Source organism: Carassius gibelio, chromosome A14, assembly GCF_023724105.1.
Source record: "Carassius gibelio isolate Cgi1373 ecotype wild population from Czech Republic chromosome A14, carGib1.2-hapl.c, whole genome shotgun sequence".
Classification (NCBI taxonomy): domain Eukaryota; kingdom Metazoa; phylum Chordata; class Actinopteri; order Cypriniformes; family Cyprinidae; genus Carassius; species Carassius gibelio.
In genome coordinates this window covers 4,249,567-4,389,872 of record NC_068384.1, presented here as the reverse complement: position 1 = coordinate 4,389,872, position 140,306 = coordinate 4,249,567, and the positions used below count along the sequence as shown (strand labels likewise).

At 37.0% G+C, this 140,306-nt stretch overlaps 7 protein-coding genes across 11 annotated transcripts in view; 6 read left to right on the top strand and 1 right to left on the bottom strand.

Moving 5' to 3' along the window:
• LOC128027304 (peptidyl-prolyl cis-trans isomerase NIMA-interacting 4) overlaps positions 1-5,161 on the top strand; it is a 5,360-nt gene extending 199 nt beyond the window's left edge. Inside the window, exons 2-4 of the mRNA XM_052614768.1 lie at positions 371-441; positions 998-1,117; positions 4,875-5,161. Of these exons, the coding sequence (XP_052470728.1) occupies positions 371-441; positions 998-1,117; positions 4,875-5,033 (350 nt within the window). The 3' untranslated portion in view covers positions 5,034-5,161. The remainder of the gene's footprint in view (positions 1-370; positions 442-997; positions 1,118-4,874) is intronic.
• Positions 5,162-5,519: 358 nt separating this feature from the next.
• Positions 5,520-17,860, top strand: LOC128027302 (long-chain-fatty-acid--CoA ligase 4). Of its 2 annotated transcripts, none has more exons than XM_052614765.1 (15): positions 5,520-5,666; positions 8,400-8,894; positions 9,905-10,082; positions 10,266-10,375; positions 10,999-11,137; positions 11,318-11,468; positions 12,111-12,234; positions 12,354-12,425; positions 12,502-12,641; positions 12,735-12,904; positions 13,025-13,099; positions 14,160-14,351; positions 14,450-14,564; positions 14,685-14,842; positions 16,114-17,860. In XM_052614765.1, exons 2-15 carry the CDS (start codon positions 8,556-8,558, stop codon positions 16,269-16,271), a joined length of 2,121 nt encoding a protein of 706 aa, XP_052470725.1. In that variant the 5' UTR covers positions 5,520-5,666; positions 8,400-8,555; the 3' UTR covers positions 16,272-17,860. The 2 variants fall into 2 exon arrangements, with proteins under 2 accessions (XP_052470725.1, XP_052470726.1); XM_052614766.1 differs by lacking the exon at positions 5,520-5,666 and adding an exon at positions 6,477-6,747.
• A 6,133-nt stretch (positions 17,861-23,993) lies between these two features.
• On the top strand, positions 23,994-27,498 carry LOC128027028 (26S proteasome non-ATPase regulatory subunit 10). Its single transcript, XM_052614351.1, has 5 exons — positions 23,994-24,184; positions 24,320-24,418; positions 24,682-24,828; positions 26,695-26,861; positions 26,968-27,498. Exons 1-5 carry the CDS (start codon positions 24,071-24,073, stop codon positions 27,119-27,121), a joined length of 681 nt encoding a protein of 226 aa, XP_052470311.1. The 5' UTR covers positions 23,994-24,070; the 3' UTR covers positions 27,122-27,498.
• A 2,990-nt stretch (positions 27,499-30,488) lies between these two features.
• On the top strand, positions 30,489-39,027 carry LOC128027301 (E3 ubiquitin-protein ligase XIAP). Of its 2 annotated transcripts, XM_052614763.1 has the most exons (7): positions 30,489-30,655; positions 33,732-34,502; positions 35,238-35,337; positions 36,446-36,524; positions 37,337-37,373; positions 37,506-37,691; positions 38,099-39,027. In XM_052614763.1, exons 2-7 carry the CDS (start codon positions 33,737-33,739, stop codon positions 38,287-38,289), a joined length of 1,359 nt encoding a protein of 452 aa, XP_052470723.1. In that variant the 5' UTR covers positions 30,489-30,655; positions 33,732-33,736; the 3' UTR covers positions 38,290-39,027. The 2 variants fall into 2 exon arrangements, with proteins under 2 accessions (XP_052470723.1, XP_052470724.1); XM_052614764.1 differs by lacking the exon at positions 37,506-37,691.
• Positions 39,028-39,563: 536 nt separating this feature from the next.
• On the top strand, positions 39,564-71,909 carry LOC128027300 (cohesin subunit SA-2). 2 transcript variants are annotated; one of them, XM_052614762.1, is made up of 34 exons: positions 39,564-39,764; positions 55,018-55,150; positions 55,254-55,332; positions 56,257-56,400; positions 56,593-56,689; positions 57,872-57,948; positions 58,065-58,269; positions 58,347-58,498; positions 59,480-59,553; positions 59,672-59,795; positions 59,910-60,008; positions 60,181-60,260; positions 60,732-60,839; positions 61,046-61,157; positions 61,570-61,687; positions 61,802-61,905; positions 62,012-62,104; positions 62,200-62,289; positions 62,400-62,603; positions 63,174-63,244; positions 63,905-63,992; positions 64,468-64,548; positions 64,641-64,733; positions 64,812-64,986; positions 65,356-65,495; positions 65,587-65,688; positions 65,777-65,925; positions 66,013-66,141; positions 66,258-66,463; positions 67,042-67,273; positions 67,732-67,845; positions 67,932-68,058; positions 69,516-69,593; positions 69,865-71,909. In XM_052614762.1, the coding sequence occupies exons 2-34, from the start codon at positions 55,107-55,109 to the stop codon at positions 69,886-69,888; spliced, it is 3,813 nt and encodes a 1,270-aa protein (XP_052470722.1). In that variant the 5' UTR covers positions 39,564-39,764; positions 55,018-55,106; the 3' UTR covers positions 69,889-71,909. The 2 variants fall into 2 exon arrangements, with proteins under 2 accessions (XP_052470722.1, XP_052470721.1); XM_052614761.1 differs by having other exon boundaries at positions 69,516-71,909.
• A 264-nt stretch (positions 71,910-72,173) lies between these two features.
• On the top strand, positions 72,174-80,971 carry LOC128027308 (hyaluronan mediated motility receptor). Of its 2 annotated transcripts, XM_052614777.1 has the most exons (20): positions 72,174-72,375; positions 72,722-72,820; positions 72,911-72,987; positions 73,663-73,740; positions 73,858-74,046; positions 74,128-74,214; positions 74,298-74,409; positions 75,188-75,253; positions 75,340-75,413; positions 75,548-75,618; positions 75,702-76,069; positions 76,168-76,316; positions 76,984-77,198; positions 77,283-77,399; positions 77,899-78,057; positions 78,849-79,235; positions 79,377-79,449; positions 80,300-80,476; positions 80,556-80,706; positions 80,789-80,971. In XM_052614777.1, exons 1-20 carry the CDS (start codon positions 72,330-72,332, stop codon positions 80,800-80,802), a joined length of 2,709 nt encoding a protein of 902 aa, XP_052470737.1. In that variant the 5' UTR covers positions 72,174-72,329; the 3' UTR covers positions 80,803-80,971. The 2 variants fall into 2 exon arrangements, with proteins under 2 accessions (XP_052470737.1, XP_052470738.1); XM_052614778.1 differs by lacking the exon at positions 80,789-80,971 and having other exon boundaries at positions 72,179-72,375; positions 80,556-80,714.
• A 959-nt stretch (positions 80,972-81,930) lies between these two features.
• Positions 81,931-83,121, bottom strand: LOC128027077 (insulin-like). Its single transcript, XM_052614391.1, has 2 exons — positions 82,179-83,121; positions 81,931-82,076 (listed from the first exon to the last, which is right to left on the bottom strand). Exons 1-2 carry the CDS (start codon positions 82,393-82,395, stop codon positions 81,931-81,933), a joined length of 363 nt encoding a protein of 120 aa, XP_052470351.1. The 5' UTR covers positions 82,396-83,121.
• Positions 83,122-140,306: the final 57,185 nt, after the last annotated feature.

Sequence of the window (140,306 nt, the reverse complement as noted above, 5' to 3'; positions counted from 1 at the left end):
CTAACAAATGACACCATATCGAAGTTTTATAGCATATCATTTGACAGCTGCATTAATATTTATGCTGACATGCTAGCTAGCTTGTTGGCTAACATATTGTAAACAGTTACATTATGCTGTATTTCTGTTGATTTGGTCTTGTTTTAGTATAAGACAATATAGAGCTAATTAAATATTTAATGATATTATATCTTTACTAAATGTTTTAAAGTATGAAATGAGGGAGTAATGTGGCCAAATGTGTCTTTCGTTTAATATGGTTATTTCAAAAAGCTTAATAGTACAAGTGCACATACAAATGGTTAGGTATTATCTTAGTTGCACAGCTGTACTTTTAAGATAATAATATACATTTGTTTTACTTGGACAGGGGCAGCTGCTTCGGGCAGTGGAGACAGTGATAAGAAGGAGAAGACTCAGAAAGGAGGAACAGCTGTAAAGGTAAACATCTGCATACTGTATATGCTGTATATTTTTTATATACTGTACTGTATATAAAAAAAAACAAATATAACAACAGCAACACTTTATAAAATGACTAAAACTAAAAACATATATATATATATATATATATATATATATATATATGAGTAGTTACCAAATGACAGTAAAATGGCATGCAGTTAATTTCAGATGTTTCCAGAAAGACCAATTTTAGTATGTAACATTTTTTGAATGACAGCTGTTTCATTGAATCTAAGTTCCTATTAATATACATTAAAATGATAATATGAATATTAAATTCTTGCATGCATATGTAAATGTACTTCAGAAATGTTAAATTATAAATATTACATAATATTACAAAAAATACACAATATATACATAATATGTATGCATACATATAGGTATTAATGTATGACATTATATGAACTTTTTCACATTTTCCATCTGTTGTGTGTGTTTTTGTTTTTATATGTATAGTGCCATTCAAACAAATGACAGTTCTATTGATTATTTATCTTTTTATAAAAATTTGTTTTCTATTTTCTGATAGGTTCGGCATATTCTGTGTGAAAAGCATGGCAAGTGTATGGAAGCAATGGAGAAACTCAAGTCTGGTATGCGCTTCAGTGAGGTGGCAGCACAATACAGTGAGGACAAAGCCAGACAAGGAGTAAGACATTTTCCATTTATATAAACAGTTGATTTGTAGCAGTAGCCAGCTATGAGGTCACCGATGTCCAGACCTCTGTAAATTTTTCATGTTCGAAAATAAAATTTGTTCTCTGATTGACTAATTTGCTGCTAAACTCCTCATATGAATGTTTGCATGTATAATTCAGAATGTTTAGTGTCCATGTTATGTAACTAACACTAACACTGTAACACTTTAGAAAGTTAATAAAGTAGAATGTTGCGGTTTAGGGTCAGCGGTAACCTAATTATCTAATTTCCAAAATATTTGAAATAATTCTGGTTTATTTAGTTTATTTATAGGTTTCTATTTATTTTAATAGCAACATCTGGCAACATTGCATCGCCGGCATTAGTCTGCCAGTAATCAAAAAAGGCAGCGGCTATTTACACTAAGTGCAAATAGCAGTATTTTTTTTTTGTGATATGCTATTTACACTAAGTGCAAATATATATAGATTCTATTTATACTTATGTTAAAATAGCAGCATTTTCTGCTATTTATACTACTTACTGCAAATATTGGCAATTGTTTGCACCTTTGTATTGTAGTACATTATAAAACAGAATGCAATAATAACTCACTGCATCTAATTTAATGGATGCCACCTTATTGGGACAGTAAAGCCCTCCCCACGCCTACCCTTAACTTTTTATTATTTACTTAATCTTAATTGAAAAGAAATGTTTTTCTGATGTGATTTGAAATTTGAAAAGGGAGAAAAATTTTCGCCAAAGGGCGGATTCGAACCAGAGTCGATCACGTCAAAAAAAGTATGACATACGCTTTTTCAGGTGTTGTCTTTTATAATCTTGACTATCCAAAAATAATATATTTCTGATATATATATATATATATATAGGTTATGATTTTAAAAATGAGCATCCCTCCAAAACATCTACATTTCTGTCTCTTTTCAAGTGTTCGAGTTAGGGATGTCAAATTTCGATTATTTCCATGATCGATCGTCGTTTAAATTAACGATCAATTAATCGATTAATCGTTAACCATAATACTGCAAAATGCGTCTATTGCAGGCACGCAGTCAGCGGTATGACAGGATGTGCAAAAGCCACACACACACACAAAACGCTTTCTCACTTGAATTAAAGAGGTTTTAGTCTGAATAAAATGCTAGTAGCAGGATTATAAAATGAATAGATGCGATTATGATCATTTGATAAAATGAAGAGAGCGCGCCATACTTTTGAGGTCATTTTACTTTGTTGACAGTTTCCAATCCCGCACGGAGAACGCTGAACGCGCCTCTTTAAATGGTTTTGTGGTGCTCGTTGTTGTATTTTAAAGCACAATTGCAATGTTTTCAACTGACATTATTGTATAAAATTATCCGAAATGTGGAGCGCGTGTGACTGCGCTGCACATTAAGTGAACTACATCGGCGCTGCTGCACCAAAACACAGTTGCTTACATTAATTTAATCCTGCTGGATTCTGTCCTAGAAAATGTCAGATTTTTAAAAATCCGGCATACAGCGCATTAGATCGTGACAGTGCATGCGTGCAGACGAGGATGAGCGAGCGCGGCTTTGGCTAGATTTATTTGGAGGTTATTGCTCATGTCTCATTCGGCACAAATCGAAATGTTTCCATATTCGCAATGTATTTGAATGTTAAACTATTATTTATAATGTAAACTAGGCTTGTACTTAACACGCATTCACATATAGACGGAAAAGATGATCCTCTTCATATGAGCAAAAACGCTCCCACACTTCTGTTTTAAATCCGTTAATCTTAATTAGCCTATTTAAGTCGGATATATTTCGCATAGCCGATTTAAAAAAAAAAAAAAAAAAACATGAAAACAAATTGTTATTTTTATTCTGGCCCTATTACTTAGTAGGCTATACATTTTCCTTAAAGCATCCCATTTTGTCCCAGGGCTTAGAACCTGTGCCCTAGTCAGGTCCATGCAGAAACTTGTGAACGATGCTCGGCGTCACCGTTTAGTGACAGCAGTGAATGCTCCAGGAATGTGTCGGTCACAGCGCCTATTAATCGCTGTTTTGAATCCAGCAATTATTTATTTAGAAATGATAAGATCTGATTATGACAAGTGTGGTATAAAAGCTTTGTTTATTAGAGGAATAATAGGTTAACTGGAAAATGTTACATCGCGACCATGCTTTTGGACCCCATAGTCTTCATTTACGCGGCTTTGTTCTGGTTTGCCGGTTGGTCACGAATTTCCACAAATTCAGTAGGCTATATTTAGGCATTGTTTCTTTTCCTAAATCTTCATAGTCTAACCCTCTAATTTCCCAGGTTTATTTTATTATCTTTCGCTTTTAATAACTGTTTTCGCATCTCTTACTGTGGTAAACATGGGAAGGGAAATTAAAGATTTCATGAATTAAGAATTCGTTCGATTTATTAATTTGTTCCCTTATTTCACTTAAATCATGGGTTATTATAGGGAACAAAAAATTAATGAAACATGGACAATTGCCACATTAATAATTCGTAGGAATGAATTAACAAGTTGTAGGAATGAATAGACTATCTGTCCTGTCACTGTGTCCCGCAGCCCTGCAAAGCGCACGATATAAAACAGTTATCTGATGAAATGATTAGTAACTACATTTCTATTGCATTTAATGTTGAAGAACTTTTATGTTGTTTCTATTTTAATGTACTTTAAAGTTTAAATCACATTAAAAGCTTAATTTGTACATTGTGAATGAATGATGATGCTTTTATATATCGTCACCGTCACTCACAGCCGCTCGCACGTGTTGAGTGCGCATGAGCCGCACGCAGCCCAACATTGAATCGGTTAACCGACCATCGATAGCCTTAATCGATTGCATCTCTTATCGACAATTAATCGATCATCGATTAATCGTTGACATCCCTAGTTCGAGTATATAATAAGTTCTATTTATAGGGGTTATTATAGCACAATTCTGTAATAAGGGGTTATTATAGAAACCCCCTGGAACTCACTAATTTTCAAAGCCTGGCTACGGCCATGCTTGCATACACTTGCATTATGTGGAAAGTGGGAACTACTTGTTTTTTTTACCGGCAGATGGCATTTAATGGACTATCCATGTTTGAAAATTGTTCAAAATCTAATTTGCATAGAATGCTAAACACATTATTCTTATTATTATTAAAACACTAGTGTACAGCCTTTCTGTATCATTCTTCATCAATCTGTTTAAAATAAGTTATATAAAAGAATATGTTGCATAAAACAGCTTTCCCGAATCCCATTAATCAAAGAGCTCAGGCTGAAATTGTGTTTCATTTATTAAAACGAGCTGTTTCCACGGTGATGGACTGAAAATCCTCGAACCGAGATGGCATTTTGAACATCATGTGATCATGCCCAAAATATATGCAAATATATTTGATATATCTAAGAGGCAGGTTTTGAGCCATAGTTTTTATTATCTAATGTTATTAGATAAAGTCCCCCTTTATTAATGTTTTCTGATATTTCTAACTTTATCATAATTATAAAAAGTGTTTATCAGTACTGTATTAACATTTGAACTGTGAATCAAGGTAGAAAACTAATTCATCTGGAAAAAGCTGGTGCTTAGTACCTTTAGAAATTCATATACCTTTATTTTTAAAATTTTAATCAAAGTATGTTTTAGTACGACTCAGTGATTTGTTATTTGAATTATTTTTTTAAAGAGTATCTTGTTGTAAGACAACCTTAACGACGGTTTGTATGGTTTAAATCTTTGATTTGAATACAGGGTGACCTTGGCTGGATGACAAGAGGGTCAATGGTGGGACCGTTTCAGGACGCAGCATTTGCTCTAGCCATCAGCACTATGGACAAACCTGTATACACCGATCCTCCCGTGAAAACCAAGTTTGGTTACCATATCATCATGGTGGAAGGCAAAAAGTAAATGGACTGAACAGCTTTTGCATTTGATTAATCTACAACACAGGATTTCACAGTCATGGAAAATTGGATTTTGTTTTTATATATGACCATGTAAATAGCAGCCAATAAAAACTGATCTCAATAAGCAAAGTGTTTTGATTATTATTATTTTTCTTTGTTTTACACAAATCTTGTTGTAACATCATATTTCCAATAAGTCTCACTGATGCTGTACTGCATAAGTGTATATGTAACTACAGAACAAGAAAATTATATTAATATCACACCCTGAATTATATCTCCCTGAAATACTTGCTCCTACTTCACAGTCCAGACTCTAAATTTGAAATTTACAATTAGCTTTTTACCGTTATTTGCTTATTATTTATTTGTTTATTAAACTAAAGAACAAAAGACGTGTGTCTTAAGTCTATTATTACTAATATTATCACTAGAACTTTTATTGTCGTGACCTGAAGTGCACTAGCAGTAACCGGAAGTCGCTTTCGCTTCATTGTCCAGAATACTATTGGCTGAAAAAAATGGAGTCAGATGACGCAATGTTTCCGGGTGTGACAGCACGCGCTGGAGGTAACTGTCGGTCATTGCGCTCGGCGGCGAGAGACACGAGCGAGCATCCGATCCGGGAGTCAAGGTAAGACACTAAAAGCCGGCATCGTTTTATATGCCAGCTACTGCTACATTACTGTAATCTCACACCGCAGTGTTGCCTCGCGAGGGGATTGTTTTTTTTTTTCTTGTTTGCTGCGACAACTTTATAGATGGCTGAAAAAGATAAAGGGAACGCCAGTTAGCTAACAGCAGTCTGTTTCATCACACGTCATTACTGGGTCTGAATGAAGCTTTACGGGTGTAAATATTGTTTTAATATATGATTATTTAAGGTAATGGAAAATCAGGTCTTGCCTGTCGATGATGATGATGATGATGACGCGTTAGACGTTTCGCATCCGATACGAAGAGCCCCATCATCATCTTCATCACATTCAAATAATCAGACTAGGCGGAATAAAACAGCTTCAACAGATTCCATTAATCAAAGAGATCTGGGTGAAATCGAGCGTGATTGGTTTAATAAAATGAGCCGTTTCCACGGTGATGCAGTGAACACGTGTAGCTACGTCTCCAGTCCTAGAACCGAGAAGGCGTTTTGAACATCACGCGATCATATTTTATACAATGTAGTTTTTATTAAATATCGAAAATTATTAGATAAAGTCAAACTTTATTAATATTTTCCGGTATGTTTAACTTTTATCTGACCTTGAAATTGTTTAAAAATATATGTTACAGAAAGTTATATTTTCTAAAGTGGAACTGACCTGACCACATCATCAGTGGGTTATGTTAATATTTGTATAAGAACTGTAATCACAGCCACTCAATAGTAGTATTGATGTGTACTTTAAAAGTGTACATTAAGGTCAACCTGACACAAGGTGTCCTTCTAGTAAACAGAGGTTGGTTTGTAAAAGATGATAGCAAATGCCTCAAAGATAATAGGATCTGATCCAGGATCCAATCAGTCTGTTCCAGTCCGCAGTGTGTCCACCTGCTGAAGATCTGACCGTGAGTGGGGTGAGCCGGAGGGATAGATATCATTGGCTGTCTTCTCACTGACCACTCTCACCAGACTTTAGGGTTCACATTATATAAACTTTGTATATTGCAGATTAAAAAAAATTCCACCAGTCAGCATCTGCATTTGTTGATTCGTAAGTTAATTTGTTATTAATGCAATTATCTTTGGACGAGCAAGGGTAGAGCTATAATTAATTTGATATTCCTAGAGTAAAGGTATGTTAATGAAAGTACATGATACTTCATTGTAGATACTTGTTTTTTCCTGTTTTTACATGTTGATTAACTAACTATCATATGAGCGTTAGTTAATTAACAGTTAAATGCAAATTTAATAAAAAATTAAATGTAACTTATTAATTTATAGCATTTAAAATTTTAGTTGATTTAAGTTTTTATTTAAAAAAAAAACAATTTATTGATTATTTACCGTAACATAAAAATTATTATAGGCTTATTGCCTGAGTTTTAATAATGGTTGATCCATAATCTAAATTATATATTTGTAACTGCTTTGTCCAGTAAACTTGGTGCTCTTTCTTTCACTTTTTAATCATTTAATAACAGTGTTAAATTGCAAAATGTCAAACCTTATAATCGTGATTTCTACATTCACTTCTAGCATTTAAAAGCTGTTGTTTCTAGTGTTTTTATTCAGACAAAAAAGTTCTGAAATTAAATATTGATCAGTTGTCATTTATCAGGACTGGGGTCTAAAAAAGCAGTAGTCAGCCAGTAAGTTGTCTGTCTTATATTAGTATTACAGACCTTTGTTTTGCCTAATCCATGATCTGCATATCAGGATGTGGAGTGTGTCAACATCACATGCCATTTCGCCAGAGCTGGTCATGACTTGAACTCTGTACTAAACTATTGTCAGCATTAACAAACAAGAGAGAGATTACTAACTGCAATAGTAAGAAGGCATTGGTAATCTGCAGTTGATATCTGAGTCAGTGGACTATGCCTTACTTTAACCATCTGTCTTTAGCTACATACTCTTACAACTGACCCCTGCAGTTGTTCACACTCATCATCACCGTCATTAAGGACTCGTGTTTAGAGGGATCCAGTTTCATAGACAATGCACAGCTTGGCAGCACAGTAACAGGCAATGCAAACATATGTAAATTGTGTACTGGTTGTAACAGTAGCGTTAAGGTGATTCTGTTGTATCTATTTATGAGCAAATCATTTCTACTTCCTTAATCTAACACCAGTCAGGTGATCGAGATGACCTCGTCTTCATGACTCTTGAAATGACGTTATCTTAAGCCAGAGGCCATTTACGTGACTAATAATGATGGAGATAAAGTGTTTCTGCTAAACTCAATGAAACCGATTTCTGTTCATTATTTTGAGTGTTTCCTTGAAATCTAACCCATAGCCTTGGCATTGCAGCAACAGGAACACTAAATAAAACAAGTGTATCGTGTTTATTCTGTAACATGTAATAGGTGTGTGGTAATATCATGTGATCGTTTTGTTCATCAGTCCACCCTGTCTTTAGGGTAGGGCAGCCCTCACAGGATGTGTGTGACTTCATACTAGTCATTAAATGAGAACCAGAGAGACACTGTTCACTGGCCTGGAATGTGTCTTTTCTGTAGCTCATGTGACCATCCTTTAATAAGCCTCGTTTGTCTCATTAAAGCAGCTGAATGAATGCAGACTGTTCCGCTTGAAACCTCAAACTTGTTTTTCTCATAGAAATGTCTCATAGGTTTGTGTTTTAGATGAGTGCACTTGAATAACATGCATTTCCTTTGATTGTGACGTTCATCAGGTTGCACATATTGGAATCTTTCCTTATCTTTCTGAACTTCGATCCCGGGATCATCAGTTGGGCAGAGGGCAACACTAAACTTGCTCTGTTTCAGGCTAGGCCTGATCCCTTCATCTTTCAGTCCCCTTCAGCTTCTCAGCAGACGTGGTTCTGAACATGGACCCGAGTACACTTCTCTTGTTCCCAGTACATGCAGTAGTATGGCTCTACTCACTCTTGAGCTTTCTCCCATGGTACTTCCTGACTGGAGCCCAGGAAAAGAAATCCTTGGCAAAGAGGCTCAAATCCAGGTCAACCACGGGTCAGGCTGAAGGACCGTATCGATCCGTGGATCGCTTCGACTCCCTGGTCACGGAGGACTTTCCTGGGAAAGACACCCTTGATAAGCTGTTTGACTATGCGGTGGAACGCTTCGGTAAAGCAGACTGCCTGGGAACCAGAGAAGTTCTGAGCGAAGAAAATGAGACTCAGCCGAGTGGGAAGGTCTTCAAAAAGGTACGTCCTCCTCTGATATATTCTGTACAGCTGTGATTCTCAGCGCAAGCCAAAGTGTCTAAATCAAATTTTCTATTTAATCCAATTCATTTAGTGAGGTTGTTCACATGACCTTTTTAATTTGGCTTATATCATGCGCTGGTCCAAACAAGTGACTCTCCAAAAAATGGCCTGTGTGCATAAATTATGATAATAGTTACATCTTAAACCTATTTTATTTGTATATGTGCTCAACTCTTTTAAGGTGTGGGGTCGTAAGATTTTTTTTTTTTTCTTAAAAGAAGTCTCTTATGCTAATCAAGGCAGCATTTATTTAATAAAAAATACAGTAAAACTGATGTGACGCTTCAGAAATCATTCTAATATGCTGATTTGCTGCTCAAGAATGGATTTTCTTTTTTTTTTAAAATGGAAATCTTTTGTAATGTCAAATAATGTAAAAGTCTTTATTGTGATGTTTGATCAATTTAATGCAGTAGTCATTTCTTTCTAAATGAACCTTACGGACCCCAAACTTTTAAAAGCTAGTCTAAATATTCCTTTGAAGAAGATTTTATTTTGAACATTATTTATTTATTTATTTATTTATAGATGTTAGTTTGTAAATATTTGAATATCGTAATTATTTATTATATGAAATTAAAATAACATTTTCATATTAAAAACTAATTTACATTTTACAATAAGCTTGTATTTATGGTTCAAAAGAAAGGTCAATCAAATATAGAAATTGGGTTCAATTGACTAACACATCGAGAGGACACAGTGATGTCACGTCAGAGGATGTCTGCCATATCTGTTTTCCACATATATATATATTTGAGGACTGGAAATATAGAGATTAATTGAAAATGTCAGTATTCATTTTGCTGTTTACACTGTCATCCAACATTTGGGTCACATTCAAATGTATGTTGCCAAAATTACCATTAGTTGAGAAGAGAAGAAAAACTGCAGGATGAAGAAGTATTTTTTTAATATAAAGGTGTTTAATGGTTTTGTCTTGGCAGTTGATTCTTGGTGATTATAAATGGATATCCTATGAGGAGATGGACGTTCAGATCAGTCAGTTTGGGAGCGGACTGGCAGCACTAGGCCAACAGCCAAAAAGCACCATCGCTATTTTCTGTGAGACAAGGGCAGAGTGGATGATCACGGCTCAGACCTGCTTTAGACACAATTTCCCATGTAAGGATTATTTTTACTCTTATTGACCACACTTTTTTTTTTCCCCTAAAGAAATTTATTTTTCAAATGAGTCATATGTTTTATCCCTTAATGCTTTAGATGCACTGTGCCATCACAAGATTGAATGGATGTTTTCATCTTTATCTTCTTTTTTTTTTAATCTGTTTCATGTGGTTTTTGTAGTGGTCACCTTTTATGCAACTCTGGGAGAAGAGGCAGTGGCTTTCGGATTGAATGAGTGTGGAGTTACACACCTGGTCACCAGTGTCGAACTGCTGGAAACTAAACTGAAGGTAAGCCAAAGACAGCAATGCAATGGTGATGTGTTTCCTGCACTACTAATACTACAGATTCACAGCAAAAGAATATATATTACTATAAATTAGTTTTGACTGGCTACCATGAATCATTGCCAAATTAGCATGTTCCATTGTTATTTGCTTGCTGCTCTCAAAAATCAGTGTAGTCCAAATCACAAACAATCAAATGACCAATGCTTTTAAACGGTTACAAAACAGGGCTCAAGAACTCATGAGTTATTATTTTGACTCACAAAATGAACAATTACCAAATTAACCTCTGACTCACTCAAACCTTATATTCAGTCATGTTTGACTCGGTTAATAACTTCAGTTAGAAAGGTTATTAAGAAAAGTTTAACAGGAACTTGACATAAAATCTGATGAAAGCTGGTGTTGATATTTAATTGGTTTTAAGGTGTGGTATAAAGTAACCAAAATGAATGCTAGCAACATATTAACTTTGGCATAATGATAGCAAACATCTGTCTGATATGAGGTTTTGATGTCCATCCAGTTTTTCATTTTTTAAACCCAAAACTTGCCCAGCCGCTTGAAATATTTCGATTTTTTTAATTAAATGTTCTATTTCCATAACAATTTGTTTTTCCATACAGGATGTTCTTTCTCAAATCCCCAATCTGAGGCACATCATCTATGTGGACAGGAAGAGCATCAGCACAGCGGGGTATCCACAGGGCGTCCACATCCACAGCATGCACTCTGTGCAAGAGCTGGGAGCCAAGCCAGAAAACTGTAAGAAAGGGCAACAACTTTACAATTGACATTTTATTTATATGCTAATTAACCTTTTCAGTGAAAGGCTGTAGTTTACCCACAGTTCACCCATACAACATTGATTTGAATGGAGATTTGCACTGTAATAGATGAATCTCCATCACTAGAGGAGAAAACAATGTGCGCTTTGTGTTGCAGTGAGAAGACCCGTAGTGAAGCCCGTCCCATCAGATCTCGCTGTTATCATGTACACCAGCGGCTCCACCGGTAGACCTAAAGGGGTGATGATTGTTCACAGTAACCTGATCGGGGGCATGGCAGGCCAGTGCGAGAGGATACCTGGATTGGGGTGTGTATACATTTCAATAGAGAGCCGCAGTGGCCACCCCCTTTTTTCACCCACATTTTTCCCCATTTATTTATTTAGTTTTTACCATAGTGATTTTGAAATAGTCTTTGTTATAGAGTTATAAGCCGCAAACAAAACTAACAAAATATGCGGCAAATCACTTTGATTTGAAGCAAAACAGTATTTGAAAACCATCCAAAAAGATAAAGATTAAAGCTGTGTATTTAACAGCTTTAATAAGGGAAAGAACTACAATCCCATAAAGCATTTCCAATCCTATTATATATACTGTGTGTGTGTGTCTGGATCACTTTGTTTATTTTTGATTTTCTGATTGGTGGAGCTTCTCTGTAGAATCATGGGTAATGTAGTTTTTCACCAGGAAATTCACATTTCAACTCTGTTATTAAAAATGAACTTAAAAATAATGTGCAAAAGCATATACTATTGATTCACAATCTTTTAGCTCACAGAAGGTCTGTGTTTGATGGTTTTAAAGTTATTGTTAAAAATCAGTTCCCCAGTGGAATAAATGAATGGGATTTTTACTTCTGGAACCTGATTGTTGCACTCCATTAAAACAACAGTGCCTGACTGAAATGCATATTAGTTTTGCTTTAATATGCATGTATGCTTCCACAGCTCAAAGGACACATATATTGCCTATCTGCCTCTTGCTCATGTGCTGGAAATGACAGCTGAGATCTCCTGTGTGACGTACGGCTGCAGGATCGGCTATTCCTCACCACAAACACTGTCTGATCAGGTACAGCAATTCAATTTGTTCCTGGATCAGATAAATGTAGTCATAGATTTGCACAGAGATTTGTGAAGTTTTTAACTACGGTAAATGAATTGATTAATTGTTTTGTTTTTGCTTTGCAGTCCACCAAAATTAAGAAAGGAAGTAAAGGTGACTGCACCGTGCTCAAACCTTCTCTAATGGCGGCCGTACCCGTAAGTAAAGACTCCTTGAAACATTTTCATCTTGCCTAATTCACATCAGTCATGTTAACATCTCACACTCTGTCAGGAAATAATGGACCGGATCAATAAGAACGTCATGAGTAAAGTGCAGGAGATGAACTGCGTGCAGAGAACCCTGTTCAAACTGGCCTACGACTACAAACTCGAGCAGATCAAGAGGGGTTATGATGCACCTCTGTGCAACATGTAAGATGAGATTAAAACAGGCCTTCGGTTAATCACATTTGCTCTTGTTAATGAGTCTGGAGTTTAATCGTCTTTGTTCCCTCATGTGTTCAGTTTGTTTAAGAAAGTCAGATCTCTGCTGGGTGGAAACGTGCGGATGATGCTGTCCGGAGGAGCCCCTCTGTCTCCTGCCACTCAGCGCTTCATGAACATCTGCTTCTGCTGTCCTGTTGGTCAGGGATACGGTCTTACTGAGACCTGCGGAGCGGGAACTATAACCGAGGGTGAGGAATCCTGCTACGTCTGAGCATCTTTTCCAGCCCATCTTGCACTATTTTAATATTTCTTGTAGAGTCAGAGGCTCAAACTGTGAAGTAATGATGACGTCTTCCTGTTTTGTGCAGTTGCTGACTATAGCACAGGACGAGTAGGAGCTCCTCTGATCTGCTGTGAGATCAAACTCAAAGACTGGGCAGAAGGTTGGTCAATAGTACCAGTTTGTTTCTTCATATTCGAAATCTTAAAGAAGTAATCCACTAAACATGGTATTCTGCCATTATAAACTCACTTTCATGTTATTACAAACCATAATGCTGTTATTTTGTTTTGTGGATCACAAATTAGACATTTCTGAAGAACTGTTATGCATAAAACAACAGTACATTTTGACCACAATGCCTGTCGTGCTCCAAAAAGTACAAAAATGAACACCGAAGACGTAAGAGATTTACCAAGTTTGCTAAACTTGTGCAAAAGCTTGCTTTTAGGAACAGTCTTTCTTCATCTTTACCAATACTTCAGCATTCCTGTAGCTTAAACAATAGTGCATGTGCAAACAACACAAAGGTCATGGGTTCAATTCCCAGAGAATACGTGAACTGATAATGTGTCTTAAATGCAGCATCTCACAAATGCGTAAATGTAATCTGAACACGTATAGTAAAAAAAAAAAGACGTTGACATCGGTGACACCAAAAGCATTGTGTTTGGTGAATGTGAGCTTCGGGGAAGCAGTGTTGGTATTTTAACTAAAACTATAAAAAATAAATTAGTTCATTTAAGTGAAAATGAAAACATTTTAGATTAAAGATTACATTGTAGAAATGTTGCCTTTGACAACTTACTGAAATAAAATGTTTAAGCTGAAGTTATAAGATTACTACAACTGAAACTGAACAACAGCTAAATAGAATATTAAATAATAATAATCAAAATGAAAATATAAAAATAAAAGCTAGTTGAAAATATTAATTAACACTATAATAATATAAATAATACTAAAATAACACTGCTGGTAAGATTATCATTGAATAATGGCTTAAATCACAATCTGTTTCTCACACAAAGCTATGAAGGATTGTTGCAATTCTTTTATTACATCTGCTTTTGTCTTCTGTGAAGAAAAAAAAAAACTGTCCACATACAGATTTGAAATGGTGTGAGGTTGAGTAAGAAGTGTCGTTTTCGGAGGAACTATTCCTTTGAATTGAAAAAAAAACTCAAGCAGTTAAAGCTGTTGTGATTCTCCTTTTCCTTCAGGAGGCTATACGAAGCATGACAAGCCCCATCCGCGTGGTGAGATCCTCATCGGAGGTCCTAACGTGACCATGGGCTACTACAGGAGTGAAGGCTGTATCAACGAGGACTTCTTTGTGGATGAGAACGGCCAGCAGTGGTTCTGCACTGGTGATATCGGAGAAATGCACCCTGACGGCTGTCTTCAGATTGTTGGTATGTTTAGATTCAGCATCATAATGAAGTCTTGTTACTTGTTTTAGTTAAAATCATACTTTTTGGAGATAACTGTCTGTTTTATTATATCTATGTAGATCGCAAGAAGGACCTTGTGAAACTCCAAGCTGGAGACTACGTCTCTTTAGGAAAAGTTGAGTCCGCTCTGAAGAACTGCTCTCTCGTTGACAACATCTGTGCTTACGCAAACAGGTTCGTGTGCTCGGCTTTGTCCGATGCATATGGGATGTTACTGACCCTAACAAAGGGTCCTCTCTGTAGAACAGCAGACGCACTGTATACAGACCTCTTTTCTCTCTCTCTGCCCACCAGTGACCAGAACTACGTTATCAGCTTCATTGTTCCTAATCAGAAGAAGCTGACCGCTCTTGCCAGGCAGAAGGGCATTGAAGGCACGTGGGAAGAGATCTGCAACCACCCGGTTATGGAAAGGGAAGTTCTGAGAGAAATTAAAGAAGTTGCAATTTCAAGTGAGTATAACTTACAGTATTTATAGCAGCAAGGTATGTTGGTGAAAAAGTGAGGACACTAAATGTGGACACGGTATCAAGAAATTAAATGATCTAATTAAGGCCTGCTTAACAAAACAGTTGAATTTTTGGCAAGAAAAACGTGCTCAATTTTTACTCTCATTCAGAGGCTATTTTTTAATTTGTATATTATTTAAAAAAATAATTCAGAGACCATGATACAAATAAAAAACATGCATTTTTTATTATTATTTGTAGTTTGGTCAATCAGAACATGTGCACACTTGACATTGACTTCACTCAACTTCAGGTTTTGAATTTGGTTTCAGCAGTGTGTATATATATATATATATATATATATATATATATATATATATATATATATATATATATATATATATATGAAATACTTTTTAGTAAAAAACATGAAATTATCAAAAGTAACAGAAAAGATATATATACTGTTATAAAATTATTATTTTATAATATTTATTAATATTATTTATATTTATGCAATTCCATTTTTCATTTTACTCATGCATCAGTTATTTTAGTTCATTTTTATATTTAGAAATGTTGCCTTGGCAAATAGCTGAAATAAAAAATTCAAAATTCAAAAAAATCTTTTTTTTTGCATCAAAAAAATACTATGCAGCACAGCTATTTTCAACCTTGTTAAAAATAAATTCTTCCCGAGCAGCAAATCAGTATATTAGAAAGATTTGTGAAGGATCAGGACACTGTAGACTGGAGTAATTATACTGGAAATTTAGCTGTGCATAACAGAAATAAGTTACATTTGATATTATATATATCGTATTTGGTCGCATTTATTTAGAACCAAGAACCAAGAGAAAACATTACCATCTACAGCCGCGAGAGGGCGCTCTATGCTCCTCAGTGGTAGACTAGAGGAGCATTGAGCAGCATCTCTGGCAGCTTAGAGCATCCTCTAGCGGCTGTAGATGGTAATGTTTTCTCTTGGTTAATTTCTCTTGGTTCATGTCAAATTAATTTTGATAAGTCGCACCTGACTATAAGTCGCAGGACCAGCCAGACTATGAAAAAAGTATGGTAAATAGAAGACAGGTCTTTTTACATTGTAATATTTCAAATTATTACAGCGTTACTGAATTTTTCATCAAATACATCCACCCTTGCTGAACATAAGAGACTTTAAAAATGTTTGAATATTAATGTACATAATATAGAGTTGTATAAAATCTTGTGGACTCAGAACATGTCCTCTTATTGCCTTTCCATCATTCTAGTCAAACTCCAGCGCTTTGAAATACCAGTTATGGTCCATCTGAGTCCGGAGCCTTGGACCCCTGAAACGGGTCTGGTGACGGACGCATTCAAACTCAAGAGGAAGGAGCTCAAGAACCACTATCTCAACGACATCGAAAGAATGTATGGCCACAAGTAGGACCAAATAAATCTTCATCAGCTCCTCACCGTGAAACATTACTTTTTATCAATAAATGTTAAATACAACTGTTCACCATGACTGCCCATTGCGTAGTGATGCGTACACATTTTCAAAGACGAACAATGTTGATAAGCTATTGATCTGTGTGTTTTTATTCCTGGGCTTTGTGAAGCTCTGTAGTCTCTCTGCTGTGAAATAGTTTACAAGTAAGTCGTAGCTGATTAGCTTGAGAACTGTTGGGTAAAGGACAATATTTATCTTATCCAGCATTAAGTATCCACTAATATATCATTTTAGCATTCAAAAGGAGTCTCTCCTTTAAAAAAAAAAAAAAAAAAAGTTCATCCATACAACAGCGATACACTGCCATCACATTGTGCTATCTGTTTTTAAATGTTTTTAACGTTTCTTTGTTAAATTGTTCACTTAATTGGTTTAATAGAATTTTAAATAACACAAACTGCTAGCTGAGGTGAAGTCATTGCACTGCGGAGCTCCGCCTCCTTGTAGAGGCAAGTCATATATACAGTGATGTTTCTGTGCCTTCTGATTGGTTACTATGTATATGTTGATACCCTATTGGCTGAAAATTAGAATTAGATTCCTGTGCTTCATTCATGTTAGTGACTTTATAATGGTTACAAACCATGTTCTTGAATTTATTTTTTGTTTTGTTTATTGGGGTGCAGTGCTTAAGGAATAAGTGTCTTTTATAATGATTACAAACAATGTTTTTTAATTTACTTGAGATTATTTTATATTTTTTGGTTGTAGAAAGGTGTCACTGAATCACAATGTTTTGAGTACTAATTGACACATATAGATATGTTCATGGATTGACTCAAGACAAGTTGAGATGACTAGCAAGTTGTTTATTGCTCATTTGTGCGGTTCATTACACTTAACTGAAATGAAGGGAACATTTTAGGAAGTTTTTAACCTCTTAAGCAAGAGGTAAAATTTATAGTACATCTGTATTGTATTTTCACGTCTGATTTTTCTCAAACCACTCATTTTACTGTTGTGTCTGATTGTCTCTTGTCTGTCACAAATTCCACTTCTGCAGGCTTTTAGTATATTTGGTAATATGTCATTTAACAGTTTTCAATACTTAATGTAAAAAGCTGAAGAAAAAAAAACAGAATATGAATTTCATGGTTGAGGTACCTTGTTATTATTGTATTCTGTATTTTAATTTATTTGGTCAAAACTGTACATTTTATTTTAGCCATTTTATTTTTTTTAAGTGTGATCTGTACAGGCACTGTAATTTATCTCTTGAGTTACCAAATGTCTTTTTGTAGAGTGTGTATTTTATTTATAATTATTTTGTCATTTGCACTAGTCTTTTTGTCTGGGATTTTTAGCCATTGTTAAACAACTCGCCATTAAGCAAACAAAATCAGCAGTTATTTTCCCCATGACCCTCAGGTTTCCGATCACCACAAGCAAGGCTACACAGCAGTCAATGTTTGTATTGAGAAATTGTGAATTTGCTTGTAGAATGTTCTATGATGCTTATTTATTTTTGTGGTTCACTGTGTGTAATATTTGCTGAGAACAAGTAAAATTGTTTTCTACTCAAATTGTGTGGTATTCCTTATTAGAAACGGTTCAGTTGTGAATGTTCATATTTACAGATGCACTTAAATTGGAATACAAAAAATGATACTAAAAAAGCTATACAAAAGATTTGTTGCTACAATTCAGTTGGCCCAGTCTTGAAAATGAAAACAGTCACTTGCAATCTTTCACACCGGCTGGTCACTGTTAGAAGAGGCTTGGGCAGTTAACAAGAAATTCTGGTTGAAGAATCTCTATTTCTATCAAAATTCACTGTAAAATCGTAACACGATTAATAATAATAAAAAAAGAAATATTCAACTCAAATAAACACTTGTATGATGCAGTATTAGAATTAGAATTGAATTTGGGGTCCTGAAATACCCTGAACACTGCACAGCGGTTAAGATGACCATTGCTACTAAAAAAAAAATTGAAACTCGTCCTATTTTGTTTTAATTTTCCCTTACTAAATTATACAGTCACTGATGCTATGGATTGTGGGATTACTAACAGGCTATTTACAAAATAAATCTGTCTCTAAACCTCTTTTCTCTTTATTAAAAGTTGATCTAGACAAGTAATCAAATGCTTTGCAAATCCGCTCGAAAGACCTGATCTCAAATGATTTGCGAAATGCGCTTCGGAGTCCAGATCTGAATCAAATGTTTTGCGAACTGGCTCTGAAGCCCCGATCAAATGATTCGTGAACCGCGATTCGGAGTCCCGATCTGAATCAAATGTTTTGCAAACTCCGAAGCCCCGATCGATTCGCGAAACGCGCTTCGGAGTCCCGATCTGAATCAAATGTTTTGCAAACTCGCTCCGAAGCCCCGATAAAATGATTCACGAAACGCGATTCGGAGTCCCGATCTAATCAAATGTTTTGCAAACTCCGAAGCCCCGATCAAATGATTCGCGAAACGCGATTCGGAGTCCCGATCTGAATCAAATGTTTTGCAAACTCGCTCCGAAGCCCCGATAAAATGATTCACGAAACGCGATTCGGAGTCCCGATCTGAATCAAATGTTTTGCAAACTCCGAAGCCCCGATCGATTCGCGAAACGCGCTTCGGAGTCCCGATCTGAATCAAATGTTTTGCAAACTCGCTCCGAAGCCCCGATAAAATGATTCACGAAACGCGATTCGGAGTCCCGATCTAATCAAATGTTTTGCAAACTCCGAAGCCCCCATCAAATGATTCGCGAAATGCGATTCGGAGTCCCGATCTGAATCAAATATTTTGCAAACTCCGAAGCCCCGATCAAATGATTGGCGAAACGCACTTCGGAGTCCCGATCTGAATCAAATGTTTTGCAAACTCCGAAGCCCCGATCAAATATTCGCGAAACGCGCTTCGGAGTCCCGATCTGAATCAAATGTTTTTCAAACTCCGAAGCCCCGATCAAATGATTGGCGAAACGCACTTCGGAGTCCCGATCTGAATCAAATGTTTTGCAAACTCCGAAGCCCCGATCAAATGATTGGCGAAACGCGCTTCGGAGTCCCGATCTGAAACAAATGTTTTGCAAACTCCGAAGCCCCGATCAAATGATTCACGAAGCGCGATTCGGAGTCCCGATCTGAATCAAATGTTTTGCAAACTCCGAAGCCCCGATCAAATATTCGCGAAACGCGCTTCGGAGTCCCGATCTGAATCAAATGTTTTGTGCTTTCTAGGTTTGCTTGGAAAAGTTGCGGAGACGTTAAATCACGCGTCAAAACGGGATGTTTGTGGTGCAGAGCAGTAAATGTTGAGATGGTGACTTATATTAAAAACAATAACTTATATTGAAAGCTTATCGGCAACTAGACCTAATCAAATATATGTTTTATTTTATCTGTTATGCTAACAGTCGAGCAGGTTAGTGAAGCAGTGTTTTAAACCTATTTCTCTTTATTAAAACTTGATTTAGTAGCCTACAGAGATCATCATGACGTATTCCCAGTGTTGAACGCAAAGCATTTTGGGAATCCGCGGCACAAACATTAGGCGCCAGACTTATTTGCATGGAGGGAGAACGCAGTGTTCAAGATCCAGTCTACTTGCTGTGCTATAAACTGCAATAGTCGTTCTCACGATAGAAGTGGCATAAAGCTTAAGAACGGAATATCTTTTTATTGTTTTCCAGCGTGGAAAAGTAATAGTACAAGCCATGTTTCAGAGGTGACAAAAAGGCGACGAATGGCATGGATAGCAGCGGAAAGGAGGCCAAGATTACCTTCGATAACACTCCACCACACATGATTTTGTGTTCAAAGCATTTTCACAAAGGTAAGTTACAATTACTCTCTGTAAATTTTAACTAGCATGACATGGCAAGATAATGATCTTAAGTTACCAGTGTATTAAAGCGTAACGTTAATCAGTTTTAAATGTACAATCTAGGCTACATTGCAATTTATTTGGTGACTGTGTTTGCAGGCAAACCTGCCTATGAAATGTTGGAGTGTGATCCTGCTTTGATTACAGGAATAAAATAGTTTAAAATATATTAAAATAGAAAAGTCATTTTAAATTGTCATAATATTTCACAATATTACTGTTTTTATTATTTTTATCAAAGAAATGCAGTCTTGGTGAGCAGAAGATGCTTCTTTCAAAAACATTTAAAAAATCTCGCTGACCCCAAACTTTTGAACGGTAATGTATGTTGTGTGTATCCCATATATAGCTAATCTGGATTCCTTAGGAATAGAGGTTGTGATATGACACAATTTCTTTATATTGTTATTGTCAGACACTACACCTGCACCTGAGACGGAAGGTCCTGTGAATCCACCCCCATTGCCAGGCACTGTCCACACCGGTCCTGAGACTGAGCTGAAGACTTTGCTGGATAAAATTGTGGTTGCGTGCTGTGCTTTGACCAATATGTGTCCAAGTGTTGTTGTTAAGGCGTCATGTTAGAATTATACACCATGCTCACATAAATGTTTTTTTGTTTTCCTAAAGATTTTGTAATGTTTCTTCTTACATCTAATGTTTTTTAGCCATGTCTGTAAATAAAATACACAAAGACTGAATGAAATTCTGCCTCCTTTATTTGTAATAAGGAAGAATTGTGCAAAATCAGTGTTCTTTGGTTGCAAACACAATTGCATAACTTAAATAGTAGTAACAACCAACTTAATTTCAGTTCCTTTACATATTTAACATGTAAATACATTTACATTTATAAAGAGTCCATATAAATGATGAGAAACTGAACATGTATGAGGTAGGTTGTGGGTGATAAGTCACAGACACATGACTTTTCTGGCTGGTGTGCTGCTGATTCCCACGCAGTCTAAATGAACGGTAGTGTATGTTGTATAGGACAGTTCTGATTATCGCAAGCAAACGTCATCAAGCTCTTCAGACTGTCTGCAAAAGCACCACAACACAGCCTTTTCACATGCCCTTCTTTTGGGCTGGAGTGTGTTACCTTGACCAGTCGCCAGGGTTTTAACAAACATTATACATATAATCTTTCACATACTTCTCAGTGTGCTTTTTTTGCTGAATTTAATGCTTAGATTTTAGGGGGGAAATTTAAGTCAGAAATTTTTAATAAAAATCTAACTCTTTACTTTTACTTATGATCTGCAGTATCGTTTCAGATTCTGAACACATCAGAAATCACCAACCCCTCCTGACATATCTTTCCAGTTTGGGGTAGGTATGTTGCAACAATATAACATAAATAACAATAAAATATAATTAACTGAAGCATGACTTATTGGGGTAACTGTTTTTTCTTGTAATATAACACTATAGAACTACATTCACTATAGAACAGGAACATCATTTGTTGGTAAATTTTTCATGCCTATTTTCTTCCTAGCAAAAAATTAATGTATATGCCAAAGTAGAATTCAACAACTTTAGCTGTGATCTCTGTGATCAGCTCATCATCTCTCCATACCCTCTCCACATGGAAGTCCCCTCTTGTACTTGTCACAAGATCACACCAGGTTAACTAAGCCAGTAACCATCAGCTGACCGTGGAATGCCAATGTGTGTTTCTTTCTCAGTTTTGCATGGTCCCCAATAAACTCAATGTGGGATGCCTCTCCCATTTCTTTCACATCAGGGCACTTAACCTCTACCAGGCCACAGAGAGGTTATTCATTTGGGTCCACCACTTTGCCATCTGCACCAAGGTGTGGATCATTAGGGTGGAGGATGAGACCAGATAGAAGAACGTTAACGTCAAAGGTCTCCTCATAGCGGTGAAGAACCTCTGGCTCAAGTTTTAATCCTCTACACATCGCTCTCTAGAGACCCCGACAGATGTTTACTGTTTAATGCAAGATATAAATGCATTTAACCTGCAATTACAAATGCATAATGTTTTGATGTTTTAATCCAAAAATGTTGAATACTGATATTTGCATTGATAAAAGAAAGTGCTTTAAGAGGTGAAATTTAAAAACACCAATATCTAGACAATCATGAATTGTAACATCACTTCCTTTAATGTTTTTACTATACAGTTGATATGAAATTTGTATAAATGTTACATTTTTGAAAAAAAAGTATTACATGTTTATATGAAATGCTTATACAAAATAAATATGTAGTTAACTTTAAAGTATATCTACATTTCTTGCTTTCATACATGGTCGTATATTAATTTGCCGTACTTAAGTGGTAGATTTCTGCCATTTACTGGAAAACATTTAAAATTACAATTTTAAACAAAAGAACTATATGAGCATTCTGAGTGATTTTATTACACTAATATACAATCAGACATCCCAATTTCTGTTTTGGTAAAGTCATTAAGTGTCATGTCATTTAGATGAATTAGAATTTAATTTAGGGTCCTGAAATACCCTGAACACTGCACAGAGGTTAAGATGACCATTGCTACATAAATAAAATAAAAATTGAAACTCATACTATTTCGTTTTAATTTTCCCTTAATAAATTATACAGTTAGTGATGCTATGGACTGTGGGATAACTAACAGGCTATTAACAAAAATTTGTCTCTAAACCTCTTTTCCTTTATTAAAACTCTATCTAGTAGCCGACATGATAGAATCAAATGCTTTGCAAATCCGCTCGAAAGACCTGATCTCAAATGATTCGCGAAACGCAATTCGGAGTCCCGATCTGAATCAAATGTTTTGCGAACTGCCGAACTGCTCCGAACTCCCGAACTGAGTCAAATGATTCGCGAACCCGCTACGAACCCCGAACTCATTCAAATGATTCGCGATCCGATTTCGAACTCCCGAACTGACTCAAATGATTCGCGAACCCGCTCCGAACTCTCGAACTGATTCAATTGTTCTGCGAAGCCCCTCCGAACTCCCAAATTGACTCAAATGATTTGCAAACAGCAAACTGACTCAAATGACCTGTTATGTTATGGTATTATTCATATTATACATATAATTTTATGCTATTATAAATCTATTATATCGTATGTTATTGTACCATTGTACTCGCTTTTCATATTATTCACTTTACTTTAAGTTGTACTACATATACTTTTGAATATAAAATATCACTTTACTATATTTCTACTGTGCACTGTATCAGTGCATATTTTCATTTTCACTGGATCCATAGCCTCATCAGTTACATGTTATTATTTGTTGTGGAGTTCATCTGGCTATAGTGCAATCAAAATGAAAAGCAGACTACAAGTGTCACTTTTTGATTTGTATTTACTTGTTTTATTAAATTTTCTAAACGATAGCAAATTAGTGTTTAAAGATGTATTATTTAGATTGTATCCCAGTATTTCAAAGGGAATGAGCTGTGTTCTAACCTGAGACACAAGAAAGAGAGAAACAAAAAGAAAGAAAAATGTTGGGATTGAACACAGAGAAAGCAATAAAACAACTACATATCATGTAATGTACATTCAAATTACATTACATGAATATGTTACAGTTATACTAAATTAACAGATTTGTAAACCGAAAAAAATCAACGAAATCAACAAGTGAGACAATTGTGAGCTTTCAATTAATAATTTTCCAAACCTAACTAAATAACTGGAGCAAAGTTTTTTAACTGCACGTGGATCACAAACCTCTGAAATCGGTTGATGAATGTGAACGTTATCGTGTTTTTATTCAGTAAAAACCGCTTGTCCCCGTTTACTTTCATTTGTTTTAAGGCAGTCTTGCCCTCACTAACATGGCGGACGCGTTGACGTATCGCGGCAACGGCTCAAAGCGGCCAATGAGGCGTCTAGGTATTTCTATGCTTGTGCTCCCCAAAGTCTGAGATGGAGGGAAGAGTCTCAAATGTAGAAATCTGTAATTTAGCTTATACTGGAAAGTTTGAAGAACTTAAAAAATGCGTGTTTTCTGACAGCTCACTAGCGACCAAAACAGACCAGGTAATGTTCAGTGGGAAGTGTCGTTGCGCGCGCACAGCGGTTAGCATGATGCTATACTGAAGTATCTCCATTGATGCGGAGATAGCGGTCTGTCACGAGTTTAACATGCTCTGAACGAATGCTTCCTTCTTACAGGACAGCAGGACTGCTCTGCACTGGGCTTGTTCAGCTGGACATGTGGCTGTCGTGAAGTTTCTGCTGGATCTTGGAGTAGATGTGGATCTCAAAGATGATGTGAGTCAGCAGTGTGTCCTGCTACAGTACAGAACCTCACACTGCATCACTTAACGCTCTTGTATTTAAAAAAAAAAAATAAAAAAAAAAAAATAAAAAAAACTTTCCTCTCAGCGTTATTGCTGATCTCCAATTGATTTAGATGTGGAATTATAACATGACTTTTTTTTTTTTTAACATGTCCAGATAGTAGCACTATTGACACTTTGTCATTCACTACAGATCCTCTTGGTGGAGTTCTTTACACTTGTATATCATTTCAGGCATGTTGGACTCCACTTCATATAGCAGCATCTGCTGGGAGAGAAGAAATTGTCAGATCTTTAATATCCAAAGGAGCTCAGCTGAACGCTGTGAACCAGAATGGTTGCACCCCACTGCACTACGCAGCATCCAAAAACCTATATGAGGTAGCTTCAACAAATTATTATTATTTTGGACTAACCTTTGTTTGGGGTAAAATAAGTTTCATTTAAGGGGTGTTGGGAAGGTTACTTTGGAAACATAATAGGTTACAGATTACAAGTTAGCCTATTTAAGATGTTATAAGTAGTATAACTAATTCAATTACTTTGTTAATGTAACTGATTACATTTGATTATGTTTTGATTACTTTTCAATTGTTAATTATTTTCAAATATTTAAACCAGGCAGGGTTAACCTTACTGACAGTTTTTCAAAACCTTTCATCACTTGAAATAAGATTATAATAATTTAATTTTAAATCTACAAAAACTACAAAATCAGAATTCAGCACATCTTTTAAATTGGTTGAGGTTAAATGCAGATTTAAAATCATGAGAAATAGTTTAATAGCCTAAATAAAAGATAAAGTATATACATATACCCAAATAGGAATAAAACAGTTATCGAATAAGCATGTGCAGGTATGGTAAACAACTCAAAATAAGATGTGGCTCAGTATTTGATCGCTGTAGATTTATTATATAGTGATTTGCATTAAACTTTCGGAAGCCCTCACACCACAAATAGAAGAAAATCATATATGGAAATGTAATCGTGTGGCAGCTGGTTGATACCCAGCCACTTAGTATGAATCTTTATCCAATCTTTATACTGGCTTCCATCCAAAACAAATATGGTGCTGCGTGACAAGGTGTACAGTAAAAACGCAGAACTATGTTTTTATAACCTGTCGACCCCCCACAAAACAAGCATTTAAAGACACAAAAGTGGACTGCAATGTACACTGAGAAATACACACTGGCAGGAAACATATTACATATTAATTTATTATTTTATGTCAAAGGATTATTTCACCACCTTATGTGAACCTGAGAGGAGGAGATATACTGAGAAACTAATTTTAATTGGTCTAAATCAGTGCTCCTTTTCCTTTCCTTTTGTTGGAGAAATTATCCAACTGAATGGGGAAATGTGAAATACCCTGACATCTATAACTATCTGATCGAATCACCAGGTGACCACGTCATTTAATAAGGGTGACTATATTTTAAGTTTCCAAAAAGAGGACAGTGTGGGCGAGAGGCGGGGTTGTGGTGTGGTTGGTCGGTGGTTAAAGTAGTGCCTAAAGTAGCATGCAAAGTAGCACAATGGCCATGTCCCAAATATCACAACTCAACATACATCATTTCCATACCTAAAATACATAGTTCATAGTAACTGTTAATCATAAACACAGCTAAAGAGTTTCCTACCAGTGGCCCTCCTTCACAAAACTTAACAGCACAGTTTTATCAAATGTAGAATGCAAAATGAAATTATGAAACATTTTCAGAGGAAAGGCCAGAGGAGAACTGCCCCCCCACCGACTGAGCCTGGTTTCTCCCAAGGGTTTTTCTCCGTTTCTGCCACCAGTGGAGTTTTGGTTCCTTGTCGCAGTCCCCTTTGGCTTTCTTAGTTAGCGCCGCTGGACTGATTGCACAGGGACTATTGAAAGAGAGCTGAACTGGAAGGACATCACTGAATCATTGATTAACTAACTTGAAATACTTTATTTTGCTAGCACTTTTTCCCAAGTTCAGTTAAGGGCCCAGTGCTCTCAACCATTTAGATTAAATGTGTTAATATAACAGACACTTCATTCAGAAACTCTGAAGAAATGAGGAACACAGCTGATTGATGGTGATGATCTAACACTTCCATTATCATGAATTCCACTTCGGATTGCCCCTAAGTTTCAACGAAAGTGAATATATTTCAGGAAGCTTTTGTTAATTTAATAATATATTAAATCTTCATCATAATTATATTCAAGTATTTAAAAAAAAAAAAAATTGTTATTGTCGTAACAGATAGCCCAGATTTTGCTGGAAAATGGAGCAGATCCTAATGCAACAGATAAACTGAAATCCACACCTCTACACAGAGCATCTGCCAAGGGCAACTACAGACTTATTCAGCTTCTTTTAAAAGAGAGTGCTTCTACCAACATTCAGGACTCCGAAGGAAACACACCACTGTAAGTAGAACTGCTGTGTAACAGTGTTACTGTTCTTGTCGGCTCATAATTATGTAGAAATGCTTCCTCAGAGCAGTCGTGCATGAGCTTTTCATTGGTTTTACAGTCATCTTGCATGTGACGAGGAGCGAACAGAGGCTGCAAAACTCCTTGTGGAACATGGTGCCAGCATCTACATTGAGAACAAGGAAACGATGACGCCTCTACAAGTGGCTAAAGGTGGCTTGGGATCGGTGTTGAAACGGATCGTAGAGGGTTGAAACAAGTGTTTAATTGAGTTGCTCTTCAAGTATGATGAATACTTGTTTGTGACTGTATTTGAAAGAAAGAAGCTTTAAAAATCATTGCTGAGGAGAAAAATTATGTTGCGGTCACCGTTCACTTTTTGACAGTTTAAAATCTCATGACTTGATAAGTTGGACATTTTCAGTGCATTTTATTGTAGACTCATAGATGACATTCTGATTTTTATTTGTCTACTTCAGCCATTAATGCTTTATTTCTGTCAAACCTAAAGCAGATTTTGATATTTGTTAGCCACTTAAAATGTAATTTCTAGTTTTGTATCCCTGTGTGAAAATCATGATACCGTAGTACCATATGTACCATAATTGAATAAAATTTACTGTTGCAGTCATATAGTATGAGTGTTGTCTTAAAAGGTAAATGTAGACTCAAATGAATAAAGAAATGAGCCCATCATGTACGCTTACATCCAAAAGTTTGGAATCATAAAGATTTTCTAAAGTTACTCATTTTAATCTGCAAGGATGCATTAAATGAATCAATTGATATTGAAAGGTAACAGTAAATACATTTATAATGTATAGATGCTGGGTTTTTTTTTTTTTTTTTTTTTTTTACTTTTTATTTATCAAGGAATCTGAAAAATATTTATCATGGTTTCCAAAAAAATACAATTACTGAGCAGCAGTAGCAAATCAGTATATTGGAAAGATTTCTGAAGCATTATGTGCAGAAGACTGGAGTAATGGCTGGTAACAATACAGCCTTCTTATCACATTAATAAATTAAAATGTATTAAAATACAAAACGATGTAAATTATTAATTAAACATTATTAATTTGTCCATTTTAGTATGTTGCTGTTTTCACTGTGTTTTTGATCAAATCAATGCAGCCTTGATGAGCATATAAAGGCCTTAAAGTTTTAAAAACTGACCATAACTTTTGAACTGTAGTGTATATTATACAATTATAAGATGCACTTGTATTCTTTTATTCTTTCTCATTCAGCGAGTAGTTATATGTTTTTAATGCTCAATATAGGCTACTAGAGCTTCTGGCCATTCGATACTGTATATGTATTTAGGCAGACTTCTTACAACTGCTGTTAAATATTCTAGCTCTAGGTTACTAACGAGGGAAATGCTGACCACACATTTAAAAAAAAAATCATATGAATGTGTAGTGCCGCTAGCTTGTCAGCAAAAGTTTCACAGTTTAAATAGGGTAGTGGTAAAGATAACTTCCTCAGACACTAAACTACAGTTTGCCACGATTCCCCATGACGGTATCTTATAACACTGAACATGGAAATACCTCATCTCATGCCATTCTTACATTTTGGGAAGTGGTCCGCCTCCGCCAGGTGGTATGCCTCTCTATGTTCAAATCCTGTATCAACCAGTCTCAGGGTGTAGTTATGAGGAACCAGTGTTCTCCACCATTTATTTATTATTATAACAGACACTTCATTAAGAATCTCACAAATGAGGAACACAGGTGATAGATTGTGAGGATCCAACATTTCCATTCTCATGGATTCCACTTGTGACCATCGCTAAGTTTAGATGAAAATGTTTTTTTTCTAGTAGTATTTCTAGAATCTTGCTTGCAGTCACATTTGTTACATATAGCTGATTATATTCAGAACAGGTTCAGTCAGTTTTTAAAAAAATCACATAAAATGTATGCGCCACATATGGATACACGTGTGACCCTTCACATGTGTAACCCAGATATGCAAAACCATTAGTTTACCTGGTTTCAGGTTGCACGAATGCTCAGACTATAATATTGATCAAATAATCAAGATACATGTATAATACAGTTTTTAAATGTGGAAATGTAGCTGGGTGCAAGTTTCTAGTTACATTACATTATACATTTAGCAGACACTTTTGTCCAAAGGGACTTTTTTGCACACAGAGCCTCAAGAACAGTAGTAGTAATACGAAAATGAAACGGGATGTGAACCACAAAAGTAAAATGTGAATGGCTATGACAAAAATATGGGCTTCTGTTATCAGCTTACATGTATTAATTCCGCAAATAGTGCCATAGGCTATATAGAGCACACACTGTACATTGCTACATATTTTCCATTTCAAAATTGCATGTTTTTCTCTAGTCAATTTTTTTCAGAACATTTTTTTTTAGTGAAAATATTTAAAGTAGTAACAATTAATGGTTAAGTTCACAATATTGAATTTACAATTTCATACTAAAGTAATGTTGTCACAGTACCAATATTTCAGTAGTTGGTACCAATAACAGTAAAACTGCACAGTTCTTGGTACCATAGCAAAAACTATTGAAACTATTTAACTATTTTAGCTATTTGAAATATATATATATATATATATATATATATATATATATATATATATATATATATTAATGCTAATAATAATAAAGTAAATAACACAATAAACAGCATGTAGCTGTCAAATATTTTTCAGTTAGATAAATATTGCTTAATAAGATTAGTAATAAAATGAAAATAAAGTAAGTAATTATATGAAATATTACAGTCCATGGTCTATTTTGAGATCAGATTTTTTTTTTTGGTGCCATCCTTTACTGTTGTAATCAATGTGACAGACTGTAGAGCTGTTGAAAAACTGAATCAATCTGATACTCAGTACCTCCAGTCCTACAGAATGGCTGGTATCATTGCATTTTTTTACAATTTCAGTACTTACTAACACTACTACAAAGAAGTCTGATTGAAGAAGAGTTCAGTTTGAATGTTTGTTTTAGTTTATCTTAATCTGAATTTATAAGACACAAGCCCACATTTTTGTTTCTTCAATTATAAAACAAACTATTTTCATGAATGGAATGAGACTTTATCTGCCAAGCACATGGCAATTATAAAAACATTCATAATTCTACTCTACTGAAAATATAGGATTATGTTTGATATGAATCATGAAATTCAAGAAAATACTCTGCTTGTAGGAGAAAATTTATTTTTCTACATTTTATATTTTATAAAACAAAACGGGGTCAACAATATTCTGGAAACAACATTTTGGATTGTCTGTTTTCTTTTATCCACACTTTTCTATGTCTGGAAAATAAGTTCATACTGCGTAGGAACCGTCTTAACATATATGATATTTAGGGTATAATGAAAAATGTTCTGGTTGGCTTTCTTGTAACGATAGAAAAATATATGTAAGCTGGTACACAAAGCGAAATAAAAAAATGAATTTTTTTTTTTTTTTATTCCAACCCACTTTCCAAATGCCATGAAACTACAAATCTTACTAATGCAAAGGTTAACTCATGAGACATTTGAATTGGGAATTGTACTGTGGAGAGTCCCATTTAATTAATATTCATGAGATAAACAGCAGCCAATCATCAATCAATTCCTACATCGGGTCCGCCTCCATTGTAAACTGACGTATTTACATTGTTTTCCACCCCCTGCTTCGCCTGGAACGCATTAATTTACTTCGACCAAGGGAAGAACTGAGTGAAGATTTACATATTTCAAGTACTGGAGTTGATTCGAGTTAATAACGCGTTTCTTGACCTAAGGTAAGCAGACGATAAGGTTTATGGCATCGCGGAATGCTAGCTCATGCTAACGCTAGTGCGCTGTAGTTAATCTTAGCCTGATTGTCGAGTTAAGGTCAAAGCCCGACCGTGCTCTTCGACGCGGCCTCCTTTTAAATGTTTTCCCTGCCTTGATCGCAAATGAAGGAAAGTGAAAGCTTTTCAGTCCATTCTGTACCACAAGGACTGTCAAACCGAAAACATTTGAACCTGACGCATTACCGTTTTGAGCAATGAGGTCCATAAGCAGATCTCTGTTGTTAGTAAACCTTTTGTAGCATACTTGTTTTCAAGTTTAAGACCATTGTTGTGCTTTGGAACCAGCTGGAACTTGGAATTAGATGGATATGCGCGTGTGTGTGGATGTAGATGCATATAACTTTACATGCATGCAATGCATTTGTTTTCCTTGATTATATTTTATACAGAGTATTAACAGGGCAGGTGAAAGTTCTTTATAATTACAAAACGGTATTTGTATTTATTAGTTAAGTAAAACATTCAATTTAAGCATTCTATAATTTGAAGTTAGTCGTAATTCAGGATGGAAAGTTATTTCAGTGCTTTTCAAGTGTAATTTTCTTTCATTTCAAATGCTAAGATCTAAAATGAAAGTAGCAGAAAAAAAGTCCTCCAAGTTTCTAGGAATTTTCTGATACTTATGTTTTGGGCAGGACATCTTTTGACTCTTGCAGTGGCATGGTGTGATGTGTAGAAAGGTGTGATAATGTTACTGATTGTCGTGATCATGTCAAGATGTGTGGACATAAGGTGCAGTCATTCCACTCGATTACAAAAAGATGTTGCATAAGATATTTGAATTGTAATGTACATGATGTACAACCACATGATGCAAGATCATGATTAAGGTATGTCCATGTAAGTGTAGTCGGGATAGATTAAACAGTTCTTAAATGTTCTTGAGCAATTAGAATCGGGGTGGATGTTATATCACCTTTCACATGCTTGAGACGTGACTGACAACGCCTCTTTATCTTAAAGTGACAGGAACTCAGAAAAACTCTCACGGCTAAAATTTTTTGGATTCTTTTAAATCATTCATGGCTTTGCAATCCTTGTTCAAAGACTGTAGATATCCATTGAGTGTGTGTCATTGGTGGATGTGAGTCATGCATAAACAATGTAAACCCATTACACACAGGGGGTTTCATGGAAGCTATGGAATGTTCTGATCAGCCCTTCAGGTTCACTATGTTCTGGTGACTCAATTTGATTTTGGACCGTTGTTGTGGAAATGACATATGACCTCCTTCGTAACAGCATTTCTGAACAAGATAAAGGTTTTTAAAACTTTGCAATAATTACACAAAAGCAAGAATCACTATTATTGATCATTCTTGCCTGATTGTATTGATCTGAGCAACCACATATCAGCAACCCAGCAACCAGACTTGACTATTTAAAAACATTGCTTTAGAAAATGTAAAAATATACTAATTGAATTATTTTTGGTATTTTGTTGTTAGCATTGTTTTCTTCAGAACTTATTGAGTAAAAATAATAATAATATATGTATATTTTATTCTTGTGAAAAAAAGCATTTTTTTTAGCATCCTTCAGTCTTTAGCATCACATGATCCTTCAGAAATCATTCTAATATGCTGCTTAAAAAAAACATTTCTTATCAATATACAATTGTGCTGCTTAATATTTTAATGGAAACCACGATACACTACCATTCAAAAGTTTGAGGTAAGATTTAAAGCTGCAGTAGGTAACTTATATTAAATATATTTTTTTACATATTTGTTAAACCTGTCATTATGTCTTGACAGTAGAATATGAGACAGATAATCTGTGAAAAAATCAAGCTCCTCTGGCTCCTCCCAGTGGTCCTATTGCCATTTGCAGAAATACATCGCTCCCGGCAGAAAAACAACCAATCAGAGCTGCGGTCCGTAACTTTGTTTGTGTTCAAAATGTAGAAAAATGTATATAATAAGCGAGTACACCATGAATCCATTTTCCAAACCGTGTTTTTAGCTTGTCCTGAATCACTAGGGTGCACCTATAATAAGTGTTTATATTCAGAATACTTTAGATTGCTTCGGGGGTACCCCGCGGCGGAGTAACCCAGTACCTTTGTGATTCTTCATAGACATAAACAGAGAGAAGTAGTTCCGGCTACAATGTTCTTCCGCAAGACGCAAGCAGTTCTGTTTAATAACTGCTAGAGCGTCAAAAGTTACCTACCGCAGCTTTAATATTAATAATAATAATAATTTTATTTGGAGAGGATGAATTCATGACAGTAGAAGAAGACATTTATAATGTTACGCAAGATTGCAAATAAATTGTTTTCATTGAACTTGAAGGTATCATGGTTTTCACAAAAATGTTCAGCAGAAATTATTACATTGATGAGAATAATTATTTATATTGGAGCACCAATGACTGATGAAAATTGAGCAGCAAATCAGTAGGCTATGTGAAAATGATTTGTGAAGATTTTACAATCTTCAGTCAAGCTGAAGGTCTGGAATCTATGGCAGTTTTCTTTGGCCAAGGCCCGCCCATGAGTCCGTTTGACTGACATGTCCAACAACCAATCATAATTTGTTTCGTTCATCGTCACGTTTCGAGGTGTGGAAATGTCACCAAAACAGACAGTTGGGAAAAACTCTCAGACGTGTTTTAAAGATTCTATGCCTCGAACTTTTAATATTTCACATACTTGTGAAACTCCAGTGTTTACTTGATCCTGATAAGTGCTCTTCATCACAGTTGTAAACACTACGGCATTCTTCTTTCATGAAGGGGTTTGGTGCCATGGCATCTTTGTTTCCAGCAGAACGTTAAAGAATGCTACACATGCGTCTCCCGGAAATCCTGTAGAATTAAATGATGACTTTGACATTCCTGAAGTGTTTGCACTTTTGCATGCCATGTGCGTCAGATGTTCAGCCAACGGTCCGTGGGTGTGAAGTCAGAGGCTGAAACCACAAACTTATAGTCTTGTTGAGCATAAGAGACTTATAAGAGACTTTCTTAATTTGTATTTAATTGACAGAATGTTCTTTTTTTTTTTTGGTTACAGCAATAATGGCCCAGTCAAGTCAAGATGGAGAAATTGTTGCTGATGATGGATGGTCATCCATGAATAATCGTGTGAATTCCTTCCAGCGCTTCCCCCATTCTGATGAATTTTCAGCCGAGCGGCTGGCCAGGGCAGGCTTTTATTTTACAGGTCAGGCGGACAGGGTGTGCTGTTTCAGCTGCCATGCGACAGTGGAGGACTGGAACCAAGGGGACACCCCACTGAACAGACATCAGCAAGCATCTCCCAACTGCAGGTTCCTCAGCTGTGCTCATGGCTTGAGAGTCTCCAACTTCATTCAAAGCCCTGATTACGATGAAGAGGCCGAAGCCAGGGAGTTCCAGCTCCGCACGGGAGAGGTGCTGGATCAGACCATTTATCCCAGTAAGCCATACATGAAGAGTGAGGAAGCTCGGCTGAATACTTTCGGTAACTGGCCTGCAAGCGCTCCAGTCCAGCCTGAAGACCTGGCAGCAGCAGGAATGTATTACTTGGGCACAGAAGACATTGTGGAGTGCTTCTGTTGTGGGCAGAAGCTGGCAGGATGGGAGCCAGGTGACGATGCCTGGGGTGAACATGCAAAGCACTACCCAAACTGCTTCTTTATCTTGGGCCACGATGTGGGCAATGTTCCGCTGCAAACACCTAGACCCAGGGTGAATGGGCAAAGAGCCTCTATGGAGACTTTTGAGGGGCGTCTTGAAAGCTTCAGAGACAGACAACATCCCATAGACCCTGAGAGACTGGCAAGAGCCGGTTTCTACAGCACGGGTAACTACTGCAATCATTCTCCAAGCTTATTCAGTTATTTATACGAATAGCTTTTAGAGAAATGTGTTTGAGATGTGTATATATGGAGAATAGAGCACAATGATGTATGTATGTATGTAGATTTATACATCATATGCAAGCTGAATAAATAAGCTTTCCATTGATGTATTGTTTATTATGATAGGACAATCTGGAAACTGAGGGTGCAAAAAAAATCTAAATATTGAGAAAATCGCTTTTTTTTTCTTTTTTTTTAGTTGTCCAAATGAAGTTCTTAGCAATGCACGTTACTAATCAAAAATTAAAGTTTTGATATATTTACGTTAGTAAATTTAATAAATATCTTCATGGAACATGATCTTTACTTAATATCCTAATGATTTTTGGCATAAAAGAAAGATCAAGAATTATGACCCATACCATGTTTTTATGGCTATTGCTAAAAATATACCCCATGGACTTAAGACATGGTTTTGTGGTCCAGGGTTACACATAGGCTAAACTGGAAGTTAGTATCACCCTAGTTCCCATAACAAAAACCCAATAGGATTATTGCAGAAAAAAAACTGTCACCAACAAAAGTTCCTGATTCTTAAAAGTTTTGTTCATCATCATGGTCTTCACAAATAAACCCAACTTTCTAGGTTTCTGGGTTTTGGCCTGTAAAAATGTGTCATCCTTGCAGGACTCTGCTGGAAGCCAGTGAACAAACTGTTGTGGTGTTTGATCTTATAGGAGAACAGGACCAGGTGCTCTGCTTTCGATGTGGAGGAGGACTGAAGACCTGGAGGCCTGAAGAAGACCCTTGGGAGGAGCATGCCAGGCACTATCCAGGGTGAATACTTTCTCTTATATTGATGAGACACTGTGGTGCATTTGCATGTTCACCAGAAAATTTGACTTGACATCCAGGCTGTTCTTCTGCATATAATGAATGTATATGGTAACTGCTGCTGTCAAGCTCTAAAAGCAACAAAAGAAGTAGGAAAGCACCACTATTACAATTCTGGCTGATGCCAAAAATAGTTTTATTAAGGCTAAATAAGTAGAATATAATAATTCTGTAGTATTTTATATTTTAAAAATTATAATAATAATTTGAGAAAAAAAAACTGTAAAAAAATGAAATCGGTCATTTAGATGTGAATTTGGGAGTCACAATATTGTAATCTACCATTATTATTTTCATATAATTTATATAGTATTAATAGTTATTGTTAGTGTTTTAAATTATATTTTTATATTTTCTGTTTTCACTTTAATATAAATTATTTAGTGTGTTTTTGTGAATTATTATATTTTTTTAAGTTTGTGTGTGTATATGTATATATACGTGTATGTATTTATCTATATAATTTTATTTTTAAATTCATTTTTGTTTTAATTGGATTAGTACTTCAAATTAAGTTTATATATATATATATATATATATATTTTATTTTAAGTTTCATGTTTGTCAAGTAACATTTGTTTTTATTTTTAGTTAATGGTATTATCCATTTTCATACTGTACATTTATAGGGTTATTGGTTTCAAGATTCACTATATACCATTTTAAGTGTCGATAAGTTATTTGTTTAAATTAACTTAAAGTGTACTGTACATCATACGATGGCTAAATGCATAAATATATCCAATATTAACTGAAACAGCCAAATTATAGTCTCTTATATTATCTGATATATTGTGTATACCTGAAGAAAATGAGTCATTATGACTCCATATGGACCAAAGTTAATGTCATTCTGTGAAAATCATACTTTACAAATCTTGTGTTTTATGTTTGATTGAACTGTTTTTAATAATTTCTAAAACTTGATTCTAAACACACACTTTAAATAGTATTTATCAGTATATTTTAGATGTATATCATATGAGGCAAGCATAAACCATGATGGAAAAAAATGGGGTCTAATTGTGAAATTATTCTAATTGACCCCCAGCTGCAGTTTCCTTCAGGAAGAAAAAGGAGAAGAATTTGTCAACAGTGTGCAGCTGAGATATCCAAAAGGAGACCATTCAGTGAGTCATTAACTGTACTTTACACAATCATGTGTACTCCGGGGATTGTGCTGAATGTAGGGCTGACGCTAATGATTATTTTGACAATAAATCGAGTAATCTGATCATTTTTTTTATGGTATAAAAAAAGACTTTAAAATTACTTAAAATACCTATGTAATAGCATTGAAGCAATAATAATGGGTTCAAATAAAATATCAAAAGTGAGTAATCATGGTTTTATTGAACAAAACAGTAAAAATACATAATGTAATAATAATCACAACTTATGTACATTATGTTTTATATCAAATACCGGCAGAGGGTGCCAATGACTTGTGTTTATTTTAAATAGTTTTTACACTTTACAGTGCAAACTAATCCTTGTTTAATATTGACTAAAATATTAGCATTTACTGTGAATGGAGCTGCTTTGAGATGCCCGTAACCTACATGCATATAAATTAAATTAAAATTAACTTTATGCATTTAGCAGACGCTTTTATTTGATAGCCAGTGCATTCAGGCTATCAATTTTTAACTATAAATAAAGCTCATATTAAATCCACAGCGCAAATATTGAACTGAAACGCAGCCTTTGTGAATTCACAATAGCATTATGCTCTATGATTTTTAAATGGTTTCAATTTTTTGTGCAGCGTTAGAAAATGTTCTTATAATGCTTTTATAATGCGTCTGTGGAATGTGCCACTTCCAATATTTTGTCATTTAATCGAAAATCGATTTCAGAATGAAAACAGTCAATGAACTTTTATTCTGAGATATATAGTGTGCTTTGAGTAGTCTAACATGCTTGTAATTTTCCCTCACAGAGATCAAGTCAGAATGGCTTTACAAGTGATGAGCATAGTAAGTATTTCTGAGTTTAATTTACTTTCAAATCCAATGAATCAATAAGCATAGTTTTTATAACTGCTGTCTGCAGTATCACTGGAAACATCCTGTCTTCAGATATTTATTTGATTTCTACTTTGTGTTCAGTTGCTCAGAAAGTCCTGCAGTCAGAGATTGCACATAAAGCTGTAGAAATGGGTTTTGACCGAACCATAGTGGATCGCACCATTCTGCAGAAATTACGTCAGAACGCCAATGGTTATACTTCAGTAGAAGCACTTATTGAAGACATCAGTGCACAGGAAAGTGTCTGTACCATGCCTGAGAAATCTGGCAAGTGTTAGTTTTCTTTTTTCTTTGAAAGTCTGCTTTGTATGCAAGGAACTTTTAAATGAAGTGAATTCCAACTTAGTTTTCCAAAAAATAAGGGCATGCTTTGCTTTAGGTTTTTGCTTAAAAAAAAACTAAAGAAAAAGAAAATGATTTTTTTTTTAAACATCTAAATGCTTCAAGTGTATTGTAGCATAAAATGAAGTTTAATCATATATTTAAAATATAACATACCACACATTGTGCAGATTGACAGCTTTTGAACATCTCGAAATATTAATAATAAAATAAATATAATAAAATAAAAAAGCAGCGAACCACTTGTTGTTGTTCATATTTATTACGGTGAGTTATTTCATTCTGTTATTGCCGTTTTAACGATGCGTTTGTTTCTTTCATCTTTTCTACAGAGGACCCCATGACGAAACTTGAGAAACTCCAGAGGGAGAAGCTGTGTAAAGTCTGCATGGACAGTGACATTGACATTGTCTTCATTCCCTGTGGACACCTGGTCACCTGTCAGAAGTGTTCAGAATCCCTGAACAAGTGTCCCATCTGTTGTGCCGCCATCACGCAGAAGATAAAGACATACAATGCCTGAAAGACAGCACTCCAAAAGAAACACTGATGTTTATTCAAAGTGGCAGAATGTAATCATTCCTATAGGACATAGATGTGTAAAATTTAAGCTGTGTTTATATACATGTAGATGTGCTAACTTTTATAAAATTACATTGCATTTTATTTTTTGTGAAGAACTCAAAATAATGAGCTGTACATTCTCGTGTGTTTGCTTTGAATGAAGCCAGGGATACACTACATAATTTAACTTGGAATATATTGCAGGGAAAAGCATCTTTATTATATATACTTCTTCATACCTCTTAAATACACCGCCTCAGATTGATGTAGATTACCCTAGTGCCTTTATGTAGACTACTTTTTATGAACCTTGCCATTGTTGTTAATAATTTGGCAATCATGTTTTACAGTGTACCTTATATTTGATCTTTTATTTATTTCTTATAAAACATTAATTGCTTGACACTTTTAATCATGTTCAAAGTTGATTAAACTACACCAGCCAACCTCATTTGTCTTCTAGTGTTCATGCGGCTCAAGTGGTACAGCATTGCATTAGCAGCGCAAGGTTGTGGGTTTGATTCCCAGGGAACACATGTTGGGTAAAAAATGTTAGCCTGAATGCACTGTAAATCGCTTTGGATAAAAGTGTCTGCTAAATGCATAAATTTAATTCTGATGCCTTTCTGTTGTCATAATTCCTTTAAAATTGACTTAATCATCCATCGTAATGACAATAAAAGTGGAATTCATGGTGGATCTTTTCTCTTCTTTTTGATCTGTCAGTTTTATAATTCATGAACTGGAAAGTGAGGCGAAAAGCCGTTATGTTTAGAATAATATTTAGAATGATTTCCACCTGTTTACCAATTAGTGTAGTTCACTTTATATATGTAATTATATGTATTTAGTAATTGCTTTTCCAAACACTTAGCAGATTTTATATATTTTTAATAATTAAAAATGTATGTAAGTGTATCAGTGTTAAAATAGTTTGTGCATTTAAATACTTTTGCATTATTTTTTATCATTATTATTATTTACAATCAACAGCTCAAAGTGTTCTGATAAGAAAACAACTTAAATGTATTTAACAAATGTACAGATATATATAATAACCTTATAAAATGCCCCAGAAATCCTTATCTAATGGAAAATATTACCTATTAATAATAAAATGGTTCATTTCTGACTGTCTACTGCACTATGCATTTTCCACGTAAGGGCCTCGACCTCTAAACGTCAGTCTCGAGCTCACTGCAATCCCTCCACTGTCCACCAGGTGGCGGCTCTATACCGGCGGTTTCTCTGAGTGATCGGAACAACAAACCGAACGGAGCAAGCGGGGTAAGAGCGTGTCCAAAACCGCCTCTGACCGCCACTTTCAAACTACATCCATGAAATAGCAGCGAATGCGCACTTTTAAGCCACTGGAGTCCATCTAGCTCTTCGAGAAGTCCTTATAAACAATCCGGAACCGACCCTGACGATCCGGTAAGTGGTAAAATGGCGGAGAGATTTATAGAAATTAGTGGCTTTAGGGTTATTTGGATGATGTGTTAGCCGCGCTAGCCTGGTAAGCGAGGGACAGGATACGAGACGAGCCGCCGTGCTTCCGTTGCCGTGTTTAAATAATAAAAAACACCTCTCCGTGCTCATTGGGAATTTTAACAAGCATGTTATGGTTTCACGAGCGAATGTAGTTTGTGTGTTTTGTGGCGTTTCATTGGTAAACAGTTAGCTAAGCGGGCTAACCTTACCCTGCACAGTCAGGAACACAAATCGAGAGGCAAGATGGAGGACGAGAACGCGATGTTTTCCCCCCTTTTCCGATACGGAAAGCCTGATGTCGCACCTATTTTGCTAATTTCATTATATTGTCAATTTTAAACACGCTCGCTGTTAATTTTACTCTTTATATGTAAACATGTGGTCGGTGCGTGTGCGTAATAACTGGAAACGAACGGAGCCAAAATGGAGAATCCCGAAAACAGCTGTGTTGGATCGACTTCAAGATGGAGATTTTTTTTCTCGCCCATTCTGATCGTGTTTTGGTCGTTCTGTCAAATTGTAGCGCGATTTTGCGACTGTAATCTGCATTTGCGCTAGCAGGCTCGTCGTTTAACGGTGATAATTGTGCGTTGGAAGTAAAACACCGCGAGTAATGAAATACTATCGTGGGAAGACGTGCAACGAGGAGGAGTTCGCGAGCGTCTGATCTCAGCACTCAGCTTCACATACTAACGTAGCTCCATAAATCTGACTTCTCTGGACCAGTGGGTCGTGACCCGAAAATGGGTCTCGCTTCTGTTTTGACAGGTTGCTAAAACAATTCTTAATGAAACTGTGTAACGTTAATGGAGCTTATGTAGGACAGAAAATGAAATGTGCCGATCAACTTTTAAACGGTGGAAGATACACTTCCCATGTCTTTTGTTGTTGACGTCAGATGATGTGCGTCCAATCAAACTTTACGGTATTTTGGCGCAAATTCATGTTACTTGGTAAACTGTTTATTACCGATACACCATTTGTTGTATGTTGTTATTAAGTTTGGGAAAGGATAAATAGGATATGACACTAACATGCTATTCGCAGGATCTGTGCAGTTATTTGCCGTATACAAAAATATGATTTTGTTTACTTGCCTTAGTGTACAAAGTGAAACCCAGTTCTGTCATTATATGATAAGAGGAAGCGGATGTTATAGACTGATTTTTTTATATATATGGAGGCCACGTCCGGTTTACAATTACTATGTGTTTGACAGATTATATACACAACTGATCCGTTCACACGTTGGTAGCGAACATGAACTGGAAAGCACGAGATAAATAATGATGCGGTGTTAGATTTGAGCTAAGCTGTCATTCTCGTGTGTGTGTCTCACAATGGCTGTGGATAGAAGCGCCATTTGCCGCCACTTTTTCTTCGAACGCATTGTCGATGATGATGCCATGGCTTTTGAATAACGTTACCCGCCAACTATATAACACTGCGCTTTAGCGAGTCTGTGCACCGCATTTAAATGCTGCTTATTGTTACTTGCAGGGTATTACATAACTGTTTATATCACGTTCTCCGCACATGCTTTACCGTGCATTTTGTGCAGTGATGAACATCATATTCGTCATCTTTTTTTTCGAGAATGATAATGTACTCTGTGATTATGCTATTTAAATCATTTCACACACATTGGTGTGCTGAAAGCCGCACCTCTTTATGCAATTAATTCGAAGTGTTGCGGGTAATATAGAGCACTTGTTTTCTTTGGAATATTTTTAACAGTGCATTAATTCAGAATATTAGTATAATATTCATTTAACAAACTAAATGATCCGTTTGAAACAACAGGCAGTGTCTTAATGCGTCATTTTTACAGCGGTGGTCCGGTTCCTTCCTTGCTTTTCTCTCTCTGTTCATGTTTACGTCCACAAATGTCACTGGCGGGCTCTGATTGGATGAGGGGGGAAGGAGGACGGACGTGTTACTTCCTTATATGGGCACAGAGGAAGACCCGAAGCGCAGGCTCTCGGGGATGTTTCCTGGAAACTGTGGAATCTGGATAGCCAATCAGCAAGGACGCCGCGCTATATTAATGACTCAGTGAACCGCGCCCACTTGTTTTCATTCTGAACTGCGGGCACATCTTCAGCGCACGGCCCAGAACAGCCTGCATCACATTCATGGCACTCTTTATCACATTCTGCGTGTCATCAGTGCGGCTCCGGTCTTTACGTAAAGGAATTTCCGCCTTGCATGATTGTCAATCGACAGACGCCAGTTTTGTGAAGAAAATGCAACTTAGTTGGACTTTGCAATAAGCATCTATAATTAAACTGTTTATTTATACTGATGCACTACCATGTATGTCATGAGATTACTGAATAGCATCTTGCTGCTCATGAATAATCGGACTTATTTTAAATCTTATTTTTAATGCTTTATTCTCGCTTTATATATATATATATATATATATATATATATATATATATATATATATATATATATATATATATATATATATGGTGATTAACCTGCTGGTTTTGTGTAATGCTAATTCAATCATTGCACTCAATCACGAAGGATATGACTTAAGATGGTCAGTCTAGTTATTTTTTTATTGAGGATTGTATTGCAAAGTAAATGCATGAAAAATGTGAGAATTATTGTTAAATACAGAAAAACGTTTCCACAAACCTTTAATTTAATAATCCAAAATGGGTGTAATTAACATTTTAAGATTTGGCAGAAATGCTCTTTTGCGTGATGTGCTTTGTCTTTTCTTGCAGTTCTGTAATAAAATAAGGCGGTCAGACTCTGAAGTATTTTGCATACACACACATTAAGCTTGCACGCTCTCCTTTTAAGTCTCAAAATATACATTGGAATGTCATGAAACCATTTTCCTTGGTTTCACAATACTCTGTTAGAAATATCAGTGTTAAATGTTATATAAATAATAAAGTAATAAATAATAATAAGTAATCACAACAATCCCGTGCTGTGGGCACAACCATTGAGACAGGGGTGCAGATGATGTATAGTTACTCTACTATATGAAACTTATGCTTTTCGAATGTGGAAGTGTGATAAAAGCCTATTCTCCGTACTCGCGCTGTTGTGTTGATTTAGTGGTATTTTTAAGAGTTATTTTTCAATGTGTGTTATTTCCACAATGCTGTGAGGTGAGGAAGTGAGTGCCTCTATAATAAAAGCTAAACCTGCTAAATCGTTGATGAAAATGTTTGTGACGGCACAAATGTTATCTGCTCTTTAGTGTTCTGTTGCACTGCCTTGATCTCGTAAGAGGGGAAGTAGTATTTTTCCTTTATAGTTTTAAATTCAGTGAGGGGTAAACTTTATTCATTCAGTCATTTAGGTACTCTGAGCATGGAGTAATAAGAGGAAAAACTTGTACTTCTATTTTTATATTCGGATTCCTGCTACCACATGTTAATGGAATTGCAGTATTTTTTTGTATTTTATTGTAAACATACACATTTAACAAACATAAAACAAGCAAAAATGCTTATATAACTAGAAAATTTAAATGCAAAAAACAAACACCTACTATTACTGTTGGTTTTCACTGACACAGTTTACCCCAGTGCTTCTGAAACACTTTACTTACAACACAATGCCATTTTGGTTGTGAGGGGGGATCTTAATTTTATAATTTATAATAGTATATGCTAGGGATGGGCATGATTAATCGACGATCGATAATTGATCGTTAAGATTTTCCTCGATCATGTTAATTAGTTATCGATTAATCTAAAGCATTTTTTTTTAATCTAATGCAGGTTGCGTTGCGTAGTGTGAGTCTTGAAGCAATTAAATGAATTTCACTGTGTGGCAGCAATTAAATATTTTACCACCAGGGTGCAATATTTGACACCCTACTCGGTTATTTGTGATCTTCCGTTTTGATTTCAAAGAATAATCATGAAGATGTAACGTGTGGCGTGGGACCATTTTGATTTAAAAAGCGAACTAGTTAACTGCAAACATTGTGATGGGGTGTTTAAGTACAACTCGGCCACGACTCAAATGATGTACCTGTGCATCCCAGCAACGTCAGTTCCCTTAGAGTGGGTGTTTTCGGCGGCTGGACTGACGGTCACCATGGTTGCGGTCGCGTCTGACACCAGATCATGTCAACATGCGGTATTTCTCAGCAAAAATTCGTAGACTTGTGCAGAAGTTGTATGCTAGTTATTAAAGTTAGTTATTTTTCATGAGGCTTTAAGGAGCATAATTTGTTACGTTAGCGTAATTGTTAGGAAGGCTAATATCTGGCCTTTTCTTCTGGCTTGGATAGTTTTGAGTTACATTTTAACAAAATCTGTCAGATCTAAGTATTATAATGGTTTTTTTTAATGTTATTGTTTAACATGATTCTTTTATCATTATTATTATTTTGGAACAAATGAGGTCTCTGTTTAAGAACGCCTGCTAGCAGCTGCAGGTTCCGCTGCTTTAGAGCACTGCATATGCACGCGCATATATGTTCGGTTTGCCTGAACGTAGTTTAACTGTCTGCCACAAGTTGATCTTGTAATAAAGGTCTCACCGAGGAAAAACACGCTGTATTTTTGTATTCATTGCATTTTTTTATTATAAAAAATAAATAATTATATTATAAAAATATTAATGATTAATCGATAGTCGATCGTTAATTCTCCCGACGATCGACTAAGAAAATTTAATCGAATGCCCATCCCTAGTATATGCAGCAAATAGTGTATCTGTATTAGCTATTTTATTCCTTGTTCCTGACTCCTGACACAGTTTACCCCACATTAGTAAAATAATGTCCAGCCCTCTACATTGCGAGTTAATCACTCGCATATGCGACTAAATCTTCACTCTAATACTAGACAGTGGCTAAAAAATTCTCTGATTTTACTCGCCAGTGTGTGAGTTGGAGGCTAAGTATAAGTTTAGCCCAGATATATGTTCACTCGCCGAACACTCTCTGACTGAGAGTTTCTCTCTCTGTCATGCGATCTATGATACTTCTGTTTAGGGCTGTAGCTATTGAATATTTTAGTAATCGAGTATTCTACCAAAAATTCCATCGAGTAATCGGATAAAATGTGTTTTTGCTTAATTAAAGTGCAATATTAATTATGCAAGAGAAAATAAGACTCCTGGGTCTCTTAAAATGAACAACTAACTTTCCCTTTTTTAGAAATGTATTTATTTATTTTTTAAATGCATAGAATGTAATGCATACATCAAAAATAAACAATTCAATTCAAGTTTATTTGTATAGCTCTTTTTACAATACAACTCATTACAAAGCAACTTTACAGAAAATTATGTTTCTATAATATTTAGTAGTAGCTTATAAGTGGTGACTCAGTTTGTGCACGTATGACAGGATTTTTAGAAAAATTAATGCAAGATGTAGTCTGCCAGACGATGAACATTATTAATATTATTAATAATTAATAATTATTATATGATGCAGTCACACTTGTGGCAATATTTGTTAGTTCTGTTTGTTGATTCAGGGTTAGCATCATCTGGGGCATCATTAGCATAACGTTTAATTAGTATCCATTGCTTCTCTGTCTGTACTTGTACTGTGAACAAGGACAAAGTTGACAGATGAATTAAGTGCATTTAGGTGCCATTCAGTTGGGGTTTTAAATAAAGCATTTACTGAGATGCACCTTAAACATTAAACACATAAAACATTAATTCAATTTATCTTTTAATTATTGAAAATTAAGCAAACTTAACTTTTTGGTAAACAAAGGGGATTTACTATTTAAAAAAAAGCATGACAGAAATGTTGTGTGATTTAAACCTTAAAAAAAAATAATGTTTTTTTTTTTTTGTAGTAGGCTATGTACATTCTGCTGACTAATAGTAATACACATCTGGCAAATACACTAAACCGGACTTTTATTTTGACGGTTTGACGTACCTTTACAGTTCTGTGTATGTGATGTGAAGCTAGTTTTACTCAAATAAAACGGTAAAATGCTCATGAAGTGACTGTCAGAGCAGTCCTGGAGATGTTGTTCATGTGTTCACGTCTTTATTTATTGAGACAGAAGACGCTGAAATCACCGCGAGTTAGGGCTGCACGATATTGGGGAAAAATTACATTGCGATATTTTATTTTTCTGCGATATATATTGCGATATGAAATCTAATCTAATTTTTTCTTACAAACAAAAATGGCATGAGCACACTTACATTTCTCATTTTAAATGATTTAAACATCAGAGTATTATTTAAATTAGAGTAAATTATTTGTTTGTAACTTTAGGATATAGTTTGAATTGTTAACATAAACTAACATGAACTTACTATAGTCTTAATGTTGAAATTAACAATGTTGTAGAAGTTCAGTTTAGTAATAGTCAATGTTAAATAATGTAGTTAAATAGTTTAATAAATAGAACATTATTGTAAAGCGTTACAGATTTTTTTTAATACACCAATTCAAGACATCTCATGAGTTCAGTGTTTGACAGGTCAGTTGTTTAAGCCATTCATTAAATTGAATTGGTTCAAAGGAATCATTAGTTCGCGAATCAGACGTGTACAGCATCCGTTGTGTAATTGTCTCTGCAGTTTAGGATATCGCACAAGATTTGACAACACAGAAAACATGTCATCACAGAATTATAATTTTTTTCGACACCATCGTGTCAATTGATTTTGATTAATATGCACGAGGGAGAGAGCAAGACAGCGCTTGTGTTGTTTGAAGATGGTGAAGTTGAGCGTGCGCGCGCAGCTGGGGCTCTCTTTCTATCTCTCTCTCTCTCACGCTCTCTCGCTCTTGCGCACGCTCTCTCTCGTGCTCCACTGCTCTCTCTCTCTCTCTCTCTGCTCGTTCTTATATGCCCTCTGTTGAACTGACAGGACTTAAACTGTTCAATTAATCCGCAAATCATATTCGTCAAGGGCCGGGGAGCAGCTGCCCGTACAGTTAATGAATAACGGATCAACTACGACAGCCTACATCGCACATCCCGCGATGTGGCAATCGCGAATTCGTACATCGCGATATCGATGCTTAAACGACACATTGTGCAGCCCTACCGCGAGTGTCACGTGTGCTGTGTGCGTGATAAAGGAAGACGCGCTTCTGCTCCATTAACAGAGACTCGCAGAACATGCAGGATTCATATTTAAATAGACTTTTCCGGCTTAATATTTACAGATATTAGTCCTAGAGCTGTAATTGGGCCTTAAAAGTTAGGCCCGACAGGTTTCGGCCCGAGCCCGACAAGTACATTTTGATTGACAGCTTTTTTAAAGCCCGAACCCGTTTACAGCCCGACATTATTCAAATGTGCGCACGAACACAGCTCTTTTGCCTTTCGTCAACAATGAGTAATTTATTCATGTTTTAACATAATTTACTTATAACTAACGTAGACTAGACCACTTGGAAGTTGGAATAAAGAAATAAAATAAGTCCTCTGTGACATTGTAACATCTCAGCATAGATTTAGACTTAGGCTCATTTAACCTATAAATAGATCAACGCACCAATAAAAATGAGTCATTTAAAAAAAAAAAAAATTAAGATAAATTTTAAATTAAGATGGGTATTTGGCAAAAACAAAACTAAGATAAAGGCTCTGCCAGATTTGCTTTATTTAATAAAAGAATAATGCCAAAATTAGCGTAAATACTCTGTCAACATTATGCATTTAAGACTCAATTAATATTTAGTTATCATTTGAAAAACCTTTACTCACAGAGATTAGGCTAGGTCTACATGTTTTTGTGGAGGAAAATGATTGAATCCACTGTAGATGTCTTCAGCGAGTTCCTGCGCTCACTGATGGTGCGTCATTATTCACTCATTATCCTCATTATGCATGGTCAAAACTTTTCCACACCTCAGACTTTGGTTTAGTTGCTGGTGCAACCAAAACGTAATCACCAGAGGCAAGCCTCCGTTACACCTGCTCAGCATTCATTTTCATGACCGCTCGTTTACCTCGCAAACCGGAGCGCAAGCCTGAGCCCAGCCCGAGCCCATGTAAGATGATAGAAATTCGGGTTCGGGCAAAGATCTTCAGCTCTAATTAGTCCATATTGTGATTTGATGTAAGTGCAATGACCTATTTTTGATTAATTCATTCAAAATTCGGCGAATTACGTGCCATTCCGCGTTAAACTGTAAATTCCGTTTTTATGACTGGATTCCGTGATTCCCTCTGCGTTTTCTGCATGGCGGAAATCATAGGGCCCTATATGTGTTATGCCAGCTCTATCTTGCAATGGACACATGCCACAACGTTCTCTTTACGTTTGCCCGCGCCCCCAAATCAAAACACTGCTGACTCCTTGCAGTATGCGATTTCGGACACAGCGCTTGTGTCTCCTTTCGCTTTGTGGGTGACGTAAACGCTTTGTGTCACATTAAAAAAATCATTGCGAAAGAACCTGACGTGAGATTTTAGGCTTCAAGGCAGAGGAATTTGCCTCGATAATTTTTTGTAATCGAGTTACTCGAGGAATCGTTTCAGCCCTACTTCTGTTAATTTCAATGGATGCAGAGCGTACCTGTGTTTGACATACCGTAAACTCTACTGTAAAGGCGCCCCACTCGGCGTCGCTTCGGTGAGAGCAGAGCGAGAGAGAGTCTTTCATACATGCAGAATTGATGCGCTACATGTAAATGATATACTTTGTTGTATTTTCCTATCAAAATAATTGAGTTCCTATTATTTTGTTTTTTGTAAAATTGTAAAAACTGTCAGGTTTTTGATTAGTCAGCGAAGCTAATGTGCAACGACAATCTCATTGGCTGGTGCTCAACTATTATCGTTCCCATATTGATTTCAGGAAATCATTTCGAGTGAACACACACAACCTGATTAATATTCATGAATCCAGTAGCTCGCTAATCCTTAGTGTGTTTTATGTGTTTAGAAATGGTATTATTATTTTTATCATCTTATAAGTATTATTGTAAGGCAGCCCCCCCCCCCCCCTTTTTTTTTTTTTTTACAGAATCACTGAATGACCAACAAAGCACCACCACCAGTCCAGTTCAAATTAGGGCTGGGCGATATGGCCTTTTGTAAATACCGCGATATTTTTAGGCCATGTCACGATACGCGATATATATCTCGATATTTTGCCTTAGCCTTGAATTAAAACTTTGATGCATACAATCACACCAGTATGATGATTTTATAGGTCTACATTAAAACATTCTTGTTCATACTGCATTAATATATGCTAATTTTAAACTTTCATGCAAAAAAGGGGATATCACAACTAAGTCAAAGTTAACATAATTGTATTTATTAAACAGTGAGTGGCACAAACATAAAATTGTCAACAGAAAGTAGGGCTGGACGATATATATAAAAAAAAAATTATCTCGATATTGTAAAAATTTTGACGGTATTCGATATATATCTCGATATGTTTTCATTTGCATTTAAATAATAAAAAAACATGATTTTCTTTTGCCCATTAAAAAAAAAAAAAAAGCACATAGCTATTTCTTATATATAAATATATATAAATGAATACCAAATACTTTAGCATTCTCTCTGTCTATATTATGGAAACTGGTAAACATATCAGTGAAATTCCCCAATAGTAATTCCAAATGGCCATAGCCTATGTTTCTCTATTCAAACATCAGCAGTCGAGTAAGTGCATTTATTTTGCGATCACAAATGCAAACAGTACAGTTGAGATCTCACAACAGAACACAGACCGGCTGAACGACGCTTTCATTAGATTGCTCAATTCCAGCTTGTTAGTGTTTTCAGATTATCGTCGACGGCTCTTCCGCAATGAGGAGTGAGCATGTGCGCATGGTTGCCAGATTGCTTAAAATAAGCAAACACTGGGTAGAAAATGTATCCTTGTAACAGTGGAGCTCTGATTCGGAGATTTAAACTCTTGTTATCTGGCAACCGCTATCATTAAGCTCTCATAGTAGAGGGGCGCAGAGCAGTCAGCAGTTACAGGTTCCTTTTTTGGACATTCGGCGCGTTATTTTGGGAAAGTATGCTTGAATTTGAAATATTCGATATCCTGATATATTCAAATTTTACGTCGTCGTCAAAATTATTCAGATACTATCGCTAATATTCGATATATCGCCCAGCCCTATTCTCATTCTCATTCAAGTCAACGGTTCACGCTTGGTAGTGATGGCTGCAACTGAAGTAAACAAAATGTTCGCGGTCACTGTTCTAAGTCATACGGGTTCGGGCACCATAATACATCTAAAAATGCATTAAAACAGCTCGACACCGCTTTAACTTGGCACGAAGTTCTGGAAAAGCTGTGCCCAGATCTTTTCCCATCCCTTCTCCCGTCTAGTCTAAAACCATGTCCGTGTCGACTGTCACTATGTTCAAAAATCTATTGCATGAATCGATTGGACCAACCAACACAAGTTTTGAAAATTAAAATAGGAAATTGATTTTAACGACCTACTCTCGGAGTGCGTCCAGGTTTTTTTATTTTTTTTATTTTGAACACGCGTCACACAGCAACTGCAGCTTCGGACACACGCATAACAGCAAATAATACTTCTGCACACTGTTTCTCTTTTTACAATAGAAATGTGAATGTATTCAGACAGGCTCATGCATACAGATACAGATTCGGGCTAGAATCGCCTAGTGCTGTCAAAATAGCTGAAAAACTAAATTCAAATTTTTTTACTTAAATATGATCAAAATTCGAATTGTATTCGAATTTAAAATGCATAATAATTTCAGTTAGGGTGAAGAAAAGCTTTTTGCTTCTCTTCTGAGGCCTCAAGATAGCGCATCGAGCAAAATATTACTGCACATTTATTCAAAGCATTAGAATACATGACTGAAAAAACAACATAATATTTAAAATAATTTTTATGAACAATTATTATTAATTAAGTTGCCTAAAGAACTATAAAAAACAGCGTCATGTATACATGCATTGTTAAATAAATAAAAAGGGTGTCTCAATTAGGGCTGGGCGATATGGAGCAAAAAATATATCTCGATATATTTTGCTATATCTCGATATACGATATATATCTCGATATCTTTACAGGAAAAATAACCCCCAAAAAACCACTGCAAAAACAAATATGGCAAATATTACATGTTAAAGGGCCTATGAAACATTTAATTTTTTTCTTCACCATATGTTATATTGTTACCTAATTCTGTGTTTTAGCATGTGCAATTATTTAAATGCATAAAAACAACTTAATTAGTTAAAAACAATTCTTAAAATAGCCTTATGTTTTTTTTCCCTTCAGAAATTCTGTGTATTTACATTTTTCTGATTATCAAATGAAGGCATAAAACATTCATTTAATTTATCTTTTAATTATTTAAAATTAAGCAAACTTTATTTTTTGGTAAACAAAGGGGATTTACTATTAAAAATAAAACATGGGAGAAATGTTGTGTGATTATTCCTTATAAAATTATGTTCGTTTCATTTTAATAGTAGTAGTAGTGGGCTATCTACATTCTGCTGTACAATAGTAATAGATTTCTGTCAAATACTTTTATTTTGACGGGTTTACCTTTACAGTTCTGTGTATGTGATACCACAGTCTATGATGTGATATGAGCTAGTCTTACTCAAATCAAACGGTCAGATGCTCATGAAGTGACTCTCAGTGCAGTTCTGGAGATGTTCCTCATGTGTTCACGTCTTTATTTAGAGAGAGGAAAGACAATGAAATCAGCGCGAGCGTTATGCGAGCTAGAGCTGTAATCGGGCCTTAAAATTTAGGCCCGACAGGACCCGAGCCCGAAAGGTTTCGGCCCGAGCCCGACAAGTACATTTTGATTGACAGCTTTTTTAAAGCCCGAACCCGTTTACAGCCCGACATTATTCAAATGTGCGCACCCACACAGCTCTTTTGCCTTTTGTCAACAATGAGTAATTTTATTCATGTTTTAACATAATTTACTCATAACTAACGTAGACTAGACCACTTGGAAGTTGGAATAAAGAAATAAAGTAAGTCCTCTGTGACATCTTAACATCTCAGCATTCTAGACATAGGCTCATTTAACCTATAAATAGACCAACGCACCAATAAATCGAGTCATTTAAAAAATATAATAATTAAGGTAAATTTTAAATTAAGATGGGTATTTGGCAATAACGAAATTAAGATAAAGGCTCGGCCAGATTTGCTTTATTTAATAAAATAATGCCAACATTAGCGTAAATACTCTGTCAACATTATGCATTTAAGACTCAATGAATATTTAGTTATTTGAAAAACCTTTACTCACAGAGATTAGGCTCAGTCTACATGTTTTTGTGGAGGAAAATGATTGAATCCACTGTAGATGTCTTCAGCGCGTTCCTGCGCTCACTGATGGTGCGTTATTATTCACTCATTATTCTCATTATAAGCATGGTTAAAACTTTTCCTCACCTCAGAGTTTGCTTTAGTTGCTGGTGCAACCAAAACGTAATCCCCAGAGGCAAGCCTCCGTTACACCTGCTCAGCATTCATTTTCGCATCTTTCTCGCGCTAATCGAAACGCATCACATGACCGCTCGTTCACCTCGACGGGTCCCATCGGGTTCGGGCAAAGATCTTCAGCTCTAATGCGAGCTTCCGTGTTTAATGAATGAAGACGCGCTTCTGCTCCATTCGTTGACACAGACACGCAGAACATGCAGGATTCATATTTAAATAGACTTTTCCGGGTTAATATTTGCAGATATTAGTCCATTTCACGATTTGATGTAAGTGCATGACCGACTTTTGATTAATTCATTTAAAATTTGACCAATTCCGTGACATTCCGCGTTAAACTGTAAATTCCATTTTTATGACTGGATTCCGCGATTCCGTCCGCGTTTCATTGGGCCCTACAGTAGACATCTGCCTGCCGTTCGCCCTACGCCTTAAAACTGAAGTATCTCCATATAATGGAGCCAGTTGTCTTTTTTTTTTGACTAGTTCTCTACACGCGAGGTGAGAGGGGACAAAAGCAAGGAGGCGGGGGGCGAGCGAGCGGGGGCGAGCACAGCACAGGGAAGGCAAACAAGCAAAGTGGCCGAATCAGAATATAAACAATATATCGATATATACGATATGTCAAAATCCATATCGTGTTTAAAAAATATCTCGATATATTTTAAATATCGAGATATCGCCCACCCCTAGTCTCAATATATTTTTAGAAAATGTAATTAAATACATAAATTTTACATGTCTTCATGTCTTTCTAAACATGCGGCTCTCTTGTGCGAGACACGAGTCCAACGGCTCCTCTCTAGAAAATGCGCAAAATATGCATTTTGTGTGAACGGCCTGGTTTCAGTTTTGATGTAAACAAGATCTTCTCCACAATGATGTTCTCTTTTTTTTTTTTTTTTTTTGTAGTGGCTTCAACTGGATAGGCTAACATAACCGTATAATTCAATGCCACATACATCGTCATCGCATATTGTGCGCCACTGATAAAGTTCGAGTACACTTCGGCCGTTTGTACACTGTCTGCATTATGTCCTTTTCGTCATCTGCGTGCGGGCATTTTTTGGACGGTGCGCGTACTCGAGGTGAAAGACGAGGTGTACACGAGGTTGCCTTTGAGAGTTGTGTAGACACGGCTGTGCGCGGCGAGATGGAATGGAACACGGACTGTGAAGTAACGGGGCTCATAAGGGAGCTTCCTTATATTACCTATATTTGGTGTCATTTGCCGTATAAAACTTTAGATATACAAAATTGATTTTACAATCGATTCAAAGAACACTTGTCACTCAAATCAAACAGGATTTTTTTTCACAAAAGTAACAACCCAAGAAAGAAATGTAAACGGTCTCTCATTTGTAGGTTGCATTGATACCTAGCGTTGGATGCAAGTAAAACAGTATAACAGTACCTCATTTTTTTCTTCTCACCGGAAATTCATGCAATAAATATGTTTTTGACAAATATTTAAATTTGTTGGTGGTCTATATAGCCTGCATCAAAATGAGGTTTGCAATTATGCACCCGAAGGCACGAGTTGAAAACCCAGTCAGTGACGTCACGATATGCTAATTTGTTTAAATTCATACCTACATCATCACCATCACCAAAATTTTCCTTTTTTTTTTTTACATTAAAACTTGAAAAAAAAAAATATAGACCGACCTACCGACCCTTTTTTTAAATTACTGTTCTGCAAACCAAAATATTTTTAAGGATGGCCTTATTTATAAGCAAATTTGAAGAGATACTTCACCTACAAATAAAACATACTCAGCCATTGACTTAAAACACATACTTTTAATAACATAATTGTATGTTCCACAAAACGAAAAAGAAATAAATCCATACAGGTTTAAAATGAAACAATGGAGATCAAATGATGATGATGATGATGATGATGATGATTATTATTATTATTATTTTTGTTGTTTTCATTTTGGGTGATCTGTCCCTTTAACAGCATTGTCAGAATGCTGTGTTCTTTGTCATGTTCTGGTCTGAACCCCTCTGTTGGAGGGTAGTCTTTTGCGTAAAATATGGTCTATAACTTTTAGTGTAAGTATGCTTTTAAATATTCTTAAGAAATGAAGAAATAATTCTGAAAATGATGTCCCATTAAATATCATTGTTGTTTTAAATGGTGCTATTACTAGAAATAAGATGTGCACCTGCAGCTTTCACTGGAGTTCCTTCAGTCTGACTGAAAGAGTCTCTGTCTGAGTGATCAGCTCAGGAGCGGGGAAATAGAGACATACTGCCCCACTGTGGCTACAGTTTAACTGCCTTTATTCACCTATCCATAATGAGAGACTGATCGAAGTTGTAGACATAAAACAACCAAACTGTTTGTTTTGGAGGCATTTTAATTTGAATAGCCCACATATACTGCTGCATTTTTTGTATAATAAGCATGAATGTGAGAACACATTAATAACATGGCTTGACCATTAGAATTCAGTAACAAGTATACACAAGTGTGTCAGAAAGGTTTTTAATTTTGTGACTGGTTACTATTTAACTTTTGATGAGACCTTGCAAACTGTGTTTGTGTCAACACTGTACACCGTGACATTCAGACTGTATTAAGATGCACCTCTCGTCGCTTGAGAACATGAAAAACTGACAGCTGATGCATTTGAATATAAGCCAGCAATTAAAAGCCAGAGTTGATTTATAATATTAAGCTGGCAAGAATTCATAGGTTTCTGATGTACGTGTGCTTGATTTTAACCTCTTAACACATAAGGATAATGTTTTTGACCATTTTGTGTTTGAATGTTTTAGGTTTATGAGACAAAAGTACCTGCTGTTGCCCTGTGTGTATGAAGACAACGCCCTTGATTAGTTGAAGTGGACCAGAAGATGTTAAAGAAATGATAGCTGCATCGGAATTACAAACAGAGTATCATTTCGCTCAGTGAGTGCACAGACACACAGGAGTAATGAATACAGATTGTGTGCATGCATGCGTTCACACATTCTCCTGCACTCTGATAATATTGATCTATTTGTGTGAACAGGGACACTGACACCCGATTCTCATCAGACACTGATTTCGATGATCCTGATGGGAGGAATGCCGTCATCGGGAAAGGGAAGGTATGAGTGGACTCTGACATTTTTGATTATCAGAAAGACTTTACAAGATTTCACAAGGTTCCTATAAATGGCCTTTTACTCCTCTTCCATGGAAATGGTTCTGGAGCTAATTATTGACCTTTCATGACTTAAGATCATGACTTAAAAGGAATAGTTCACTTAAAAATGAAAGTTTCTTCATCTGAAAAGATTTGGAGAAAGGCAGCATTGCATGGATCCTCCAATGGATCCTCTGCAGTGAATGGGTGCCGTCAGAGAGAGAGTCCAAGCAGCTAATGAAACCATCACAGTAATCCACACGACAGTTTGTAATGCATACAACTTCAAACTATTGCTTATATTTGTCCTCTACCCATAATATCGCTTTCTTCAGTGAAAAAGTCATAATTTAGGAGAGAAATATGCACAGATGAAGCACGGTTTAAAAGAGAAAACAGTAAAAAAAAAAAAAAAAAATCTGACAAATTTCTGTGATATTTTATTTTTTTCACTGAAGGAAGTGATATTTTGAATAAATGACTCTCATTCAGTGGACTCTCATTCAGTACAGAGGATTCATTGGTGAGTAAGTGAAGTAATGGTAATTTTCTCCAAATCTGTTCCTATGAAGAAACTAATCCATCCATATCTTGAATGACCTGAGCGTGAGTTTATTTTCAGCAAACTTATTACGATCCGAATAACAAATGATGAGGTAACCATGTTTCTGTATAACCTGCCAACAAGCAAATTAGTTTATATAACATTTTTTTACCTAAATTAATTTAAATCAATACCTTTGTACAAAACTCTTTGCAACCAATTTGCACATGATATTTGGGAACTTATTTGGTGTGGCCGTTATACCGTTATACCAATTGCTGATTTTATCACTTTTTCACTTGTGGAGGGATTGATTCATTTCATTATGTCATTATGCTTCAGGCGAAGAAAGGAAAGAAGGGCCCTGGAGAGAAGGGGAAAGGAGCGGGGAAAGGAGCTGGACGCATGAACGGTCACCACCAGGAGAACGGCATGGAAAATGTCATGCTTTTTGAAGTGGTCAGGCTGGGAAAGAGTGCCATGCAGGTCAGTAAGCATATGACCGGCTTTTACACTGCCTTCTGTCTCGCTCTGGCATTCACATCTTACATTCCCTCGTGTGGGTTTGTGGCTTCTGGAGGGATTTGAGTGTTGGCAGGAGAATATGCAGACAGATGTACCGCTGTGAAGTCGAGCAGATTTTGACCTTTGCAAGATTTCTGCTATCCTCTTTTGCAGTCAGTCGTTGATGACTGGATTGAGTCCTACAAACATGACAGAGACGTGGCACTTCTCGACTTGATCAATTTCTTCATCCAGTGCTCTGGCTGCAAAGGTTTGAATGTCATTCTTCATGTGATCTGGTTTGAGCTTGTAGATAATAAATGCTACATGACAGACATGTTAGTTCTCCCAAAATTAAAATTCTTTCTTTTTTTATTTAGAATTATTTAATTCCAGTCTGCATTATTTTTTGTGAAACAAAAAAATAACATATTTTGAAGAATGTTTGCACTGCTGCCTTAAATACAATGAATGGGGACTGGGGTTATTGAGCTCCTAAAAGGTGGTTCTCGTATTATATTCAAAACTATCTTAATCCATGTGTGAGCTTTGTGTGTGGAACAGACTAAAATCATGGACTAAGCCCGAATCATTACTTGTTCAAAAACAATTTGATATTTTTTGGTGTTGATTCTATTATAGTTAGCTTAGATATCATAGTTGTCAGAATAGTTATAATTCTCCTTGTGAAGTTTCATTATATGGAAAAAAATAATTTAGCTTTCTGCTAAATATTTCTGTTCCATGAATAAAGTAAATAATCACAGAATTTTCATTTCTGGATGAATGTTTCTTTTTACGTTTTTTTTTTCGTTTATTAAAAAAAAAAACTTGGTACACCTTTAAAGCTGCAGTAGGTAACTTTTGTAAAAATATATTTTTTACATATTAGTTAAACCTGTCATTATGTCCTGACAGTAGAATATGAGACAGATAATCTGTGAAAAAATCAAGCTCCTCTGGCTCCTCCCAGTGGTCCTATTGCCATTTGCAGAAATTCATCCGCTCCCGTTAAGAAACAACCAATCAGAGCTGCGGTCCGTAACTTTGTTTGTGTTCAAAATGTAGAAAAATGTATATAATAAGCGAGTACACCATGAATCCATTTTCCAAACCGTGTTTTTAGCTTGTCCTGAATCACTAGGGTGCACCTATAATAAGTGTTTATATTCAGACTATTTTAGATTGCTTCAGGTGTACCGCGGTGGAGTAACCCAGTACCTTTGTGATTCTTCATAGACATAAACAGAGAGAAGTAGATCCGGCTACGATGTTCTTCCGCAAGACACAAGCAGTTCTGTTTATTAACCGCTAGAGCGTCAAAAGTTACCTACTGCAGCTTTAAGTCTTGAGCTAAACATAAACTTATTCTATCATCTGTTTTGTTTCTTAAAGTTATTACTTTTTCAAACGTACCAAACTTTCAGTCTTATTTTAAGTGTTATCTTTACAGGTGTTGTCACAGGTGAGATGTTCCGCAACATGCAAAACTCTGAGATCATTAGGAAGATGACAGAAGAGTTTGACGAGGTAAACTTCACGCTTCAGCCCTGAAAAATGGCTTTCCTGAAGAACGTGTTTCATCACCACTAGTGTGTATTCTATGTATTATTTGTGCTAACCAGTGAGAGTTGATATTATTGCAGGACAGCGGTGATTACCCGCTCACCATGGCCGGGCCGCAGTGGAAGAAGTTCAAGTCTAGTTTCTGTGAGTTTATTGGCGTGTTGGTACGGCAGTGTCAGTACAGCATCATCTATGACGAGTACATGATGGACACGGTCATCTCACTGCTCACCGGTCTCTCTGACTCTCAAGTCCGAGCATTCAGACACACCAGCACACTGGCAGGTCAGTATCTCTGCTGCTTTGTAAATCTGAACTTTGTTTTGATTAGTCCAAACAAGATGCATTTTTTTTCCCCATAGCTATGAAGTTGATGACGGCCCTCGTGAATGTAGCTCTGAACCTCAGCATCAACATGGACAACACTCAGCGGCAGTACGAAGCAGAGAGGAACAAGATGATTGGCAAGAGGGCCAATGACAGACTAGAGCTTCTACTTCAAAAACGCAAGGAGGTGAGTGCTGTCTGAGACCGAGATGGTGAATATGTCTGAATAAACTCTGCATGTTGACGTTGTCTTTGAGCAACCGTGAAAGCTGAAAAGGGAAGAGTGAATAAGTGAAGCTTTCAGAGGAACGGGTTTCATTGCGCTTTTCCCTGTGGAGACTTACTTCCCTTTGCGTGAGGCTGCCAGGCCACTGCAGCGTTTGCTGCTTTCCTTCCAAACACCTACGCCTCTGTTGGCCAACAGCCACAAAAGCACACGACCACCCAAACACTCAGCACATTTCATCTGTACGCTTTCCCCCTCATTTAAAGCTGAGTAAACATGGATAAAGTAAATTAAAAAAAGAATCCTATTCTAATGAGAAAGTGTTACTGTGAGGTCTCTCGGGTCAACCACAGAGCTCGTTCTGTCAGCATCCATGAGGCTAGAGCTTGCCTGAGTACGAAAGCTGTTTACTGGTGCTGTAAATGAACTGGGTTATGTAATAACAGGCCCTGCTGTTGCACCATCTGCGTGTGTGAGTGAGAGGTTTTATTGATGTCTTGATAGTATTGCATTAAACCACGTGGACACACAGAGAAGTTTAGTTGTAATATTGTTAGTTTAGAGGAATATGACAGCATCTGTAGAATGCTCTCGATTAATGTATGTACAGAAAAACACTTACAGGTCAAGTCAGTGGAGCAAGCATACAGCACTCGCACCATAGATTGTTTTATTGCTTTATTTTATAAAAACTGAATTGTTTTCTGTATAGTAGCAGATTGTATGTATTATCAAATATAACTTATTTGACTATTGACTATTAGAATAGTAGGTTTCCTCAGTATAATGGCTGTAATGAGGTTGTTGTTTTTTTTTTACATTTTTAGTTTAATAGCAATAAGATATACTTTAGATTTTTAGATGCAAACTTTTGATTAGTAATGCAGGTTGCCATTTACTGCCTACAGCAATGATTATAGTGCATTGTTATTTTCTTTACAGTTGCAAGAAAATCAAGATGAGATTGAGAACATGATGAATGCCATTTTCAAGGGTGTCTTTGTTCACCGATATCGGTACGCACTCTCATAAACGTTGATTTTCTTCCAGCACAAGCTTAAATCACCAATTAATACTTCAGTAATTACTCCGTGATACTCTGTGGGCTTAAGTGCTTCTGTTATTCCTCCTCAGTGATGCGATAGCAGAGATCCGGGCGATCTGCATCGAGGAGATTGGCGTGTGGATGAAAATGTACAGTGATGCATTTCTTAACGACAGCTATCTGAAGTACGTGGGCTGGACGATGCACGACAAGGTGAGGATTCAATCTTTTTTCTTTAATCCCTAAATATAGAGTCAGATGGAGTTAGTCACGACACAATCCTGGAGTTGGAACGAAACCATTACACTCTTCCTTTCTCCCTCTCAGCAAGGTGAGGTGCGTCTGAAGTGTCTCACGGCTCTGCAGGGGCTGTACCATAACCGCGAGCTCAATGCCAGGCTGGAGCTCTTCACCAGCCGCTTCAAGGTGAGAGAACCATCTGGAGATGCTTCTCATCCAAAATAGAGCAAACACAGAACCTAGTCATCAGAATACTCCTTTGTGAAATTATTAAGAGATTAATTCAATGACTTTGTCAGTTTTTATGGATCTTTTCAATATTTTAAAATAAAATGGGTTGTCTGTTTGTCTCCATCAGGACCGCATTGTGTCCATGACGTTGGACAAGGAGTATGACGTTGCAGTGCAAGCAATAAAACTGCTCACATTGGTGTTACAGTACGTGTAAAACATACTTCTATAGCAGTTTCTTGCATCTATATTTTGCAATTATATTTTATTCGACTTATAAGTTGGTTATGAGTTAGAAAGAACACAAAACAATTGTCAAGACAACACATTGTTCATTTTTTTGTTGTTAAAGAGTGTTTTTTTTTTCAGCAATGAAGCAATTACTGATTAAAAGTGGTAGAAAGATTTTTAACATGATATTTAACATATGTATTCATCAAAAATGTATAAAAAATGCATCACTATCGAATATTAAGCAGCACAACAGTTTTTCGCATTGATGATAATATGAAATGTTGCAGCAAATCAGCTAAATCTTTCAGAGTGGTTATAACATCAAAATAAACCACTGTTCACTAAGTGAAAAAAAGTGAAATGTGCTGGCAACACTGTAGACACGACCAGCTTTGATAATCAGCATGACAGGATGCTCATGTGCTGTTGTTGTTTGGTTTACAGTAGCAGTGATGAGGTTCTGACTGCAGAAGACTGTGAGAGTGTGTACCATCTTGTGTATTCAGCCCACCGGCCCGTCGCTGTGGCAGCAGGAGAGTTCCTCTTTAAGAAGTGAGTTTCACTCATCCTCACTCACTCATTCATGTCCCATGAAGCTGTACAGGAATCATCACATTTCTGCTTTTCTATAAACCCAGTCTCCGACCTACTCAAATTCATTAAAAGAATTGTGGAGATGTGTATGAACAGACATGGTGATGAGACAACACTAGCTTGAGGTAAATTAAATAGCTTTACATTTTCATCTTTGTTCGCAGACTGTTCAGTCATCGAGACCCTGAAGATGACAGCATGCCCAAGAGACGAGGCAGACAGAGTGTGAATGCCAACCTCATCAAAACCGCTGTCTTTTTCTTCTTGGAGAGTGAGGTGAGATAACATCAACAGCATCATTGTGAATCAAGTGTCAGTCAATCAAGTCTGTGCTATTCGTATGATGAAGTTGAAGGGTGCAATTTTAGTTCAACCAGTGCTGTTAAACAGAATGGCAAAAATTATGATTTTTAAATGGTTTTCGCAGAAAGCCTCCTGCATACAACGTTAGCTGTGGTGTTTCAGTTTTCTTCCATTGTAGACAGTTTAAGGGAAATACAATTCAATATTGAAGCATTGGAAGTCCTGAAAGTCTCTATTTTAAAACCCAAAATGGCAGATCTGTATAATTATGTTCTAATTTAAATCATTCCACACTGTATTTAAACAAACTTATTTTGACATGAAAATAGCTCCAGCTACTGGCATGTCATAAAAATTTTTACTACCTACCTATATATATCCTCAGCTTCATGAGCATGCAGCCTACCTAGTGGACAGTATGTGGGACTGTGCAGCAGAGATCCTGAAGGACTGGGAGTGCATGATCAGCTTACTACTGGATGAGCCACTGCCTGGAGAGGAAGGTCCGACCCAGTGACACACCACCAGAACACACAGGGTTGACTTTTACCTGCTCTAAAGGAAGTGGGAGATTAATTACCTTTGTGTGTGTGTGTGTGTGTGTGTGTGTGTTCCAGCTCTGACGGACAGACAGGAGACGGCTCTGATAGAGATCATGTTGTGCACCATCCGTCAGGCTGCAGAGTGCCATCCTCCTGTGGGCAGAGGCACAGGCAAAAGGGTAAGACCTGATGCCACACAAATCGGCCAGCCCTTGAAGACAGATCCCTGCTCTCACACATTAACTGTTACATGCTGTTCTCAATACTCACTTGATCTTGTTTCAGGTTCTGACAGCGAAGGAGAAGAAGACTCAGCTTGATGACCGGACGAGAATGACGGAGATCTTTGCTATAGCATTGCCAGCATTACTTGCAAAGGTTAAAGCCTGTTGAAATCTAAAACAACATCAACTGGTATTTACAGACCATTGAAACTGATAGATGTTTTTTTTTTTTTTTCTCCTTTCTTACAGTACTCTGTGGATGCAGAGAAAGTGACAAATCTGCTGCAGCTGCCCCAGTTTTTTGATCTGGAGATCTATACCACAGGGCGTTTGGAAAAGGTCTGAATTGCATATCGTTCAAACAGAATAAATGCGCTGAATGAACAGATTATTCACAATAGGCTGATTGTGCAGCATACAAATGAAAGCAATTTTTTTTTCTTACACAGCACCTGGATTCATTGTTAAGACAAATCAGAGAGATTGTGGAGAAGCACACAGACACAGATGTACTCGAGGCTTGCTCTAAAACCTACCATGCCCTGTGCAACGAGGAGTTCACTATCTTTAACCGGGTGGATATCGCCCGTAGCCAGCTCTTGGATGAGCAAGTGGACAAGTTCAACAGGCTACTGGAGGACTTCCTGCAGGAGGTGAGGACAGCGGGTGGCTCAGGGTGGAGCGTCAGGAGCACTTTGATGTTTGGCAAGAGTATATTTCTCTGTATAGATGAGCCTGATTAGTTCTCCATCTCTAACTTAACTACTTAATTTAGTAAAAAAGTTATTATTGTGTTGTGTTCTAACATAAATCCAAGTGAAATCTAACAATTTGTTAGACAATGGCAGTCAGTAAGTAATTAAAAAAGTAGCATCTGTGTGCGTGTATGTGTGTGTGTGTTTATATTTGAGTAGGAAATGTTCAAATATTTCACATTCCGTAAAAAAAAAAAATCACAAACACAAGACTGCATATTTTGTGAACACCCCTAAAAAAAATGCATATGATCACGTTCTTATGTACTTGACCCTAATATAGCCTTTATTATTCAGAGCATTTTTAAGACAGGCCAGTAGACTTATCTTACTAGTCAGTCAGTAGTAAATTTGACTTCCCTAGTAGTCAATTAAAACTACTTATTTCTTAATGTTGCCACAATCTATTAGAAGCTGAGAAAGTTGCAGATGTCTTATATATATATATAACTTGTTTTTTTCCCACAGGGTGAAGACCCAGATGAAGATGATGCTTATCAAGTTCTGTCCACACTGAAGAGGATCACAGCTTTCCACAAGTAAGGCTTCCCTGTCTCCCTGAGTATTAAGCCCCTTTCACTCTGCGATTCCGGCAAATACATGGGTAATGTGTCCCGGCAATTGTTCCCGGGTCGCTATATTTTGCACTTTCACACTGCCAGTGATTACCTGGAATATGTGAGTGCTTTCACACAGAACCCGTTAAGGTCCCGTAACCACAAGTGACATCAGTGTGTGACGTGAAATGTATGAGTCGAAAACATTAGACACATTATACTTTCACTGAAGCTAGCGAACGATCTCAGCTTCAGCACGGAAAGTGAGGAACTAACTGATCTCTGCTTCATTACAGTTTGCTCATATTTTTTTGTCACAAACTATGATCTTCCTTCAAAACACCTGGTAAAAGAGTCGGGCAATAACGTGCGTCATCAATTCAACACGGCATTAGATCTGGCTTTTGTTCACACAGCGATCGTCCCGGGACTGAACCCGGCAATGTTACTAGGTCCCCAACTCAGAATCAATCCCGGGACGTGTTTGCTTTCACACAGAATGCGACCCGGCAATGTTCCGGCAATTTGCCGGGTCTGGCATGCAGTGTGAAAGGGGCTTTAGCAATTGTTTACCTTTCACTTTAGGTGAAGGCTGTAATTTACTTTTCTAACACCCATTCCAATCCTTTTTTTTGTGTTTAGTGCTCATGACCTTTCCAAATGGGACCTCTTCACCAGCAATTACAAGTTACTGAACACTGGTATTGAAAACGGAGACATGCCTGAGCAGGTATTGACGTGCATATGAAGAATTATTGAGGTAGTGCCTGACTGGGCCAGACTTAATGACACTTTTCACAATTGTTACTTTATATGAATTGTCTTTCTCATTTAATAGTAAATTCATGTGTCACAATTGAGGCTTCTGCTTTCACGATTGTGATTATTTCTCATAATTGCAACTTAAGATTCATCGTTCTCATAATTGTGATCAATTTATATATAATTGACTAATTTATGTGATTGTGCCTTTTTTAGAACTCTATTTCTCAGAATTGCATCTTGAAGCCTCACAATTGATTTTGTTCACACAGTGATTTTGTTTCATATTTTTTTACTTTATCTCACAATTACCTGTTTTTCTGTATTTTGTTTTTACTCCGAGACAACCAAGCATATGTAGAAATAACAGCTCGAAATCAGCTGAAACTTTGCTTTTGCGTCATGATCGTTGGGTAACATCACTGTCTCTCTGGACGTTTCAGATTGTCATTCACGCACTGCAGTGCACACATTACGTCATTCTTTGGAGTTTAGCCAAGGTCTCTGAGGGCACTTCTAAAAAGGTATCTCCCATTCATATGATTCGTATGCATTCATCCTCTCGCCTTATTTGCTGTGGTTTGTTGGATGTCAACAAAGCATTTGGTCTCTGTAGGAGGACATGTTGACTCTGAGGAAGCAGATGAGGGCATTTTGTCTAATGTGCCAGCGTTACCTAACCAGCGTTAACACCGCCGTCAAAGAGCAGGTCTGTATCAGTGGTCACAACACGTCACTATCCCTCATTCCTCAAACAGCCTGTACCTGAGTGTATGTTCTCCCTCAGGCCTTCACCATCCTCTGTGACCTGCTGCTGATCTTCAGCCATCAGATCGTCTCAGGTGGGAGGGAAGCTCTCGAGCCCTTAGTATACAACCCCGAGGCATCCCTGCAGTCCGATCTTCTCAATTTCATCCTGGACCACGTCTTCATTGACCAGGATGAAGACAGCAACAGCACAGGTTTATCACTGCTAATGGCATAATGACTTTCAGTTAGAACCAACAGGCTTTGCTGAATGGATTTAGTTCCCCTGGCTGTTGAATGCGAACACTAAGACAACACAAAGGAAATTGGCTTTAGAAGCGTTTAATTGATTTAGAGATTAGAGACTCTAGCAACACTTAATCCTGTTGTGCACATAGCTTTAGCTGAAGTAGACAGACTAGTTTAAAAGGAGAGTTGTTGGACAAATATAAACTTTTCATGCTTCATTTGTTGTCAGGTAGCAGCGTTTAAAAGGTGGCCACTAGAGGGCAGCAGTTTTCCTTCTAGTACAAGCTGTTTCATGAGCAGTATTTGAAGGTCTTTTTCCCTTTGTTTTCGAACAGATGGGCAGCAGGATGATGAAGCCAGTAAAATCGAAGCTTTGCACAAGAGGCGAAACCTGCTGGCCGCATACTGCAAACTCATTATTTACAATGTTGTTGAGATGAACACTGGTGCAGATATTTTCAAGCAATACATGAGGGTAAGTCTGCTTATTCTTTGAATATGCATTGTCAGATCAATGCTACACTTTATTATTCACTTAAATGCAAGTTTCTCCATTTCCTGTCCAGTATTACAATGACTACGGTGACATAATCAAGGAAACTATGAGCAAGACGAGACAGATCGACAAAATCCAGTGTGCAAAGACACTCATTCTGAGCTTACAGCAGGTCAGTGACTATAAGGTTTGATATCTGCCATCAAAACGGGTTTTACTCGCAGGTCCTTGACATGTCTTTCTCCCTGTGCTGAGAGCAGCTATTCAATGAGATGCTGTCAGATCTAGGACCCAGCTTTGACCGTTCATCCTCAGCTTTCTGTGGCATTAAAGAGCTCGCTCGACGCTTCTCTCTGACATTTGGTCTGGATCAGGTCAAAACCAGAGAGGCCATCGCTATGTTACACAAGTAAGCTTCCATTCATTTCCTCTTGGCAGAAAAACCAGTTGTGTGTCGAGTTGCATGTTTACACCCCATCTTTCTTTCTCTTTAAAGGGACGGTATTGAGTTTGCCTTCAAAGAGCCCAATCCTCAGGGGGAGGGACATCCTCCCCTCAACTTGGCTTTTCTTGACATTCTCAGCGAGTTCTCATCCAAACTCATGCGTCAGGACAAGCGGACTGTGTAAGAAACCATTTATTGATCTCAGCAGGGGTGTTTATAGTTGTGTAAGGGCACTTTGTGGATCATTCATTAGCAGTTAGATCTAATGTTGGTCCTCTCTCTCTCTTTTCCCAAAGGCACATGTATTTGGAGCGCTTCATGACATTTCAGATGGCCCTGCAGAGAGAAGACTGCTGGCTGCCGCTCATCTCTTACAGGAACTCACTGCAGGCAGGCGGTGATGATGACACGATGTCTGTGGTCAGTGGCATCAGTAGCCGAGGCTCCTCCGTCAGGAGTAAAAAAGCTAAACCTGCCACTGCTAAGAGGAAATTACCAGAAGGTAAAAGTTTGAATACAAGAAATCAGACAAGGAATATTTTTAATGTGATTGAATAACATACATTGATTGATCGTGCACTATAACACTATAGACATTTTTATTAAGGAAGTAAATCATGCTAGTTTTCATTCATGGTATCGGCAAGTCAGCATGGAATGAAAAGGCATCCAATTTATAAATGCATGCTATCGATCTTATCTTATAATTCGTGTTTGTTTGTGTGTATGTATATTAGAAATGTTTGCAGGACCTCTCCAATCATTTAGTCCTCTTAAAGGATAGTTCATCCAAAAAATTAAAATGCTGTCATTTACTCACTCTCAAGTCGTTCCTGTTGTCTGACTGACTTTCTTCTGCCGAACACAAAAGAAGATATTTTAAAGACTGTTGGTAACCGAACAGTTACTGGTTCCCATGGACTTCAATAGTATAGACAAAAATACCAGAAAAATAGGGACCAGATACTTTAAATGACAGCATTTTCATTTTGGGGGGAATCCCACCCCTTGCAAACTCAATTCATTTTGTTGTCAGTTTATGGTGAGTAATGCTTGTCCTGCTGTCTGTTGCGTGTCCAGAGGAGAGCAGCAGCAGCAGCAGTGAAGTATGGATGAGCCGTGAGCAGAGCATGCAGACGCCCATCATGATGCCTTCACCCCACCTCACCTCCACCATCATGAGAGAGCCCAAACGCCTGCGTCCTGAGGAGAGCTACATGGGGGTGTACAGCATGACCCCCGATCAGCAACAGCAGCACGCACACCCTCAGACCCCTCAGCCACAACACCACCAAACACCCATGGACTACAAGTAAGAGCAATGATACTCAAGCTTAAAGGGCTGGTTGATCAGCATTTTTCGAAGGCTTGATTGTTTATAGGGTGACCTGCAGTCGGGGGGCAAATAAGGACCTTTCGACAGCATGTCAACAACAATCTACTTCAACAACTCTTCCTCTTCTCTAAAGCAGTCCAACATGGCCTCACCCCTTTGTTGTGTGTTCTTGGGGGCAGGGTTTATGTATATTTTCGAGTTTGTGGTACCACAAAACCAGGAAGAAGCTCATTGTAGTCCTTAAACAGCAGTTTCTTTAAAAGAAGATATCTCAAACTAAAGTTAAAACACACAAACTAAAGTGAAATCATAATCATGCACCCCTTTACTGAGTTTCTCGTGCTTGTGGATATTCAGATGTTCAAGCATGTGTGCTGCTTGGTGTAGTTTGGGACTGAAGAACTCTAGTGATGTGTGGTGTTATTGTTTAACAGCACACAAGTCACCTGGATGTTAGCACAGAGACAGCAGCAAGAGGAGGTGGCCAGACAGCAGCAGGAGAGAGCTATGAACTACGCCAAATTAAGAAGCAACCTTCAGCATGCCATGTAAGGGAACTTTACATGTTCAGTGGGTAGATGCAGTTTGAATGCACACAAAAACATGTTTGACTTTGGTCTTTCAATGCTTGCAGTCGTCGAGGAACAGGTCTTATGGAGGATGATGAGGAACCCATTGTGGAAGATGTGATGATGTCATCAGAAGGCCGAATTGAGGATCTCAATGAAGGCATGGACTTTGACACCATGGATATCGATCTGGTAATAAGCTTATGCTGATACCATTTGTCTTCATGATTTTGGTCTCTAGTAGTACACTTTTATGTTAATGACAATTTATATTACTGTTCAAAAGTTTGGGGTATGCACGATTCGTTTTTAAAATGTTTTTGAAAGAAGTCAGTTATGGCCACCACGGCTGCATTGGTTTTATCAAAAATACAGTAAAATCAGTAATATTTTGAAATATTATTGCAATTTAAAATATCTGTTTTCTATTTTGATATTTTTCAAAATGTAATTTATTTCTGTGATTCAAAGCATCATTATTCCAGTCTTTAGTGTCACATTATCTTTCAGGTACCAGAGTAATATGTTGATTTGCTGCTCAAGAAACATTTATTTTTATTATCTTATGTTAAAAGTTAGGCTGCTAAATATTTTTTGGTGAGCAAAATTTTCAGGATTCTTTTCAGCATTGTCTATGAAAAAAAAAAAAAAAAAAAAAAAAAAAAAACAAGAAGCCATCTTTACTGTCACTTGTGATCAATTTATAGCGTCATTCCTGAATAAAGTTTAATAAGTATTTTCTTTCAAAACAACATTCTTTCTTACCCCTGCTTTTGAACAGTTCTGTGTATGTATTAGTGTTGTAGTCAAGACCAGACCACCACTACTCAAGTTTGTCTGAAAGATCTACAATTACGGTCCGAGACATGCATTTTTTAATAAAATTAGAATAGTTAGACACTATATAGAGCTGTTACCAATCAAATTACATCACTAACAACAAAATTAATCTTCGCCTCTGCAGTGGTGGCACAGAAACTGCATCTGAATTGGTACATTTGCAATTCCATAAATAGTGTTGAGAATTGCGACAATAAATTGAATTCTGTGGGTATTTTGTATTCATTTCGGTGACATTTGACACAGCCCCTCATTAATCTCTGACCCAGAGTTACAGTATAAATCAGTGGTTCTTAGCCAGGGGCCTTCTAAGGGAACCTCAAGATGTCTTTAAAATAAACTAAAATATTCCTTAGTATTTGGTTATATTTTTAATGAACATGCATCTTTTTAGTCATGCTAAGCTCTTAAATCTTTTGAGTGAGTGTTACAATAGGGGATCTTGAAGTCAAAAATGTTGAGATCCACTTGCATAAATCAAACTATTTATTATCATTGTTTAGTTATTTAATAAGTTATTGATTGCTTTTAAAGCGGGACATTTTACATCCAGCCACATTAATGATGTTAACAAATAAATCCGGCAATGCACTGGCAATTTAGTGTTATTCTCGCAGTTGTGGTCTTGATACATAATCCCAAAGACGACACCAAGACGAGACCGAGACAAGACCAAGACCTTCAAAAAATGGTCTTAAGTCCAGTCTTAAGTACTCTAACACTAGTGTGTATATTTAAATGTAATGCAATTTAATGTCACTTCTTTTAGCACATCTCATCTTTACTGTCTGCGCTTTCCTATCTTCTAGCCCCCATCGAAGAATCGACGAGAGAGATCGGAACTGAAGCCCGACTTTTTCGACCCTGCCTCCATCATGGATGAGTCTGTAAGAAGCACTCATTTCCTGGGTTATGATGCTTTTCAGCGGTAATGGGGGACTCGTTCACTCCGACACTGAGGACGTGAAAGAGAGATCACCACTAGATGGCACTAGCAGGAGTGATTTCAGATAGTTTGAATTGCCCTTGTGCAAAAAGACAGAGAGGGGGAGAGCATCTCACTATAATAAATACTAATCAGACCCATCTGGACTGATGATTGAATAAAAGGTTTGTTTGGTAACTCTAAACACTGAATTTGAAAATTTTCTCTTGTAGGTCCTGGGAGTGCCCATGTTTTAAGATTATAATTGGAGGCGTGTGAAGAGAAGAGACATTTTGCGTGTATTCACATTGATTCTCTAAAGAGAATTAAATTCAATGGAGTGATTGGCATCCAAATCAGCTCTTACCATTGATGCTTACTAAAACGCAGAAAGGATAAAGGAGCAATTCAAAGTCTTTGCAATCGTTGTGTGGGCTTTCCCTGATCGTGCAAAACAGTGAGAGTAGATACTGAACGCCATGGAATCTCTGACTGTCCTAGCCATACATGAGTTTATGATTAAAAAACAATATATATATATAAATATATATATATAAATATTTCACAGTTGAACGTCATCATGTTTGAAGAAACATATGTGAGATCTCTTAGAGTTGTGGTATTTCTTGAAACTGGGGGTGAATGCATCTTTTTTTAACTTAAAAGCAACTTTGTTATGTATAGCCCTTTTGTAATAGTGAGTAATCTGGTGTAAAGTAGTAATTTATAAGCAGGTTTTTGCTCATCATAGTGAGTATTGATATATTTTATTCTTCTTATCTAATATGTGAAATGGAGGAAAAACCTCCAGGTCTTTATATCTAGTATTTAGTTTCCTTTTATTCCACCCTTAAAAATCATGACATGCATCACAAATCCTAAATCAAAACACTGAGCAAACCGATTTATTTCTGCCTTTGGTGCATTTTTGAGGTTTGGGGGCAACTTCAGTGACACGATCAATGATTGGTGTATACCTCGACCATTCAGTGGGCCTGTTGCTGTCTTTGCACCAACAGAACTGTTTTTATGTGCCAGCTGCTGTAGTAAATCAGGAACTTCGAATCCCAGTCGGTCCGTGAACATGCACAGAAATGACTATAATTCTTCCGCTGAGTCATGTGGCTTATCCAAAGATCAGATCTGCTTGCTTGTCCCGCTAAAATCTAAGATCAAGCAAAGAAGAGGAAATCTCTCCAGTAGTGCCATTGTGTGGTCTCTAATAAAACAAAACTTAGTGTAGTATGTCTGGTGGAGATTTTCTTCTCCCTGATTAGAGCTATGTAGACCTCTACATTTAAATGAAATTATATATAAATATATAAATTGGTGCTGATTTTATAATTGTGCTTTAGTTTTTTTGTTTTTTTACTCCAATTTAGAAGTTTTGAAATGTATAAGAACATGTCTAAACATGAAAGTGTGTAGGCATGCAGCAAGTAAAGTGAGATATTTTATATATTTTTTCCTTCTTTTTTTGTGCGTGTATTGTTTGGATCCTTTTTTTTTTTTTTGGTCAGTCTTAAGAGGTTTTTAGGTTTCACCGTTTTCTTGATTGTAAATTAGTTTGTTTGCAAATCATGGACAGAACTGTTTAGTTCAGATCTAAGTTTGTTTTTTGTTTTTTTTCCAAAAATGAAATGTTCAAAGTGTAACAATGACGTCCTATGAGATAATTTAATGTTACAGCATTGCATTCGGCAGCTCTATGAAGCTTGACTAATACATTAACTTATATTGCAGACGTGTGCATTTTGTCTGGGGTATACTTTTTAATCATTCCATGACTTGGCCTTAAAAAGTCCTTGTTTTAAAAAGGAAAAGAAGGTGGTTTTCAAACATAAATCTTCCATGTTGAAACTTTTATGTGAGGTACATTGGATTCCTTTCACATCAGAAAAGGAGCAGTGCATTTCTAATATGACATGAGTGTAATTATTTAAAAGAAGGTGTGCAGACAGATTTTGAATTTATGAAAGTAAATGCCCTTCCGCTTGAACTGTCTTCTGTTTCTCACCACTACATTAAATAAACTGCTGAATAGATTGTGTAAATATACATGCATTTAAACGTAAAGCTTAATTTTCTAGTGCTTTTTTCTGTTAACTTTTAAAAAAAATATTATCACTTTTCCCTGTTCAGAGATATAAACTCATTCATAGATATAAACTCATTCCCTGTCCTCTGTTATCCATTGTAATGTTTCTGATTTGTATCTGTCTGGAGACAGAAAGGTTTTTTTTTTTTTTTTTTTGAATAAAAGTAAACAAATCTTTAATGTGTGTTTGTGTGATTTTTACATGATTAACAGAGTCATACATGTGGAGTCAAAACAAGCAAATATACTGTTTGTAATTTACTGTTTTAAAATAAAACTTTAAATCTGAATTTATCTGACGCATTGCATGCAGTTTGAATTTTTGGACAACGGCTCCCTAAACCAGATGTGACGTACAGCTTGATTTCGTTTCTGATTGGTTTACATTTATGTTCGTCACACATTCTTCAATATCATTGGCTAAAGCCGTTGCGTCTGTGCTTTTGGGCGGGCTTACGATTTAAAAATTTCAGCGGGGTTTCCACAGGCTTTAACGCTCGAGCAAATTGAAGTCTTTAACGCTTAACTGTAATAATTTAAACTCTTTAATAGTTTTTTTTTTTTTTACAGTCTTTGAGGTATCGACCTCTTTTGTCGGTCATGTCTTTCTCAAGAGCTCCATTAAAGAGATTTAACGAGCATGTCGGTAAGTTTCACTCGTTTGTTCACTATTCTGCGATGTGAATGAATCCGAGAGCAACGGTTATGTGCTTTAAACAGTTGAATTATTAAATTATTAAAGTGAAATTAATGAAGGTATCTGCTTAGTTACCACTGTCAAAACCTATTTCATATTCATCTTCGTAATTTCAGAGTTATCTCGCAGGTATTAAAACATATGAACTACACAGCCGTACGTCACACTATGACGATTGAAATACATAAACATTCATGATGCTGAGCAGAAATGCTAAGACATGTCCGCTGTCTCCCTGCTAATGAGAGGTTCATATTCATAGTCTTTGATTTTTGATCTTTATTTCTATCTTTAGGCTGTGCTCCTCCACCTGGTACATATGAGGTGAAGTCTGGTGAGCTGAAAGGAGCTGTATCATTTCATAAAGCAGAGCGCTTCAGAACAGCTTCAAAAAGTGAGAGCAGAATTTGTTTAACTGCCATTTGAGTCGACATTTTCATCTGTAGGTTATTAATGAGAATATGTACTTCCTTGTGGTAACCAGCCGAGGTACCCTTGCCGTCCCCCTCAAAAGAAGTACCAGTGTCTCCAGTTCGGAGGACCATGTCTGTTGATGGTTTGGTGAGAGCTGTATAATCATTTAATTAAGAGATGTACACACATTAGAAAATTACAGAAACAACAGGCATCCTCTTGCCAGGAAATATTAAGACCTATCTCAAAATATCTTTTGACTTCCGCAAAAGAAAGCAGGTTTGAAACGACATGAGGTTGAATAAATTAAAGCAGATTAAAAAAAAAAAAAAAAAAAAAAAACATTTTTTGCTGAAGTATCCCTTTTTAAATGTATAGATTTTTTTTTTTCCAAACATTATCTAGACTTCTTGGAATTCTTAAGATGTATAATTCTTTAGATATATATGGGTAATATAATTGTTATATTATGTTAGTATTATAGGTTCTTGTATGATCAGTTGGTTATTTTTGCAGGACAAACCCTTACATTATGCCATATCCATTTTAAACAAACGATTTATTTAATAGGCATGTTCTTAAAACCTTTCAAATATCTGATGAAATGTTCAATGTTGTTTTGGGTGAGCAGTTTCTAAAAAATTATTTGTTGACTATTTGTCAGTATTAGATTAGATTCAACTTTATTGTCATTGCACATGTAAGGTACAGGGCAACGAAATACAGTGTTATTATTTGTATGTTCAGTATATTGGCCAATCATTAGTGTTTGCTATGCTGTTTCACAATTTTCTTTTGTTGCTCTTTTTTTTCCATATATAGGCTGATGTATTTAGTTCCAAAAAGGACAAAAATAGTTTCACACTTGAGATGAAACATCAGAGACTACTAGAGAAAGAGGTAGATTTCAAAATGTCTTGAACATTTCCTTGACGGCCATTTGTTTCGTTGAGGCCTTATCAGTTTCTGTGGTCTCTTCTCCTAACCGTGACTGTCACTGATGATGCTGGAGTATAGATCCGTTCTTTGGTGCAGCAGAGAGGAGAGCAGGACCGCAGGCTGCTGACCCTGGAAGAAGAGCTGAAAAAGTTGGAGTCTAAATTGCTTGTGGCTGTCAGAGAGAAGACCGGCCTCGCTGCCAATGTGGCTTCTCTCGAGAGGCAGCTCGCGGAGTTAAAGAAAGCAAATGAGTTCCTGAAGACCAAGGTGACTACTCTTTTTGTTTCTTCAGTAGACTGCTTCACATAAAGAAGTTTGAGGAATGTCTTTGAACTTTGAATTTCACAGGTCTCTGCAGACATCACCAAGAAGAAGATCAATGCTCTTTCCATGGAGCTCATTGAGGCCAAAAATAAACTGGATGCCAAAGACAAGGTAAGTTACCTCAGTCACTTTAGACAGGGAGCGGAGTCTGTGTAGCTTCAAGTTGCTAGGTGTAATTGTGATCTTGTGAACAGGAGCTGAGCTTCCTTCAGATCAGCTCAGAGGGGAAAGTAAAGGTGTTGGAAACCGATCTGGAGACTGCTCGAACAACTTTTAGAGTTCTTCAGGAAAGGAACAAAGATCTTGGTGAGTTAACTTCAAGCCAGAACATGTTCACAACAAAATATACTGTTTGCTGAAAAATCTTTTATCAGTTCAAGGCTGGGAAAGAGTAGAAAGCAGGTGAAATTACACTGTTCAAAACTGTTTATTTATCCTAATCTATTCAGAAAATACACATTTAATAAGAAGTGACAGTGAAGACATGTTACAAAAGATTTATATTTCAGATTAATGCTGTTCATTTGAGCTTTCTATCAAATTGATTATGCTTTTCACAAAAATATGAAGAATCACAACTGTATCAACATTAATAAGAAATGTTTCTTAAGCAGCATATCCGCACATTATACTGATTTCTGAAGGATCATGTGACACTGAAGACTGGAGTAATGATGCTGAAAATATAACTTTGCCATCACAGGAATAAATTACATTTTAAATTTATATTAAGGTAGAAAACGGTTATTTTAAATTGTAAAAAATATTTCACACTATAGCTTTTTTTTTTTACTTTATTTTTGATCAAATATATGCACACCTGGTAAGATTTTTCAGCGAAAAAAAAAATACTTACTGATCCCGAACTTCTGCACAAAAGTATTTATCTTTTCTTTTTTTTTTGAGAAGTAAAGTCGTAAAGGCATGTTGAAACCAAAGTGACACTTAACAGTTCAAACTCTAGTGGTTTAGAAGCTGTTTAAGTATTTGTTTGAATGCCTCCTTAGGAAGAATTCGCTCACAAATCCGATATCATTAGTGACTGATTTTTTTTTCTTTTTTATTACTAAATGTTGTTTTTCAGAGGACCTTCATCAGGAGACAAGAGTCCAAAATGAGCAGCTTGAGAATGAAATGGATAAATTGCAAAGTAAGCTTGCGTGCTAAGATCTGTGTTTGTTTCTATGGTGTCTTTTGGGTTGGCTACATCTCGCTTTTTTCTGTCTTCAAATGAAGGCACAATCCAGGAGCTGAGAGAGGAAATCAAAGCCCTGCAGAGTTACTTGGACTCCGCAAATGAAGAGATTCAGGTATTGGTTTTGGTCAACAGAATTTGACTCTCCTAAGCCAGATGATATTTACTCACCGCTTAGATTGAATCATCAGACTTTAAAGTGCTGCTTGGTTTGAGATAAGCTGTCTGTCTCACTTTCCAATGTCAAAGGATTTGCGGATTAAGCTCCAGGACAAATCCACCATGGAGCGCCGGTTCTCTGATGCTCAAGAGAACCTCAGGTTAGAACTGTGTGCATTTTCATATTGTTGTTGTTATTGTGTCAGTCCTCGCATCCTCATCCAGCTCTATACGGCTTGTGCAGTGATGTGGAGAAAAAGCTGGAGAAATGTACCAGTGAGCTGCAGGACTGTCAAGGGGTGCTGAGAATAAAGGAAGAGGAGCTGCAGAGGTCTCAGCAGGAGCTGCAGGGCTCCCAGAAGGCTCTAGAAGAGAAGGAGAGGGAGATGGAGCAGTATGTGGAGGACCTCCAGGCATCACAGGCCTCACTGAAAGAGCTTGAGCAGCAGATGCAGCAGGGAGCTCAGGATCTCGAGGAGTCCCGGAGCATGGTACGGCTGCAGGAGCAGGAGCTGGCCCGCGTGAAGGAGGTCTTGAGGAGAACAGAGGAAGAGCTGGATCAGCATGTGGCACTTATGGGCGAGCGGTGCTTGGTGCTGGAAGACGAAAGAGGTGAATGAGATTTGGCTTTAGAATGCTGCATGAATGCAAATTATGAATAAGCACATTGTTAGTTTTATTTTGATTTGATTGTGAGTGATTGTGTGCAGCCAGGACACAGGAGGAGGGTCTTAGACGGGTACAAGAGTTGAAGGCAGAAATCAGCTCATTGGAGGAGAGTAGGAAGACTGAGAAAGAAACGTATGAAAAGCTGGAGGAGGAATACAATGCACTTACCAAACAGCTGCAAGAGGAAAAGGTAATCTTGTTAATCTTATTCATTTTCACAGCAAATAATTGCAAGTAAAATAGGCATGTTATATTAGGCTTACGATATAAGTGCCACGTACAAAACAGGATTGCAGGAAATTAAAGGGATTGTTTAACCAAACATAAAAACGATCATTTACTCACCCTCACATAGTTCCAAGCTCTTTAATTTTTTCTTTTAAAAAATCAGCAGCGCAGAATACAGCATTGTTTAATAACAGCACTATATTCATCATTATATTATATTAGAAATCATTATATTATTGGGATTTCTTTACCTTTTTTTTTCCCACCAATTCATTGTTGCACATTTATTGTTCAGCCCTTTCCTATGAAGGGCATTTAGAACCTTTTTTTTTCTTTCTTGTATTTCATTAGCTTGAGTATCTGTATCATGGGACACGACTAGGAAAAGAGTTTACTAACATGCCATTTTGTGATTAGTTGTGGTACTTTTAGAGGAGAAATCGATAGTGAATAAAGTTGTGATGTGATTTATATCTGCACGAGTGGGACAATTAAGTGAAGAGTGCATCTTAATAGACTTTAAGCAGGTTGTACTCTGTCATCTCTCAGTCAGGAAGTCAAAGTCTCCCTGATCGACTTTGTGGATTAGGTTAAAGTCTCTTTAGCTCCTCTAATGTGTGTTGCTGCAGACTCACAGTGGCTCCCTGGCTAGCATGCTTGAGCGCCTGAGAGATGAGACTGAAGCGGAGAGGAGACAGCTTGGCGAAGAGCTGGAGGACGCGCTTGAGGAGCTGTCAGAGCTGGAGAAGCAGGAGAAATGCAGTGAGGAGGCCATCCAGCACCTCACGCAGAAGAACCACACACTGGAAAAAGAGCTGAAGAACACTTGCGCAGAGTTAGAAAAGTGAGAACTTTTGACTTCAATTTGAATCGAGATGGATCACATCTCTTTGTAAAAACTGACCAGTGTTTGTTTCTCCTTTGGCAGGAAGTGTGCTGAGATGCAGGCTTTAGAAGAGTCTCATGTGATGAAAATCCAAAAACTAGAAGAGGATCACAACAGCTGTCTTGCTAAACTGGGAGACATGACTACTGACTTTGAGAGGTGATACTTTAAACACCTTTTTCATCATTGTTATAATTATTAAAATGCTGTCCATAGAAGAAGGGAACATCGGATGCCCATTTTCCACAAGTTCCGTATGATTCTTTACGGTCTTCATGAAATATCTGCAACATACTTTGGTTAAAATATCTCAATGGTTGTGTAAAACAACACCCTTTTTATCTAGTCAAAAGCAGCTCTTTTCACAGTGACCTGTTTCAGTCATATGGGGTCATAAGGGGACATATGAAGTAACATTGCAAAAACTGAAGTCTCAAATCCCAAGAGATATTCTTTATCAAAGTTAAGACTGTTCCCCTTTTAGGATTGAACTGATGGTAAAACTAAACGCATTATTAACTGTCTTTACATTTTATTTTGCATCTGATGTCCCCTTTAAATTGCCTAGAATTTATTTTAATCATTCCTAATCGATAATCTTCCCGCCCAACCATCCTTAAGTGTGTGCAACAAATATTTTCTTATTAAATTCCCAAAGCACAAGACGGTCTCTGGATGAGCAGAAGGAGCAGGCAGAGGCTCAAGCCCATCAGCTGCAGGAAGAGATGAACCAACTGAAGCAACAGCTGCAGCAGGACCAGCAGAAACTCACAAGCTACCAGGAAATGAAGGATAAACAGCAAAAGGAGCATGCTAGGTCCGTGTCCTGCCTGAGGGATTTACACTATTTATCTGCTATGCTTCCCATATACGTGCAGCTCCCATATGGTTCCTAATGTGGTCCAAGGTTAAGTAGGGAATCATTTTCAGTCAGTTATTACCACAAAATAAACAAGGTGTTCAGGATATTGTATATTATATCGATAAATCGGTAACTGACAAATAAATATTTCTGTTTATATCTTCAAATGTATTTTAAACAATTATTTAATATAATTAAATTTAACATGATTTAATGATTTTAATTCAGTATATGACGATGCAACACTGCCTTGATTGTGCAAGTGACAATTCCTGTGTGAACTGCAGATATAGAGATCACAGCTCAAACTTCCTCAAGCCATTCTTGGCTGATAGCGATCGGTAGCCGATCAACTGTAGCACCCCTAAATTTTCCATTTGATTCTATTATTCCTTTTATGATGCTGACTGTTTAAATCCTGCCTTGTCAAACTTTTAATAAGCCTCTCCATCTAACCATAGGGAGTTTTATATTAACATGTATGTGTAAACTGCATAAAGACAGTATTTAAAAAAATATATATTAAATAACTGCATTTATTTGTTTCAAAGGTAAATGGCAAATAGAAATCTTAATAACTTAACACATTTTTCCCCCATCCCTAGCAATGATATAGGTATAGCCTGCAAACACTTTCACATCAGATCATACTTCAGATGTCTTACATTTCAGAATATACACTGTTTTTTAAATGCTTGTCCATGTCTAAGTGACTGATAACTGCTGGTGGTTTTGCTGTGCCACAGGATGCTTTTAGAAGTTCAGACTAAGCTGGCTCAGAGAGAGGAAGAGCTGAAGCAAGCAGCAGAGTCTCGGAGTGAGGAGCTGAGACTCCTGCAGGCGGAGGTGGAGCGGGAGAGAGGAGAGCGAGAGCGGGCTCAGACCCGGCTGGAAAGGGAACAGAAGAGGAGGCAGTCAGTGGAGGGCCGTTCTGCAGAAGCCAGCATGCTGCGGGGCCACGTGCAAGAACTGGAAGAGAAGGTTTCTGAACTGAACAGGCAGGTGCAGGAGGAAAGAGATGCCGCTCATCGCCACGTTGTGGAGTGGCAGCAGGAGAGACGACAGCTATGCAGACAGATGGAAGAGGAAAGACAAGACTACCACAAACAACTAGCAGAGGCTCAGCTGCAGAGGTGAGAAAGTTAGGACCCACTCAGAGGGATCTGTAGTCCATCATAGGGTCCTCATGCTCGAAGACATCCAATGCTCAGTCTCTGTGTGCGTTGCATTTATTTTTCTTGTTTAATTCCATATTGCCATTCGTTCACCCCCAGCACGTCTGAGGCTGAGACTCAACACTGGAGGAACTTGTATGAAGAGCTTTATGCTAAAGTAAAACCATTTCAGGTAAGCAAAGGTTAGATTTAACGTGGGTTTTTTTTTTTTTGTTGTTTTTTTTTTTACCTTTTATAAAACAAAAATGTTTACATCCAATTTTTTTTTTTTTTTGTATTACAAACCCATTTCCCCGAGGTAATTTTTAGATAGTGTTTTTTTTTTCTCTCTCTCTTCTCTCTAATTAGATTATATTCCAAATCTGGTATATTTGTTTAATCATTTTCTGCTGACCATACTCTTTGACTTAACATCTTTTCAACAAGCTTCAGAATGAAAATAAGTAACAGGACATTGCAATAATCACAAATGTGCTGGTAAGGTACAGTGTTTCCCACAGCCACACTCTATTTGTGGTGGGACTCCACCGCCCCCATATATACATATATGCAAATTAATTTTCTGCCAGCAGGAGGCGCTTTAAGAGCGGGAGAGGTAGAGGTTTCTCTGGTAACGTTTGCAGAGCAGCGCTGAGCTCACAAACACTGCCTTTTCAAGCATTACACGCAAGATAAAATTAAAATGATATTGAACTTTCAACTTTCTAAATAGTCAGTTTCCTTATGAAAAACAGTGATATAAAAACACCCACATCGGTTTTTGATTTTGAAATGTGCAGTGCTCATGTTTATTCAGTGAAGTCCCACCACAAATAAATTAATGTGGGAAACCCTGAGGTAACACTGAAAAGATTAGTTAGCCAATTTTTCCAGAGATTGTGAAGGATGTGCAGAGTGGAAGGTGCTATACACAGCTTGGTTTTATATTTCAAAAACAGTAACAAAGTCTCACAGATAAGAGGTTGGGCTGTAAATATACACTAGATGATCCCTTTCATTTGTCTGCTTATTCTGATCTTTAGGAACAGCTGGACTGCTTTGCGGCTGAGAGGAACGCTTTGTTGAATGAGAAAGGAGCCACGCAGGCAGAGTTGAACAAGTTAGCCGATGCCTACGCCAACCTGATGGGTCATCAAAACCAGAAACAGAAGATCAAACACATGGTCAAACTAAAAGAGGAGAACTTGGAACTCAAACAGGTAAGGTGTTCGTCATAAGGCAGTAGGTGTTTGAGTGATGTTTGTGATATGAAGCTGAGCGTGTTCATGTGCTCTGCAGGAAGTGTCCAAGCTAAAGGCACAGGTTGGGAAACAGAAACAAGAGCTGGATCGGCTCAAATCCAGTCAGGTGCCGCGGAGATTCGACCCCAGCAAGGCTTTCAAACACGACCTCAAAGAAAATCAGCAGCCCACATCAGCTCTTACACAAGGTAACTAAAAAGAACTGCACACTGTGGACTTTTTATGATTTATAAATTTTAAATCTAATTATGCTTTTTCTTTGTTTCCAAGGCAACAGAAATTAGCATTAAACTATGATTCATGGACTACTTTTCTGTAATGGCCTATGGACAACCTGAACACTGTGACGAGATATTTCAGCACTCAAATGTCCTGGCTTCCTCTGTGACAACGTTTGTTTTAGTTTGTGTGTGTGAATTTGTCATTCAATATCAATATATAATTGACAACCCACTTTTTTAGATGATGGTTTTGATTGACTACAGTGGTGTGAAAGTATGCTTGTATGGGCTTGGATTCACTTAGAATGTTCTGTTATTTTGTTTTGTTCAGCATCTGGCGTGTGATTATTCTAAACTCTTTAAAAAGTTCAAAGTTAGCACACTCTTTGTTTAAAAGTACCCAGCAAGCCTTAAGATAAACGGTTTTGTTTATTTGTTCCTCTTTGGTATGAAAGTTTAGGTTTTGCAATTTTTTTTAAAAATAATTTTAATAATTGTCTGTGACTCGTCTTATAGGGAATGTCCACCAAAAAATGAAATTGTAATAATTTCCTCACCTTGATGAGGTTCCAAACCTGTACGCATGTCATTCCTCTGTGGAACGTAACAGATGTTGAGGAATGTTGAAGACCAAATTCCCCATTGATTTTTTTTTTTTTTGATGGGGGGGGGGGGGGGGGGGGTTGTCCATACAATGGAAGTCAATGGGAACCAAAACTTTATAGTTACCAACATTCTTTAAAATATCTTTTGTGTTCCTCAGAAGCAAGTTACACAAGTTTGGAACGACATGAGGGTGAATAATGATGAAACCACTTTCATTTTTGGGTGAACTATTCCTTTTTTTATTATTTTAAGAGTAGAAAGTGAGTGAATTCTTTTTTTTTTTTTAAATAAAATACTTGCTTTTCTCTACCTTTTTTTTTTTTTTTTTAACCATAATTAACACATAGTGTTACTCTGACATGAATTTCTCTTCAGTTTGAGAGTCTAATATCATGCTTGTTCCAGCGGAGGGTGCTAGAACACAAGGAAAACCAGAACTATCATTTAATACATTTTCAGAGAAACCTTCCTCATAATACAAACTTCCATTGAAAAATGACTAAAAAACAATCAAGCACCCTGTTCTTGTGTATAATGATCATTTATTCAAATCTTTGACCTTTTTATGTAGCATTTTCTACTTGTTCAGATGCAGTAGTCCTCCAGGTGGTAGATGATACAGGGCCTGTGGCAGCCTCGTTCCACAATGCCTCTCTTCATCTTCATCATCACCTTCTGTTTTAATGGATCAGTCTGGGCTACCTCATAATCTGCTAATTTTGAGAGCAAGGCTGGAAGGGCAAGAGAACACTTTAAAAAGAACAAAGTTTCATTAAAACAGTTTTGTTCCTCTATTTAAAAGCTGTCTATGTACATTTACATAAACTCCTCACTCAGCAAAGTCTCCAGGTCCCTCCTGCTTCTGCTGGAGTAAAAGAAGCCTCTAGGCCCACACACAAGGTAAAGTGCGTCCACCAGGCTGGAGCCGCACAGATGCTGTGATGGGGTAGAGCGTGATCCAGACAGGGAGGCCAGCAGCAGGATTATTGCTGCTGCCTGGAGCAACAGGACCATGATGGGCTGAAGCTGTGAACATGTACTGCCTGGCATAGAAGAATAAATATAGGAATGAAGAGCACATTTTTGAAAGTGGTTTTCTATGTTTTAATTGCTAAATTGATGAAAACACCTAAAGATTTGGTTCTTTCCACCTTTTTGCAATCTGTAATGACGTGATTCCTTATGCATGTCATCTGGCTAAGAAGTATTAGGAACACATCAGATAACTGTAACGGGCTTTATCACGATAAGCTTAAACTGTACAGGTCAGGAGAGTATTCCAGTTGTATTTCGCTGAATTGTTTATTGAACTATTGAGAGCAGGAAGTAGATCTCAGACGTGTTAGATGTGTGAGGAACTATAATGAAAGTGGGACTTTTGAAAGCATTTGGAGTTTGGGCCCAGAGGTGTCCAAAGCTGCACAGGGCCTGCTGAAAAAAAGAGACTCCCGAGGGAAAAGTGTGAAGTTGCAGTTGAAGAGCGTCATCATCTTCACCTCTTAAGTTTCTTCAAATGTTAACACCAGGGGAGACACAGATGACCGGTCTAATGGGACCCCCTGAGGTAACACAACGCTGTCTTTCAGGTCTCTTCATCTGTGTGTTATGAGGCCGTTATCATGGGGCTCTGAATAGAGCTTTAATCAGACTTTTAATGAATTGCCATATTAACACAAAGCAAGCAGGTCACCTTGAAATGAAATTCTATACATCATTTAGTATTCCTGCAAAAGAAAGGCAGTCATTGTTTTATATATATATATATATATATATATATATATATATATATATATATATATATATATTAAATAAGGCCAACAATGCAATCCCCTCCAGTATTGCTATAAAGGTAAGGCAATCTATATTATATTAAATAATGTTTCCACAGAGGCGGATCTAGAAAAATATTGATGGGGTGGTGAGAAGGGGGCAGGAATTTTTGATGGTTAGCAACATATGGCATATATACTGAATTTAGTCACAGTTATCACAGATTGATGATAAATATATGTGCACACTACAAAAGGACACAGGCTATCATTTACAAACTTAATCTCATGCAATCAATGTCTTGCATTTGAAACAGTTCATATAAAGAATAAGTGACCATACCCCATAAGCACCACCACTCACTAATGCATACAGTATGCATCAACATGTAATTAAGAGCATTATAAAAGGTTCAGTGTTATCAATATGTCAATTTATTATAAGAGAAACAAGATTTTAATAGCCAATGACATTTACAGCTGTGGAGACTCATCTGACTTTCTACTGTTTAGTGTTAATCACCATTTAACTCAACCAGTCAAGAGCTACATTTAACTTTAGATGTTATATGAATATGATCCCTGAACCATAGGTTTTATTAGCTGACAACAATAATAAATAAATAAGCATCATAGGCCCAAATACAAATGTACTTTTACAAATTGTTTTTGAAAAATATGGTGTTATTGTTTTGGAAAGCTTAAATTAAAACTTCTATGAAAACTTGTGTGATATTCCTTTAAAATAATGTTTTAGTATAACTTTTTTTAAGTTTATTTTACTAAGCACTTTTTCCATAATTTCTTTGAGTTAGACCCAACTTTTATTTTGGTGGGTTGTAACCAGAGTTTCTGTGTTTTTTAATTAACCATTATTATTAGCTAATAGGCCTACTTGAAGTATAGTGTACTCTACTGTGCAATAGTACTATATTTCAGTTTGAATTTCTTCAAGCTATACCGAAATTTTATTTTGACAGGTTGTCGTAAAGACATAGCCGTTTCTGTCAGTCTGTGTATACGATACAAATGAATGACGATAGTTTTATCAAATGAAATGGTGAAATCCTCTCAGCGCACTGATGTGCACATGTGTAGCCTACATCATGCATCAATATAGTGAAGAGCTGAAAACACCAGCCGTGCTTCAGTGTGTGTGTGTGTGTGTAGTAGAGCACACATTCCCAGAGACGTGTATAACAACACCTTCAGGGGGTGCAGCTGGCCAAATGTGTGCCCATAAGCAGGATTGTATTGCTGTGCCCCCCTTCCTCAATTATGATGATGGGAAAAAAAAAACGAATATAGGGGTGGAAAAAATAACTTTAATCAAATTAAAAACTAAATGAAGAAATTGTATTATTTATAAATCACAATTGTAGCTCTCGACCTTTACCTGTGGCTATAACTTTATTATGACCCTAATTTATTTTATAGTCTCAAGCATTCAGAAATCATGCAAAAGGAATTATGCAGTTTTACGATGATAAAACCATGGTTTATTTTTGTAAGGGTTGTGATATGCACGTTTTTTGTTGAAGAAATTATAAAGCCTGTGTCATTTATAGCAAAAAGGTGTCCAAAGATGAAAGATTAAGTGAATATTTGAATGAAATGTTTGGTCAGTAGCCTAAACAAGGATTTGATTGTCCTGTAAGTGTAACTGCAGCAATTACAAGGCATCTGTAATAAAATGTACATGAATTGTTTATTTTGTATTTGCCTACATTATGTATTTTAACAGTGTCATTATTATATAATGCATTTTAAATCATTTTGAAGGCTATTGATGGCTTAGGTATGTTTTATAGCAACAACAACAACAAATATTACGGTATATTAATACTTTGTCAATTATTATTTGAAGTAACAAATCCATGGTTAATTTGCAGTTGCCATGGCTACAAGAACGATGATTTGTGGTGTTATTGTTAAAACCATGGGTAATTTTCGTAAGGGATCCTGAAAAAAAAAAAAAAAAAGACTTTCACAGGAATGTGCCTGAAAGTGACAAACGGGCCTCGTTTTTACCTAAATGATTTATACTTTACTTGAATATATATTAAAAATGTATAAGGTGTGCATTGTAGCTGACACCTAAATGAACACATTACAATTGTTTTATGACTTGCAAGTCTTTCTAAATTTGGTCCCTAAATTTGAGACTCGTCCAACATCAAGCCAATTTCATGTCGGGGTTTTTTTTTTTTTTTACTTTTAGTTTTCTTTTTTCTTCGCTGGATTGCTGATGTACTCTACCCAGGCATAGGCATGTTCATTCATCAATTATGAACATTCAGCAGCAAACATGAGGTGCGAGCGGTAGCGAGCATAGACATATAAATACCTAGAAGCCTCATTGGCCGCTTTGAGCCGTTGCCGCGATACGTCAACGCGTCCGCAATGTTAGTGAGGGCAAGACTGCCTTAAAACAAATGAAAGTAAAGGGGGGAGCTGCGGTTTTTACTGAATAAAAACACCATAACGTTCTCACTTACCAACCAATTTCAGAGGTTAAAAAACAGTAAAAAAAAAAAAAAACTTTGCCTCCAGTTCTTTAGTAAGGTTTGGAAAATTATTAATTGAAAGCTCACATTTGTCTCACTTGACGATTGATTTTTTCGGTTTACAAATCTGCTAATTTAGTATAACTGTGACATATTCATGTTGAATGTACATTACATGATATGTAGTTGTTTTATTGCTTTCTCTGTGTTCAATCGCAACATTTTTCTTTCTTTTTTTTCTCTCTTTCTTGTGTCTCAGGTCAGAACACAGCCCATTCCCTTTGAAGTACTGGGATAAAACCTAAATAATACATCTTTAAACACTAATAATTTACTATCGTTGAGAAAATGTAATAAAACAAGTAAATACAAATCACACACTTGAATTCTGCTTTTCATTTTGATAGCACTTTAGCCTACAGAAGAATACAACAAATAATAACACATGTAACTGATGAGGCTATGGATCCAGTGAAAATGAAAATATCCACTGATACAGTGCACAGTAAAAATATAGTAAAAGTGATATGTTATATTAAAAAGTATATGTAGTACAACTTAAAGTAAAGTTAATAATATGAAAAGCGAGTACAACGGTACAATAACATACGAGATATAATAGATTTATTAAATTCTATGTATAATATGAATAATACCATAATAAATAACTGAACAATAGGTTAATAATAGCAAGAAGAATATGTAATATAAAGGGTGGAATAATACAGAACAGATAAAAATGAAGAATAAATTAATAGTAAAATAAAGACTAAAATAAAAAAATTGAAATGTAATTTTAAAATACTAATTATTAATCAAATTAAGACACAACTAATGACAACACAAAAAAAATTGTGGACATGAATTCCAAATTGTGTTTAATTAATGAGCTCCTTAAGTATAATATATACATGTACTCACACACACACACACACACACACACACACACACACACACATATATATATATATATATATATATATATATATATATAATAGAAAATCCTCTGAATCAATCTCAGCTCAAGAAACACATTTTATTTAAGTTTTCAGTTCCCGCCTTTCTATGGGAATAGAGTGGTTTATTTGTGAAGACAAAACCTGACTAATAAACATTAATAATAATGCACATTAAAAACACTCATGCAGAAAACACACATTTTGAAACAGTGGTTTGTTTGTCCATGTATGGCGGCACAGAGCCTGTTCGCGACTCGGTTGATTCAGATCGGGACTTCGGAGCCTGTTCGCGACTCTGTTGATTCAGATCGGGACTTCGGAGCTTGTTCGCGACTCGGTTGATTCAGATCGGGACTTCGGAGCTTGTTCGCGACTCGGTTGATTCAGATCGGCACTTCTGAGTCTGTTCGCGACTCGGTTGATTCAGATCGGCACTTCGGAGCCTGTTCGCGACTCTGTTGATTCAGATCGGCACTTCGGAGCCTGTTCGCGACTCGGTTGCTTCAGATCGGCACTTCGGAGCATGTTCGCGACTCGGTTGATTCAGATCGGCACTTCGGAGCCTGTTCGCGACTCGGTTGATTCAGATCGGCACTTCGGAGCCTGTTCGCGACTCTGTTGATTCAGATCGGCACTTCGGAGCCTGATCGCGACTCTGTTGAATCAACAGAGTCGCGATCAGGCTCGAAAGTGCCGATCTGAATCAACAGTGTCTGTTTTTATTATCGTGTGACGGTTTGTAGGTGTCCAATCTGTCGATGAGTCAGGTATGTTTTCTTCTGTTCTGATGTGAGAGTTATGAGAGTTTCCCGCTCCAATATGGCGGCGACGTTGAGGTGCGGTCGAGCGGCCAATGAGGCGTCTAGGTATTTATATGTCTATGGTCGCGAGCGCGGATGGGAGAATGGTGGAAGTTTTATTTTTTATTTTTTTGGAGCAACTGGGATGGTATACCCCCTCTGTGAGTTGGTGCCCAAGGCAGATTGCGTGTATATTGCAGACACTAGTCCATATCGAGATTTGATTAAATGCTCTACTTTTGATTTATTCATTCAAAAATGGCCGAGTTCCGTGACGTCCAGCAAGTTCCATTTCCGCGATTCAATCCCTGTTGCTTTTCAAACACAAACGGGGTGAATTTATGAATGAAAGTGTGAAAGTTCTGACACAAAACTAAGTTGTTACGTATCCTCACGCTTTTTAAAAGTGGGTAACGTATCACGTAGTAGACTACACCACTGTAACGTCAGTTATATATCATCTGAGTCTGAACATTTGAGTCAGTTCGGGAGTTCATAGCGGGTTCGTGAATCATTTGAGTCAGTTTGGGGATTGCAAATCATTTGAATCAGTTCGGGAGTTCGGAGCGGGAACACGAATCACGAAAGATTTGCGCTTGTAAATTTTAAAATTGGCCATAACCTTTAATTCGTTGCTGCAACTGGGGTGGTCCGCTGTTCTGTTAATTTGTCCTACGCTGTCAGATTTTCCTACCTCCCACTAAAGTACAATTGGGTAACGTTAGTACAATTCCACAACGAAAAATGCTACTGTAAAGTTATGGTTTATTAACGTCTACACCGACCACAGCCCTAATCAGGAAACCAACAATACATATTATTTTCTACCAATTAGATTGCGTTTTTATTAAAGTCTACACCTACCCCAACCCTAAACCTACCCTTACAGTAATGCAGATACATTAAATATCGTTGTTTAGCATGAGACAAAGGACGCGATATTGATGTGCGCGTGCGCAGTAAACCCCGGTAGGAAAATCTGACAGGGTAGGATAAAATGTCAGGACACCGCCCCTGTATATCCAAAATGAAAACTTCCCAGTATTTCTGCAAATTAAAGCCACCACTTTTCCATATAAACAGTATTATTATTAATGATAATTAATTAATTTGGAACAGTTTGTGACTTTCATTTGCAGCAAATATTTTAAATTATAATTTTTTTAAAATTTATATATATATATATATATATATATATATATATATATATATATATATATATAAATTTTCTTATTTCATAATATTACTTTTATTAAGTATTAAATTATTAGATAATAACAACAATAATTTTAATAATTTACAAAATTATCAAAATGTAATAATTGTTTGTTATTGCCGATAACCAGTATCAAGGCCAATGTTATTTTTTTTTCTACTTTCTTTTTTATATATATATATATTTAATATGCTTCATCAGTCCATTTTAGTCAACTATTTTGAACTTCACATTTAAATGATATACTGTTTAATAAATGAGTTAAATTGTGAGAAACAGTAAATGCTGATATGATGGCCTGATGCTAGAGATCTAACAGTCTGAATATGCTCTGACTGAGTTTGGTATCTATAGCAAGTGCAATTTATTTAAAGCTGTCTTGTGTCCTTATGCTCTGACAGGAGGAAAGCTAAAGTCAAATACTGTTTTATAGAAAGAGCGCTTGGCCGTCCGGTCTGACTGTGGCTTGTTCTTGGTCTGGACGCTGGCTCTGTCAGCCTGAAGCAATGACAGGGTCCCTGGCGTCTTCGCTCCCTGTCCAAGCAGTGACAGTCTGTAATTCAGCACTAACCTCTGGTGTGACCTACCCCTCGCCCTGCCATTCCTCTCCCAATCTAAAACGCGCAAGACGGGCGTTTGAACTTTCACTGTCCTTTTTTGCAGATTTACGCCGGAATACTAAATTCGGTGAGGTGAGAGATCCGCACCAAAACAGCCCATCAAACTGAGTGTTGTTCCTGGCGTGCACACACATACTGTCCTGCTGATCTCGGGATTTGATGAATGTTGCCACAGAATGATGGAGCTGAATGAGAGGATGAGTTGACAGTAGAGAAAATGGCTAAATATCTCAAATATGACAAATCCCCACAGAATAAAACAACAAGCCCGGGGTACATCTCTCTTTATCTCTTTGCAAAGAAAGAGGCATTTCTGAAGTGCCAGGTAATTGCCCTTTTAGTCCTCAGCTGCATGGGAGAAAAATGGAATATGAACTGTTGGAATTGAGTTTTGTCTCATTTTCTTACTGCTGTGTCATCTTCAGTGTGATCGATGCCGGTGTTAGTGGGCATATTTTCTCCCTGGAGATTGCTTTCAACATTCCTCCTTTCAGCGATTCAACTTTGATTCTCTTCTGCCATTAAGAAATATTTTCAGGAGCAATCCCTGCCAAACACACCCAGCAGTGAGCTTTATTCTGAGCATGATAACCTATTTGCAGTCTCTTCACCGCTGGCCCTCTGTGAACCTTTAGCAGGAGACGTGTTTGCGCTGTGAAACTCTATGCGGGTCCGAATTGAGAAGTTTTGTCAGGCCTCTGCAGAATGAAGATGTGCTGGAGTCTGCGCGGTGAGATATGTGGTGTATCGATCAACCTGTTCTGCAAAGATGGGCTAATTTTCTTGGCTCAGAGTTGTGGAGTGGGGCACAGAGCAAGATTTTGGTATTATCACAGTGCAAATGGAGAGCAGAAGGAAAGAGTGTGTTGCGTTTGGCAGTGCTGGGAAGCAGACTATAAAATGTCCACAGAGGTTAATCGTAAAGCGGGTTAATCGATACACGTGGATCGGTCTCCGGGGGTCTGTCGTGTGGTCCTCGTGCTCTAAGAGATTAAACCTGCTCGCAACTGCTCATTAACAGTTTAACAGGACAGCAAGTTCATACAAACATGCAAAAAATATATAATAAAATATAATAATAATAAAAATAAATAATAAATATATTTATAAGCAATAAAAATGAATATTAAAATATAAAATAATTATAAAAAAATAGAGTGAGAGAGACTTTAATTGTTCTCAAAATGTACCACTTTTACCACTTTGTTTCTAATATTTAGAACTACATAAGATTATTATTTTATTATTATATATTACATTGACCACACATAATCTCAACATCATATACATTATACATAATGTATGCCTAAATTTTGTTTCTTTATTGTAGTTAATGATAAAAATGTAACAATTTTATTTGTAGAGGTAGTAGTGGTAGAGCATTAAATGTATTGAACAAAAAGGAATATATGTATATGTATATTTTATTGTTTCTTTTTCTGTTTTACTATATGCAGTTTCACTTAACTAAATTAACTAAAGTAAGATTTGTGTTTTTGCTTTCCTTCTGGCCACAGTAGTACAAAACCAGGATGACCGAACAGATAAAAATGAAAGAGATTCTGCAGTATCCCCCAAAAACCTTCCTTCCCCTTTTCTGCAGGTGTATCCTACTGTTTACTACTGTGAGGGTCAGGTGTGCAGCTGTAGCCTACTGTTGCACTCACTACAAATAAAACATAAGGCTCTTGAATCCTTCTGGCACCTGCTACCAGTCTCATTAGAAGAAAGAATCTGTGGCTCGATTTATTTCTCAGTCATTTTAATAGACACTTGGAGGAGTCGATTTGACCAGTGTAGGAACTGAGACTCTATAATGCTAACCTGACATTCTTATTTTACATGCACAGGCTACAGCGAAAGTATTGACACGGGTGCAAAGAGCCAAGACAGCACATGCCTGAAACATCACAGCAGATTGTTCTGCACGGAGCAGTCCGAGAAACTCAAACGTAAGTGAGCTTCAACCATCATGTTATACATTAGTTTTCTGCATTGCAACATAACAGTTTATTATTCTTTGAGGTGTTATAGAGTGAAATAGATGTATTCTTTGGATTAGTTGGCAATAAGGTCTTAGATTCTGCCTAACTGCCAGATTTCTATCAGAACATTAAGCGTTTTATGAATTATTGGGTTGAGGCTTGAGGCAAGGTTTGATGTGTTTGGCCGTCTAGCTGTGGACTTTAGCTGGTGATCATTTGTATGGGTCCGTGTTGTGTAGCAGAAGTTTAGGCGCTCTTCAGTCGAATGTTAATGCAGTAAGGAGTCTTTGATGTGCTGATGAGGGTTGATCCTTGTGTGAAATAAGATTCAGATTTCTTTTCCAAAGGCACATGGTGTTGTCCTTCCATTCGAAACCCCTCCACAGGAGGCCAAATAGAACGCAGAACCAAATCTCATTGTAGGCATAGTGCAGGACAGAATTATCCTTTCAATCGTCATGCTGACTTTATTCAACATCTATGTTTTAAATTGGCAAGGGAGAGATTCAGTCTGTGCTGTGGGGCTCCTGTGTCCTGCTGTTTTGTAATTTCTTAAATTAAATCCTTTTGTAACTCATCTTGCGCCTCGGCTGAAGGAATGTCAAGGGTAAAGGAGGGCTGGAATGTCTTTTGCTTTTAATGTCATTTGCTTTTTATGTTAATTATTTTAACAGGCTTAATCTGTCTCCCCCTCATCAGCAGTGACCACATGCCTCAAAGATATTAATAGTCCATGGCAAATTGTGACGCCTAGTCAAATATATGTAACATCAAAAAACAGTTGCACTCATTAAAGAAGGAATTTTAATCCTGACCTGAGAGGATGATCAAAGTCAGGGCGTTTTTTCTTCGGATAACTCTTGGTGACCCAACCGAGTACCAAAATTGTTTGTCCTAGAAAAATAAAGTATATATATTAAGAACTGTTTGAATTAATTTATTCATTTCTCAGTAGGATAGTGATAGGCACGCTGAAAGCATTTAATAACTATTTATATAGCACTTTTGGCTTTACAGATAGGAATGCCAGAAGCACGTAAAAATTATTTATTCATTTATTTGACACTTTGCTAGGATAGTCATATGAATGATTGACGTACTCACAGAAACAATTATATTAAAAAATGAATTAACTAATTATTCACTTTAAACTTATTGATATGATAATGATAGGAACATGATCAACACTTACAATTATATATTTTTTTAATTATCAATATATTTTTATTATTATAAAAAATTATAAACTTATTAATTAATAAGACAGATTTTTGTATTTGGCACTTTTGCCTTTTATCAGTAGTATAGAGATAGAAATGGTGGAAAGTCAAAAAAATAAATAATTTTAACTTAGTTTTTTTTTTTTTTTTAAGTTAAAGCAAAAGGTCATGGCTAGAATCTTGTTTCATGTTTGCGTCTTTTAGCTCACTTTCACCAAGTCATATAAATATTTGTCAAAATATCATTGTACATTTTGATTGGTCTCTCAGCCTTTGACATCAATCGACGTGGGAAATGGTTTTGTCTTCCTTTTGGTTGATAAACTCAATCCTTTTAAAGATTATATGCTTAGTAGCATTTTTGTTTGCATTTGCATTTTTGTTTCTGTCAGTGACCCTTTTAGAAGAGGGCACAGTGCCACCAGTTGAGGAGCTCTGCTCTGATCCACTGTCTCTTAGAGGCTTGTGTTAGCAGGTGCGCTCTGCCTCTTGTCCATCATGGCCAGGTAATGAGATCTCGAGCAATACTCCTGACGCCGAATAGGCTTTGATATTAAAATCAACACCAGCTAACGTGTCTGGAACTGGATGCAATGCATAGTGATTTAAATCCTCTGATCCCCTGTCAAATTTTAAAAGGTACTCACTCCTCTTTGAATATAGATAGATATTAGAGTGGGTGGTAGTACAGTGTGAAAACGCATGATATTGCAATTGATTTCTGTGATAGATGTCTGGTTAATTTATGAGAGCCCAATTTAGTTGGCCCACATTTATGGGGTCTAATTTGGGTAGATTTAGAAATTAGTGAATATGCTTTTTGCAGTGTGTATGGAGCATAAAAGCATAGTGTAAGGATCTTTTAAAAGTTTTTAAAGAAGTTTTTGTGTGTATACTTTCATGTGGTTATTGCCATATTTGTCTAAAATGTATTTTTTCTTATTTAAAAAAAAAAGAAGATTCACAAAAAGAATCACATATATAATGTGACATTGCAGAAGCTTATCGAAATGATGTCATGGTGAATACGGTACGTGCCATAATCAAAGCTAAAGGAAGTCCAACGAAATATTCGAGTCCGTGTTGTTTTGTTTTTTTGGATGGGCAGTACACACACACACACACACACACACACTTATATATACATTTGTACATGGGATCAGTTTACATGTGCACAATCAGTTTCAAACATTTAAAACTAAGCCATTAGATAAAATATTTTTTGATAATAATAAACATTTCAGCAGTGGTGTCAAAAGTATTGGCATTCATTACTCAAGTAGAAGTATAGATACTAGGGTTTAAAAAGACTTTTGTAGAAGTTGAAGTATCAACTCAAGCTTTTTACTCAAGTAAAAGTGTAAAAGTACTGGTTTAAAAAACTACTTAAAGTATAAAAGTAAAAGTAATGTAAGGAAAAAAAATGCCATTAAGAACAAAAGCTTGGGCCGTGCCACAAGGGCCTATTGTGCACTACCCCACCCCCTCAAAAAAAAATTTTTCTAAAGGCCATAATGACTATAATGTTATATTAAAATGTTCATGTTGAAAAATTTGGGAGGCACTAGGCTACCTGTTTCAGCCACATATATGCCCATTGAAAATGAACTCATTTTAGTACAATGCAAATACATTAAAGAGCTAGAGATATGATGACTAGTTGCCAGTAAGTATTGTTATGGTGCAAAAAGTCAAACTTCAGAGGCATGTCATCAATAACCTTGAATCGAATGTAAATGTACATCCAAGCTTAGCTGCAGGACTCTGTGAGGGCAATGGACAAGAACATTGGTGCAGGCTAAAAACAATTACTCTTGTGTGGTTGACCATTTACAATAAACATTATAGTGCTGTCAAAATGAATGATTAATGTAAGTGATTATTCAAAAACTAAAAATGAAAAATAACTCATAATCCTGATACCTTCTTGATTGATAGCTTCTTGTATTCGGTACATGCGTCTGCTATGTCCAGTGTTCGGAGGGTAACGAGTTACAAAGTTGATATAGAGCTTCACAGTCCCACCCACAGCCCGAGAGAGCTCTGGTGCCGGAAGTAAATTTCCCATTCATTTCTCCCATTCACTTTCGGAAAAATCCGTATCTAAAGAGTTTTAGAGCGTGTGTGAGGATAACCAGCTACGGCTGAACTCATAAGCATATAACATATCATTTCAAGTGAAAAAATTAAGACAAAATCCAAAAAAAGTCAAAGGTACAAGACTGTGTTCATATTTTCATTTCGAGCGCAGGAACTACTCATCCCATAAACCACCGCGCCCCATTGAATTCGACTGAAGCCACAACTGCGAACGAGGCAACGAGCCTTTTGAGCGACATCCAAATCTGATGATGGCCGCTCGCGCGAACTTTTTCCTCCAGTGAATTTTATTTTATATAGTGAATGTGCATTAATAGCAGTTCTTTCAGTATTAATCGTGTAAATAAATAGTGTTTTATATATGTATTGTGTATTGATTTTTATTTTATCATCGTGTATTTTATATTGTGTGCGTGTGTGAAAGTGGTTAACGATAACGTCAGCAATGGTGCAGTGCTTTGTATCTGACTGCAATCACTGCTCAGTTGTCAACACATGTCGTTGCCATTACACAAATGTTCAGTAAATGCACAAAAAGGTATGTCTAGGCTAAATATTGTTTTGACAGTGGCATTATAAAATGCTTGATATGACTCATTTCATATGGAGGCTACAGTAGCCTAGCTAAAGTGGACGATAATGCTAACTAATGTTACCAACCTCCCTGCAAAACTCTCAATGGCAGCCAAGGAGATCATGATTGCACTGATAAGTCTACCGTGCAAAAACGCAATACAGGTTTTTATTTTATTTTATTTTTTTTATTAATGATCTTCAGTCTTCACGGACCTTCGAGGGGTTTAACCAGACGGTTATACGAGCTCCACCAATCAGATGCATCACTGTGGGATTGTGGGATTGTTCAGGATTGTGGGTAATGAAGTACTTAGCCAAGACATAGCGAATAAAAGGCATTTAGATCAAAACAAGGTTAGTGCCCCCATGATCTTTTTACGTTTATATGAGCATATACTGTTGCTTAGTACAGCCGTAGCTGGTTTTAAGTCTACCATGTATGGTTACGTTTTAATGGCTTATACCCCAAATGTCAATGCAGAAATTGCATTGAATTTTTAGTTCCGGCACCAGCTGTGGTTGGGACTGTGATGCTCTATAGCCTAGATATCACAACATTGTCATTTGCGTCATTAATCGCAAACGATAATTTATTAAAACGTCTCACTACCCAACTACCTACAGTAGCTTAATTTGTGGAGGATGAAGAGAAAGCACCCATTTGGCAAATGAGCCAGTAGTGAGAAATAAATAATAACTTTTAAGTAGGGTCCAGTGCCTTTTCGATACTTTTAAAATGGTACTGGCGCCTCAACGTGCCTGAACCGATACTTAAAAAAAAAAAAAGAACTACAAAAAAAACTATGGATAACATTAAAGAACATTACAAATATTTAAAATAAATCCATAGCTTTCACCTTGGATGCTCTCATTTCCCAAGTTGTGCTTCCCTTAATCTAAGGCTAATAAACGTATTTCACAATCTGGGTCATTATTTAATACAAAAGTACACATAATGTTTCTACTGTATCTCTGTCACTCACTCTGATATTTAGTTAAGATGAGTGCTGTCTGTCACTGTCTTAAATCAGTTCTGTGAATGACTGTATGCTCATTCTTTATAAAGTAGCAACAATCTCGTTTTTAAAATACAGTACTGTGCAAAAGTCTTATGGAAAAGAAAGAATAGTGTTTTCACCCCAAAAAAGGGTTTTAAGCCAGTTATTTATATCTTTTGCTGCAATGTGTCAGTAGGACAGTAGTTTGCCATTAATTTTAATAATAATCTAGTGCGATTTTGAATGCACAAGCAGTTTGACGATGGCAAAATGAATGTTTGGAATTGTAAACTGATATTTTATACTGACAGTGACACTCTACAGCAAAATATATAAATAACTGGCCGAACACCATTCTTTTAAGTGAAAATACTGCCTAAGACTTTTGCACAGTAGTGTATGTACGTATGATTAAATGAAGTATATTTAAATAAGTGTAAGGAAACAGCTGTTTCGTGATTAGCGGTGACAAGCGAAAACTTTACACTAGATGAGAAACCGACTGATCGTGACCTTTTGTAAACTGTATTTATGACAAAGAACTTCACAGATACAGATATTCTAACAATCTATCGGTAAACACACACCTTGTGTCCTCTGTCTCTGTTTGAGCTCGCGCTGCTCCACCGCGGTCCGCGGATTGAAGAGCGCGCTGAAAGACGGGAGGAGACCGGACTGACGCCGGTTTCATTTGAAATTTAAGCCGACTGACTCTGAGGCGATCGGATACTACTGGTTCCAACCTACTTTTAAGAAATATATTTTTTGATAAACGAACCCAAAACTGTCTATGCAGTGTTATGTGACTTGTGTCATGTGCAGGTGCGATGGATCGCGTATGGACCAATAGGGTGTCGGAATGTGTATACTTCTCATCCAACCACAATCAAATTCACTCCATCCTGATGGCGCGATTTATCTGGATAGGGTTTTTTTCTTTCTCTCTCTCTGAACGATAACAATCCGGTATGAAATAGCAGTAACGAAGCTATTTTTTTAAATGTAAGGAGTAGAAAGTACAGATACTTGCGTGAAAATGTAAGGAGTAGAAGTAAAAAGTCGGCTGAAAAATAATTACTCAAGTAAAGTATAGATACCCCAAATTTCTACTTAAGTACAGTAACGAAGTATTTGTACTTCGTTACTTGACACCTCTGCATTTCAGTCAAGTGTCTCCAGACTCTTTGTAATGAATGTGTTTGTGTCCAACAAGACATGCATCTCTTGATAAAACATAAAGACATTCAAGTGAAAATGTCAAGTGAAAAGTCAATCTTCAAAGCAATCCTTTCATTTAAAAACATCTAATATCCTCTGATTTAATCTTTGTGTGCAAATGCACAAAACCCTCTTAACATTAAATAAATAAGGTAACCAGCTGCCTTTTATGTGCAGCCATTTCCTTGAAAAGTGCTCTCTGATTTATTAGAAGATCCCGTACAATAGGAGCTTTAATGCGTTTTATTAATATGTTTTATTTTATGAAATTGGATGAAAGGGGTCATGGTAGTCATTAAGCAGATTAATGGTGTATGTTGGGTAAAGAAGATGCAATAAAGCTAAAAGTTAATGCTGTCATGTCGGCAGAAAGAGGCTGATGGCAAGGCAAGCTGTGAAGCAACTAATAGACATAATTCAGTAAGGTAATGTCTGATAACCTCAGACAAGATAGATATTGCTTGCCAATATTATGGAGTATGTCGAAGGGTGCAGGCACATTTATGCACATTATTTATACCCAGTAATGAACATCATAATGAAAAGTGGACACAACTATAAATATGAAGCAGGGGAAGATCTTGCCTGATAATCATTGGCGCAATTAATGTGTCTCACCAAATTGTCTTATCCCATGAGTTTGCTTTTTACCCCACAGCGTAAATATCAAGTGAAAACTTCAGTTTTAATCCAAGATGTATGTCTTTGTGGAAAACGCTCGCTGGAGGCAAGATACAGCCTTTTTATTGCACTCTATGAGGTTGTCTGAAGTACTTTATGCACCTCTAATGAGCGAGGCATGTTGAGAGGTCTTTTTTCGATAGCTGCCAGGTCTGTAACAGTTGTGTTTCTTTTAATGATAATGCCCGATTCACGCACACAGTTAAAATTATATATAGTATAATATATAGTATATATAATATATATATATAGTGTTTGATTACCAATTTTGTGAACGGTCCCATCATTAGGCTGTGTGATGACAAAGCTTAAACCACTTACTTTTAAAATACCTCTGCAGTGATGTATTATAGCCTCATTGTGAAAACACTAAACATCAGACATAAAGATCTGTAGCAATATCATTACCAACTATTATTGCCCTACATCTCTGGCAAGGCTTTATTACGGTGTGTAGCGCATTCAGGTGTGAGCGATCTCCGCATGCCTTTGTAAGGTTGACTGCTACTTGGTGTTTATTTGGCCGTGCAGCTTGAGGTGTTGCAAAATTGTTTTATTTAAGGACATAGGCGTGTGTGAGAGCTCTTCGGTCCTCCATGCATCCTCTCAGTGAGAGATTTGTCATTTACTGGGAATCATGTCAGTCTGAAGTGCTGGATCAGAGCCGGATCATGCCTCTGTAGCCAGCATTCACAATTCTGGTTTTGACTCCCCCTTGTGCCATATAAAAAGCACAATAATTGCAGTTGTCTAAATAATTGTGACTAGATGGATATTTAATTATCGCGACAGGCCTATTCAAGAGTTTGATGCCAAAGGGGGAAAAATGCACTGAACGTTGCGCTTTATATTTGATTTTTTTTTTGTGTGTGTGTGAATTAATATACCTTTTTTTTATCGAAATGGACTGGATATTGAAGGTAAAACAGTCAAATGTCCAGCATACAGTAATTAAAGTACTTCCACTTTCATGAAATTTATATTTGTGTGTGTATGTGAGCAGGGGCGGATCTAAACAAGTATAGGTCTCTGCAGGAAAGTAATGGGAGTTACTAGATCAAGGTGTTTTTACACCATGATACCTGATTGGTTGATGTAATAGTGACGTTAGGTTTAGGGGTGGGGTTGGGTAAGGGGGATCATTTAGATTGCATGATTCAGAAACACCCAGCAGTTTGAAAACACCCACATGGTGATAAACGCCCACTTTTGCTCTGCAGAGACCTAAGTCTCACCCTAAAAGAACGAATTAAAGGTTATGGCCAATTTGAAAATTTACGAGCGCGAATCTTTCGTGATTCGTGATCCCGCTCCGAACTCACGAACTGATTCAAATGATTTGCGATCCCCAAACTGACTCAAATGATTCGCGAACCCGCTACGAACTCCCGAACTGATTCAAATGATTCGCGATCCCGCTCCGAACTCCCAAACTGACTCAAATGATTCGCGATCCCCATAACTGACTCAAATGATTCGCGATCTCGCTCCGAACGCCCAATCTGCCTCAAATGATTCTCAATCCCGCTACGAACTCCCGAACTGATTCAAATGATTCGCGATCCCGCTCCGAACTCCCAAACTGACTCAAATGATTCGCGATCCCCATAACTGACTCAAATGATTCGCGATCCCTCTACGAACTCCCGAACTGGAGTAGACAGCAGAACTGTTTCCAACACTCATAATAAATCAGAATATTAGAATGATTACTAAATGATCATGTGATAGACTGGATGAGGCTGGAGTAATGATGCTGAAAATTCAGCTGTGCATCACAGGAATATTTTTTTTTTAAAAAGTATATTAAAATAGAAAACTATTATTTTGAGTTGTAATAATATTTCACAATATTACTGTTTTTTCTGTATTTTTGATCAAATAAATGCAGGCTTGATGAGCAGAAGAAACTTCTTTCAAAAACATTAAAAATAGTAATGTTTCCAAACTTTTGGTTTGGTCTGTACTGTGTATATATATATATATATTTCATTTTATTTTTAGTTGATGAAATTACTGTGATAATTGAGGCAAAATAGTCAACAAGTGTGCCACACATATGGGTGGCTTTTTAAACTATACTGTAGTAGTTTCCTATATCATGAAGTTGATTCAGGAAGTACAATTAAATGAGTTCACTATCTTTTGAAAATGTAATGACTAATGAGTTAATTATATCCAAGCTTTTGAGTGCAATTGTGCATAGACCCTTCAGTCTGTTCTCTGCTTCTGGTCACATGGGGTCAGATATTTATTAGTCCAGAGGTTATAACTCCACCAGGGGAGATCCTGGGAGATATCAATCAGACTGTGGCATTTTTAGTGTCAAAACCTCTATAAGAAGAAGACAGCAATTTAGACAGGTCTGGAGATAATACAGCACTATGGCCTTGAAATAAAATGATTTTATTTGAAAAACCATCAACATTGTCAAAGTCTGGGCTATGAAAGCAATTGCGCAAATGAAACAAACTTGTCACTGGTAATAGAATTTCCTTTTACAGCAGCCAAAATGACTCTGGTGGTCGGGGGATGGCGAGCGCTGAATCGATTTGCTATCCCTGATCCTCCTCTACCCCCGAATTTAAGTGCGAGTCACTAGCGCACTGCTTTTGGTCACTCCTTGTCATTTCTGTGGGTGTCACAGGCTGTTTTATGTGAATATGAATTCCCCATGTCCCGCTTTACACCTCTGAATGCCCATAAACAGTCTAGCAGCCCACTGTCTGATTCATTATCTATGAGAATAGAGCAGGACTGACTGTCTCACTGCTCCCAGACTCAATCTCAACCTCAAATAAACACTTTCACCTCATCCTTCGGCAAAAGGCCCAATCACCGCTTACCATACAGCGCATGATGGTGCAGTTTTAAATTGGTAATAGTCCACCTTCCTATTATATCCAAAGTGGTAAAATTAAAATTTATGAGTGACTACGTCTAGAATATCACCACAAACAAATTCCGAACTGGAAAATCACAGTAAGATGCTTGTGTTGCACTAGTTAATGATTCGCTAGTCAGACTTCTTATTACTTAAAGGGATAGTTTAACCAAAAATTGCAATTCTGTGTCATTTATCGTCAAGTTCCAAACATGAATGAGTTAGTTTCTTCTTTTGAACACAAAGGAAAATATTTAGAAAAATGTCGGTAACCTAACAGTTGTTGGTCCCCACTGACTGAAAAAATACCTTGGAAATCAGTGACTACCAGCAACTTTTTGAGTAAGGTGTGTAAGTGTTGATTTGGGTGAACTATCGCATTAAGGCCTAGCATTGGATCTAACGAGTAATTTTAGAAAGAAAATACATTAAGATTAGCTTTATTACCCCTAAAAGTATCAATAAGCACACTTTAAGTATACTGTTTATGTGATAAGAAAAGGAGGTCCATAATGATCTTCTAAAAGCCTTTTGAATGAAGCCAAAAGATGATCACCCCAACGTATCTTTAAACAATTATGTCTAATTGAATAGCTTAACCTCATCAGCACATCCTCCTTTTCATTTAATTAACTTAAACACTCTATCATCACTTGGGAGGCAAAGCAACTACGCTTTGATCTGGAGTGGTGATGAGACACGGTCAGTGTTTTCAGCAGTAGATGGCAGTAGGACACTGCAGCAGGAGCTGGTTCCCATCACTGGCTTAAACAGAGCCCTGATGTATTTGTTTATATGTTGAATGGACTTTAGTGCATTGGCTGCAGTCTGGCCAGCCTTGCAAATAGTCCCACACAAATAGATATATGGACCTCTGGCAACTATACCAATGAGAGATAGCGAGAAGATCAATATTTATACTGCTGCATTGGTCTCTGAATTGAGATTGGGATTTCTCTTTCAATATGCAATGCGATGCCCGTGAACGAAGGCTTTAGGGAGCCATGTCAGTGCTGTCTTTTTTTGGGCCAGTACCAAGTGGCTGATTACATTTTGCTGTGTCGTTGCTTGTGTACATGATGATATGGATTCTGATTAGATCAGGCAGATATACAAAAAGATTGATAGACTGATCTGTCAACAAATGTAAAGAGTCTCTAGCCACGCTCAGCCTTTTTCAACCACTCAAGCCAGCTGTAACTATTGTGTACTTTTAAATAAATTTTTTTTTGAAAGAAAAATTATTCTTCACTCAATTAAATGTTGTAAGGTTAGTGAACTCTTAGCGTTACGGAGCTAGTCCAGCTTGATAACTGAATAGCTCTTGATTGTCTCTTTCAGGAAGACCCATTTTATAGGCAACCAGCAGAAAAGAAAATTATTGAGCACCTTTGGGGAAAAGATAAGAGGCAATGTCCCATTTTAATGATCCAATTGTGTTGTAGAAAATAAATTAATTATGTTTCTAAATATTGCATATATTGCAGCTGCCAGAAATATTAAGAGGCCTAGTCAGGTGGAGACAATAAGTTGTGTCACTGGTCATTTGAACAGATTTTCTAAAGGAAAACTGCATTATTCAAGCACTATGACGTAAGACAAGTTAATTGGCTATATTTGAACTAATGATAAAAGTGTTAAAGTCTCAAGTTAAGGAAAGATGTTTGTGTCTTACAGTCCATATAGCAGTGTGTCTCCTTTGATGAGCATTTTGGAACTTACTTTAGTGTTCCCATTGTGTTGTTCATAGCTGTTAAACCCCTCATTAAAGTCAGTTATTTTATTATGGTTGTGCTTAAGATGGTATAGTTGTGGTATTTACTCTACTGTTCAAAAGTTCGGTGTAGGTAAGATTTTTCTATTTTTGAAAGTCTCTTATGCTGAAATACAGTGAAAAACGACAGTGAAAACAGTAATACTGTGAAACATTATTACAGTTTAAAAGAATTGTTTTATATTGCAGTATCAGTGTACAATCAAAATGTGGGAATGTTTTAAATATTGTTTCGGAGGATTTTGTCAAGTTATGTTATCTCTGGATGTTGAATGGATATGCCAGGCAATATGTCATAATATTATTCCATTATGGTATTATTCCGATGTTTTGGAGGTGCACAGATACATGTCTGTAGAGTGATGTTTTCTTGTTCATTTACTATTTGCATTGTAATTATTTTTTTTTTGGGGTTGTATTGAGATAACCGTCAAAACTGGGTTTATAAAGAAAGTAATCAGTTATTTAATTAATGTACACTTGACAAAAGAGAGTAGAGGTGAATAAAGAAGAAAGAAGGCATGTTTAGCTATGCAGGGCAGACGTTGGGAGACTCTTCTCTGTTTTTCGTCTGACATCCCAGCTAACTGTCTCATCAGCAGTTCTTCCTGAACATTTAATGGGAATAGTTCTGCAATCATGTGGAGTGAATTAGTGAGCTTGTCACCAGCGGACTATTGAAGACACATTATACAGTAAAGCTCGTGCTGGGCCCTGGAACAGGACCAAACTCATTACGGAGAGGAGAGGACAGTCTTAGCTCCAGAATGAAGAGGGGAGCAGTCTGGACACTGTTTGGCATGTGTCTGGAGCCAGTTCATTAATGTGAGCTGTAGAGGATTTGGATGCATAAAAACACAAAGTTTGTTAGCTGGTATGATTTGAATGGTTGCACTTTTGTCAGCTTTTGTAAGTAGTCTCTTCCTCTACCCTGACATGTCTATTCTGTGCTGTGGTTGGAGAGAGAAGAGGAGAATTGATGGCATGATTTTGTTTGGAGGGTGTGTATTGTCTTACAGCTGTTCCTGGTGTCCAAGGGGAGTCAGTTTCTCAATGCCATCACCCCAGCACCCCCACCAGCTGTTTACACTCCGCTTATCATTCCAAATCATTAGGCAGCTCTCAGCCAATCCTGGAAGACTCTGAGGAAGTCAAATGTGCTCCGACCTTCACTGAAACATCCCCAGAAGATAAAGTTTGCTGTGGCCTATTTATTTATTAACTGTCATTTATTAAGTTATTATTTAATTAATCAGTCATTGTCAAACATAATGTTTAACAGATCAGTTTTTTTTTTTGATCAGCCTTGGTGAGCATAAGCGATATCTTGATTCTAAATTTTTAAATGGTAGTGTATGTGAATATCAGTTGAAATCAATGTTTACCATTCACTATTTACACTTTATGATTGTTTGGAATAAGACAAAAAATCTTCTGAAGCAAAATCTATTAACTTGTCTGCCCTGAATTATTAACTAATGTCAAAAGCCCTATATGCACTATATTTAGATATAGTTTTAGGTTTTTTAATTTAATTTAATTTAATTTAATTTAATTTAATGCAGCCTTTTTAAAGTTGTAAAAGTAGTTAATGAAGTCATTTAATGTAATAAATTAAATACATTTTAAATACCTCAATTAATACATTAAATTAATTTACTCTGTAATAAACAAACAAATCTCCATATTCATCGGGAAGAAGGAGGCGGGAACCGGCGCACAATCAAAAAGCACTTTAATATCCAAAATAAATACAAAACGGCGCACCAGCCCCTCACGGCCGACTGGTGCGCATAAATAAAAAGCACACACATTAAAATAATGTCCCAGGCCTGGTCCTCTCTCGTCCTTCACGGTCGTCACTCCAGTTTTATATCCTTCCATCTCCTACGTGGGACTCGATACTAGCGGTGGGGCTCAGGTGTAGCTCATCTCCAATCACTACACCTGGCCTCACTCCTCGTTCCCACGCCTCTCGGCCCCGCCCCACTCGCCACATACCCCCATCGCCCCTCGCAGGCCGGGGGGTACTCCCGAGACTGCGCTCTACTCCCCCCCCCCCCCCTTCCCTCCGGGGGAGACCGCTCACGGGGACCTGCGGGAACCTGGGGGTAGGACAGACGAGGCGAGAGAAAAGGAGATGGAAGGAGGAGCGACAGGGACGAGAGAGGGGAGAGAGAAAAAAAAAAAAAAAAAAAAAAAAAAATCCGGTTCCCAGACGCACTGCTGCTCGGCCCTCCACCGGCTGGGTGATCTCCTCCGCGGTGCCCGGCGGTGGCACTGGACGGCCCTCGGCGGACGGCACGACACTCCTCCGCCGCCCGGTGGACGGCGACGGCTCCTCCGATTTTGGGCAGCGGCAGGAGTCCCCCGTTCCCTGCCCCTCCGGATTCCGTCACGGAGGCGGCAGGCTCCGGCCCCCTGGCGAACGGCGCCGACTCCTCCGCTCCCTCACGGACGGCAGCCGCCCCTCCTTGTCGTGGGCGGTCGGCAGCGAGCTCGCCCGTCCCCGGCAACTCGCTCCAGCCCACCGCCTCGAGCGTCAATGGCGGCACGTACCTCGCCAGCTCGAGGGCACCGCGGATTCACCACAGCGGCGAGGGATCTTCAGCAGCGCGTCCCTCCTTCTCCCGGGCTTCGGCACCACTGTAATAAACAAACAAATCTCCATATTCATCGGGAAGAAGGAGGCGGGAACCGGCGCACAATCAAAAAGCACTTTAATATCCAAAATAAATACAAAACGGCGCACCAGCCCCTCACGGCCGACTGGTGCGCATAAATAAAAAGCACACACATTAAAATAATGTCCCAGGCCTGGTCCTCTCTCGTCCTTCACGGTCGTCACTCCAGTTTTATATCCTTCCATCTCCTACGTGGGACTCGATACTAGCGGTGGGGCTCAGGTGTAGCTCATCTCCAATCACTACACCTGGCCTCACTCCTCGTTCCCACGCCTCTCGGCCCCGCCCCACTCGCCACATACTCATTCCGGAACCATCTAGATTTTCCAGCAGATAGAGGCTCAAAATGTGGCATAATTACAAAGACAAAAGTTTGATCCAAAATTGACTGTAAACTTGCATTCAGATATAAGGCCCTCTTCACAATGGATAAAATCAAATTTTCCTCTACTCCGTTTCTTGTCAAGTAGATCACACTAGATGGAAACAATAGTCTGCAAAATGCCATTTCATGTTAGCTTTAACTAATGGTATGTTAGGCAAATGCTAATGTAATTTCTGAAAGTTATTAAACGTTACTTACATTTCTCAAAAGAGATCTCATGAAATACCTTCCATTTTTATAACAGTGTTAAATTTGTAACATGACCTTGATGCGTTTTCATTGTTGTATGGTTATTTTGCAGCAGCAGAGCTTGTTTGTTGATACACATAGGGAAATCGAGAGCATGCATGTGGCACCAAACCATTTGACTTTGATGAGAAGAAGGTCAGCAACTCAATCAAGCAGCAGAAAAAGGGTGTCATGGAAGACCAGCTATATCCGCTTAACATTAATACGCTTCCTGCATGGAAATGCTTATTGCTATTCTCTTTGAGAGTCTGAAAATGGTGATTAAATTTTTATTGTCTAAATTAGAATTTTAATTTAAAACGTAAGATCAAAAGACTCAATTTCTATGGGCTTCCAGCAGAAGTAATCCTTCATGGCCTTCATGTGGCACCAGGGACTTGCCCTTACTTTGAGCTCAATCCAGACGTGACTGTCCTCTTCACAGCTCTTTTTTTCATTCGTTACTTTCTTTTTTTTGTTGATGGTCTTTCATACACTGCTGCTACATTTGATCTCATGGGACTGTAATTTTAGGTTAAAATCTCAAATGACAGTGATTTCGCTGTCATTGCTCAAGCAGTCTCAGCCTCAGATGACATGCTCACTCGGCTTCCCGCTGTCCATTCACTGACCTTCTGATGCATAATTCACTCAATGCTAGAAACGCTTTTTCAATCTGGTGGTCTTATCTGATCGGGAGTTAAAACACAGGTTTTATAACTGTTCTATAACTGTACTTTGTTTGTACAAAGTACAGTACCAGTGTTTTTTTGATAATGAACTGATCACTGGGTGTGTTCAAAATTTTGCAAGTGTTATCAAATATTTGGAAGATTTTTTTTCAAATATAATAGTTTTGTTTGAGGCCTTCAGTATCAAGTAGATATCCAATAGCAGAAATGTATTTATTTATTTAGGCTATTTATTTACTTTTATTTGTTTGTTTATTTGTTTTTAGGTTCATTATATTTTTATATCTTTATTTATTTATTTTTTATGTATGCTCATTTATATTTCATATATATATATATATATATATATATATATATATATATATATATATATATATATATATATATATTTTTTTTTTTTTTTTTTTTTTTTTTTGGTAATTTATATATTTTTTTGTTTAAATTTTTCTTTTGTTAGTTTATTTATGTATTTTTATATTTATATATTTGTTTGTTTGTTTTCTTTTTCCTGAAAATGCCCAAATGAGTCTTTTGTGCACAGTTGTGGGCTTCCATTGTTTGCAGAACAAAACAAGCTCTCGTCTCGTTTCGTCTCGTCTCCTCTCCTCTCATATTTTCTTACAATTATCTTTCATCATCGCTATTTAAATGCAAGGTTCATAGCCAAAATGTGGACTGGGCTTTATTAGTCTGGCTATGCAACACTTACGTATCTGGAGGTATTGAATCTTGTTTGGAAGTGTAGGGGTCATGTGAGAGGGATCAGACCTGTAATCAAGCACATTACCTGCCTAATTACCATCATAGAGTTGCACGCTGAACTTCCCACCTACATAAACACACACTGATCTGCATATGTATGTTCATACAATTACATTTATATGGGGCAAAGTTTTGAATGGTACCTGCATCAAAAAATACAGACTTTCATGTCTCTGTAAAAGAACAATGGAGCAATTTACTGGGTTTATGATATAATCTTCATTGTTTTGGTAGCTGGGCAGCTGTAATTGTGGAATATTTAATGTGGTTAATTGGAGTGTGAGGAACACAAGCAGCCTGGGGATGGTGCATTGTAAGGGCCCATCTGAGCGGGTCTCTGCAGTGCTGGATGTTGGGGATTGTGTGGACACAGCCTGTGGGAGTAGCAGCTGATTAGTGCAGGAAGTGCAGCCAGCAGCGGCCCGGGTTAATGAGAGGAGATAAATTAACATGCCAGGCGTAAATCAGCTTTATTGAACAAACTCCTGCCATTACAAAGGATTTGTTTTGCAATAACTTCCCTAAGACGAGTCAAATGAGCAAGTCTGGGATGCTGGTGATTGAGTCCAAGCAAATGTTTTCGATTGTTAAGATGAGTCTGTGATAGGTTTGGATCGATACCAACATTTTGTCTTCAGTATGATACAAGCTGCTGGTATGTTGGATTCGGTGGACAGAATTGGTTTCTTAAGCAGCGAATAAAGACCCTTTCTGATTGGTGAAATAAAAAAATAATTTATGCAACTTTTGCCATTTATTTCTATGGAAAATACAACTTTATGCATATAGGTGAACAGTTCCAGAGTGTGATTGCTCAGTTTGTTAAGCCGTCGCTGGCTCGCTTGGAAAATGTGGGCCAGAGCACGGTTCAGTTGATCACTAACAACTGAGCAAGGAGCAACAGCTACTATTTTGTGTGTGCTACTGTCATCATTAAGAGTAAGACTGCAAACGTCTTCTATTACTACTACAGTACACTTCTCAATTAATTTAATTAAATCAAGTATATTTAGGTTTATAACAGGTCTGGTTCTCACCTTATTGATGAACAGGAATTGTAGTTTGCGGGTAAAGCTGCAAATTCTTTAATTAACGTCAGCTGTCTCTGTAATAATCCTCTGACACATGCAAGTGAAAGTTGCTGCATGTCATAAATGATACATTTTTTAGGCAGTCTATTAGCAAAAGTGCTGTTCTCCCTGTTATCTGGTACATGGCGTAAGCGTGCTCTGGCTCGGAATGTTTAATGCGGGGCAACTGTGTTCACTGTGAGTACCCCCTAAATCTGCACACACTGATTAAACACAACTTTTTCCATGTATCTCATAAATTACTAATGATGATGTTTCATACTTGTTAGGCTCTGGATGATAATTTAGTTCTCCCATACAAAGGGTGCCGATGACTTGCCCTTTGTTGAACATCCCATCTGGTTTTATATTATAACTAAATTATAGTAACAAGCTTAATGTCACAATATTTATAATGTGCATAACTTAACTTATGCATAATACGCTTCACACCGCCTTCTGTGCTGAACAGCAGCACACTGGCTTCCCAATCAGGTACTGAATTTGGCAAAATCATGATACTGTTTTTAGAAGATTTTCCTCAATTGTTTTTTAATCACAAGCTCTCAATTCATCTGGGCCTATTTCAGTACCAAGTGTCCATTTTGATTATATTCTAAAAATACTGGATAAAAAATGACAATTGCTGGGTTATTTGTGAGCCCAGGGTTTGGGTAAATATTGCACAGAACACATGTGGACTTGTTTTATAACCCATTTAACGCTGTTGTGTTTTTTCTTTTTATTTATTTATTACAAAATGCTGGTTAAAACATACTGATATTGATGCTTAGATCATTGAAAATAATAATAAACTCTAAAATCTCTGCTATATAAAAGTTTTTTTAATGTAATTTGGGGACTAATTCTCACTATTAACTAACTATTAACTCCGACTTTTCCTTCAATAAACTCCTAATTTGCTGCTTGTTAATAGTTAATAAGGTATTTGTTAAGATTAGGTATAAGATCATGTAGAATAAGACATGAATATATGCTTTACAGTACTAATACACAGTTAATAAGATGCAGGGTAATAAGCAACTAGTTATTAGTGAGAATTGGTCGCTAAACTAAAGTCTAACCATATGCTTTGATTGTAGATCTGGTGTATGCTGCATCTGTAAAAGGCTAATGTTTCAAGCAGATGTTAGCTGTGATGTACATGTAAAGGTAAAATGTAACCCAATAAAATTACCCTACAGGCTGAACTGAATTAAACAAATATAACCCAGCATTTTTAGTGTATATATCCTTTTTAAATATATATATTTTATTAAATAATCAATCATTGAATCTTGATGTTTATTCAGTAACCAAGTTCATTCATTAAAGGAACCATCCAATGGTAACTCGCTAGTATGTCATTCTTTTAGAATGATTCATGAAAAGGACCAGCTGACGTGAGTGGAGCTGCACTGTTTGTGCTGTATGATTTTGAATCAGGCCTGTTTAAACAGATTTGTATAAAAAGAGAGAATGACATTCAGTGGGACTGAAAATGTACATATGAGTGAAATCTATTTGCTCTCGCTTAGAGTCACACATGAATATTAGAACCCAGAATATGCTCAGATTCAGTTCTCTGGGTGCCTATTCAATAGAAAGTAATATTTGACCTTATTTAACCTTTCTCAAACTTTTGCATGTATCTGCTGTCATATGCACTGACTCGGTGTAATAGTGCTGTGTTATTGATCCAGGCCCACTGACAGCAACAGGGCTTTGGTATTCTGATCTGTGCTGCGCTTGCTAATGCATATACAGACTGGTTTATCAGGAATCAGGCATTCGCCCTGTGCAGAATTATTTGTGTTAATGACATCTGTAAACTGTACCTTGCAGTTATTAATGTTCCACAAACTGTCTATTTTGAAGCCCCCACGGCTGCCTGTGGAAACTTTTTAAGCTTTTTTATTGATAAAATTACTTCCATCTGCTGTCTTCGATAAGTTTGAGCCTGTGACTTTGTGTGTTTTGCAGGAGATTGTTGGTAATTTGAAGCCCTCAGGTTCACCACATGATGCTATTCCACCTAGACTCTTTAAGGAGGTTTTTTCTACTGTAGGACCGTCTGTTCATGCAGTTGTTAATAGCAGTCTGTCTTCAGGTGTGGTCCCTAAAATGTTTTAAATATTCAGTAGTGCAATCTCTGCTCAAAAACCTGGTCTTGATCCTACAGATCTTGCAAATTTTAGGTCTATTTCAAAACTACCTTTTCTTAAAAAAAAAATCCTTGCAAAGATAGTCTATAATCAAATAATGCCTTTTTTTTTGGAAGACCACAATATCCTTGAAGTTTTCCAACCCGGTTTCAAATCTTTACACAGTACAGAATCTGCTCTTTTAAACGTTTTTAATGATATTTATTTAGCTATTTATTTGGAAGGTCGGACTCTCTGTATCAGCTGTGGGAACTCTGAGTCCTCTTCTGCCCCTCTATCTTGTGAGGTTCCTCAGGGTTCAGTTTTGGGCCCTCTTCTCTTTTCTCTTTATTTGCTGCCTCTTGGCTCAATAATTAGGAAGCATGGCATGTATTTCTACTTTTATGCTGATGATTGTCATTCTTTTTAAGAAGCATGTAAATCTGACTCTGTCAGACTGTTAATGGAGTGTCTTGATGACGTAAAAGCCTGGATGGCTATACATTTTTTAATTCAAGTAAAACAGAAGTGATGATTTTTGGTGGAACTACTGTGATCCGTTATGTTGAGTTGGGTGATTTGGCCCAGTATACTAAGCCAGTTATCACTGACTTAGGGGTTAAAATCGACGCTGACCTTAAACTCGACAGTCAGATTAGAGCAGTAGTCAAAACAAGTTTCTTCCAGCTGAGGCAGCTGGTAAAAATAAAGCCTTTTTTACAAAGACAACAATTTGAGACAGTAATCCATGCCTTTATCACTAGCTGACTGGATGACTGTAATGCACTCTATGTGGGGGTCTTTAGCACGTCTCCAAATGGTACAAAACGCGGCAGCACATCTTTTAACAGGAACGTTTAAATATGAGCACATTCCCCCCATTTTAGCCTCGCTTCACTGGCTGCCTGCACAGTTCAGGATTAATTTTTAAATTATTTTATCTGTTTTTAAATCACTAAATGGTTTTATCCCACTTTACATCTCTTTACATCTTCACACACCCACTCATTCTCTTAGGTCAGCTGATCAACTGCTCCTAAATGTGCCCAAAACAAATCATAAACTCAGAGGGGACCACACATTTGCTCTGGCAGCCCCACAATTATGGAATGATCTGCCTCAGCCGATAAAACAGGCAACTTCGATCACTCATTTAAAATCTCTTACCCATTTTTTTTCTTTGGCCTTTAACACCAGGAGTTGATATTTTTATTTATTTTATTGTTTCTATGGTTTGGCTGTGTTTCATAGGTTTTTGTTTTTAATTTATTTCATATAGTATTTTATGTTGCATGAGTTGTGTTGCTGTGTTTTATTTTGTATATATTGTATTGTACAGCACTTTGGTCTACTTCGGTCATTTTAAAGTGCTTTATAAATAAAGTTTGATTTTATTTGATTTGACTTGCTTCTTGGGGCATCAGCACCCTCATCCGACCTAGGCCTGTTCCTTCTCTCCGGCAAACACAGCAGCAGGTAGCGCCAAACTAAATGGGCTGTAAATTATGAGCCGTCTGTCAGGTAATGTCTTTGTGGAGCATTCAGCACAATTACAGTTGATATAGAGGAGTGGAGGACCATGCTGGCTTATTATTGTGTGTCAGATATTTGTAGGCGATGACACCAGCCCATTCAACTTGCCCCATGACCTCAACATTCCTCGGCCTGTCTAGACTGTTTCTTTGGTGTTGAATCAGGCTCTTTGTGAGTTGTTTTTTACATTTTGGTGACCGTATATTTAACAGTTCATAGCTGGATAAATTATTAAATGACGTAACGCTGACATTGACAGGTTTTAAGCTGTAATAGACAATAACGTATTTGACAATAACGTATTTGACAATAACGTATTTAACGTTTTACTGCATTTTGGGCAAATAAATGCAGCCTTAGGTGGCATAAGAGACTTCTCTTAAAAACATCTTGGAGCATCACTACCTCAACATTTTGAACTTTACTGTAGTTAAAGAAAGATAATGTGCGGTTAAACAAATTGTAAAAATTTCAATATGTATATATTTTTTAGAGAGTGTACAATAAATAGTGGGGGTTCTACATTTGAACGTGTGATAACCCCTGAGACACAACCAACTAATTTTTAGTAATGAAGTACTAGATTAATTGATCTTATATCGGTGAACTGAAAATACACAGGAGAAGAGCAGATAATGGAGAAAACTGAGCTGATTGCTGCCTTATATCATATATGTTTACACATCATGTTCTCTGAAATAACAGCCTGCTGATGAGTGAGAGGGAGCAGATAAACTTCCCTCCTCCGTTTAATGTCACAGTGGAGATCATAAACTCTTTTATCTGTCACACAGCACAGGATATTAACATACCAGATCTGACTCATCATTTGTTATGATCAGGCTTCACAGGCAATCTCACGTCATTCCATAGATATAGATACTGCACTTGAAGTGTTATACAACCTTACTGTACTGTGAAATTAAACTGATAATTCAAATGAGAGATGATAATGTTATCTTTTTTTTGTAAGTAATTCCAAATGCTTTTTTTTTTTTCAGTGAACACCAATGATAATTCTGAAGAATCTTTACATTGTATTTCAATAAAATGACCATAGGCCCCAAAATGATCAAAATAACACTAAGTTCCATGAAAGTGGTTCATATGACTCAATCATAATTGTTTTTAAGTCTTCTGAAGTCGTATAATAGATTTATATGAGAAATCTTCACTTAAAATCTTCCCCATTCGCTACAACACAAGTGAATAAATGTTGACAAATAGTTAATTGTGTGTGAATTATTAATTTATAAGTGCAGCAAAAGCTTTTGGGACTGTTTATGCATCATTTAGATATGAATGTATCTTAATCAGTTTAAAAGAGATTTATGATCTAATTTTTTATGTGCTTTATGATTCTATTTCTACAATCGTAATCTAACAGTAGAATAATCACCCAATCATCTTTGCTTCTATAAGTCCTCTGATAAATCTCTTAATTGTGTGTTTGTGAAGTTATGCTGATTTGTGGTTAAACACTGATCTGGTTAGCGTTCGTTTGCAGTATGTTCTGTCACAGAGCCCATGCTGCTCTTAAATGAGTTCATCACACATTCACTGTAGGCAAGTAGGGTTCCAGTTTGAATCACTTTGCTGGTGTAGATACATAGTTAAGTTGCTTATTGATAAGCCTAATAAAAAAATAAAAAAAAAGAACAGAATTATTCATCCTAGAGAGGACTGTCACTAAATAATTGGGTTGTGGAAGTGCTTGGATTTAAATCAAACCGTGTCTGCTGCGTGTTTACCTTTGCCAGATTTCCATTTTCAGTAATCAGGAGCTGCGCTTATGTCCGTTGCTACACCGCAAATTTATTTCAGCCCAGACTCTCTCCTTTAGCCGGCTTATTCTTGGCAAGACCATCGCTGAACCTCAGGCTAGGATCAAGCTCTGGATAAGAAAATATAATTGAAATAATGTACCACCTCCGTAGTTGAGTCCTGTTTGATGAATCGGGAATTGATTGTTTTCTTGTATATGCTTTATTTTAATATAAGGGGATATCTAAAAGTTTAGAGCAAGTCTAGATGCTGTAGTTGCATTTTGAGGTACCTTGATGAATAAATGGACAACATCAGATTTTTAGCAAAAGCTCATCATCTGGGAATCAACAAACACTTGCTGACAAATCAATGGATATCTAGGTGCAAGTAACATGGAAAAATAGTGCATACTGTTAAATTCCATACAATATGGATATTGTGACAATAAAAAGCTGGTTGAAAATTGACAAAGTTATCCTTTTATGGTGTGTGTGTGTGTGTGGGGGGGGGTTATAATGCTGTGGTTTCATGCTTTCTAAGTTATTAACACTATTAAAGGTCCACTATGGAAGTGCTTTGGAACACGCAGCGTTGTGCTATGTGGTGACGTAATTTCAACTGAAACAGGAAGACGGGGCGGGACACATCGAGGAGCCCCCACTCCTTTAAATAGTCAGTCGCATTTTGTTTGTATCACAGCTTGGGTCAGAGCCTTTGAGCTCAGTAAAGCCGCACTTGACAGCCTATGACAGACACAGACTTATATATTAGTCAGTTAGATTCAGTATGAAACTGTTAGTAAAGTAAAACAGTGATTATAATGATGCTGAGGATGTGTAGTTGGGAAATTGTGTAATTTATGTTGGCGCAGGACACAGTTGTCATCTCTTCTATACTCGTTAGTGCCATTTGTCTAACACTTTCTCCTTCTAATTTGATCCAAATTGCTATAAAATATAGCATTCTATGTAGATCTCAAATGGTTCCAATACATTTTGTGGTATGTGTGACTCACGTATATAATCCACTTTGTGATATTGTGTCTATGGACCAGAGCAGACTGAATGCACGCTGCGGCCGATGTGTACACAGTGCAAAACCAGACTTCTTTTGACCCAATGGAAAGTGTATTTACACTGCCTGAATCATTCCTTATTCCCCATATAGTGCACTACGTGTATTCTATATAATCAGTATATAGAAAATACTGATTCTGTGCACAAGTTACCGGTTTCAGCCGCAGTTTCAGCATCCATTTATAGTGTGTGTGTGTGTGTGTGTTTTGGGGGGGGGGGGGTTCAGATTCTAGAGAGCATTTGATTGGACAGAAAGTTTAAAGACAACCTGAAGTGCAGGGTGACATCATCAAAAACCTTGATTCATAATCTCGGAAGTGAGTAACTGTAAGTTTTGAATGCTTAATATCTTCTAAATACAAATTTTGTCATTGTTTTGTTATAGATAACTATAAGGCTAACATATTCATACTGAAAGCCAAAACATTTTCTAAATTTCAATTTTGATATCATTGGGGCCTTGGGGAGTAGTATTCTCATTCTTAACATGGCCAAAGATTAAAAAAATGATATGGACATATGAGTATTTCTGTGGCAAATACACTTTTTTTTTTTATTTTTTTTTTTTAATCATGGCTTTTCATGATGTTATAAAGGGCAGGATTCCTTGTATGGGCACTTCTCTCAGAAGAGCACGCATGCACACATCAACCAGAGCAAGAGCAAGAGCAAGAGCAGCCCATCAACGCACTTCATTTGGGTTATGGAAGTTGGAACTGTAGGCAGTAAGTAAAACTGCTTCAAATTTCTGTGTTTTGTTGGTAAGTCCTTGCGACTTTTTAGCTCCACCCACGACATGCAGGAGCTCGGCTGTTTTTAAAGCTGTGTCATTCTTTTATAAATCTGATAAAACTCTTTGCTGATTATGAAGGACTCAGTGCTACTATATAGGTACTTAAGATAAAATTGTGTGTTATATCCTCTTTAATTTCTGGCAAACTATCTTTATTCATAACCAACTCAAACCTATCCAGTGCAACTTGCAGTGCATTCATTCCACCCATTTTTAAGTTACTAACCATATAACCCTAATTCTAAAATGTATATGGCTGATATGTTGTCCCACAACAAAGAAAGATGTTGATCTGTGGATGCCAAGGGTCTAGGGTGCTATGGGGTCTGTAGAAACTATGATGAAGAAAATTAAAGCAAAAACAAATAAATAAATTAACAAATTAATCAATAAAATAAGATTTCTTTCTTTCTTTCTTTCTTTCTTTTACTTACTATTTCATACTTATTTATATTATATTATATTATATTGACTGAAAAAATGGCAATGTGAATTATAGAAGAAGCCTTGGCGAATTATCTCCTTGGCTGGACAGAAGGATGATGTCTCTTTCCTCTTTGGCCCGAGTCTGTGCATTACTGCTAGAGAGACAGATGTGCTTTCTGCAGGGTAGCTCATCAACATGAAGAAGCACAGTGCAGAGAACTTCCCATCAGTGACCCCCACAATCCATCGTTCTCACCTAGCCTGTGCCTGGCCTGGTTAAATGGACCACAGATCTGTGCACAGGGTTATGGTGAAAGCCCTCTGATTGCCACCATACCCCAGAGAGGACTAATTGAGCCCTTGCTGCTGGACATTTAATGCTTAACAAGCTGAGGTGAGGCTCTCTGATGAATATGCACAAGGGCTTCTGCTAATGACGCTTGTTCTCAAGTAATGAGCAGGGTTAGTTCTGACGTAACCCCTACGGGTAAGTTAGAGAGATGATTGCTGTATGGGTGTGTGCACCGTGCATTCGTGTCCATCTGCGAGTGTGTATGTGTCTGCCTTACGGGACACCTGCTGACAGATAGAGACAATGGATTGGCTGACAGATAAGTGGGGCTCTTTTGGACATGGTGCCGGGAATCGGTATTATCTATCTGAAGCGCATTTGCTGCACACAGGCACATCATTTGTACCATCTGGATTAGATCTCACTTTAAAGAGCCTTTAAGAATATAAAATGGTGTTTAGCCTCTTCACAAGAATGGTGTATTGTTTTGGGTTTTGAAGTTAAAACTGCCCTGATTATGGAGGCCTTATAATGGTGGGTGTGCTGTATGTATCTGTGCGTATTTTATCACTATGTTTAGAGCCGTTAAATCGTTAAGATTTTTATCCATTAATGAGACGGTGGAGAGCACCAGTACCCCATTTTAGAACTTCCTTCTAAACCTCCTATGATGCCTCAGTGCCATCATCCAAAACACAAAGCCTAATTGGACACTTCACACACACTTTCACCTCCTTGGTAGTAATTGCCACCCAGCACAGTTGGGCTCATGGTGGCTGAACATATACAGAACAGATGGGCCCTTCAGCATGGCTTCTCAGCAACTCCCATATCGGGCATTTGGAAATTACCTATTCACCCGTTCAACAGAGCCCTGGTTAAATGGGGGCTCTGGAGCTGCACTCCATTGCTGTACTAGGCTTTGTTTTCCCACAAGCTGGCCTGAATTCACTGGACCAGTGCCTAGATTTTATCAGAACAGCCTTAGTCCATGAAAAGAGGCTCGTAATATGACACAGCCTCAGACTGAATGATACTTGATGCTCCTAATTCACTGAACGCCGCTGGATCCTAGAGAAAGGCGCACAGGAGTTGACGTTCAACAGCTGAGATTTATTATGACGTGCCTCTCGTTCGCCATTTCAGCCTCGCCGTACAGATTTATTTGGTGAAAAGATGAGCATAAAAGTTCAATCTGATTTTAATCACACTTCTTTGCTGTTATTGAAAGTGAAAGCGATTGTTCTCTCTGCCCTTGTTGAGTTTCTGCGAAGGCGCTGTAGTGCTGTAAATTTAATGAATCTCTAATTGTCCAGCTGAACGACTTGGCATGTCGGCCTTGTCTGTCTAGATGATGCATTCTTAACGATTCTGACAGGTCATCAACATGAAGCTCCAGGCTTTGTGAACCCATTATGTAGCGGATGTATTCATGTCAGGCCAGACGAGAAGGAGAATGAAGGAGAGCATCTGTGTCAGCCGCTGTATTAAATCTAGAAGCGACCCGGCTGTCGAAGCCGTTAAACCGAACCGTACTGCACTGCAGCATCCAGTCGGCTTAAATCATATTCTTTACGATCTATTTATCGCCATCATGACACCGAATTGGATCGATTTCTTTGTAATAGCTGCAGCTGAGGAAAACATGAAGAATTAAACACCATTCTCGAGCTGCTGTTCAATTTATAATCGATAGGCTTATTTAAACTTGCCACGAGTTTACGACTCCTGTTGTTTCAGACGCTTTTGAATTGCCATTACGTTGTGACGGGGTGACAGTCTCGTCTCGCATTGACCCGTTGATGCTGGAAGTTTATGCTGGGTGTAAAAATATACCTACCCATAATGGAGCACAGATGGCCTGATGTGGACTGGAGTTACCTTGTTAAAGCTACGCTAAAGGTGAGGGAGATCTTCAGAGGGTGGCAATCTAGATTCCCCGCTAAGAATGTCAGGTTTTGTTGTTGTTGTTTTTTCAGCTTATCATTTCTGCTGGCAGTGTCAGAGGTGGGGTGGATATAGAATATGAAATGACCGCTGCGCACTGTGTAAGGTGGAAAGGCATCTGTGTATGACTCCTAGCGTGAGGGAAATGAAAGTTTGGGTAATGTAGTTATCTTCTGACAACATGCTTTGTCAGTCTGCATTCACTGCCACAAACTGCACAGGTGGTCCGACACATGGGGCAGGTGGGCCTGGAGTTATATGACTCAAAGGAATGTGTAACAGTGCCATGCGTGCCATTAAATCTTCATATGTCTGTCAAATCTTTGTTTCTTGCTTTATTTCTGCGGTCACGCGTCAGGAGGTTGGTGGAGAATGATATCTTGTTTGATCCCTGACAACGGCGTGCTGAAAGAAAAATGAAAAGGATGACAATAGTGTTTGTGTGGAAGACGGCCCCCTCCTGTAGACCTGTCCACCTCACGCTGCTCATTCAGCCATTCAGACATGTCAATTTAGTGTAGAAAATTGCCAAAAGTGCTTAGAAAAAAAAAAAGAATCTGGTGCATGGGGTGGGATTTGTGAAGGGATGGGTAGATGTAGGTAATTTTAAGGGAAGACAGGTATAGCAGTGTGGGAGCTTCATTTGTGAGAGTAAAGCTCTCCATGAGGAGCTGATCAAATATGGCGAGATGCAGGAAGGCGGCTAGAACAATGAAGAGATTACTGGATCCCTAAGTAGAACATATGCTGTCTGTGATCTGTGATTGTTTATCAGAACAGAGGGAGTCATGTACAGATAAAACTCTCTCCTGAGAATGTGGTTAAAAGGGAATGGATGCAGTGATTGGTGTGTCTGTCTTTGGTATGGTAACTTTCTCCACAATACCTGAATACACATTTTTGTATACTTTTTCTATAATCTAAAATATGTCAATCATTTTCTGGGCTCAACATTTAATACATTTTTAGATGTTTACTTGTCTTAGATGTCCTGCCAGTGTTTTATTATTTCCAAGTATAATTTTGATCTATAAAAGCCTTTTAATTTGTTGGAAAATAGGAATTTGTTGTGCTTTATTTAGAAACTAATTTAAAGAATTGAAAACCAAAATGAATTATAACTACGTAAAATGCCTTTAATGTGTGTGTGTGTGTGTGTGTGTGTGTGTGTGTGCGTGCGTGCACTCTATACATGATTATATTGGATATTCTTGTGTATAAAACTTACATTTGGTAAAAAATGACAACTCAATAAATTAAAAGATTATGCTCCATCTTTGTCAGTGTTCTTGTTTGTTCTGTGTATTTTAAGCTTCTAAAATTAATCCTTATTCTGAATCAAAGTTTGTACAGCTTCATATTCTGCTAAATTGGCTTTTTAGAGAGCAATATAATTTCTAATGCATTATGTAAATTAAAATAACACATTATTGAGCTCAAAATAGCCACGTTAACTTATAATCAGCATCCTAGAGTTGAAATTTAAATTAAAAGGCACAAATGCTTTATACTTTAGGAAGCAGAGGAAAAATAGTTTGCATATAAAAATAATAAAATACAGCCAGAATGTTTCCCCCACTTTAGGTAGAGAGAAAACTCTGCTACTAGTTTAGTTAGTTATATAATTCTTGGTTATTTGTAATTGAAGTTATTTAGTGTGCCTAATTGTTACCAGTCTCCTTAACTGCCCCAGGAATAGAGGACTTTGAAAGATGTTCCTATAAAAGCGTTTTGCTCTAATTGTAACCTTCATCACTTTAATCTTTTGACACCTGTGGGCTTTAAGCAGCTCTGGTCACAGTGAAACCCTCAACCTCACATATCCTTTTGTAATTTATCTTTGGATTCAGAGCTGTTCTAAGTTTAATTGCATCCCTATGAATCAGACAGATGATGTGAAATTGATCTAAACAAAGCTAATGATGTCATCTTTTCAACATAAACAAGGGCAGGCGGGCTCACATGGAAAAGCTGTCTTATCTTTATGCAATTAGTCACACACAACCATAGAGGAAAAATGCAATAATGAAAAATATTTTGGGGGGCATAAATTAAGCACGGTAATAAAATAATAATTACCCACAACTGATATCTTTGATGTAGGCCAGTCTTTTACGTTTCCTACTTTTGAAAGCATTTCTGCTAAATTGTTTCTGTAAAATCAGACATCAGTCTGAAAATGTCCTCCTTTGCACTGGTGGGACTTGTGCTCAGATGATTAATTTTCCTGTTATGTCTTGTGCTACACTGTTTGCAATAATGAATGAATGGACATTTGCCAGCTTGGTGCTAATGATCTCCAAGCCATAATTGCTCTAATTGCTTTACTCATAAATAGAGTCCCTTGTCACTGGAAACTATCATTCAAATATATGGTTTTATGATTGAATATTATCAAGAGGCAGTGTTAACTAGAAGAGGGGCTTGATTTCTGCTTAAAATGTTCAATAGCTTGACCTGAGCCATTCAGAGATGTTAAAAACAAATGAGTTCCTATAAGTCCCAGTAAATTTGGCATTCCCATTATCCACAGCTTCTTTAATTCTCACGTCCGGTCTCTGAGCCTAAATTTGCATTGCTTGAGATTAGGGATGTCAACGATTAATCGATGATCGATTAATTGTCGATAAGAGATGCAATCGATTAAGGCTATCGATGGTCGGTTAACCGATTCAATGTTGGGCTGCGTGCGGCTCATGCGCACTCAACACGTGCGAGCGGCTGTGAGTGACGGTGACGATATATAAAAGCATCATCATTCATTCACAATGTACAAATTAAGCTTTTAATGTGATTTAAACTTTAAAGTACATTAAAATAGAAACAACATAAAAGTTCTTCAACATTAAATGCAATAGAAATGTAGTTACTAATCATTTCATCAGATAACTGTTTTATATCGTGCGCTTTGCAGGGCTGCGGGACACAGTGACAGGACAGGTAGTCTATTCATTCCTACAACTTGTTAATTCATTCCTACGAATTATTAATGTGGCAATTGTCCATGTTTCATTAATTTTGTTCCCTAAATAACCCATGATTTAAGTGAAATAAGGGAACAAATTAATAAATCGAACGAATTCTTAATTCATGAAATCTTTGATTTCCCTTCCCATGTTTACCACAGTAAGAGATGCGAAAACAGTTATTAAAAGCGAAAGATAATAAAATAAACCTGGGAAATTAGAGGGTTAGACTATGAAGATTTAGGAAAAGAAACAATGCCTAAATATACTGAATTTGTGGAAATTCGTGACCAACCGGCAAACCAGAACAAAGCCGCGTAAATGAAGACTATGGGGTCCAGTTAACCTATTATTCCTCTAATAAACAAAGCTTTTATACCACACTTGTCATAATCAGATCTTATCATTTCTAAATAAATAATTGCTGGATTCAAAACAGCGATTAATAGGCGCTGTGACCGACACATTCCTGGAGCATTCACTGCTGTCACTAAACGGTGACGCCGAGCATCGTTCACAAGTTTCTGCATGGACCTGACTCGGGCACAGGTTCTAAGCCCTGGGACAAAATGGGATGCTTTAAGGAAAATTTATAGCCTACTAAGTAATAGGCCCAACATAAAAATAACAATTTGTTTTCATGTTTTTTTTTTTTTTTTTTTTTTAATAGGCTATGCGAAATATATCCGACTTAAATAGGCTAATTAAGATTAACGGATTTAAAACAGAAGTGTGGGCGCACCACACACAAAAAAAAAAAAAAAAAAAAGGATGACAACGCATTCTGTTTGTTTGCTTTATTTTACAAGAGCACAAATCTTCTGTTTTTATTGTGAGTGTGCACAAATGAAAGTAAACACTTTTGCGGAAAATATATATATTTTTTAATGTCTCAGCTGTTTCGATCGCCCCGGAGCCTGCTGCACAGGTATATTCTAGCGATTCAAACTTACATCGCAGTCTGTTCATTATCAAAATAAAATGTCAACTAAACATTAAAAGGTTACACTGGTCAGTTTAAATAGACCGTAGTATACCGGTCCACTCTGCTGTTCCAAGGACGTTTTTGCTCATATGAAGAGGATCATCTTTACAAGCCTAGTTTACATTATAAATATTAGTTTAACATTCAAATACATTGCGAATATGGAAACATTTCGATTTGTGCCGAATGAGACATGAGCAATAACCTCCAAATAAATCTAAAAATCTGACATTTTCTAGGACAGAATCCAGCAGGATCAAATTAATGTGAGCAACTGTGTTTTGGTGCAGCAGCGCCGATGTAGTTCACTTAATGTGCAGCGCAGTCACACGCGCTCCACATTTCGGATAATTTTATACAATAATGTCAGTTGAAAACATTGCAATTGTGCTTTAAAATACAACAACGAGCACCACAAAACCATTTAAAGAGGCACGTTCAGCGTTCTCCGTGCGGGATTGGAAACTGTCAACAAAGTAAAATGACCTCAAAAGTATGGCGCGCTCTCTTCATTTTATCAAATGATCATAATCGCATCTATTCATTTTATAATCCTGCTACTAGCATTTTATTCAGACTAAAACCTCTTTAATTCAAGTGAGAAAGCGTTTTGTGTGTGTGTGTGGCTTTTGCACATCCTGTCATACCGCTGACTGCGTGCCTGCAATAGACGCATTTTGCAGTATTATGGTTAACGATTAATCGATTAATTGATCGTTAATTTAAACGACGATCGATCATGGAAATAATCGAAATTTGACATCCCTACTTGAGATTATAATAGTGACCTTCTCAGAAATATATCAGAACTAGCAGAAATGCACTCAGGAGAACAAATCTGCACACTTAGCATGTCCTGTCTCTCAAACCAGTGACTCAGCAAGAGCCTCGTGTCTCTGTTGTAAACCATTATTATGTCGAAACTATTTGTGCGCCACAACGCCCGTTTTACTGCGTACCTGCTTGTATGGATTTAATGAGCAGGTTCGGTGTACGATTTTACATTTTCCACTTCCTGACATTGTGACATACGTTCAAGTAAACAAAAGCGGCCTCCTAGTCTCCAGCATGAGCTTCTAGATGGTTATTGTTTTGAAAAAAGGCCTTTAGAGAAATGTGTGTGGAATTATTAGGCTAAGAACTTTTAAATGGCAAACAGGCCAAATAAACCAAAGATAATTTTGGTGCTCAACAATCCCACAAGACTTTTAAAGAAACCTCACAACATATTCACTGAACTTCCAATGAGATCTTGGGATATGAATGTCAGCCTTTTAGTCCTCTTCATTTTGAAAGATGTTATAACAGCAGATAACCCTCCTCTTGAGGTAGACTTAAATTACCTATCCATTCCCATAATCCACTGGAATACTTCAAGACTTTAATTTAGGAAAGGAACAGTTGCTAGCTTGGCATATTTTGTGTTATATTTAATGTTAATATATATGCCCTGAGTACATTGCTAGGCAAAATATGACTTTTAAAAGCAATACGGCTTCTTATAGTTGCTCAACAGAGTAGTTTAGCTCTACCGGGTGCACTTAAAAGTGCATGGTGACTTTATTTTCATATTTACACTGGCAAAAGAAAAGTGGGTTTGTGCTGTGGGAGCTGTGTTATACTACCGCAAATAGAGATGGGATGAGACTGTGAAGAGAATTACAGTCCGGTCTGTGGGCTGATTTAAAGGCTTTATCAGAGTTGGAAGTTTTAAGTGTGTCGATCTGGAAGTGGTGCAGACTCAGTGGACTGCAGCGGCGGGAACCCAGGCTTCCTGCTGAGGGAGGCACTTCCTGTAGCTCAAGAACAAGAGTCACAGTTTGATTGTCCTTCACTTCGGACACTGGCCATTTTTCTCACGTGGACATGTGTAACTTGCACAGGAGCCATTACTCTTACACTCTATATTGCATTATAATGGTCCCGCATGTTGCTAACAGGCTTGTCATAATCTTAATTTTTCTCCTTTTCTCAATGATGCTGTGAATTAGCCATGTCAAATGCTAGGCTTCGTACTCTCATTGGTGCTACTGGTGCAACGGATCACAAAACTCACAGTTCGGATCAAATTATGGATTTTGAGTCAGAGATCGGATCATTATTCGGATCAGCCGAAAACAAAAACAAAAAAACAATTACTGAAAAATGTTTTTGCATGAACACGTTAGACTGCACCCCATAAACACAATCAAGGTTAGAAAAAACCCAGTAAACCGCCCCTTTAAGACATAACCGGCTGTGTTTACTAACTGTGTGAATATGTGAAAGAGGAATCAATTACATTTTTGTCTTTAGTCTCCATAAATATTAAGTACTATTTTCAGTTGCAAACCTGTTTGCAAGTATACTATACTGTATTACATCGGGATTACATTTCTATGGTTCTTTCATGTTTAACATGTAATATTTTTTAGTCTGCTTAGTCTTACGCGACACTTAGAATGAAGTCATTGTCAGCTAGACATCTCTAGCATACTCTGTTATTAGCAGGTCTTAAGGTCTCAAGTCTTTGTCTCTTGCTAGGAAACCTTTGTGTCTCTTTCTTTCTTCCACTCTCTTTTTAAGAGTTGACTCTTTATGAATGATGTGGTTCAAGGTGGATCTCCACAAAAGATCTCTCACAAAAGAGGAAAAAATACCTGGTGCACTTTTTTTCCTTTTTACACAATATGCCAACCCCTGTTACCTTTAGACCAGAGCCATCCCACAAGATATCATAACCAGTAAAGGTCCAGGGCCCAGCTGACATTTTACAGAGCCCTTGAAATTCAGCTTCCTGTGAAAGAGTACAGCCCCGGTCTGACCCAGACCTCCGTGGCAGAGTGGATACGGCTTGATGGACTCTATTCAGCAAACAGGCTGGTTTTTTTTTTCTTTAAATTTCAACTGCATCACTTCAAGAGAAGTGTCTTCCTATGGCTATGACAAGTCTCTGGAGTAATAGGAAATGCAATGAAATAGAGGAAAATTGCTGCACATTAGCATACCTGTGTGAGCGGTAACACCTGGGTACATCTGAGATTCCTCAGAGATGAGATGGAGGGGTAATGGCAGGCTGTTCTCGCAGTAGGTGTACATATATAAGTGAAGATGTGAGAGGATAGAGGGCTCTGCTTGTGAGGATGAGAGGAACTTAATCTGAATCACTTTCCCTCCTCGAGAGAAAAGGATCGAGAGAAGATGGGAGTAGAGATGGGATGTGGCTGCCAATGAGTCTCAGTGGGGGAGCTGGGAAGGCATTACACCTATCACTATCTTTCTTTCTCACTAGTGAGTGCTGCTCTTCCAATTTTGCCTTCTGTTTCACACAACTCTAAAAGCAGATGCCTCTTGTGTTAAAAGGTTTAATCCGAAAGGAAAACCTATTTATTTACTCGCCCTTATGTTGTCATTATATTGTATGACTGACTTTTTCAGGAAACAAGACATACTTACAATAAAAGTTAATGGTAACAGACATTTCTTCAAGTCTTTTAAAGCTGTTTGATTCATGTTAATGTTACTCTTTTAATAATATGACTTATTGCATGATATATGGACATAAGCGCAATAATTTATGCACTATATTGCCCATGTATTTATTTGTGTGGCGCTCACAGATAAGTGCCAAAGCCCATTCACACCAAGTACAATAACTATAACGAAAACTATAATAATGATTCCAATTCTATGAGGATAGTGAAGTCCACACCACAATTAATGTTTGATGACAACAAAAGAACAATATCATTACTGGTTGGACGCAAACAAGTTATCTTTAGCTGCAGTTGTTGGTGTGACTATTATAAAGTAGTTGATAATGGAAAACTGATGATTTTTTAAAGTTGGGTTTTGTATGTTAGACTTTGTTTTTATTGTATTTTATCATATATATTGTATTAATAAAAAATTTTTTTTTTGACATTTTAATTCCAATATTATTTAAATGGGTGTATTTGTGTTATGCTGTTATATATATATTTATTTTTATATAGTCAGTGGCATAAAATGGTCATAAAATTACAATAATATTGCTAATTGCAATTATTCGTGGAACAATAGAATTTTTTTTATGCTAAGACACATTTAACTCACACACACAACTGTCATCTATTTCTCTCTTGATAATGAATTCAAATAAATGCTACAACTAATTCAAATAAATGTGGTCTTATTGCATTATTTCATCTCTGTGTCTGATCTGAAGTGGGGAAAATGCAAGAAATAACGAGCCGTAACTGAAGAAAATAACCCTCATTTTGACCCTTCCAGTCAAATATTGCACTGCAAACATCATTAATAGATTTAGCTTGTCAATGCTGGCAAATGATCTTGGTGTAAGTGGGATAATGCATGGCTAGCTGTGCATTAAACTATTTTAATGCACTCCAATTCATGCTTAATAGTTCTTGGCCACCGCGTCTTGCATTTAAATTTTAGACAAAATATACAATTTTATAATATCATATAATATATTTGTCTTTTTTCAGTTGCTAGACATGGGAGTTAATTGCTATATGACCTAATATGTGGAAATGTTAAGACAATTTGAACACATGTGAATTTTTTATGCCCCCCCCCACCCCAGTCATTCCACATTCACTTTAACTGCATAGAGCAGCAGGAACATTCTTCAGAATGTTTTCTTTTGTCATTCTTGGGTGAACTTTTTGCTAATTAACACAGTGAAATAAAACCAGCCAACCACATAAACACTAATATTGACAAATAAGCTGACTGTGGCAGTAAAATAGTGAGGTTAGGTGAAACTGACTACAGTATTGATGATTGTGTAGGCGGCACACTTCTCAAATCAGTGGTCGAGCTCCACTGCTGTTTTGAGCCGAGCTGTCCCGTGCTGAACAGAACTGAAGCTTCTTGTGCTGGGCTGGGCTTGGCTACACTGCCTGGTACAGCACACTTAGAGACAGAGAGAGATGCACACAGAGCATAGGGGGCACGCTTCACTCTGCCGAATGTCGTTGAGCTGACAGCGCTGAAGCCGAGACGACTTCTGAACCGGTAGGATGTTCAGAGTTTGCAATTCCTGAGTCATGCCACTAGTGTGCATTTGTGGGTGCAGAGAGAGCAAACGTTACCCACGCTCAGTGCTGGCTCATGTGATGATTTGCAACTTCTGCTTTAACTTTGTTTGCCTTTGCAGTGTTTCTGAGTGGGTGTCTATTATCATCTGGCTGTAGGTTATTTGTCTTCCCATCTTAACACAGGAGTGTAATGAGATGCAAGCGTGATAAATGTGATGGATGTCTCCGCTAGACTGTGATGCATCGCCTGTGGCCATACTCTTACATCACTCAGTCGGGAGTCCACGGCCACCGCCTGTGGATCCATAATTCTCCTTCATTTGCTCTGTGACAGATTTCTGTTTGAACTTGCGTCCCCCTGCAGCGAGATACTAATCGCTCAAAAGTACATCCCACCCTCCCACCCTTGGCTAGTTTCTTGCATTGTTTTTGCATGTTTCTTTGTGCATGTAGCTATGTGTGTGGGATTATATGTTGCTTATGAAAGGAAAACAGGTGTTTGTTTTCAGTAGGACTTTAGTAGGAAATAAGTGTTTAGATCATGTTAAATGATCTTCTGGGAGGGCAGAATATGTTTAGAGAGGGTTTGATTGAAAGTATTGTGTCGGTGGGATCCTGGATCCTTTTGTGGCTGTTCTTCTAAGGGTTTATACCGCTCATTTGCTCTCTCTGTTGGAAGAGGAAGATCAGTCATTGGCAGAATTCTGGGTAATAGTAGCTCTCGCATAGATATTCAGCTGTTTATTTGCTGTGTGGGGTATTATCTATTCTATCTAAAATACTAAAATAAAGATTGCAATAATTCTTTATGTGGTGAAATATTGAGTATTATTAAGTGGTATGATTGCACCGGAATCCATTAAATGTCCATCTAGTTTGAACTTCCTGCTTGAACCTTTGAATTCAAATATTTGAGCTCAAATCAAAATTTTTTCTAATTATTTATTTATGTGGCAGGTATCCATGTAATAAGTGAGGTAATGTATAATAACCCCAACAGGGAGATCAGGACTTTTCTAACTGATCTGTCTTACAATTTCTGAAAACCAGACTTTCAGAATCAGAATGATTAAAATCCCATAGACTTCACATAGATCATTAATTTGCCATTTGAGTTATCATAACTTTCATTCCTTATTATTACATTTTGGATTATGCTTAATACATAGATTTCATCCCTCAGTGACATTGACATTGACGTTTTTTAGATGATGGGGCTGAGAACAGGTTCTGTTCATTTTTAAGATGTGTTATGAGAGGAATCCAGTAAGATGCATGACGAAAGATGACAGGAATATATGTTTTGTGTGAGTATGTCTCTTTCACACATAGTAGTGGGAATTGGCTATATTTCTTTGTAAGATCCTTTGGCAGTTTCAGGAAGTTATTGTGATTGAGTGTTATAGTTACCTCTGAAGAATGTGCTGTGGTTGTGCTTGCAGTCTCAGTTCATATACGGGTCAGTCCACCTGCAGACAGTCATCTGCTTTAAAGACTTCATCCGCTTGACACACATGACTGCATATGAAAGACTCAAGATAAAATCTCAACCGGAGGGGGCTTTTTTATTATTGACGTTACTCTTGACTGTGAAGACCTCAATACATCAAAATTAAACGTATGTTTATTTTTAAATGTAGAAGAAAATGCCTCATTTTTAATCTCTAGTTTAACATAGTTAAGATGACCCCTGGTTTGACTGTGCTTTTTTGCTTGTGTGGTAGCTCATGGTTAGAGATCAAAAGCTTCCACTGGAGGTCTTTCTCAAAAATTGTCACTTAATTAACTTGAAACCTCTTTAAACCCCTTGTATGTGTGTCTGTGTCTGTATATATATATATATATATAGACTGCGGATTTATTTACATTATTTACACGTCATGCAATATATATATATATATATATATATATATATATATATATATATATATATATATATATATATTGCATGACGTGTAAATCCGCAGTCTATACATATACTTCATTGCCTTCTTTGTCTTCTTATTATGTCTTGCTCTTCTTTTTCCAATTATAGGCTTAAATATAAAATAAATAAATAATAATAATTAAACACTTTTGGCTTTGAATTGCAATAAAAAACATGAAATGGTCATATCAACTCTGTAATATTTTCCATTTCTGCAATATAAATTATTATACATATATTTTAGTCATATCGCCAAACACCTCTAAAATTTATAGTTTCTGTGTGGAATAGAACTCTCTCAAGAATGAAAGTCTTTTGTGCTTTAGGCACATTTTTATGTTCTTTATTCCTTCATTCTCAGTAATCATGAAAGCACAAAACCTATTGTGCTCACTCTTCTCTCAAGAGAGTTTCAGAGCTTTTGACTTTGTAAAGGACAAAGTCATGAAAGATGAGCTGAATTGAATGCACAAGATTCCTTCAATTCATACTCCCCAGCCAAACGCTGATATGAATCTGAAAGAGAAATGGTTGTAGTTGAAGTATAAAATTCTAGTAATGGAGAGGAGAACTTGGAGATAAACTGAATGATTGATGCTGATCAGATTGTGTGCAGATTGTATATCAAAGCTGTTTAACTGTGGCACCTTAAAGATGAACTTACCTGTGCAAGTCCAAACACCTGTTTCCATCTCTGATGAAAACCAACTGCATTACTGCACAAGAGCCCATTACACTAATGTCAATAAAAACTGCAGCACAGCAGAATTATAAATACAGTATATACAGGCTGTGTTTTATTGTGTACTTTGCTGATTTATTATTTCTCAGTAAAACAGCTGCCGATTTTACAATGATGGTTAAGCTTTATAAGCATTTCTGAAAAATAACTTCATTTTCCTTTGGGAAATGGGAAATAGTCAGCCATTGGAATGAGTTTCAAGGCAATAGCGATGGATTCACATTATACTATAAATAAGAAAATACTCGTAAATCCTGATTTACCCTGCTGCAGTCCTGGGAGTTTTTATAACTTACTTGCCGTCTGTCATAAACCTGATATATTACAGCCTTCAAAAGTTACATTCATAAAAGTTTTGTGCACTGTGTTCATAGACAGAATTGGCATCAATATTTAACATTTTGTGGTTTGCTTTTTAATGCCAGACTCAAAAGTGTAATTTCTCACAACAAGTGCTTTATTTTCCTGTCTGCTTTAAAGGGTTACTTCAACCAAAAATGAAAATTAGACTGTGTTTTAATCACCCCCAAGCATTCATGTGTGTATATATCTTTCTTCTTTCAGACGAATCCATATGGAGTTATTTTAAAAATGGTCTTTGATCTTTTAAGCTCCATTATTGCAGTCAGTGGTTGTTGCATTGCTTCAGTCCAAAAGAAGTTAAATAAAAAGCACCCATTAATAAAAAAAAAAAAAAAAAGTGTCTCACATGGCTCCAGGGGGCGAACAAAGGCCATATTCAAAACGTAATAATCACTTTAATCTAGCTTGCACCAACAACACCTGTTGAATGCAATGATAGAGCTTGAAAGATCAAAGACAATTTTTAACATAACTCCAACTGGATTCGTCTGAAAGATGAAAGTCATATACATGGAGGATCCCTCAGGGGTGAGTAAAACGCAGACTAAATTAAATTTTTGGTTGAAGTAACCCTTTAAGGTATTTAAGACTGTAGTTGGCCAGGTATTTTAATATACATACTTCAATGCTGAAACTAGCTTATTTCTAGAAAATATTCACAAAACTTTTTTTTACGACTACTGTCAGAACTTCAGCTCACATTTGAGCAAGTGACTGTTGCTCCACATTAAATATTGTCTTGATTTCATTCCAATTGAAAGTCAATGTCAGATTTCAAAATGTTTAATTTCACATGTAATCAATTTAATTTTTTTATTTTTTATTTTTTATTATTTTTATTTATTACTTATTTTATTATTTTTTTAATTATCAGAGTATTTACAGATAATTCAATGTAGATCATTGTTTCAGTAAATGATTGAAAAGACAATCATATTTGTAGTATTATATACACTACCTTTAAGACATTATTATTATTATTATTTCCAAGGATGCGTTATTAAAAGTGACAGTAAATACATTTTCAATGTTATAAAATATTTCTATTTTTTTTTAGTCATTCCCCCCCATCAAGTCTCCTAAAAAATGTTTAAAAAAAAAATTAAAATAAGATTGAGTTTGTCAAAATAAGGCAGAAGCTGTTTTATTTTTTGTTGTTAGACAAATGCAGCCCTTTTCACAGTGTCTTGTTTCTCAAAGAATGTTACAATTGTTAACACTGGATACCTGAGTAACAATGTAACACTGTGCTACATCTTCACAGAGCAGAACTGTTTCAGGGTGTGTTTTCCATTAACATTTCAACTTTACTTTGCTGAATGGATACAAAAAATAAAAGAAACAAATTACACCCATATAGTATGTGTTTGATTAGGTTTGCTGGGAGTTAATTAGAAAAGGGAACAACGCAGTACTTCCATATTTTCAAACTCATTTGCTGGACGGACATTAAACGTAGCCCCACTGCTCTCTCCTCCTGTGCTGACAATGTTTTTGAGCTTTTTAATTAAGTCTATTGAGTTTGCATCGACAGACGTGTACTATATAGACCGATGGACAAACCCTGCATCATGTGCTCTGGTAGCTTGTTAATTGCTCAAGGTTTAACCGGACATTGCTCTGTAATTGCATCAGCATCCAGAGCCTTCATTTTTACTGGCCACTTATTTATTACCACACTCTGCCACACAGAATCCATCACACCCTTATTGACGGTCAGGCATAACAGGAGAAACCAGACCAGGCCAGTGTTTGCTCATCAGTGTCTGTGGGGCGGCATGTACACTTGCCAGCGTCGTATGCTCTGGTGTGGCTCTGACCTTGTTATGGTATTATTGCTCTATTGACTCTTTCATTAATGGCAGCCCTCTCATGTTACCTCCCTACGGCATGGACTTTGGTTCTGAAGTCTCTCTTCTTTTTTTTCCCCCCTCATCACAATGATATTGACTTTATTTTCCATTACTTTTAACTTAGGTTGTGCTGTAAAACACAGACTGTTTCCAATCAAATGTATTTGGTTGGTGCAGTGGTGAACAGGTTTGTTTTATGGTTGCCTTTAGATCAAGGCACAAGGGAGGAGCAGAAATTATTGCTTTACTTATTAAAAAAAAAAAATAGTCAAAATGAAATTTCTTTGATCCAACCTTCTGCTTTTTAGTTGAAAGCCAGTCAATTTAATATAAAACATTGTGCAGTTTCTTTGAAGATATTTTTTTCTGGTTTGTTTGTGACACACAACATAAAATACTTTAATTTCAACAAAAAATATTGATGCAGAGAAAAGCATGACTATTACATTATTTACCTTTTTTGTGTTAGTAGTTTGTTTAAATTATTATAAATATTAAGCCGAAACATTTAACTCAATTATCCTGATATTCTTGAATCATAACTTACATTTAGCAAATTTGTTGAGGTTGGGTAAACTAAAACTTTTTTAAGCAATAATGAATTGGATGGAAAACTCTATAGACTTACACTGAAGGAACGCTCTTAAGTTGGTTGCATCATTTGTTTTTAAGGCAGAATGTAGCTAGTAGGTTATAAGCTCTCTGTAAATAATCCAACATTTACCTATACTCAAATTTGTGAGCTGTTGTGTTGAAACACTGTGAATTTCAGTTTATCTTGTTATGGTTGATTGTAACTTATTTTGCCTCATGTAACTTTGCTTCATGGAGAGTACCCTAATGGTTAGGTTGTTGGATTGCGGGTTCGAGTTGGGATTGTAAGTGGTGGGAGTGAATGTACAGCGTTGTCTTCTACCTTCAATACCACGATTGAGGTGAGACCCTTAAGCAAGGCACAGAACCCCCATCTACTCCCCGGGTGCTGTGTGAGTGCACTTGGATGGGTTACATGTAGAGCACAAATTCTGAGTACAGGACACCATACTTGGCCACACGTCACGTCACTTTCACTTTAAGGTTAAAATAAGTTTCCATGAAATACATGAATAATGTGCCCATTCGCATTACTTTTTGAAATAATTTATTCTAGATGTTATTTACATATAAATATGCTTGTTGACATTTTTAGATGCAAATAAATCCAGAAAATGTATTTAACATTAATAGCAATAAATAAGTAAACACTGATTTAAAAAAAAAAAAACATTTATTCATTGACTGATGCACACAGAGATACACTACTTTGACTGAGTTTGTGCTGCTTACAAGTCATTTATTCACAATGTTTTCTCTCTTGGAAAGTAAACAAGTGTAAATATCAACATCATATCTGTCTACAGAATCCATTTATCAGGTAAAACATGAATTTATTAATGCAGTTCAATCAGTCTGCTGTTTTATTCCAACTATTACTTCTGGTTGGAGGCTTCTATAAATATTTAGTTTATATGTAGATTTATATTTCAGTTAAGTTTAATAGTAAAAAAAAAAAAAAAAACCTTCCTTCCTGCCCCTCTATGTTGGAACTTATACACAGCTGGTGCAGCTGGCCCATGAATGTTATTAAATATCACATATGAAATCAGTTTTGTAGGAGAAAATAAAGTCCAATCCAAACCATAGTCTTTGGTGTTTATGAATATATTATTATTATTATTTTCTATTACATTTGGGTGCTCCGATTTCATGTTTTTTCTTCATTCACTGTGTAGTGTGTTACATTAGGTTTAATGTACGTTGCATCACCTTCACATTTTCTTTTTCTTTTAAAAAATGGAAAAAAGTTTGTGGGTTTGTTACCTTTGTTGGAGCCTAATCATACACATACATTTAGCAATGTCTCAATAATATCTCACTACTTTTGTCTGTGAAACAAGATTCACAAGTATTTTAAAGCATTTGGAATAGTTTCTGCTTGTTCAATATTTCCTCCATGATCCATTTCTCTCTAGCTCTACCCTGTATTACTCAGAGCACAGATAGTAAATCTGTTTTTACTGCAGGGATTCTCACAAATAGAGCTAATTCAGCACCTTGGACAGCTCTGTGGCCACACCATTAACCCTACAATCACATACAGCACACTAGTCATTGTCATACTGGAGTCATGGTTCTCCTAAAGCCCAGGTGCGCACAAACCACATTGCTGGGGTATTTGAAGGAACTCTAGAGGCTGGAAGTGAGATATAGGTGAGGCTGTCACCCGGCTAGGGAAGAGGGCGGGATCGATTCCTAGAAATCAGCACAATCCGAGTTGGCATATCGAGCGTGCTCATCTGTCTCCTTGACATGACTGTTCCTTTCTTGTTACTTTATGTTCTAATCAATCAGCTATGAGTATAATGCCCATTACAACGTCCATTGATACAACGGAGAAAGCAAGAATTACTGGATGTAACTTTACTGCAAATGCATTACTGCCATTAGAGTTTCACTCTTTCTGGGAGGGAAATAATGGGTAATAATCAAAAAATAACGTCTAATGGATTGAGTTGTATTTCACATTTAATTGCAAAACTCTGTGTATGTGAGGGAGTAAGGCAGACTCATTAATGCATCCTTTCCCATAATTTCTTAAAGTGTTAGACTCACTGCAAAAAAACTCCATTGTGATATTTTAAACAACCAAATGGAGTAATGCCCAGGGATTTTGAATTAGCCATTATATTGAGTGAGTCATTATAGTAATTACTTTATAAACATTGGCTGTGGACCGATTATGAGTGTAGTTTTGTTAATGGCCAAATTTGTTCATTAGGCAAAATATCATTTATAACTTGGGAGGTTTTGGGCATAGGGTGATTCCTGGTTACACAAAACATGTCCAGAATGGCTTATTGAGACCATTGTGTAACTATGTGACGTAGCTAATGATTTGTGTCCAGTTAGTCCAAGGACAAGAGCACAATAGGAGGGACACGTCACGGATGCATGAAAGCAAGAGACATCTCCTGACATGACTTCAAACTAATTTTAGCATTACTCACACAGGTTATTTGAAATGTGTAGATATTCTTGAGAGGAAGTGTCAGTCAAGCATAGTTTAATGAAGATACTTGTGGACTGTGTGTGAAAAACAGATGGTGCAGCTTCTAGGCAAAACCAATGAACAATGGGCTGTCTGCTGCTCATTAATTAGCTGATCTCAATCAAATGGTTTAGTTTGCCCATATGTTCTCCAGAGGTTTAGTAATATTCAGCTGTACTTCTGGAAGTCCACTGTGAACTGCAAGTCTGGTGTCTGCCATCTTGTATTCAAAGCCTCAGGGTGGTAGAGGCTCACAGAGTATAGCTGAATCTCTTAAATAATTTACTGAATAAAAATGTTGTATTTATTTTATTTTTTTAGTAGTGCAGCTGTATTTGATTTGGTTGAATGCCACATAGAGGCTCTTTATTTAGGCCTTTTGATCTGAAATATTGGTTGTTCGATTAGTGACCATCAAAATTTTTAAACCCTTTAATTCTTTATTAACTTTCTTTAATTTAAACCATTCAGAAATGTAAACTGAGTATAAAACAAACCTAAATCATATATCTAACAGCTGCCTTGCTGCATTTGCACTGCTTTTTAACTTGAAGTCAAAGTGGTGCATGGTGCTTCTGCATCGTAGACTTGGTGCAAGTCAGTAATGGCCCTTTACAGGTGCTCACTTGTTGTAAATAACATTAAGATCTGAAATGAGCTCACTGACCAAGCTCTGGCCACTTTGACAGATTCATTTTTAATAGTACAAATGTTCTATGGCCCATTCATTCACAGACTGAACTGCACTAATAGCTGAACATTAATTCTAGAAATTGCTCATTCCCTACCCGATGTCATATTCCCCTGAATGCTACTCTTTCTGCATTCCAGCTACTGTCTCCTGGCTGGACTGCAGCAGCCACTTCATCAAAATCAACTGCTGGAGAGTGCCAGAGATTACCCACAGGAAAATACCACTGAGCCTTAAATAGCTATCAATTTCCCTGACTTTTCACTGACGTGAGCTGTGATAAGCCCTAGCTTGCACTAACATGAGGATGACACTTTGAGAGCGATAGAAAGAATGGGGAGACAAAAAATGTATCTCTCAAAAGCATAAAAGTATGTGTAATTTTTTTTTTTGTGTGTGTGTGTTCATAATTTAAATAATGTTCAGTGTTAATCGTTCATATTTTAAATTTAAATCTGCTTACATTTATTAACTAAATATAATATGAAGGTGTGTGTGTAATATTTGTGTTTAACTCAGTTGTGAGTATAATATTGATGTACACTACCATTTAAAAGTTTGGGGTTAGTAAGATTTATTATTATAATTTTTATTTTTTTATAAGAAATGAAAGGGCTAATGAACTGAGAAATCAAAATCCCCCTGAACTTTTTGACATATAACAGATCAATGTATTATAAAAACATCCTTTAAGTTTCAAAACTCAAAATGTTCTTGTTAGTTTAAAACAGCTTTTATTGAAACCAAGCTCAGAAAATGATTAGTTTTGGAATGTGCCACTTTATGGCATAATAGTGTGACTAAGCACAGCCTCTGCAGGAGAAGAACAGCCCTGCTTCTACATTACTGCCTCTTTAGCCCCGCCCTCTGATACTAGAAATTCTAGAGAAACACACTTACAAGATTACTCTGTCAACAGAGCCACACAGATGACATTACAAGACATTGTGTAGTGTAAGTTAGTGTAATAGTTTTTGAATTGCCTTCCTTTTGATCCTAACATATCTAGATCGGATGCGATTGCTGTTGCGTCATGTTGCGAATCAATTTCTCTTTCAGGTCAGAAGCAGCGAGAATGGCAGAAATAGAACTGGACGTCAGTTTACTGTAGGGATTTTTTTGTGTTAATTCATGCTGCACCCAGTGACCAATTGTCGATTATAATGGGTTCTGTTGTCTATAGTAAAAAAAAAAAAAAGCCTATTACTTCTGAATTGTTTGTTAGTCTTACAATTGTTTTAGTTTTTGTGTTTTTTTTTTTTGTAAAATTACACTAACATTATGTGAACCTAAGAGAACATTAGAAAAAAATAAGAAATTTTTTTTGGGTTTATGACCCCTTTAATACTTTTAAGGATGCAGTAAATTGATAATTGACAGTAAAAAATTCAGCTTTGCCATGACAGGTCTAAATTACATTCTAAAATATATGAACAAAGAAAGCAGCTATTTTAAAATGTAATAGCAAATCACTATATATATATATATATATATATATATATATATATATATATATATATATATATATATATATATATATATATATATATATATATATATATATATATATATAGCTTTGATAAATAATTGCAGCCTTGATGAGCTTAACATACTACTTTCAAAAACGTAAAAAAAAAGAGAAAGAAAAAAAACATCCCCAATCTTATGAATGGTAGTGTAATATACGCAAAAGTATTTTTGGTTAATTTTGAATGTGACTTGAGTAATGATTTGAGATTGAGCAAGTGTGTCAGATGTTAATCCAGGACGACTCTGACTGACTCAGTGAGTTCATTCAATGAAGGATTCATCAGAATGATTCAAAATGGTAACTCAATCAGTCACGCTCTCCGTATGTTTAGATTTGAGAGCATCATTTTGTGGTATGTCACATTGTTACAATTGCAATTGTGAACGCAAGTTCAGCTTTAGTAGAAGCAGAGTCATGTCACCAGGAAGAAAAACAATATCTGCAGCCATACTTCAGCAACTGATATCATGTAAAGTATCCTCTGTATTTTGGTTGTCGTTAACAGAATGTGTGCATCTACAACATGTGCTGCCGTGAGCTTCAGATGAGAGCAGCAGGCACTGACAGGTGTTGAATGTCTGATTACTGCCATCTATGCTTGATTGCTGTTTAACCTCTAGGTCAAGCAGAGAGGAGCCTTCACTCAAATTAACTTTGCCCATGAGGCCTATGCTTTTACTCAAATTACTTTCTTGGATCCTTGTCTCCCATTTCCATTCTGTCATTGGGTTTAGCTATACAGGTGCCATTCATTTATTGACTGATTTATTGCATAAGAAATTAAACAAAGAGTGTTTGGACTTTCAAAGCCAGAGAGTGATGCTATTATGTTGGCTGTGGATTTCTTCACTGTTCCAGCTATGTGTTTATATGGACTATGGTGTTGTGGGATGAATGATTTGTTTTCTTGGTTCTGGATGTGAATTCTGTTAGAGCAACAGAGGAAAAAATGGAGGCTGCTTTTTTAGTGCCTGAACTAAAACTTTAAACTTTCAAACCAACTTCTGTTTTCCCAAGCTCATCTCCCTCTCCTCTCTTGGGATCCGTCCTCCCCCTCTTCAAAGACTATCACTTCTTACGAGCATTGTCTTACAGGGTGAAGTTTTTCTATCTCTTTTCCTTTGCTGGCTTGACCCCTGTTCCCTTGATATTCAGTGGCCAGAGAGCTAAACTTACTGCCGATTCTCTTTCTTAACTTAAAAGGTATCAGAAGTTGTTCTGTCAGAGCTTCAAAGCAAGTTTTCTGCCTAAGTTACCTGATGACGCACCAGCATTTATTTATTTGTGGACGCTTAGAGCATTCAAGCCCAGAAGGAACAGACTATCTCTGCCCATGAAAAACTTTCAACATTTTTCTTCTTTTTTATATATATATAATAATAACTGCCATAATGTTTTGCCCTGTGGAACTCGTTCTACAACATGCCCGTTGACTAGGATTCATGACCATGCTGGTCCATCAGCTAATTTACCATCAAACCAGCAATACCTAACTTGTACCAGCTTGGAAATTCATTTTTTAAGGCATTTTTATATTTTCATATGCACTCTTTGGGACTGTTTAACCTGTCATTTGGTAACCAATGAATTCATATCTTATTTGGAAACACTGCCATTTTTGAAAAAGGAGGACAGAAAACCAAAATGAAAAAAAAGGAAAAGAAAACAAATTCAACCAAATTCAAGATGTGATTGTGACTCAAGCGTTCATAAATGCCATTGGATTTATTTATTTTTGCTGACAACAAACAACTAAATTAAGTTGAATTAGTCCAAAATCAATGTCAAAAAGACTAATATTATTCACTGATTAGCCAGATAGATTTTATTGGAAGGAATATCACTGATGTTTGCTCCAAATAAAATATTGCACTGCTCATCAGTGTCATCTGTCTCTAATCTGCACCCAAGATGTCAAAAGAGTGAGTCACAGCAACACTCACTATGTGTCTCTCTGTCACAGTAAACAAACACAGGGACAAGACAAATCGAGGCTGAGCTGCAGAAATGGCAGTGAGTGAGATAAGGGAGTGTGAGAAGAGAAGAGTGATCGGAGAGAAAGAGAGAGAGGCCTAGAGAAAAGGTCAGCATGCGTTGTGTCTTGCAGTGTGGAGGATGCCTGAGCCGCTGGGTTTTACTCCGATTAATCTGTTGCGCAGTGACAGCGCTGGTTTAAAAAGGTCACTCATGGCAACAGGACGTGGGTGCAGGGTGCTGAAATGTATCGAATCTGACTGCTCACTGGCTGGGCTTCAGGTAGTTAGTGCACCATAAAGGTCAAATTTGCTTCGCATCTCTCCAGAACTGACCGCTTCATAGGTCTGGGGAGATTGTTGGGCTCACTGCACCGACAGGATCAGGCAGAAGTTTTGTTTTAGCTCTGAAAGGCCTCCTAAGTGCCTCTTATTACTATGATGGAAACTTAACAAGTTTGTCAAGACAGCTGAACACAGCTGTAGGTCAGTTAGAGAGTCAACAGCTTTATGTAACCTGCCAAAAGCCATTCACTTCAGTTGTATAAAGTTGTTCTATGCACCATCAACTAGTTATTAATATACTGGGCGGATGGATGGATGGGTATTTTTGGATGGATATGTTTTCTGATAGATGGATCGATGTGTGTATAAATGAATGGATATAAAATGTGTATTTATGGCTGAATAAATTGATTATGGATGAATGGAG

Bases quoted from the DNA above. Each gene is read 5' to 3' on its own strand.
- LOC128027302 (XM_052614765.1), top strand. From the start codon at position 8,556: ATGGACCCGAGTACACTTCTCTTGTTCCCAGTACATGCAGTAGTATGG. The intron at 10,083-10,265 runs GTAAGGATTATT...TGGTTTTTGTAG, and splicing joins CTTTAGACACAATTTCCCAT to TGGTCACCTTTTATGCAACT. The intron at 14,352-14,449 runs GTATGTTTAGAT...ATATCTATGTAG, and splicing joins CGGCTGTCTTCAGATTGTTG to ATCGCAAGAAGGACCTTGTG.
- LOC128027028 (XM_052614351.1), top strand. From the start codon at position 24,071: ATGGAGGGAAGAGTCTCAAATGTAGAAATCTGTAATTTAGCTTATACT. The intron at 24,419-24,681 runs GTGAGTCAGCAG...ATATCATTTCAG, and splicing joins ATGTGGATCTCAAAGATGAT to GCATGTTGGACTCCACTTCA. The intron at 24,829-26,694 runs GTAGCTTCAACA...TTGTCGTAACAG, and splicing joins CATCCAAAAACCTATATGAG to ATAGCCCAGATTTTGCTGGA.
- LOC128027301 (XM_052614763.1), top strand. From the start codon at position 33,737: ATGGCCCAGTCAAGTCAAGATGGAGAAATTGTTGCTGATGATGGATGG. The intron at 35,338-36,445 runs GTGAATACTTTC...ATTGACCCCCAG, and splicing joins CATGCCAGGCACTATCCAGG to CTGCAGTTTCCTTCAGGAAG. The intron at 37,692-38,098 runs GCAAGTGTTAGT...TCTTTTCTACAG, and splicing joins TACCATGCCTGAGAAATCTG to AGGACCCCATGACGAAACTT.
- LOC128027300 (XM_052614761.1), top strand. From the start codon at position 55,107: ATGATAGCTGCATCGGAATTACAAACAGAGTATCATTTCGCTCA. The intron at 64,987-65,355 runs GTTTATCACTGC...GTTTTCGAACAG, and splicing joins TGAAGACAGCAACAGCACAG to ATGGGCAGCAGGATGATGAA. The intron at 66,142-66,257 runs GTAAGAAACCAT...CTTTTCCCAAAG, and splicing joins CGTCAGGACAAGCGGACTGT to GCACATGTATTTGGAGCGCT.
- LOC128027308 (XM_052614777.1), top strand. From the start codon at position 72,330: ATGTCTTTCTCAAGAGCTCCATTAAAGAGATTTAACGAGCATGTCG. The intron at 72,988-73,662 runs GTGAGAGCTGTA...TTCCATATATAG, and splicing joins CCATGTCTGTTGATGGTTTG to GCTGATGTATTTAGTTCCAA. The intron at 74,410-75,187 runs GTGAGTTAACTT...GTTGTTTTTCAG, and splicing joins GGAAAGGAACAAAGATCTTG to AGGACCTTCATCAGGAGACA.
- LOC128027077 (XM_052614391.1), bottom strand. From the start codon at position 82,395: ATGCCAGGCAGTACATGTTCACAGCTTCAGCCCATCATGGTCCTGTTG. The intron at 82,077-82,178 runs GTGAGGAGTTTA...TTGCCCTTCCAG, and splicing joins GGACCTGGAGACTTTGCTGA to CCTTGCTCTCAAAATTAGCA.